Raw genomic sequence first — 144179 nt, forward strand, 5'->3', positions numbered from 1 at the left:
GTGACCCAAGCGGCTGCCACTCAGTACTGATGTGGAGGCCCCCATGCTTAACAGTCAAGGTTTACACACAAAATTACAACTAGACAAACAGGAAGGAGCAAGCAGCTCTATAGCAGAATGGCTCCTATGCAAGTTTCTTCAAGTAATACTATTTCAAATCAAGAACACAGTAAGACACTCCACAAGAGGTAGGCGAGAAGAAAAGCAAACAATACACCAAAATTCAAATACCAAAACCAAAAGGGGGCTCCGACCAAATCCCACACCTGGGAACTGGGATTTTTCTTAGTCCCTGGGCCGTGCCTGCCACCATGCAGTGCCTATTGGTTCCCAGGGAATCCAAAAGGATTCAGAGAATCCCAGACGGCGGGGCAGTGGCTCCTGGTGTGCACACCAGCCGTTACCCAGCTTTGGGGTCCATTGACTCCCAGACACCCGTTTCCTTTCACCAGCGAAGCGTTTCTGGTGGCTGATGCCATGAGAGGGAGAGCAAGACGCCCATGAGTTGAAGAGCTCTTGGCAGCTGCTGGGAAGTTCCTGCCATCCCTGCCATGGGGTCAGCCTGCCACAACCCTCTGGGAACCCAGGCTGGGCCCACTGGGACTTACCAGGGTCCACGTATCCTGGCTGGCTCACCATATCATGTATTTACCAGTTTTAACCAGAACCCAAGTTCAGGAGCCCGGGGCCACGAAAGCCAAACTCATGAGACAGATGTTGATAAAAAAGGAAGGTGGTTTATTCAAGAGCCTGCCAAATAGCAAGATGGGGAGGCTCTTGTCACAAAGTCTGTCTCAACATCTCAGTGCAGGCTGGGCTTTACATGAGGAAGGAGAGGGAAAGCAAACAAAGATCAAGGGGAGGGGACTGAAAGGTTCTCTGCATGCAGCCCTGCACAGTCCATCCCAATACATCCCGAAACTGGTCACGTGATGGCCTTGTGTGCGTCCTCCTGGTCTCGGTCCTCCTGGTCTCGGTCCTCCTGGTCTCGGTCCTCCTGGTCTCAGTTCTCCTGGTCTCGGTCCTCCTGGTCTCGGTCCTCCTGGTCTGGGTCCTCCTGGTCTCGGTTCCTCCTGGTCTCGGTTCTCCTGGTCTCGGTCCTCCTGGTCTTTGTCCTCCTGGTCTGGGTCCTCCTGGTCTCGTTCCTCCTGGTCTCGGTTCTCCTGGTCTGGGTCCTCCTGGTCTCGGTCCTCCTGCTCTTGATCCTCCTGGTTCTATTTCATCCTGGTTCTGCAGTTGAAGGTCAGCAAAACTCCCGGAACTGGGATGGTGGAAGGTCGGAGTCTGTATCTTCTGAAGATAATTCCTAGGATTTTGTTTTCATCCTCACCCGCGGATATATTTTTCATTGATTTTTGTAGAGAGCGCAAAGGAAGGAAGGAGGGGGAGAGAGAAAAAAAAAATCAAGATTAGAGGGACACATTTATTGCCTCCGGCACTCACCCCAACCAGGGCAGGGTTCAAATCTGCAACCCTGTTTACGTGCTCTTGACTGGAAACGAACCCGTGACCCTTTGGTTCAAGGGTCGATATTCTAATCACTCACCAACATCAACCAGGCCCTAGGAATCTTAAACAAACATGCTGTTGCTCTACAAGCTATATTAATCAGAGTCAGCATTTATAGAAACAATGCCAAATGGATGGTGATACATGTGGGAAATTCAATACTAGTGGAGGTGAGACATGGAATTGGAATAAGAGGGTTAGACCACCCATTGGGCAAAGAGAAGGACTATTTAGAAATAATTACTGAATTGAGATTCTTGATGAAAAGGGAAAACTTGCATGAAGAAAGGTCTCAGATCAGTGCCAGCCTGGATGGTCCAGGTGTGCCCTGCGGACCCCTGAGGGCCTGTAGGACTGGGCAGCTTCTGCTGTAAAATGAGCAATAACTCCTACCCTTTCCTCAGAAAACTCTCTTAAAGAAAACTCTCTCAAAAACTCCTTTTTTGTCATTTGTCAATGCTGTGACAAATGGCAAAAAGAGCTTACACAAGTCTTGGAGATGTCCTGTACAGTCAGAAACAAATCTTGTTTTTGAAAGGTAACTCCTCCTACCATTACTCTGTTTAGGTGTCATATAATTGAGGAAACCTCATCTCAGTGATGTAGATAAAAATCAGAGCCTACCAATGTATTGCCCCCGATTTGTGCCTACTGGTATCCAACCCTCCACACTTCATATTTCTCCTACCGATATGGAGAACATGGCGCCAACGCCAGGGATCTCAGGAGCAGGAGTGGCCACTGGCCTGGAGAAGAGGCACGGTGGGGAATGCCCCATAAGGCAGGCGTCCATTGTGGTTATTGGGCTGATTGGATAGGCTTAGGAATGGACTTGTCATGAGGGAAGAGATCCAATTCATTTTCCTCTTATGGTAACTAGGCAACCATTTCAGGGACTTTAGAAATTATGTATTTGAAGAAACTGTACTTTGGAATTAATGAAAATGATAATTTTGGAAAAGATACAGAAAGTAAATGTCATTTTCTGCTTGTTATAAAGTGCGGTGATTACTTTAAAAGACTAATTTGATAATAACTTGCTGTGGAGGGTGCCTTCGGATGATACCTAAGAGGGTGATGATTATAGTCCAGAGTAACTTCCTAATTTTTTTTTATTTTTACAAACCTCAACACACCTAAAAGATCAGATATTTAAAACATTTCTACCCTACAGAATTTCATAAAGTGAGAATCATGTTATCAAATAGGAGAGATTTGAATTTACTTTAAAAGGTAAAAAACTGAAAAACATTGATGCTCTAAGAGTTGTTGATGGCTAATGTCTGTGTACCTCCTCAAAATAGATGGCAACACACCAATGGTGCTAATAATATGGTCTGAGAGAGTCTTGTTTAGGAAACTTTTTGAACTCAAAACGCAGCTGAGGCCACGCTTCCCACTCCAAAAGTTTCAAGAGTTGTGCAGAACTGTTCCCACTCCAAACAGCAGGATTCTGTATAGAATGCAGTTTGTTTTCTGAAAAGAAATATCTAGGGGTCATAACAGAAGATGGAACTGAAAACTAAAGTTATGCCATTATGAAATCATGTCCAAGAATTCCTGAGTGCACGGATGCCAGACAGAGGTCTGAATGACCATGGGCTGGAACTTTAGTATCCATACCAGGATGGAGGCCACAATGAGGGCCCACACCAGGCAAGTGGCCGGAACTAAGACCGCTGGTTAAGAGCAGCATCCCGGAGAGCTGGCCCCTCTGTGACAAGAGCACTAGACAGACCACATCCATGGTCTCAAACCAGTTTGTGCCTTAGGAGCTTTGTGCATAAGAAGGGGACTCCTCTGAGAAATTAAAACCCCACGCAAAGGTGTAAGATCTGAACTAGTACTGCTCATATGGTTTGAAATTCTGAAGGCCAGATATTATTATAAAAATGGGTCCTAAATGGGATGGAATTCCCAAGAGCTATGACAAAAGCAGATGCACAATCTCCCTAGGACACACTTTTATGAGTAAAGGCACATGGAATGTCTAAAAAACCAATGCACCTTGCTAAAGAAGTGCTCACAATTAAATCTATAGACTGCCCGAGGAAATGATCCACCGTGAGGTACAGTCAGGACACAATAAATTGAGGATTAACACCCCAAGAACTTGAGATGATAGAGAATCTACACTAAAAAAAAGAGAAAGATGCAAACTGACCATACCTCCATGACACCTGCCAGCCAATCAGGAGTGAGTATGCAAATTAACCCAACAAACTGGTGGGTTAATTTGCATATGTAGGCACGGAGCGAAGACTGAAGGCTCCGCCCGAGCGAAGGAAGACTGAAGACTGAAGACTCTGCTGTAGCCCGGGTCCTGGGTGCTGGAGGAAAACTGGTGCCAGCAGCCAGGGGAAGGAAGGCCTATTGCACGAATTTTCATGCAACGGGCCTCTATTAAAATAATCAAGAGACAATAAATAAGAAAACACAAGAAGGTAAAGATGAAAGGAATTGGCTGCTTAGCAAAGGAAAGTGGAGTTAGAATGTGATATAAATAGACATATTCGTACAACTCACTAATTTATAATGGATTCAAATTGAAACAAAAAATTGCATTTAAGTTTCAAGTTTTTTGATTGTTATCCTTTGGAATAAATTACCTGTAGGGGTGATGGGAACTGAATTAATGCAACTCTCATAAGAGTATATTTAAAATCACCTGATGGATTTAGTTTAGATAATAAATGTATACACTTTTGATAGATTTTTGAGCTGCTGCATGAATACATTTTTCCGTAGAAATGTTTTTCTAGTTTTTAACTTTTTTCTAATTCTCGAAATAATACCTTTTTCTTATTTGAGATAAATTCTAAAATATGGAAAAGAAGAAAAATATGCATAGTGTCACTATGCTGAACAATGACTAACATTTTAGTACATACCCTTCCAGTTCTTGCTGTACAGTGTGTTCTTCTGGATGTAAATTTATAGAGAAATACAATGTAGTGTACCCTTTATGTTATAAATTAACATTTTGGCATAATTATTTCCTCATAACATTAAAACTTGTTGTAGATAAAATTTAAGTGATTACATAATATTTCTCATGGATATACCATTTACTTCATATTGCATGTTTAGATTGCTTCAATTTTTATTGTTAAAGCTATCTAGGAGATATTTTTGCATACATTTTTATAGGTTGATTATGTCCTTAGGCTTTATCTAGGGATTTATATTTTATTTTTTATTAAATTTATTGGGATGATATTGGTTACTAAGATCATGTAGATTTCAAGTGTACATCTCTATGATACATGATCTATATATTGCATTGTGTGTCACCACCCAAAATCAAATCATCTTTTGCCACCATGTATTTGGCCCCCTTTACTACCCACAACTCTGTTCCCTCTGGTAACCACCATACCGTTGTCTGTGTCTGCTTACCTGTATGAAACTTCAGAAAAAGAAATGAAAAATAAAAACAAAAAACCAACAATTCCTTTTGCAATTGCAACCAAAAGAATAAAATACCTAAGAATAAACTTAACAAAGGATGTGAAATACTTACTAACTGAAAACTACAAAGTATTATTTAAAAAGATTGAAAACAGACACAACAAAATGGAAAGATAATTCATATTCATGAATTGGAAGAATCAACATAGTTAAAATGGCCATATTACCTGTAGCAATATACAGATTTAATGCAATCCCCATTAAAATCCCAATGTCATTTTTTTCCAATGTCATTTTTTAAAGAAATAGACCAAAAAGTTCCTGAATAGCCAAAGCAATCCTGATAAAAAAAGAATGAATCCAGAGGATTCATGCTATGTGACTTCAAATTATACTACAGAGCTATGATCATCAACATAGCATGATATTGGCAGAAAAACTGTCATAGAGATCAATAGAACAGAATTCAGAGCCCAGAAATAAAACCACATGTATATGGGCAGTTAATTTTCAACAAAGGAGCCAGCACTACACAATGGAGAAAGGAAAGACTTTTCAATATAAACTAGAGGCCTGGTGCACAAAATTTGTGCATGGGGGGGGGAACCCCTCAGCCAAGCCTGCACCCTCTCCAATCTGGGACCCCTCGGGGGATGTCCAAATACTTCTTGCAATCCAGGACCTCTGGCTCCTAACTGCTCACTTGCCTCCTGCCTGATTGCCCTTAACCATCTGCCTGCCTGGCTGATTGCCCCTAACTTCTCCCCTACTAGTCTGATTGCTCCTAACTGCTCCCCTCCTGGCCTGATTGCCCCTAACCACCTCTGCCTTGCCCCACACCCAGGACCTAGGATTCCCTCCTCTGGTTGGTCGCAAGCACATGGGACCTGGGCTTCCCTCCCTCTGGCTGGCCGCAGGCACCCAGGACCTGGGCCGGCTTCACCTGGGCTGGCCACAGCTGCAGGGGTCCATGAGCAGGTGGCTTTGCCTGGGCTGCAGCTGCAGGCACCTGGGACCTGGGAGGGCAGCTTGTCCCTCTCCCGGGCCACAACCTGGCTGGTCCCCATTCCTCTCTTCCCAGTGTTGAGTATCTGAGCCTTTACTGCATGACGGTATGAGGGCCTGTTGACCATTTGAATATTAGCTCTTTATTATATCGGATATAGGATTATATAGGATGGTGCTGAAAAACTTAGAAAGCCACAGGCAAAAGAATGAAAGTAGATTTTAGTTTGTTCTCATGCACAACAATTTATTCAAAGTGGATCAAAGACCTAATTATAAGATCTGAAACAATAAATTATATAGAAGAAAACATAGATAATACATTTATGGAACTTGGTTGTAGAAAACACTTAATGAATTTGACCCCAAAGGAAAGGGAAGAAAAGGCAAAAATCAGTGAATGGGGCCGTATCAAACTAAAAAGCTTCTGCACAGCAAAAGAAACCAACCAAAGATGCAACTGACCAAATGGGAGATGATATTTGCAAACACAGCTCCCACAAGGGGTTAAGACCAAAATATATAAAGAAATCACAAAACCCAACACCAAGCAAACAATCCAATTTAAAAATGGGTAGAGGACCTGAACAGACACCTCTCCCAAGAAGACATACAAATGGCCAACAGACACATGAAAAGAAGTTCAACCTCATTGGCTGTTAGGGAAATGCAAATCAAAACTATAATGAGATCGCACCTCACACCTGGTAGGATGGCTATTATCAACAAGACAAGTGATAAGGTTGCAGAGGTTGTGTAGGAAAAGGACTCTCATTCACTGCTGGTGGACCTGTAGACTGGTACAGCCACTACTGAAAACACTGTGGTGGTTCCTCAAAAAATTAAGAATAGAGTTACCACATGACCCAGGAGTTACCACATGACCCAGGAGTTACCACATGACCCAGGAATCCCTCTTCTGGGTATCTACCTGGACACCTCAAAAATGTTTATTTTTAAAGATACATGTGCCCCGATGTTCATCACTGCAGTATTCACTTCACAGTGGCAAAGACATAGAGACAAGCAGTGTCCTTCAATAGATGACTGGATAAAGAAGATGTGATACATGTGCACAATGGAATACTACTCAGCCATAAGAAAAAGACGAAATACTCCCGTTTGTGACAACACGGACAGACCTTGAGAGTATTATGCTAAGTGAAATCAGTCAGTCAGGAAAAGCTAAAAAATTCATATGATTTTACTCATATGTTGGATATAAAACTGAAACTCGTGGACACAGACAGCAGTGTGGTGGCTGCCAGAGGAAGGGTGAGGGTGGACGGGGCCTAATATATGGCGATGGAGGATGGTTTGACCTTGGATGGTGGACACACAGTGCAAAAACAGATCTTGTATCCTAGAAATGTGCAGGTGAAACCTATATGTTCCTATTAACCAATGTCACACCAATAAATGTAATAATAAAAAGAGAAGTAAAGGAAGAAAAACAAATAAACGAAAAATATAAAAACAACAAAACCACCAGAGAGGAACACAGTTAAAAGAATCAAATGGCAATAAATACAGACGTATCAATAATCACTTTAAATGTAAATGGGTTATATGTTCCAGTCAAAAGACATAGTGTAGCTGAATGTGTAAGAACGCAAGACCCATGTATATGCTGTCTACAAGAGACTCACCTCTGAACAAAAGATACACACAGAGAAAAAGTAAAGGGATGGAAAAATATATTCCAAACAAACAGAAATAAAAATAAAGCGGGGTAGCAATACTTAGATCTGACAAAATAGACTTTAAAACAAAGGCCAAAGGAAGAGACAAAGGAGGACACTAGGTAATGATAAAAGGAGCAATCCAACCGGAGGATATAACTCTGATAAACATTTCTGCACCCAATGTAGGAGCACCTAAATATGTAAAGCAGATCTTGATGGACATCAAAGGAGAGATTGACAGTACTACAGTCATAGCGGGGGATTTGATCGCCCCATTGACGTCAATGGACAGACCTTCCAGAAAGAAGATCAACAAGGAATTGAGGGCCTTAAATGACACACTAGACCAGATGGAGTTAATTGATAGCTTCAGAGCATTCTACCCCAAAGCAACAGAATAACAATCTTTTCAAGAGCACATGCAACTTTTCCTAGAATATACCACATGTTAGGACACAAAATAATTCTTAATAAATTTAAAATGATTAAGATTACATCAAGCACCTTCTCTGACCATAATTGTATGAAACAAGAAATCAACCACAGGAAAAATATGTTAAAAGCTCACAAAGTCATGGAGGTTAAATAACATGTTAGTAAACAATGAATGGGTTAACAATGAGATCAAGGAAGAAAGCCAAAGTTACCTTGAAACAAATGAAAATGAACACACCACAAGCCATAATCTACAGGACACAAGAAAGCAGGCCTACCTCAGAAAACAAGAAACATCTCAAATAAACAATCTAATGTGCCCTTAAATAAAACTGGAAATAAATCAACAACAAAACCCAAAGTGAGTAGATGGAAGGAAATAATAAAGATCAGAGGAGAAATAAATAAAAAAGTCTAAAAAAATAAAATAATCTTAACAAACCACATCTGGTATTGGCACAAGAATAGGCATACAGACCAATGGAACAGAAAAGAGAGCCCACACCTTTATGGACAATTAATATTTAACAAAGGAGGAAAGAGGATACAATGAAGGGAAAAGAGTGTCCTCAATGATTAGTGTTGGGAATATTGCAGAGGTATAGGCAAAAAAATGAAACTAGACCGCCAACTTATACCATACACAAGGATAAACTCAAATTGGATAAAAGACTTAAATGTAAGTTGAAAAACCATAAAGATCCTGTTATGTAGGCACTAAAATCTGAGACATCTCTTGTACCAATATTTTTGCTGATATAGCTCCTAGGGCCAGGGAAACAAAGGAAAAAATAAACAAATGGGACATCAAACTAAAAAATTTCTGCACCTCAAAAGAAACCGTCAACAAAATGAAAAGGGAACACGTATGGAGAACATACACTGAGTGGCCAGATTATTATGATCTCTGAACGCATAATAAACTGGCCACTCAGTGTACTTCTCTTGAGTACCTCATTTATTTGATATCAAAGATACTATAAATTGTGCACCTGATCAGTTTTCCCCTTTGCACTGGCTGATAGAAAGCTCAGGGCAAATAGGTGGTTGATCTCCAGCAAAAGTCTAGAATACTTTTGGTACCCACTTGAGATACAAATACACTGAGTGGCCAGATTATTATGTGTTCAGAGATCATAATAATCTGGCCACTCAGTGTATTTGCTAACAATATATCTGATATGGGGTTAACTTCCAAAATATATAACTCATGCAACTCAACACTAGGAAGACAATTCAATTAAAAATGGGAAAAGACCTGAAGAGACACTTCTCCAAAAAGGACATACAGATGTCTAATAGATAAATGAAAAAATACTCCAAGTCACTAGTTATCAGAGAGATGCAAATTAAAACCACAATGATGTACCACATTATACCAGCCAGAATGGCTATCATCAATAAATAGACAAACAAGTGTTGGTGAGGATGTGGATAAGAGGGAACCCTTGTGAACTGTTGGAGGAAATGCAGACTGATGCAGTCACTGTGGAAAACATGGATTTTCCTCCAAAAATTAAAGATGGAACTGCCTCTTGACCCAGTGATCCAACTTGTGGGAATATATCCTAAGAATCCTGAAACACCACTTTGAAAGAATATGTGCACCCCTCTGTTCATAGCAGTGATGTTCACTATAGCCAAGATGTGGCAACAGCCCGGTGCCCATCAGTAGATGAGCGGATAAAAAATGTTTTGGTACATTTACACAATGGAATACTACATGGCCATAAAAAGAAGGAGTTCTTACCTTCTGTGACAGCATGGGTGGACCTGGAGATTAGTGTGCTGAGTGAAATAAGCCAGTTAGAGAAAGACGAATACCATATGATCTCACTTATATGTGGAATCTAATGAACAAAACGAACTGATGAACACAATAGAAACAGAGGCATGGGTACATGGAACAGACTGACAGCTGGCAGAGGGGCTGGGGGAGGCGGGACTGGATGAAAGAAGGGGAAGGTATTAATCAAAGATCATATATGCATAACCCATTGACACAGACAACAGTGTGGAGATGGCCAGAAGGAATGGGGGCTGGGGCTGGGTGGAGGTGGGCAAAGAGGGGAGAATGGGGACAGATATAAAAGTGTCAACAATAAAATTAAAGTAAAGAGAGTTACCATTTAGTCCTTGTTAAGTGCAAAATTCAGTGGCACTAAATTTATTTATAATGCAGTGCAACCATCACTACTATCCATTTCCAGAACTTTTTATCATGCAAGTGTTGGCGAGGATGCGGATAAAGAGAACCCGTTTATTTTTCTTATTTTAGTGTCATTATTAAAATGAGAAAATGATTTTGTATTTACCCATCTAGTTATTGTTTCTAGAGACCTTCGTTCTCTCAAGTAGTATCAGATTTCTTTGGGTCCCATCAATTCTTCTGTGGGAGGGACTTCTTTTCACAATTTTGTAGTGCAGCTTTGCAGGGGAGAAATATTTTCAGATTTTATATAACAGAAAAAGTCTGTATCATTAAAAGATTTCTATGTTGACAATATTTTTCTTTCAGCCCTTTATAGGTGTTGCGCCACTGTCTTCTTGATATTTTGAAAAATATTTTTTATCACCATTTCCTCCTCCTCCACCCTGCTTTGGGGATTCCAATTATATATATATACTAGTGGCCCTGCGCGTGAATCTGTGCATGAGTAGCTCGCTGCCACTTGCCTCAGCTGGCTGCCCCACCCACCGCTGCTTGTAGCTCTCCCCTGCACAAAGCTCGCTGCCCCGCCTTCCTGCTGATCAGTCGTCATGTGACGGCATCAACCAATTTGCATACTACCCTATTATAAGTATAGACTGGGCTGCTCTAAGTTGGCCCATAGTTCACTGATGCTCTGTTATTTTTCTTTATCTTCTCTCTTATTTTGTGTAGTTTTCTGTTATGTATTTAAGTTCACTAATCTTTTCTTTCTATGTATTTATTTGACTGTTAATCACATTCCATGTTTTCTTCTCAAGTGTTCTTTCATCTCTGGGAGTTTGATTCATGTCTTTTTATTCCTTCCTTGTCCCACCTTAACACGCCCATACTTTCTTATATGGTTATAACTCTTTTAATGTCCCTGTCTGCTGTCATCTTATTTCTGGGTCATGTTCAATTGGTTGATTTTTCTTCTCATTATAGATACTATTTTCCATGCTTCTTTATTTGTCTGGTAGGTTTTCTTTCTTTCTTTCTTTCTTTCTTTCTTTCTTTCTTTCTTTCTTTCTTTCTTCCTTTCTTTCTGTCTTTCTCTTTTTATGTCTTTCTTTCAAAATAAGCATGATGTTTATTTTTCAAAATTTATCTTTATTGTTGAAAATATCACAGATGTCCCTTTTTTTCTTCCATTGATCCCCTCTACTCTGCTCCTGCTCCCTGCCTGGTATTTTTTTTTTTTTTATTGGATGACAGCAATTGTGAATCTCACATTATTGGTTCTGGATATTTGTGTGTGTGTGTGTGTTGTGTGTGTGTGTTTAATATGTTCTTAAGTTTTGTTCTAGGTTAATTATTTTCAACTGGTGTGCTGCAAACAATTTTAAAACATGCAATACCTGACTATTTATTCTTTCCCCTTAGATTGTCAAATAAAAAATGGCAACAGCCAACAAATCAATAGCCATTTGGGGTGAACAAATAAAGATTATATCTATTATTTTTGTCAGATAGGCAGAAAATACATTTTTTAGTATGCCACAGAATTTTTGTAATTAGTTTATGTGTTCCATGAGATGAAAATGGTTTTAAATCACTGCTGTATATTTTAATTGTAATCCCGGTTTGGTCCTGGGAAGAGGTGAGGGATACTTCCACCGACTGGCCATCACCTTGGATCTCCACCACAGAGAACTATTTTTAAAAGAGGAGGACATTTCTATAAAAATACAAGGTATAAAGTCTTAGTGCCTTTTAAGCTTTGGCACTTGTAGAAGTATAAATGCTACTGATTTATGAAACAGCATTGGAACATTTTAATTTCTTTTAAACTTACTTAGTTTCATAAATTTTAAATATTAAGCTTTTAATTTTAATTGTTTGTTTCAGACCCCTCTTCAAGATGCAAATATTGGCTGAAACAAAACAGCTCACTATTAAAATTTTAATACTTTTTGGCCAATTGTGGCTGAAACAAAACATTTAATATTTAAAATGGATTTTTTTTGTTTCAGCCAAGGAGGGATGAGTCATAAAGGTTCAATATGTTTAATATTTAAATATTAAGCTATTTTGTTTCATCCAATGAGGGCTGAAACAAATACAATGCTTAATATTTAAATATTAAACTTCTTTGTTTAAGCCAGTCTTTGCCATCTTCAAGAGGGGGCTGAAACAGAAAATTAAGAGCTTATTATTTACAACTTACAAAACTAAATAAGTTTAAGAGAAATGTAATTTTATTTATTTTTAAAAATCTTTATTGTTTTTTAAAAATATTTTTATTGATTTTAGAGAGGAAGGGAGAGGGATAGAGAGATAGAAACATCAATGATGAGAATCATTGATCAGCTGCCTCCTGCACACCTCCTTCTGGAGATGCAGCCTGCAACCCAGGCATGTGCCTTTGGCCGGAATCGAATTTGGGACCCTTCAGTCCGCAGGCTGATGCTCTATCCACTGAGCCAAACCAGCTAGGCCTAAAAATCTTTATTGTTGAGAGTATTACAGATGTCCCCCTCCCCTGTGCATTGCCCCTTCCACCTAATTCCCACACTGCCCCAGGCCTTTACCACCCTATTGTCAGTGTCCATAGGTAATGCATATAGGCATGTCAGATCTTTGGTTCATTTCTTCCCACCCTCATGTCCCCCTTGCCTCTGAGATTTTTCAGTCTGTTCTATGTTTCCATTCTTCTGGTTCTATTTTATTCATTGGTTTATTTTGTTCATTGGACTCCTTTTTCTTTTCTTTTGATTTTTAGATTTAATTGTGGATAGATATATATTTATTACCATTTTACTGTTCATATTTTTGATCTCTTCTTCTCTCTCCTCCTCCCCTCTCCTCCTCCCTCCTCCTCCTCCTCCTCCTCCTCCTCCTCCTCCTCTTAAGAATGCCCTTCAATATTTCATGTAATACTGGTTTGGTTGTGATGAACTCCTTTAGCTGCTTTTTTTTTTTTTTTTTGTCTCTGAAGCTCTTTATCTGACTTTCAACTCTAAATGAGAGCTTTGCTGGGTAGAGTAATCTCAGTTGTAGGTTCTCGCTATTCATCACTTTGAATACTTCTTGCCACTCCCTTCTGTCTGCAAAGTTTCTGTGGAGAAATCAGCTGACAATTGTATGGGTGCTCCCTTGTAGGTCACTAACTGCTTTTCTCTTGCTGCTTTTAAGATTCTCTCTTTGTCTTTAACCCTTGGCATTTTAATTATGATGTTTCTTGGTGTGGGCCTCTTTGGGTTCCTTTTGTTTGGGACTCTGTGTTTCCTGGACTTGTAAGTCTATTTTTTTTCTAGGCAGGGGAAGTTTTCTGCCATTATTTCTTCTAATAGATTTTCAATAACTTGCTCTGTCTCTCCTCCTTCAGGCACCTCCATGATGTGAATGTTGGCACCCTTGAAGTGGCCCCATAGGCTCCTTACACTATCTTCATATTTTTGGATTTTTTTTCTTTTTTCTTTTCTGATGGGTATCAGACCATCCAGTTCCATGCCTTCGCCCCTTGTACCAGTCTAGATGTACTTTCTTCTTTATTTCTCTAGATGTAGAACTTCCATTCAGCCAGATTTCAGGCGGTTCTGAATAATGGTTGTAATTTTGATGTAGTTGTATGAGTCGGCGATTATCCATGTTTTCCTACACAGCCATCTTGGATCTTTCCTGTAAAGTTTTCTAATTAAATTTTAAATGGTGCTTTATAAATTTGTAGCATTTATACTTCTGCAGGGGTGCCTTGGATGCCCAAGCACAGAATATCAAAGTTTAAAATTGCACTAAGATATGAGGGAAACCTCTAGTTTATTTATGTCTTTTTATTTTTTCCCTAATCCTCACCCTAGGATATTTTTTCCAATGATTTATAGAGAGAGGGGAAGGGAGGGAAGGGAAGAGGGAGGGAGGGTAGAGGGAGGGAGGGAGGGAGGGAGAGAAACATCTATGTGAGAGAGACATCTATTGGTTGCCTCCTACACGGGCCTCAACTGGAGCCAGGGATCAAACCTGCAACCCAGTTACACATCCTTGGCTGGGAATCAAACCCAGGACCCTGTGGTGAGTGGGCTGATGCTCTAACCACTGAGGCAAGCCAGCCAGGAACCTCCTTTGTTTTTTTAAGTGCTTGTTACCACTGCTTTTTAGAAGAAGAGGTGGTATTTCTGTAGTTTTTGTAGATGAGGGTCTCATGATGTTACAACCCTTCATTTTCTTTAGAGAGCATGGCTTTGGTGCGTTGCATGCCAATAACATTGTCAGCGCTAAGAAATCTTTTTATAGAAGTTCTGCGCAGGTCTTTTTCTTGATAGTATCTGGAAATAACCTAGGAAAGGAAACCAAATACAATTTAAAAGAAGGGTTCCAACCTTTAACAAAAGCATCATTGATAGCCACCCATTCACACTCCTTTATATAGTGTATCGTTCCTGCCCCTTTGGGTAGCTGAGGTCTACACTGCCAGGTCCTGTGGATGCCTCTTTCTGAAAATTCACTAAGGGAAGTCCCTTAAGGGCTATGATTCAATTGCCAGAGCAAGGGAATTTAGAATTATTTAAATTCTGGGTTCTCAGTGATGTCAAGGAACAATATCATCTGTTGCCTGAACATTTGTTCCTTAAACATACTAAACATACACTTGGGCAAAATCAGTGTTTTGTGAGCTATTCAAATTCTATCCAATCTTCATTAGTTACTATCTTCTCCAAGCAAACTGTAATGAAGTGGGCCAGTGCTGAACGTTACAGGAAGGTAGGGAAGGTCTAATGACTGAAGCAACATAAGGACCGATTTCACTTGCACGTTGATTATGGCAGAAACACATCTTATTCTAAAGTTCCACCAAGGTACCACAGACACTGTCCGTGTTAAAAGTGTCCATTTCAGTTGTGAATAATTTTGTGGTATTCTCACCCGAATTCATAAGCCACACATATTACTTCTTTATCCCATGTACTTTACCATTTCCATTAAAATACCATGTGCTTTCTATAGCCAGGATTTGAAACACACACTATGCATTCTAAATATAGGTCCCTGAGGTTAGTCACTAATATTCTGTCTAATAAACTCATGGGACTGAACTGTTAGATGAATTTGCAAACTAATTTATGAGTGGGAAGTGGATTATGCTTGTCAACATGATTAGTTATACAATTATAAGAAATATATGGTTAAAAAAAAGGGTAGAGGGCTACATGGAAAACCATGAACAGATTAAATGTGATTTAAAATATTCTGAATTACTGTCACAAAAGAGATCTAGAATTTTTTAATAATGAGGGATCCTGTATAAACCATAAAGCACCAGCAATATGATGCAAAAGGGTTCAGAAGCTCTTCTTTAATGCGTTAATTTTAAAGAGCTTTCCATTTTCCTAATCATCGCTTCATAGACTTTTTCAACAGATGTTGGCTTAGGTGACTGACAGAAAACCCCACTTAGTGATTCCACAGCCTTACCTCTGTGCTCTGTGATCTTTCTTTGCAAAGACTTTTAACTAGAACAAGAGGGTTGTTTTCATGCACTAAGTATCGAAGGTCAAAGTAATATTTAGCATAGAGACTGGCAGGAACATCAGTATCAAACTCAATGTAACTTAAAAAATGCATTTCTATGTCATTCCTAGGGGAGGAGGAGGAGACAAAACCAACACAGAACAACTTTAGTCAACTGGGCTGTCTTCAAACACATCATTCTGAGCTACTAGGACGCCTCTGAATTTTGTTTAGAAACAAGTCCAGGTTACCCAGCTGTACTAAGGCTCTAACCATCAAACAAGGTGCAGCTCTTTGAGGTCCTTCCTGCATCCCAGCACTTGGAGTTGGGAGGAGTGTGAGGAGGTGACCGCCCCCCTTTGCTCTCCTGCTGCTGACTGGGGGGCTCAGAGTCCCTGGAGAGCAGCTGTGGACTCATGCTCCTGGCTCACTGACCAGGGCCCGCTGTCGTGTTCAGAGGAAAGGAATGATGTGTGCTGCTGCTCGGCCCTAAAAAACTTGCAGGCATTGTCACCAGGCCCCTCACAGGAAGGGGCTTGTGGAAGTATGTATAGAAGTACCAACAAGTGAAGCGGCACATCACCAGGGCAACAAATGGATCCATGGGAAGCCACCACTACTATCTGACGGGGCAACACTCTTGAGGCAACAAGGATTCTTCAAGTATAAATAAATAAATAAATAAATAAATAAATAAATAAATCAGCCACATATTATGGGAAAGGGGACCCCTCCCCCACTCAATGCATGGGACTAACCGCAGAAGACAAAAGGGAAGTTTCTGTTCACCTCACTCCTACTGGGCTGAGAAATCGTCCCTATGACAGGACAGGCTGCACTTTTTAAACTATGGAGACAGAAACATGGAAGATAGATGACCTGGCTGGACTAAGCCCCCTTAAGGACTTGACCTCTGACGAGCACGGAGTCAGACTCCAACCTTGTTCTCCCACATGGGGCTGCATCCTTCCCTGCTCAGCACCCCTGCCCCTGCCCCTGCCACAGCAGAAGGGGCGCCTGCCCACAGGGGTGAGTTCAATAAAGTGCGAAAGGAAATTTGGGAGCAGTGCTTTGCGATGTGACGGACTCCTGTCATTTGCTGCGTAAATAAATTTAAAATTAGAGTAAATTGTTCTACTTGCACAGCACTCCTGTGATAGAGTGAATTCTACAAAAATGACAAACACCAGAACAATCCTGAGAGAGGCTTAAATTCTAACAAACCTGTTTTCTTAGTTTAAGGCTTTAATATGTTACCCACTGGACAGGTTGATGAAAGTGGATTTCTCCAGTGTGGAGAGCGGTCAGAATAGGAGCCCATAGGAGGTTTTCTTATTTGTTGAATTTTAAACCCAACTGAATCTATTTCCAAAATTATTTTCCTATTCTTATGGCCACAAGTCTATAGACACATAAATCAGATCATGTTTTGATAATCAGCTAATCAGGATTTATTTCCTATAGAAATACATAAAATTTACTATCCCTTCTATATTTTCTCCAGTATTATCTTTTAATTGTGTATAAATACAGCCCCTCATAGGATTAACAGAGGTCTATTAATAGATCTTTAATCATGGAAGAAAAGCATGAGTATAGAATATATGCCTTCTGTTTAGTTGTATTTATTTATTTATTCATTTAAAAACATATTTTATTGATTTCTGAGAGGAAGGGAGAGGGAGAGAGAGAAACATCAACGATGAGAGAGAATCATTGATCAGCTGCCTTCTACACGCCTCCCACTGGGGATCGAGCCCACAACCCGGGCATGTGCCCTTGACTGGAATCAAACCCTGGACCCTTCAGTTTGCAGGCCGATGCTCTATCCACTGAGCCAAACCAGTTAGGGCTTATTTTTAGTTTTTTAATGGTGAGTTGGCTGAACAGCCTACCATTTACAGTCACATTTTCTGCTCAGTTTTATTTATGCTTCTGATGGAAATAATAACCTAAAAACACACATAGGTGTTGGGAAGTTTTAAGAAAAGCTGATAGACATGCATTTTCAATTTAGATGCAAAATATGACCATTCCAAATGGTAGCCAACAGCAGGGGGACGAAACCAATGTACACGAAACCCTGGTGTAATGCCTTCCAACCTGCGAAGGTCATAAACAAACGCGGCCTATTGTACACAGAGCTCCCATGTGCCTATGTTCATGCACAAAAAGCATTGTTTACAACTAGCCATCCTGGCCCCAGACCCGCCCCCATTGCCCGGGGAGCTCCCAGGAGTGAGAACCCACACATTGCCCTGCCGTTCCCTGATGCTGTACCTCTAACCAGAGCCCAGGCAGCTGAGCTGCAGGTGTTGAGAAAAGTTCAGCGGCCACCATCGTGGGGCACGAATATAAAATTTCCTACCTCCGAGGGCCCGCTTTGAAGACTGACGTCAGTGCTGACCAAAGTCACTTCAGCTTCTGCAACTTCCTAACGGGCTTCCATTTATGTCAGTCATCATTTGCTGTCAAACTGGCTGCCAAGATGGCTGCCAGCAAGGTCACCGTGACTCCTCGGTTTGCACTGTTATCAAAGGGGTCGTTTTCACCAAAAGCCACTTTGCCAGCTGCTGGCCATCTCCGTCCCTTCCCTGAGGCACCAGTAGCCTCCCTACAGCTGTCACTGTGCACTTGGGTGATTCTGCAGGAGCCTCATCCAGAGTCATGAGCAAAGGCTCCAAAACCAAACTCTTGCCTCTGCCTGTGAGGATCTTGACCTTCCTGAGCTCTTCAACATAGTGGAGAGGTGTGCCTTCACCTGACCCTAAGTGCCACCCACAAAGACACTCACTGCCAGCCAGGTGGGCACTCTGAGAGTCTGCTGGAGACACCCCTGTGGCTCATCCCGCCGACCACCCCCAGAGCCCTCCACAGCAGTCAGTGTGGCCACACCGAAAGCCCTCCATGACTCTGGTGTTTCACTTTCATGCACATGCCATCTCGGAGGGGCCCCCGCATCGTTAGTCTACGGCCCCCACAAGGCACTGCTGTGGTTGCTCAGTGCCGGGAAACTCTCCCATGGGGTGGGCCCTGGGCGATGCCCAGTGAGGCTTCTCTGCCGCCTGAGAGGTAGGAGCTGCCAAAGTCATCAGACCTATTTGTAAACACGTGCAATTCTCTTAAAAGGGCAGGAGAGTGCACAGAGGTCTGAAACCTTTATAGGGGCCCAGTTTTCTTCCATGGTTTTCTGAACAACAGAACTTTAAATGAAAAGGAGGAAAAGACCAGTGAAATGTGTGGGTCAGACACAGGATACAATGTGTGGGTCAGCTTTAAGCTATAACCGTCAATAGTCTAGAGGCCCTAAGACTTAGCATCAAACATTTATTTCAAAGCCAGTGTCTGCCCCTTAAAAATAGACTGGAACTGGGAGATGGCTTTAAGAAAGCCATGGCCCTAGCTGGTTTGGTTCAGTGGATAGAGTGTAGGCCTGCGGACTAAAGGGTTTCAGGTTTGATGCCGGCCAAGGGCACATGCCTGGGTTGCAGGCTCGATGCCCCATCCAGTAGGGGGTGTGCAGGAGGCAGCCAATCAATGATTCTCATCATTGATGTTTCTCTCTATCTCTCTCCCTTCCTCTCTGAAATCAATAAAAAAAGAAAGAAAGCCACGAAGATAGTTACGGTACTGTTGTTCTGGTAGCTAGCTTGTAAAATGTTTGTAACAAAACACCAGAGAAACACATTTCAAATTATCATGCACATTGTGCAACAATACATCAAGACCAACTAATTAATGACGAGGAATATGAATTGGTATACGAAAGGTAGATAGAAAGAAGTATGTCATTTTATGCCTATTTCAGTTCTCTGCACTATGTAACCTTTAAAAATATTTCTTGACATGTAAACTTTATGGGGGCAAATGGGGTATGGGAAAAATGGTTAGGAAGTTCACCCAAACCTTACAAACTCACATGTCCTCAACTGTAATGATGTTATTGATGAGCTGGCAGTAGGGCACATCCCACAGAGCCTGTTTGTCCCACAGCTCATAGGCAACAATAGCAGCTCCCAAAAGTACTCTTTTCCAGTTAGTGGGACACAAATCCATAGTTGTTACATAATGCTTAACCCTTTCCACGTAAATCTGCAAAAGTAGATCGTGTAAGTGCCATGATAACAACTGTTGGAAATGACAGATTTCATCCATTTTTGAAATTCCTTTTTTTTTTTTGTTTTGTTTTGTTACTCTTCACCTGAGGATATTTTTTTCCATTGATTTTATTTTATTTTTTCCATTGCTTTTTAGAGAGTGGAAGGAAGGTGGTGGGTGGCGGAGACAGAGATAGGCAGAGGGAGAAAAACATCGATATGAGACAGACACATCGATTGGTTGCCACTGCCCTTGCCTGTCTGGGACAGGGAATGGAACCTGCCACCCAGGTAAGTGCCCTTGACCAGGAATGGAACCTGTGACCTGTTAGTGAGAGGGCTGATACTCTAACCCCTGAGCCACATGGGCCAGTGTTAAAGACCTTTTATACTTAGGTTCTACAGACACTGCTTGGCCAGCCAAAGCCAGAGGCCAAGTCATAGTTGTAAACCAGACACTTCTGTTGCCTACTTTGTTCATACGATCTTTCAGGAATGAATGGACATGTTAGCTAGGGACATCCTGAAGCAATGCATGGGGCTATTATTACCTTTCCTCTTGTAAAGGGAGCATACAGAGGCCCAGTATCGATTCAAGTTGTTCAACAAACACTCGAGTGCCTACAGGTGCAATGCTTCCTACCTGGCTCGTATTTCTACGGTGATCTTACATAACACTGGAATCTGTAAATCCCTGGTAAAGCCAGAAACATTGCTATCTTTTCACAGTAACTGGCCCTTTTGTGGGACAAGCTGGAGATAACAACTGGTGCCCAGGTCGCCTCCCAGTGGCTGCTGTGTGGGGCAGCAGGACAGGCAGTACAAACAGGTGAGCTGCAGGCTGGTCTGTGCACCTGAGCAGCTGTGTTCCTGTCTTAGTGCCTCTGGGAGGAACACGGCAAACAAAGGACAGTCCTCCTCATGCCCCTCATGCTCACACCTCCATGGTCATTGTGGGCACAGCGTCTCTGTCTCACATAAGCTGAGGCGCACTCAATGCTGTTGGTCTAAGGGGGTGACAGAGCTGCCAGGCTCTGTGTCTCTGGGGCTCCTCTAACCCTGCCAGGCAGCTGGGGAAGCTCACGATGCCTTTGACATGCACACAGTGTCTCCTCTACAAAGACCTGGGCGAGGTAGCAGCCCAGTAGGTCATAGGGCTAAGCTGTGATTTCTTGTTACCTCAGAGCATGGCTTTCAGAAGAGTGTATATGGCATTTGACAAAAAGAAAAAGTTCAATTTAAAAATATGTTCACTGTCTGAAGGTTATCAGATTGACAACTCAGATGACTTGCCAAACTCAACTGTGTCTTCAAAAACAAATGCTAATTGAACATGATGTGTTCTGAGGGAAATGCTGTGCCCATTCCTCAAAACTCAGCATTCGCAGCTGTCTTAAGGAGCTACTTACACAGAACAACTCCACTTGATGGGAATGATGAGAGGCCCTCGTTCAACACCGACAGCCTCCCGACTTCCCGCCACCTTTCCTGGCAGACTCAGTGTGCGCCATTACTCGCCCGTTCACCCCACCTGCCCTCCCGCGGCAGTGGAACTGAGATTTCTCTTCTCACCGAAGCGGACCTTCCATCAGTGAAGTCGGTCCCAGCCCACTTCTGCAGAACACTGTTCCCACACTCGCCTCCTTTTGAAGAATCCGCCCCGTCTGCCCAGATGCCCCCGGTGTGAATGTGTTTGCCTAGGCCCCGTCCGGCCACACCAAGTCCCTAGAATGCTTCCTCTCACCTTGCTCAGGGTCAACGCCTGATGCTGCTTCTCACCTCCCATTCCCGCCTTCACCCACTTCAGTCTGCCCCTGGCCCTACCCACTGAAACTGCCATTGCTAAGGGCATCGGCGCCTTCGCAGTACAAACCAGAGCTCTTCGTCGGCACTGCCCACTCCCCAAGCCGCCCTAATAGCATAGAGGGCACCGCCACTTGCCTAGTTGCTGGGACCAAAAGCCTCCAGGTGAGCTAGCCGGCTCCAATCTGTTAGCAATTCCTGCCTCCCCTTCTCCGTGGGAATCTGACCGCTTTCCAGTGCACTGGCCACTGCTCACCTGCGTCACTCTCACTGACTCCTGACGTGACTGCCTCCACTGGACTTCCAACAACAGTCTCTTCGCCCCAAGGAGCCAGAATAGCCTCTTTCCTTAAGAGCACTTCACCCCCCAACTCAATGTCTGCCAAAGGTTTCCCATCAATCAAATATAATGCCACTTCTTCCCACGGCCTGCAAGCCTCCAGGCCTGTAAGATAGGATCCTGCCCGTCTGTGACCTCATCTTCTTTCCTCTTTCCGCACTCCACACGGGCCACTCCTCTCTGTTCCTTGAACACAAACCCTGTGCCCGTCTCAGAAGCGTGCCTTGGCCCCCTGCCTACATGCCAGAGCCCCTCATCGTCCTCAGCTCAGCCAGGGCACGGCTCCGATGTTTCCTCTTTAAAGAGGCTCTTCTGACCTTTCTGCCTAAAGAGTAACCCCCTGTGATCACCTTACCACTTCATCCGGCTTTGTCTTCCTGGTGCTTACACCACCTGACGTGTTCATCTCTTTAAAAGCACTCATTAAAAAACTACGTGTGTCTTCCTCACTGGAATATAAGCTCTGTCTTCATGAATTCTGTTCTACCCGTTCTCTTCTAACCTCAGCGCAGACCTGGAAGGACTGTGAGCACGGAAGGGACACGCCCCCGGAAGTGGCTAGAGCGGTGGGAAAACCAGGAGAGAACCACCAAAGAGAAGCCCAGACAAGGGAGGGTCAAGAGAGTGCGGTCCAGCTGCCGAATGCTGCCAAGAGCGTGCTCAGCCCAGCAGTATCCACGGGATGCCTGCTCCTTGCCGTTATTCTCCCTCCTGCCACTTTTTATTCCCGTGCTTCTTCTGCATGTGAACAGCCACTCTTACTTCCCCACCTCTAGCTCAGATTCTCGCTCTAATTCCCTCTATTTAAACAATTACGAGACACTGCTTCTCCGCTGGCTCCCAGGAGCAAAGCTTAATGTGTCCACAAAAATCTCCCCTTCTTCCCACCCAGATGCTCTCCCTCCTGTTACTCAGCTCTCCCCACGGAAGCACCGCTCCTGCCTTTCCCCGGCAGGTGCTCAGTTCTCCAGAGGGATGGCAGCTCCATGAAAAGGCCCGTGTCTCACCCAGTGCCCACTGAGGTCTCCATTCAGACGCACAAGCTGCCTCTCCACAGCTGTGCCTGGATGCTCAAGGGGAGGCACCGCCCTAAGTGTTCTTTCCCTCCGACCTTGCAGCTGACTGTCCCCTTCAGGTGTGCTGTGGGGAGGAGTAACAAACCCACCACGTCTCACGAGGATAGCACCTATTTCCAATGACAAAGTATTAACAGAGGAACTCTGTACGGATGACGCAAAAGTCCTTACGCAGCTGTAGCTTAGCAGGCAACTAGCACAGCCTTCCCAGGTGCTACTGGCTCTCTTCTCCTGGGCGACTCGCAGGCAGGCCCCGGAGGACAGCGGGAACGGAGTAGCACCCATCATTGAAGGCACAGAGAACCCAGGGCTCTAGTTCCCAGTCAGGACGCACAGGAGAACCGCTCGGGGAATACAGCCTGGGACTCAGCTTAGTCCCACACCGAGTCAGCTTGTCCCAAGGCCGGATGGTTTGTTACTGCCTCCATCCTACCCGACCAGCACACCGTGTGTGTGTGTGTGTGTGTGTGTGTGTGTGTGTGTGTGTGTGTATGTGTGTGTGCGCGCGCACTGCATGTGCCTGTGTCTCCTAAGGGTCGGGGTGTGGGGTTGGGGGAAGAAACGGAGATCTCCCCTCATGTCTTCAGTAGCAATTGTTTGTGATGGAAACAGCAATGGTAACATTTTCAATCCTGATGATTATTTAGCCCCACTGTGTGTGGTTTACTTCCTTTAATAGCTTCTCTTAATCAAGTTCTGAGGGTCATTGCAGGAACCTACTTTGGTTTGCAAAGCAGGACCACAGCCTGTGCACAGGACAGACAAGCAGCCTCGGAAGAGCTGTCTTACCAACGTCACAATCGCACACTCAGCGGTGAGGTGCTCAGCACTGAAAAGGGCGCGGACAAATCTGTAGACAACCTTCAGTTCAGGGTCATGCCACAAGTGGGCCTTTCTAGTCACTTCGTGCTGAAAGGGAAAAGGCAGTGTAAGTGCCCATGAAGAACATACGTAAGAACTCGCATGCTAGCAGCTTCCACTGCGCCCACCTGGCCCTAAGTAATTTTCATTGGGCGACATGTCTGTTAGTCTTTGAAGTATAAACAGTGGATCTTAAACAACACTGATTCTTTACTCACCAGTTATTGGACACAAATACAGGGACAACCTGAATACCGTTATGTATGCCCCCCTCCCTACAGAAGTCTACCTAAATGTGAACTGTGTTTAGGCTCACAAGGCATGTTGATCCCCATGTCACTCTTCTCTGCAACCAGCTCTGAAAACACATGGTCACGTTCCTGTGACCCCGAGACTCTGGCTGTGCCGGGCTCCACAGGAGGCACCAGCTACATGTCGCTACAGAGCCTCAGAGGAGGGAAGTTGGAAATTCCTGTCATTTTAATTGGTTTAAAATTTAAATAATTGTCTCAGTTTTTTCAAAGAGTCTTAACTTTTTAGGTTATTTACAGACATTTGTATTGTTTGATGCTCCTATAAATATCATTAAGAAAGATAATATTTGGGGCACATTTACTCACTTCAGCTCTCTGACTATACAAAGCTGTGGCTCAGTTCTTACTGACGTGTCCCTCACACAAGACTCCTTTTGTAAAATCTTTAGATACAACATGCAGTGGGGAAGAAGACTAAAAAGAAGATGACTTTTTTTAAAAAAAAAAAAAAAAGAAAAAAGAAGATGACTTTGACTTTAAGCTGGAGTATGTAATTTTCTTCTAATAATTCATTTCAAAGCAGATCAGTATGAAATAAGCACCACAGTATGAGAGACAAATAGAACCTCAATAAAACTGACACTTACTCTGAAGGGGTGCTTGCTCTCATCGAAAATATCGGAGGATCTATTTCCAACTCTATAAAACAGGAATATGCATTTAAAAATTAATTCGGGAAATGTTAGCATCTTAGTAACTCATCATCTAGGAGTGGAGAGGGGGCTCAGGGGGAAGCTTAACTTTCAACAAAGCAGTTTTACAAACTGTTGTCTTGGACTCCGTCAGAGGGTTTCCTGGCTTCTTTTTACTCAGCACATCAAATTCTGTGCGATGTTTTCTGCAATGGGCAGCTAGAGTTGCCTTCAGAAACACTGACCCTCCCTGACAGGCAATGCTGGCAAACCAAATACATTTCCATCCCTCCAGCTCACATTGGAATACACAGGGGCACTTTATAAAGCAGTAGTGTTGGGCAAGAATGTCTTTAGAATTTTAATTCATGTGGATGTGACATTCATGTTTCTCCACTTATCATTTTCCTGTATTATATTAGTGTGTATTTTTTCTTGTATCTGTTAGAAGTTTGCATTGAAAAGGTGCCTTTCTATTTAAAAGTGAGCCGTCTTTTGACTGAAGTGTTCTCCGCACTAAAACGCGCTGCTCATTGGAACCAGTGAGCTCTGCCGGCCACGGGGGGTAGGTTCCCCTAGACCATTTTTCAGGAGGCCCATGCGGTCAACACTCATGTTACAGGAACATTAAGGCATTGCCGGAGTCGACACTGACTTTGCCTTGTTGTATAAGAGCACAGATGAGCAACCCTGGCTTGTGAGAGGAAGGAAGGCAGTGGTACCACACTGAGCTGGCAGTCAGGGCATCTCCACTGCCACTTGCAGTTGAAAAACTAGTTCTGCTTTCCCTAAGGACTTCCTTGACACAAAGGAATGGTATTATGAAACGTTGGTCCTGTTTTCACATTCTCAATAGGGGGAGAGTGTGCTTGGAGCACTCCTGCATACTGAAATGTGGTTGTGTTAAGGAAAAGCGCTGGTGTGTTAGTTGTGAGCAGAAAAAGCCACTTTTTCCTTAGAATTACATCTTTATTTGAGAATACAACTGCCATTCTCTCACAAGTAAAAAGTGAGCCTGTCACTTCAAGAAAAAAAATAAATTGGGTATTTATCTTCAATGACACAATTCAAACTATATAACCTAAAAAAATCAAAATTTTGTAAAACGTGTAATTCTTTTTTTACATTGTCTTGTGCATTATAGCCTATCGTGGGCAAGACAATCTGTCACCTCAAAGGTTATCTAGCTCAGAATTTCAATAATGCTATAAAAACTCTTTAAACATACAATGGACTTATTTCTTAAATCTCAATTTTAATTTCTAATAGAATAAATATCAATATAACCCACATAAACAAATACTCTTTGGGATCCTCAATAACTCAACTGTTATGGGTCTTAAGACATAAACAAATAATTCACTTCAATCCTATATAAGCATAATATGCAAATTGACTGAACTGCGGAATGACTGGTTGGCGGGGGGTGGGGCCAGCGAGCAGGTGGCACCAGGCCAGCCAAGGCACGTGCCAGCGGGCAGAGGGAGGGGACGGTGATGGGATGGGAGGGCAGTGGCGACCAGTGGCAGGGCGATGGGAGCCGGCACCATCCCCTGATCGCCTGCCCAGTCACCTCCCACAGAGAGAGGCCACTGGCAACCACAGGGGGGTGATTTGGGGCAGGGCCGGCCGCTCACTGTCCCCAGATTGGCCTGCTGGGGTCGCCTCCCACAGAGGGAGGCCAGACTGCAGCTTAGGCCTGTGGGGAGCAGGCCTAAGACAGCAGCTGGACATCCCCTGAGGGCTCCCAGACTGCGAGAGGGCACAGGCCGTACTGAGGGACGCCCCCCAGTGCACGAATTTTCATGCACCGGCCTCTAGTCATATACTAAAAAGCACTCTGTAGCTTGCTCAAAAAATGTCTACAGTTACTACATAACACTCAGCTTGCTATGTTATACTAGTACATTTATTAGCTAGAGCAGTGATGGCGAACCTATGACACGCGTGTCAGCACTGACACGCGTAGCCATTTCTGATGACATGCGGCCGCATGCCGAGGATGAAACATTTGCTGCTCCTTAGGATGAAGCATTTGCGACTAGAGTCTTGGAGTTAGTTTTTTCCTCAAAGTGACACACTACCCGAGTTATGCTCAGTTTTTCGGCGAAGTTTGACACACCAAGCTCAAAAGTTGCCCATCACTGAGCTAGAGTAACAATACAGGTTTTACAACTCACCTGTACTTGATGTTGTTATATATGGCCATAGCCACGCTGTGGAAGAAAAAAGAATTGTAACAATTGATTTTATTATGTTAGGTTTGATGACAATTTTTAACGGGTCGGGGGGAGCGGGAAGACCATCCCAGCTGCCCAGTGGTCTTGAAATCCTCATTCCCATCAGTATACTATAATGGGACTTTGCCCCTTATTTTAGCTATTTTGCTTTCAGCACAAATAGGTGAGCCAAAATGCTAGGTAACATGCAAGGCACCTGTCGGTTGATTATTATAATACAGGGTGGGGCCAAAGCAGGTGTACAGTTGTTTGTATGGAAAACGATATAGTAACTAATACATAACAATACAAGAATCAACTGTTTCACATACTCACAACTGTCCAACTACTTTGGCCCCACCCTGTACATGTTAGTACACACTCCCTCATCATTTTCCCTTATACCCATAGGACCTTTCATCTTATACATGTTATATGGATTTGTGCACGTGGTTAAATTTAAGCCATACAGTAGTTGTGCTTTTAAAAAAAGTTGTTAGGCCCTGAGTTTCAGTTGACTTAGTTCACTATCCACCTACCCACCCATTTTCCTAGAAGTAAATAAAATGCTCTGTACCAAAAAATTGTTTCACATCACTTTTAAATAATCATTAGGAAATTGAGTGGCAAGTGTAAGAGCCCACACATCAATAGGTCTAGCTATCCTGACACAAGCAATGCTAACAACGCAGCATAATGCTTCACAGTGTAATATTAATCACACTTATTTTCTAATTAGATTACATGAAATTTTCATGATCAGATGCAAGTCCTCAGATCCTGTGTAAGTGACTGGATTTTTAAGTTATTCACAGAAGTGGTGTCATAGGCAACAAAGGGGTCCTCGTAGTTAAGGGATAAGCTTCTTCCCTTTGCCCTCCGTGTCTAAAAGGAGCTCAAGTGAACTGAGAGAAGGTAAACCTGAATGCCATAACTGGGTCTGTGGAATATGAGTCGCTGTAAAAAGGCCTGTGACAGCGTGAGCATCCAAGAGGGACACCTCTATTGGGCTTCGAACAGCTTGGTCTTCAAATTAATTTAAAGTCACAGAATTCGAAGCACAGAAGCTGCAAAGGACCACAGAACCTTAGGAGACATTTAATTCAACAACCTATTTTACAGGTAAGAAAACCAAGGCTGCAACTGACTTGCTCAAGGTCCTGCCAACAGCGAGGAGCCCCTCTCTCTCCTCCGCTCTAACCAGGCAGTGGCTCCTGAGCTTGGCTGTTCCCTGGGATCCCCTGAGGAGCCGGAGACACTGCCCATCTCCACCTAGAGACGCGCGGCCCTCACTGGCGTTGGGAAGACATGGGCTGTTTATACAGCTCCCAGGAGCTGCGATGTGCTCCAGAGTTGGAAACACACGACTTAGGGTGAGAGCAGAACCTGCCTGGATGCTTTTGCCCATGCAATCTTGTCTCACAATTTTCCTCGGCTCCTCAAAGGTGGTGACATTGAGACTGGGTTGGACGGGGGGTGAAATGCATGCATTTAGAGACATTGTTTTGAAATAAATTGCATAAGTGATTCTAGTAAAGACCACACCCCATTGAGAACAATGTACCATGATGAACATTTTTTAAAATCATTCTCAAAACTCAATTAGCTCTATTAATTTTCTCAGTAAACCCTTATTTCACCAATAGTGCATGTACTGATGATCATTTTAAAAACTTAAAGAGAGGACATGAAAATGTACTGCACCTCCTGAATTAGACTAATTTGGAAAAAGAAGCATGAAACCTACTTATCTGAGCAAGGCTAACCTTTACAACTACTTTTGAATTATTCTGTAACATCAGAGTCTTTTGAATTCAAAAGAAGCTACAGAATGTATGCAAAGTTGAGTGTTTTTCTTTTTTTAACTCTTGGATTTAGTGTCTTGGCTGAATAAAAACATTCAGTGATTACTCAATAGGTCCCAAAGCTCAGGAGTTTAGAGAGATGGGGCTCAGCTTTTGCTGAAACACAATTCGATCTCAACTACTATTATAAGTGTGAGAAGAAAGTTATATAATAAAAGACTAATATGCAAATCAACCAAACAGCGAAACGACCAGTCTCTATGATGCATACTGACCACCAGGGGGCAGACGCTCAACGCAGGAGCTGCCCCCTGGTGATCAGTGCCCTCCCACAGGGGGCGGGCGCCACTCAGCCAGAAGCCCTGAACCGGGCTGATAGCTGGCAAGTGCAGCAGTGATGGCAGGAGCCTCTCCCACATCTGTGGCAGCACTAAGGATTCAGGCCTAAGCCATCAGTCAGACATCCCCCGAGGGCTCCTGGACTGCTAGAGGGTGCAGGCTGGGCTAAGGGACTTCCTCCCTCAAGTGCATGAATTTTGTGCACCGGGCCTCTAGTGTTATTATAATTGTGAACTTGCTGTTTTAACTAAAGTAGAAGTTACTATTAATTTAATTAGTAAAAAGTTGGTACATTATAAAAACGGCATTTTAAAGCTAACTATGTGTTTAAGGCTGAAAAAATACAATTAAAGGTGAATATATTAATACTGTCAGGGAGCATTTCCCAAACTGTGTTCTGGAAAATCAGCACTCATATTCCAGAGACACTGATAATGTTCCTTAGACAACCCCAATGGGAGCCAGGAAGCTGGACAGTATATGTATTTTTTCTCTTAAATAAGCTTAGAAGTTTCATCTTAGGGTGTTTTTAAAGTCCATCTCCAATGGTAGACTATGAGGAAATTAATAAATACTTTTCACCAGCATAACACTGTTCATGGTTGCTTAAGTATAAACCTGCCTATGGCTACGTTTCCAAAACATTACCTCTTTCATTTTTTTCTTGGTGATTTTTATATATATGGATCGATATAGTGTCTTGAAGATATATTTGTATAGTTATACATACCTATATATATATCATTACATTTTATATATCTATTAAATTAAAACTTCAGTTGAACAAATTTTACCCACATAGGAATTATCTTAAAAAGTTGTTTTTTAAGACTGATGTGCTACATCCCACTTTGGGGGGTAGGAAAAGTAAATTTCCATACAGAAATAGTGTAGAAAAAGTGTATGATGGGAAAAATCTGCTAAAAATCCAATTAAATTTTAATGCAGATACACTCTGGTGCCAGTAGGGGACAAGCTGTTCCTTTTTCCAAGAGTAGCTTCCAAAGTGCGGTGCACTGTTCTGTGCCCATGTCCCAAAAAGAAATACTTTTATTTTATAGACCTTACAAATCAAGAGGAAAATGGTGCCTCAAGCTTCTCTTCTTACCAAAAGAAATACTTTTTAATAGAAACACCCAATAAAAATCAGCTCTCCTCTTTATTATGGTCAACAATGTCTTAAAAACAGAAATGCATCAGGAAATATCAATACTTTTGGGGAGATTTCTTATTTGCTAATTGCCTTTCCCTACTTCCTTTCACTCTAAGAATAAAGTGGTCTGTCACTCAGCCCGTGGCATCCTAGTTGTACTCACGCTTGGATGATGCTGCTAAAATCCGGCTGGCTCACTGTGTCATCATAGAGAAACACCGTGGGGCAAGACCTATAGCGCTTAGTAAGGCGCCCTGGAAATTCCTACCGAAGAGGGAAAGTCAAGAAAATGTCACAGTATGTATGTTAAACTTATAAAAGTGTGTTTTTTTCTCTCGGTTAAAATGTCAATTAAGCATTAAGATTTTTCTTACGGTCCATGAACTGCTTGAGTGTGATATCATGTGCGGCGCTATGGTGAACCCAGTAGATAGTCTTACTTCCACAGGGGAGATTTGAGGAATGGGTTATAAAATGCTGCCTTTCATAAGTACCTATAATCAAACCTGGCAAACCCCTGTTATAATAGTGTAAAATGTTTAGAATTAGACTTCAGGGTTGTTGTTGTTTTCCTTAAGAGATGAAAAGCAGCTGAGATTTTATATTTCTACTGTTCATTTACTATAATTAAATGCAATGCATTATCTAATCTAATAATAGACAAATATGCAAATTGACCGCACCTTCGCTACACCTAAGCCACACCCACCAGCCAAGCCACGCCCACCAACCAATCAGGATGAGTATGCAAATTACCCCAACAAAGATGGTGGCTAATTTGCATATCAAGACAGCATCGAAAGAAGCCAAGAGCTGCAGAAGGGAGTAAAGCTTCGAAGAAGCAAGCAAGCGGGGGGTGGGGGGGGAGGAGAAGGGAGGAGCGAAGTCAGGGCCAGGGCTAAGGGAAAAGCAGGCCGGCTGGTGGAGAAGGCGGGGGGGGAGGGACAAGGGCGGAATGGAGGTGGGGCCGGGGGTGAAGGGAAAAGCAGGCGGGCTGGAGGAGAAGGCGGGGCGGGCGACAAGGGCGGAGCGGAGGCGGGGTAGAGTGCAGCAGGAAATCCTATTGCAGGATTTTTCCTGCAACGGGAACGCTAGTATAATAATAAATCAAGACCATTTTATTGCAGTAAATGAAAGCCAATAATAAGTTCAGGAGAGAGAAACCAAGATGGCGGCATAGGTAAACACCTATACTGCTGCCTCACACAACATTTCAAAACTGCAACTGGAAGACAGAGCAGACATCGTCCAGAACCACAGGAAAGCTGGCTGAGTGGGAATTCTACAACTAGAAGGAAAGATAAAAGGACACTGAGACCCAGAGGAGCTATGGAGGACAGAGGTGTGGAGACCCGCGCATGCAGAAAGGGCGGGCAGCTGAATACGCGGCTGGCTTACTTGCAGCACTCGGAGAGGGCGGGCAGCAAGTGCGTGGATAGCTTTCTTGTTCAGGAGGGAAACAAAACCTCCTGACTGCACTGAAATCCAGTTCCGGGTGAGACTTTGAGTACCCAGACTCATTCGGGGAGAAACTGGACTGTCTGGCAGCGGGCAAAACTTGAGGGCAGCCTTCTCTCAGAGGTGCATGCATGCAGCCATTGCTGCAGGGCACTGAGACACAGGGGCCTCGTAGGGCGGGGCTGATGGGAAACCAAGGCTGTCTGTTCAGTCCTGAGACTCCGCCCCATCCACACTGAGCACAGAAGTTCTCCTAGTGGAGACACAGCTGATCCTCACAACCAGTTGGCCTGGAGGTCAACTCCCCCCAGTGATACTAACAACAATCTAGGCTTAACTACAACAGGACTGCACTCACAGTCCACAAAGGGGCACACCAAGAGTGTCCACCTCCGGTAACTGGGGAGGCTGAGCCACTGGGCCCTGCTAGGACACCTAGCACACAAAGCCACTCCATCAACTCAGGGAAGCAGCCAAAATGCGGAGACGAAGAGGCAGGTCACAAATGAAGGAAATGGAGGAAAGTAAATGACTGGAGATAGAGTTCAAAACCACGGTTATAAGGTTTTTCAAGAATTTCCTAGAAAAGGCCGATAAATTTAACAAGACCCTCGAGGATATGAAAAAGGATCAACAAGAAATTAATCATACACTGACTGAAATAAAAAATATTATACAGAGACCTAAAAGCAGACTAGAGGATTGCAAGAACCAAGTCAAAGATTTGGAATACAAAGAAGCAAAAAACACTCAACCAGAAAGCAAAAAGAATAAAGAATCCAAAAAGTTGAAGATAGTGTAAGAAGTCTCTGGGACAACCTCAAGCGAACCAACATCAGAATTATGGGGGTCTCAGAAGAAGAGAGAGAGCAAGATACTGAAAACCTATTTGAAGAAATAGTGACCGTAAACTTCCCCCACCTGGTGAAAGAAATAGACTTACAAGTCTAGGAAGCGCACAGAACCCAAATCAAAAGGAATCCAAAGAGGACCACACCAAGACACATCATAATTAAAATGCCAAGAGCAAAAGACAAAGAGAGAATATTAAAAGCAGCAAGAGAAAAGCAGTTAGTTTCCTACAAGGGAGTACCCATATGATTGTCAGCTGATTTCTCAACAGAAACTATGCAAGCCAGATGGGAGTGGCAAGAAATATTCAAAGTGATGAATAGCAAGAACCTACAACCAAGATTACTCTACCCAGCAAAGCTATCATTCAGAATTGAAGGTCAGATAAAGAGCTTCACAGATAAGAAAAAGCTAAAGGAGTTCATCACCACCAAACCAGAATTATATGAAATGCTTAAAGGTATTCTTTAAGAAGAGGAAGAAGAAGAAAAAGATAAAGATAAAAATTATGAACAACAAATATGTATCTATCAACAAGTGAATCTAAAAACCAAGGGAATAAAAAATCTGATGAACAGTATTAACTGGTGAATATAATAGAATCAGGGGCATAGAAAGGGAGTGGACTGACAATTCTCAGGGGAAAAGGAGAGTGGGGGGTGCGGGAAGAGACTGGACAAAAAGCGTACACCTATGGATGAGGACAGTGTGGGGGAGGTAAGGGCAGAGGGTGGGGTAGGAACCTGGTGGAGGGGAGCTATGGGGGGAAAAAGAGGAACAATTGTAATAATCTGAACAATAAAGATTTATTAAATTAAAATATGGTAATATTATATGCAATAAACATTAATATCTCAATAAAAAGATTTTAAATATAAAAAAAGTAAGTTCAGGAGACAGAGAGACAAACAAGCATGTTTGGTCAGAGGTGTGTGTGTGCCAGGGCTGCCCATTTGCCAAAAAGCTGGGGCCACAGGTCTCTCTGAGCCTCACTTTCCCAAAAACCAGATAAAACAACTTTCAGAAGTCAACTCTCGCTTCATGTTAAAGGAAGACTATCATGACATTTCTCAAGTGAGAACCTCAGAGAATAGTTTCCATTCATTTCTAAATGTTAGTTCTGTTCTCTTGGTCATTTGACACTCACTTCCATCCTGCCTCCCTCAGGCTGCGCTCTCTGCTTACAAGGCCTCTTCTTCTTCCTTGTCCAGCAAGCTTACCTCCTCCCCGTCTACCTCCAGGATACCCTCAGCAGCAGCCACACCACCCACCTTCTCTCCTGCACACTCCCACATCTGAGTGGCCACTTGTCACACGGCATCACCTGCTGACAGGGGATCCCTCTCATAGAAACCTAAGCTTCTCCAGGGAAGGGAGGACTCTGACTCCTCTCCTGCCTCTAGCTGCTGAGCACAGAACCTGGGACAAAGTAGCAGTGTGAGTGCTTGGCAAGTTCTTTAAATCATTTACATCTGGAGAGAAATCTCACTGCAGATACAAGTTAGAATTTCTCTGCAGTGGTACTGGAGAGGTGATGAGAAAAGGTTTGAGAACCTTTAGAGAACTAACTATCCTTAACACACTTTAGAAGTACCCATTTATTTGAGAAATACCTACTGATTTGTAAAGAGCTCAACAATTCAGCAATAATCAAATACTGACATAGCCTGAACTATGTTTTGACAATTATCTTCCTGAAATTAATGCCTATAACTAATCACTGTAAATAACTTAAATAGTTGTGTTTTTAAATATCAGAAAATACCAATAACTTTAATATGCTTGGTTTTGTTGTTTTTAAAAACTAATTTAGATGAGCCATCCTTCCTCATTTCATAGAAAATAGGTTTATTTTTCATGCTGTCATACTTTCCTATCAGCACCCCCCACAAAATGCACAAGACATTAGGCCGGGGAATAATCTACTCGATGCCTTTTAAAATACAGAGCATTTTAAAATTGCCAGTAGCCTATAATCAGAAAGATCCACATATTATATAAAACACCATTTTGCTTGTTTCAATTGTTTCACTGCAAAGCCACTGTTTCCTTATTAATCAGAAGTTCCAAATGGTATATTTTTGAAAAGTTTCAGCATTTGGAGGAATAAATTCTCCTTCAACCTAGAATAATCAGTATTGAGAAAACCTACAAAAAAAATGCTCATGCTAATGGTATTGGTCCATTACATTTTTTAGAAATCATGGCAGACGACTTTTATATCAAACTATGAATTTCTTACTTAACTTTTCAACTGTTTACTTACATCATCGTTCTCCTCGTCTTGTTCTAAAAATAAAAAAAAATTAACTGATCAATTCTGATACAAATGCCATAGAAAAATAACAGTAGCTGATTATCTGACAGACTACAGCATACAAAATGAGGCAAAATTTTATTCTATTTTAAATAATTTCAAACAAAATTTACAATTTGAAATACCTGGAAAGATGAGCCACCTAAAGTAAAATCTAAAAACTTAGTTTTACTTTTTGACCTAACATATCACCTATATTAGGTACAAATGAAAGACTTTCCATGTGCAGAAGAAAAGGCAAAGCAAATTAGACCAAGTGAGAAACATAGCTAATGAAAAAGTTTAGCTGTTGCATATCTGAACCTTTACCCAGTAGTGGCGTCTGATTGTACAGTTATACACACACAGCTGACACTCTGAGAAGCAGTTTCTGGCCAGGCACTAGTCCCCAGGCTCATGAGTTTCCCTGGAAATGTCCTGAATCACTTATTGGTAATCAACTAAAATACCTTACTAAAATTCAATGGGTCTTTACTCAATTGGAAAGTAACCTATTTAAATTTATATTTTAAAATGAGTGTGCTGCCCTAGCCGGTTTGGCTCAGTGGATAGAGCGTTGGCCTGCGTCCTGCGTTTCTCTCACATTGGTGTTTCTGTCTCCCTCTCTCTTCCACTCTCTCTCTCTAAAAAAGAAAAAATTTCAATGGAAAAATATCCTCGGGTGAGACTTAACAAAAAAAGTGTGCTAACTTGGTCCAGGCTGGTGTTGCTCTGTTTTTGGGCATCATCCCGTGCACCAAATGGTTGCCCATTCCATTTCCTGGTCAAGGGCACATGCCTGTATTTTGGGCTTGATCCCTGGTAGGAGGAAGTGTGCAGGATGCAGCAGATCGATGTTACTCTCACATCAATGTTTCTCTCTTTCTCTCCCTCTATCTTTCTCCAAAAATCAATAAACTATTCTTTAAAAAATATCTAAAAAATACAACGATTATCCTAACCTAATTGCCCATGTCTACAGCACACAACGACATTTTGCTCTCACAAAGGCCAGAAGAAGAATAAAAGCTCTGAATAGGGTCTTGGGCTGTACCGTTCCCCACACTGCCTCCTATGGTGTGGGACGGGCACCACAGAAACAGTCCCTTATGAGGGAAGAGAGGGCCATGGTGTGGCTTTTCCTTTATTGTCTCCACTCTACTGTGAGTCACCATGGCTCTGGAAGAAACTGAGGAACACAGCAATCCTAACCACAAGCGATCAGCTTAAAACAAGAAAAATACACACACACCCCATGAACATGTGGATAGGACACCCCATGCTTTATTGTGCTGCATTACTTCAAATATAATGGAACCCTCATTCCTTGTACTTCTGCTGTCGTGATCAACTGAAAAACCTGGCCACGTGTGGCTTTTCCGGCAAGTAAACTCAACTGAACAAAGCATTGAGGGAAGTCAACAGGCAAGCAGGAGTGACAAAATCCTACCTTGCTGCTCAGGTGGTAAAGAGAGCAGATGGCATTTGCTGCTTCTTACCTTGGGGTATCACTGGGGCGCTGATGTTCCTCCGGTGGTAGCCCCTGAGGGCTAAGGAATTCAACCTCTCAGAATTCAACTTCTCAGACTTCGGGGTAGCAGGCACTGTTTCCACTGCCCCTGTGTCCTTAGCAGTCTCTTCATGAACCTCAGACTCACACTTTGACTTAACCTGCTTGGAGCCCCCACCCAGCTTGGGGCTGGCCCTGGGACTGGGACTGGCCTTCACACAGCAAGTCAGCCAGTTCCCCATGGCTCACCTCCACTCCTCACTGCTACTGCTGGTCCACTCACACCCCACTCCCCTCCCCCCACCCCACAGCCCTCAGCAGTCCCTCCCCCCAAGGAAGGCTAGACCGGCAGGCAGCCCCAAGGCTTCACCACACAAACAGGTAGGGCTCACTCACTGTTTGCTTGGCCTCTGGGCTGCCAGGCCCTAGATGGGGCTCAGGGCCCAGCCACACCCCCGAAGCTGCACCTCTTTGGTTGACTCGTTTGTGAGGACAGCAACCAACAGGACTTGTTGAAAAAGGGATAGGGATCAGACAAGCGCTGAGAGCTACAACCACAGTGGGAAGAGAGCACAGCCAAAGCTCCTTCTCCTTCCACAGTTGCTTCTCAACTGAAGTCTGTGCTCCTGGCGGCTGCCAGCCAATCAGAACACATTCTGCAGTTACCTGGTTACAAGGGACCAATCAGACCCAGCGTTCCACCATGCTGGAAGCCACAAAGAAGTCAGGGATTTACAATCATTTCCCTAGACTTGGGTTTCCATTCCTTGCATGCATCCAGGAGCTCTCCAATCCCGAGGGAAGTGCAGTGGGCATTTGCTAGTGCAAGCAGGCCAGTGTCATTAGCTGCTGGGTTTCACCAGGTCTGACAGCCGACGCATTGATGTATTGCTCCATGGACTTAGTTACACCTTCATTGGTGACCATTTTTGTAACTAAATTCTCCTTGTCTATCTACATGTTAGTTTTTGCCTGCACCTTGCCCTGGTCCTACTCTCAATAAAGAGCTATGACTGTGTGTCTGAAATGGGGCTTAAGGAAACATCACCCCTCTCCTTCATCGTAAGTTAAATAGCAACCAATTCATCCATCCCAGCTCAGAAATACAGGGGTTCACCAGTTTGCTTTCCTACCTCTGGTTTTCTCTCTCATGGCAGGAGTTTCCAGATTTTCCTTTTCCTCAACAACAATGCTTAAAGCACAACTGTCACATACAAAGTTGAGAACCACAAAGAGGGGTACCACAATCCTAGTTTGATGAAGATGATGGTAATGATAGTTAACATTTGACAAGCACTTATGATATGCCTAACCCCTTTTCAAGAGAGGTATTCATTTAAATGTCCAAAACAATCCCCAGTTTACAGATTTTACAGAAGAAATTGAGACACAGCAATAAAGCCACACTTTCAAGTAAACATGATCATTCAAAGACAAGGCCAGGATTTAATCCCGTATCCTGTGGTCCCCGCAGGCACTTCCTCATGCTTATCAGGAAATAGTGGCAGAAGTGAAACATGGGAGGTAGTGACATTATGTCAGGAAATTGTTAAGGAAGAACAATATTTTTTTTGTTGTGGATTTTAAAATATATTTTTCTTCATTCAACATTGAGTCTCTTCTATGTGCCAGACACTGTATGTGTGAAACACTCTTGCCCTCACTGAGGCCGGAGGGAGGAAACGTTTTTCATGGACACAAAGAGAGAACCAGTTCCACAGGAATTGTCCTATGCAGTTGGATATTAGCTCCCTTTCAAGAGAACTTTCTTAACCTTAAAAGCTCACCCAACCTTGCAGGGATTGACAGAATGACTCAAGGGAACCAAGCAGAACTGAGATTGTCATTGGCCAAGGAGACTGCAGAGGCTGATGGGGGTGATGGGGCTGACTTCGTCTGGGCTGTCTCTGAGGAAGATTGTTTTTCTCTTTTCTCATCCCCTTCGGGCTATTTCACAAGGAATGCCCCCACCTCACCATGGTCCATTAGAGCTTCCTCTGTGGGCACAGGAAAGTTCAGCCCAGCCCTTGCTATGTCTTCTTTAAAGAAACTTGAGCAGCAGAACTAGCTACTGCGCCATTTGCCCCTGGGTTCCTGTGGATGCATGGGGAGTAGTGGTTAGGAGGAGCTCAGTCCAAGTCACAGAGAGGAGGGACCTTCAGACCACACTTGGTATTATTCCTGGTGCATTTTCTGATTTTGACTTGGACTTGAAGGATTCCTGGGCTGAGTTCCTTGCATTTTACAGCCCAGCTGGTCCCTAGTTCAGTCATCTCTAGGCTGGGTCACAGTGGGTTTTCCTGGGCCTGGGGTAAAAAGAGAGCAAAAGATGGCCTGAAATATGAACTCCAGAATCCAGGGAGGCCCTGTGGCCCCAGTCTGTAGCTGAGGTGAGGTGCTGGGGCCAAGGTGGAGGCCTGACTGTGGAAGAAAGGGTCCTGTAGCTTGTCTGTACCCTACCCCAGCACCATTCCAAACCAAACACCTGAGCTAACTATTCACACCAGGCCTTCAATGCTCACTGAGTTTCCTGCTGGGTGGGAACCCAATCATCTTATTCCCAAGCATCCCTCCTGGTCACCTGACTTCTGTTGCTCAAATCTGAGAGGCATTTCCACGTAACATAGGACAGAAGGATGAGCCCAGAGAGGGAGACCCCTGTGCTGGCCTGATCCAGAAGCACCTTGTTGGGAGTGGGTCAAAGAATGGTGGTCTGGACCCCTTGAGGGTCAGTTCCAGGTCTTGGAGGAGAGCCCAGGTGTGAACTAAGGGAGAAGGGCTTTTATTTTCCTAGCTATGCAGCACTTTCCTGAGCAGGCATCAGAGGCTGAGCTAAACTTGGCCTGGAACCTACTGGAGTCAGAGACTGAGTGAATGCCTGACAGTGCAGGGCCAAGCTTAGGGAGCACAGAGAGGCACACAGAGGGAGAGATGGAGACCCTGGCCAGGTCAGCGCTTGTGTCCTATAACTGCTGGCCTTTCCCACGTCCCAGCTCTTGGTCTGCAGGGGGGCTCCATGGGGCCCGAGGGCCTGGGCAGGGGAACTGGGCCTGTCTGCACCTCTGGGCACACAGAGCTCCCAGTGCAGACCTCCTCTCCAGAGACCTCGCTTCCACAAGCTGGCATGGGGTGGGCCTGGCCAAGCAAAGGGCCCGATCGTCTTGAAATGCATAGACTGGAGAGTACACACTGGGGCTCAGTGTGGTTTTACAGCTCAATTCCTTGGGAGCCCTGGAGTTAGGGATCCCCTTACTTGCTGCCCACCACCATGCTTCCTACAGCACTGCAGGCCCAGGTGTGTTGGTATTTGGGCCCCTTGGGAAGGCCTCTGGTAAAAGCCATGGTCAACGGATTCCTGTCCATGGCCTGGGGCTACATGGTAGGAGCTAAAAAGCAATCTACAGTTGGTAGCTGCCTGTGCTGGGCTCAGAGTTGCCTGGGCGAGGCTCTGCTGCAAATCGAGGCCAGCTGCCACCTGTGCCCCGAGCTTGGGACCACTCAGCAGGACATAAAGTACACTGAGGCCAGCAGCTGCTTGTTTGGGCTTTATGACCTTGCAGAGATTTTAGGAAAGCCCACAGCACAGGCAGAGGCCAGCTGCTTGTGAGGAAGAGCTGGTGAAGGAGGTTCTGGCCTGTGTGCGTTGCATGGAGCCCAGTCTCAGGGCATCACCAGGTGAGGCAAGTGGTGTGAGCAGGTTGATGGAGACTCAGACTTGGCACTGCCTGTGCCTGCAGGCAGGGTGGGGGGAGAGCTCAACAAAGAAACCATGGCCTCCACCAGCCCTTCTGTCCCAGGCAGAGCCGTCCCTGCAGCTCTCACTCTGAAGCCAGACAATTCGGTTCCTTCCTGTTTGCCCCTGATGCTCTTTCCAATCTACTGCCCCCTTGATGCTGTTTAGGGCAGGGGGTGGGAGCCAGTGAGACTGCTCTCTGGCCCTTTAAGAGGATGCCTGAGTCTCTAGCAGCCTCCACCTCATCCACACAGAATCCCTGCTGATTTTCACAGCAGGATGTTGTGGGGCCTCCTCTTTCTGGCACTGGTGCTCCAGGATGGGGAGCCTATTGTGGGGAATTGAACCACGACCTTCTGGTTCATAGGTCGATGCTCAACCAGGCCCAATAAGATATTTTGAGAGAGAGAAATACCACATTCACATAACTTATCTATATAATAAAAGCCTAAGCAACCATTATGGCAGAATGGACCAGAATGACTGGTCACTATGATGTGCACTGACCACCAGGGGGCAGATGCTTAAAGCAGGAGCTGCCTCCTGGCGGTCAGTGCACTCCCACAGGGGGAGCGTCACTCAGCCAGAAGCCAGCTTCACGGCTGCTGAGCGCAGTGGCAGTGGTGGGAACCTCTTCCACCTCCGTGGCAGTGCTAAGGATGTCCGACTGCCGGCTTAGGAGAGGCAAGTGGTGTAGCTCTCCGCTGCCCATGGAGAGCGGGCCTAAGTCATCAGTCAGACATCTCCCAAGGGCTCCTGGACTGCAAGAGGGTGCAGGCTAGGCTGAGGGACCCCCCGCCCCACCTGAGTGTACAAATTTTGTGCACCAGGCCTCTAGTTTTATTATAAGTTAACTAGTAGCTCTGCGCACAAATCCGTGCGCCAATAGGTCGCTGCTGCCCTCCTGTAGCTCTCCGCCCGCTGCCCCACCCTCCTATAGCTCCCTCCGCTCACCTCTCATAGCTTGCTGCCCTGCCCTGTCCTGTAGCTCTCCGCTGCCCACTTGTAGTTCACTGCCCCACCCTCCTGCAGATTCCTGATCCGATTGTTACACGATCAATCGTTATGCCTCAGGGCGTAATGGATAATTATCATATTCCTCTCTTATTATATAGGAGGATTGTTGTTTATCTCTTATTGTGCCTTATTTATAAATTACACTATATCATGGAATGTACATACAGGAAAAAAGTAGTATACATAGGGTTCGGTACTATTCACAGTTTCAGGCATCTACCTGGGGTCTCAGAACATATCCTCTGTGTATTAGGGGCGAACCACTATATTCCATCGTATGGCTATAGCACAGTGTGTTATCCATTCACTGATGATGAATATTTGTGTTTAAGTATACACCTTTTTTTTGTTAAGAATAATTTACCTGATGTGGAAAATGATACATGCTTGCAAAGACATTGAACATTACATTGAACCTCTTTCTGATCCCAGGCCCCAGAGGGAATCATTGTGGAAAGTGTGGTGTACAATCTAGAACTTTCTTTGTCTACTATTGGATCTTGGGAGAAAATCAATGACATATCTTAATTTCCCTCCCAAGTTTAAGACCAGTCACAGGATTCACAGATGATTTAATCAGCTTTATGACCGATAAAAGCAGGAATAGAGCATGTGACTTCAATATGAGGCTCCAGAGGGCTTTCTGATGATTTTACTCCTGAATTTGCTAGACTTACTTGGGCATGACACAGCTGGTCAGCCACAGGCTCCTCGGGGTGATTTCTGCCTGGCCTCAGCTGATCAAAACACCCTCTTTCTGGGCTCCAACAGACTCCCAAAGGGAGAGGAAAAGGGTGTGAACCAAAGAAGCTCCGTTCCTGTTTTCAAACCCGCTAGGCAGATAAAGTATGTGGTTGTGTGTATGTGCAGAGCGCTCAGGACTGTCACTTCAGCCGAAATTCCCAATACTTGGACGCAGGAAGCCAGAGGAATGGAGTTTCCTCCCTAACTCAGGCTAAAGTAGATTGCATACCTGTTTTGTGTAAGTTTCCGCCTAATGATAGTGAGGTTGTTGGCTACGACCACCTAAGATACTCACCTAGGCCCCCTGCAACTTGTGGTGACATCCCTCAGACGTTTCCCCGACCAAAAGCCAATATTGTGCCTCCACCTGCCCTTGTAGTTCCTATTATGATTGCAGGACACACCTCAGCAACAACTGTCAGTGAACTTTGCAAAGGCAAGGTTTATTACTCACAGGTCCTGGAGGATTCATAGCAGCGAGAAGAGAGAGAGGGAGAGAGAGTGTGGACTTAGAGCTCTGCCTGTATTGGGATCAAGGGTGGGGGCTTAGGGTTTCAAAGGTTCACTCTTTGTTGGTGAATTTAGATAGTAAGTGATTCATGCAGTAGCGATGTGTTTATTTGAGATGGGTGTCTTTGAAATGGATGCCTCAGCAATCAAAAGCTTAATGTCAGGCACCCACACTGCACCTCCTTAAACACAGATTACTCCTCTCTACAAAAGAATATTTTTTTCTGCCTATCTTTTCAGATGCTCGCAGAATCTTATGGTCTCCTCATTGCAGTATTCCTGTTGCAATAATCTTTTGAATGAAGTCTCTATTAATGTCCAGAATTATTTTTGACAGTGGAAAACAAACAATCCTTGGAGTCATTCTTGACTTCTTGCCCCAAACTACACATCAAAGTCATCAGCAGATACCTGTCTGCCCTGCCTTAAACCCAAGTCCCATTCCTTCCATTCTCCCCTCCACCCTTGTCCAGCCACCTCCATCTTTCCTTCTTGATTTGATCTTTACCTCCTTAGAGACCCACAAAAGAAAGAGATATCTTTAAAAAATGTATATCATATATATATATCCTATATAATAAAAGGGTATTTTGCAAATTGTCCCCTCACCAGGAGTTGGACAGGAGTTTGACCAGGGGGCAGGGCTGGCCTGCCAACCTCCCGTGTCCACTCCCCCCAGCCAGACCCCACCTGTGCACAAATTTGTGCACTGAGCCTCTAGTCTATCTATATATCTATATCTATATCTATATCTATATCTATATCTATATCTATATCTATCTATATCTATATCTATATATCTATATCTATATCTATATATCTATATATAGCTATGTAGAGATATTCAGATAATGCTGTTTCTGTAGTTCAAAACCCTTCATGGTCTCCCCATTTCACTCAGAGACAAACCCCAAATTCTTATAATTGTCCAGGTGGCCCACTATAATTTGATTGTTACTTTTTTGACTTCATTTCCTTCTACTCTCCATCTTACCCAACTCACTTCAACCCTTTCAGACACTGGGCTTTTGCTGTTGGTTAAAGAGGCCAAACACTCAGGGCCTTTGCACTTGCCATTTACTCTCTCCCCAGAAATCTGGAGACGTTCCCTAAATTCCTTCAGCCTAGTTGCTGGGGATGAAGTGTGAGAAATTCTGTGTCCAGATGACGCTGGGCCTCAGTTCTTTCATCTGTCAAATTGTCACTCCTCTCCTACCAGCGCTCCTTTCCACCCAGACCAAACACTAGGCCAATGTTATAACCCAAAGGTATAGTGGGACTGGAACGTGCTTTTTTTAATTTTTAAATTTTATTTTTGAAAACGCTGTTTTAAAAATAGGACCTTTCTAATAGGGAAGGAAAGTGACTGGTTTCAAGAACAGCTGCTTGAGATAGCATGTAATACCCGTAATTCCCAGAAGAGGGCAGCTCTTTACTAGATTTGCATGTGAATTATATTTTCCATAACACAGGAATTGAGAAATTTCTAACATTTGTAGTCCTTTTTACCCTTCAGAAGGGGGACAGCATCTGCTGTATCAGCTGGATGCTCTGATTTACATTTGTGATTTAAGTCAGAGCATGTCCCTCATCTCTCAGTACTCCCCAATAAAAATAAAATGGACCCCCTGGCAATGGGCAAGGAGACATCTGATTGGTGATGTTGCTCTTATATCAATCAGGGGCAAAGCAGATGTACAGTCCTTAGTTCATCCTAGCTTGATGCCTGTGTCGGTGGCCAGAGCTGTTTCATGCCTGAGGCACATTAAAAAAATAAAAAATAAATAAAATGGGAAATGAAACAAAAAATTAAATGTATGTATCTGTAGTGTCTAGCAGTTAACCTAGTTGAGAGATACAATCTATTGAAGAAAATTAAAACTTTCTTCCAAGAGCCTAAAGAAGGAATGGGATGAATGGAGATGCGACCCACTATGTGGACCTTTGTAAGCCTGGTCCTGTCTTGTCCAGAGTCTCGGGATGTAGAGAAAAAGAGCAAGAAGAGCCTTTGTGGGCATCCAGAGGGCTGGGCAACTCCAAGCGAGGCCCCGCCCAAGCCCCGCCCTCACACCTGGTCCCCGCCCCCGGGTTCTGTCCTCTGGGTCACCGCCCTTTCTGCACTTAAAACCGGAAGTGGGAGTATCTCAGCCGGAAGGCAGCCAAGGGCGGTGTCTCTCCCCCCCCCCACCCCCACCGCAGTCAATCTCAGTGTTAAGTGAAATAAACTAAATAAAAACAAAAAACAACCCTGTGTGAGTCCATAAAACTCAAAAAGAAACAAAATTACACTGCGGTATGAGGAATGAATCCTTAGGCGGTAAAATATAAAGGAAGCAATTTCCATAAAAGGCAGGATATTGGCCCCTTTCAGGTGTGGCGCTGGGTTTGTGATACAGAAGGGACACGCGATGGATAAGGTCGTGGATTTTAAAAGTATTCATGGCACTAAAAGTCTCTTTTCTGTCCTTTTTGGGTGTTCTATATATTTTTAAAGGCTTTGAAAAGAAACGATTGATTCTTCACAATGGAATTCGGAAATGTACCAGAAAGAATCCGATGTGGCACTGGAATGACGTTTTCTTATACGTTTCTCCCACCACCTGCCCTCTTCCCCATGGAAGCCAAGGCTCAAATATTTGTTGAATGAATAAAAGTTAAAGCATTAATTTTTTAATTTTCTTTAGAGAGCGATTGGAAGGGAGAGAGAGAAACCTTGATGTGAGAAATGTCCATCGGTTGCCTCCAGCGGACCGGGGATCAAACCCACACCCGGGCATCCGACCGACCGGACAGCCAACCCCGAGCCCCGCCGGCCAGGGCGGAGGTGGCGGGTCTGGGGCCGTCGCAAGGGCTCGCCCAATGGTCCCCAATGGGCCCCACCCGGCGGGTCCGGGCCCCAGCCCGTCCTCTCGCCTGCTCTGCCCTCAAGGTCCCTAGAGGAGCCTGCAGGCCGGCCCCACCCGCACTCGCGGGAGGGCTCTGGGACTGCGCCTGCGTTAACGGCCCCACCGGCCGCCCCGCCGCCCCCACCCCCCCCCAACAGCCCCACCGGCAGCCCCGGCCGACGCCCCCCTGTAACGGCCCCACCGGCCGCCGTCCCCCCTGTAACGGCCCCATCGCTCCGGAGGTGGGAGCCTGGGAGGCGCGCTGACCACCGGTGCGTCCTTCGGGCTCTGTGACCTGGGGACACGGCGGGTTTGGGGGTGCAGAGGCGCGGGCGAAATTGACATCAAGGAGGTCCCTTTCTGCCCTCCTTTTGAAAGAGAATCTTACCTGTGAGATGGTAAAACTTTCTCTCAGTCATTTATGCTTGACCAGTTCCTTTGGGAGGAAACTTTCTCGGGGTTCTAGGGTGAGTGTAGATAAGCGAGTGCGATAAAGGAAATGAAGTAGAATGAGGGAAAAGGAAAACAACAGGCTTACCATGAAAGGCAGATTAGTCAGCCATGCACGTCTCGGGTCAGCCCCGCTGCAGAACTTTAACATTTTTACTTGATTTGACTATTATTAAAAATATTTTATTGAGAGAGAGGAACATCCATTTATATATGCATCATCGGTTGTGTCCTGCATGTGCCCTCAGCAGGGATTTGAACCGGAAACCTTGGCTTTTCTGGACGACTCTCCAACAGGCTGAGCTGGCCCCCAATGCACCCCCTTCCAGCAGAACTTTAAATCCCAGGGCTTGTCTAATACTGGCATTAAAATGGGTTTTGGTGGTGTATACTTGTGCCCAAAGCCTAATAGAAGTCTAAAGCATACGTGACATTGTCTATGGTAGAGATATAGGGCTCCCAGGAAAAGGGAGGAAGCAGCCCTTCTAATAATTAGCAGCAGAAAACGGACTGGAACCTTCCACGAGAGGCGTTTGGACCATCGGGTCCTTTTTCTCAGGGAGGTTAAAAACTCAGGTGAGACACTGGAGGAAAATTATTCGAGGAAATTCAGCAGCACAGGTTACTTGTTTCTAAAAATAACATTGCTCACACTTTGCCCGTGTCTTTTTCTTTTATATCCTCACCCTAGAATTTGTTGCTGTTGGTTTTAATTAATTAATTAGTTAATTAATTAATTTTTTTTAGAAGAGAGAGGGAGAGACAGAGAGACAAACATCGATGTGGAGAGAAACCTTGGATCCAACCCACAACCCAGGCAGGGGCCGCTCCTGGGAACTGAACCAGCGACCTTTCAGTGCACTGGAAGACGCTCAACCCACTGAGCCGCACGGGCCAGGCAAGAAGGACAAGTTCTTAGTATCACAAGGGAAAGTGAGAAAAATAGATGGGGTGGGAGGGCTCTGAGGGAGAGACTTTTGAATCTGAGACCTTGAAAGACAAAATGTAGGAGGGCTCCTGTCAGAAAGGGAGGGATGGGGGGGGTGTGTGTGTGAAAGGGGAAACTGGCTCTGGACCCTTCCCACCACGGTCCTTCGAACAATTCTTTGATTGGATGTGTGGGAGCGCACCCCCAAGTCTCCATCCCAGTTGGCCACTTACTGGGATGGGGGCCAAGTGCGGTGGGAAGAATGAAGCATCGCAGGCAAAGTAACTGATGTCTGCGGAAAGATGGAGACGGACTGAAAATGGGGGCGGAGGGTGATGAAAGTGTGCCGCTGCTGTAATTGCACTGTCTAGGAAACAAGTTGAGCAATTAGAGACTCGATGGCCCAGTGACAGAAAGTAAATTCCTCATGAGACTTCCTCCATGGAAAGGTATCAGCTGTCTGGTGTGTGTGTGTGTGTGTTTAAAGGGTCAGGTGTATGGGTGATTTTGCAGCCACCCCACAGCCTCTCCTGAGCCCCCAGCCAGACAGCCCCTCCACCCTACCCAGTGCACCGGAGGGTGTCCTTTTCAAAGGGACCAGCAGGGCTGAGTTTCTCCTCCATCTCCAACTCGGGGAAACCCCACCCAACCCGATTTGGCCCTGAGGGCTCCAGTGTTCCTTCCACATCTCCTCAGCAGCTGGGCTTTACCTAGTGATGCACATTGGGTCCCTAATGGAGGGAAAGCAGAGAACCTTTGGATGGAGAAGGTCAGGTGGCTCAGAGCACATGTCATCAGGCCTCCTGGAAGATTCCCGGGGAGGACACCTGGGAATTGGGAGCAGGTCCTGGAGGTTGACGGGAGGTGCTGCCAGCTGGGGGTCATTTCTGGCTGGGAAAGGCTGGGGGGAGTTTTGAAGTGACAAAAAGGATAGCTTAGGGCTCACGAGCCACATGTGGCTCTTTGGCCCCTTGAGTGTGGCTCTTCCACAAAATACCACGTGTGGGTGTGCACGTACAGTGCGATTGAAACTTCATGGCCCATGCGCAGAAGTCATTTTTCGGCTCTCAAAAGAAATTTCAATCGTTGTACTGTTGATATTTGGCTCTGTTGACTGATGAGTTTGCCAACCACTGGCTTAGGATGGTGTTCCAGAGGAAGACCCCAGAGCCTCAATCCCTGCCAGAAACCAGCTCCTTCCCCCAAACCCCTTTTTCCCTGGAGGCTGAAGAGGCAGGAATTAGGGATGATTTTGGTGCTTGATGGTCTGGAAAGGGTCTCACAGGCAACAGCCATGCTCATTGATGCTCTGTTAATGATCTTGGTTGCTCTGCCTTGCTGATTCCACCCTTGCTTTTACATGAACCTGCCTTTGGCTGCAGGGAGGACACTGGGTGTTGAGGTTGGGAGTTGTGCTTCTTGCTGTATCCTATAGGAGGCATTCTAGAAGCTCTTAAGCAGGGAAGGGGCATAATCAGCTCTGTAGGCTTTTTTCCTCCCCAAGAGAATTCTGTGGACCTCATGGAGCACTAACTATTAGGCACAGGGTTACAAGGAGGCTAAAGAGCCAGTCTGGAAAACAATGGCATCTTTCAGGACGAGGTGACAATGAAACCAAGTGTCCGGATTTAATTATGATTTTGCTTTATTCAGTTTCTTCACTGCATGAACTGTAACAGCTCTTTCTCTTACTAGTCATTAACGCCCCATCACAGCTAGAAACAATGGCCATGCCTTAACTAAATCCCAAGGTATGGGTTTCTGTTAAGCTAAAGTTACCATCATGGCCTAAGTTGAGTTTCAGCTCCTGAGGCCTAAAGCAGAACAACTCCTGGCCATATTCCCATAAAACTAGACGGAGGGACTCTGAAGCTGACCTAAGACCTCAAATTAAGATTTACTTAAAAAAAATTATTTCCTTACCTCACTCTTGACCAATCAGCAAGACACAGGTCCCCAAAACCTCACTTAAGATGACTCATAATTTTGTTCTATTAAATCCCTTGTCTGTAAACCATTGAGGAGTTCAGGATTTTGAGCATTAGTTTTCCGTTCTCTTGGATGGCACCATTCATAATAAAATAGTAAATATAGCTCTACTGCAATTTTTTGTGTTTAGTGTTTGGCTCTGCTAGCACCAGGTGGACAAATTTTCTGTTCAGTAACAATAAAAGCCACAATAACTTGGGCACATTACATGTAACTTACAATAATATGTGTGTCACATGACTTCTAAAGATAATGTATATGGACACATTTCATAGGACTATAGATGTTTGATTTTAAAAGCTCTTCTTTTGGTTGGAGAGGTGGAAAGTAAATGAAATATGAGTCCGCACTCAGGTTTGGAGAATGTTGTCACCAGGACTCTAAGTGGAAGGCACTTGGGGTGTGCGCACACCCATGCATGCATGCGTGCATGCGTGCGTGTGTGTGCGTGCGTGTGTGTGTGTGTGTGTGTGTGTGTGTAAGTGAGATGGCAAAAGTCATCTTAAAAAAAAAAGTTTTATTGACTTTTTTTTCCCTTAGAGGAAGGGAGAGAGAGAAACATGGATGTGAGAGAGAAATATCCGAACCTGAAATCTGGGCATGTGCCCTGACCAGGAAATGAACTTGTGACCTTTTGGTGCATGAGGGGATGCTCAACCAACTGAGCCACACCAGCCAGAGCATAAAAGTCATCTTGATCAGTGAGATTAGCCATGGGTAGAGGTGAGGTTTCAGCTATATACATTATTTTTGTTTTGTTAAAAAAACAAATTGGGGAGTGGAGGTGGGCAAAAAGGGTCAATGGTGGGAAAAGGGGACATATGTAATACTTTCAACAATAAATATTAAAAAAATAAAATTGAACAAGTAAATTTGAAGATCTAATTTGGCTTAATTAAGTGATTTATGAATCAGGCTGCATCCCATATAGCAAGTAAGGGTGCTAGGAGGGTGCGGAAGGGGAGCTGTTGACAAAAGAAAATAAAAGATTATATTTGGGCCTGGACATCTTTTCTATAAGGGAAGAGAAGGGTGTCGATATAAGAAATGTCCAAAAGTGTAGAGAATTTTTGAGTCTATTTGAGCCAAACTGAGGACACATGTCAGGTTGCAATATCTCAAATGCCCAGGAGAATAATTTTTGCAGGTGTTGTTTTTCTTGATCAACTTTTAAACTTTTATTTTTAAATCATTTTTTATTTTTCAATTACAGTTGACATATATTATTATATTAGTTTCACACCCAAGTGATTAGACATTACATAACTTACTAAGTGATCATCCTGATAAATCTCACACCCTCACACCCATCTGGCACCATACATAGTTATGAGAATATTACTGACTATATTCCCTATGCTGTACTTTACATCCCCATGAATTCTGTAATAACTAATTTGTACATCTTAATCCCTTCACCTTTTTCACCCCCCCCCCCATAAGGCAACTAGAGGCCTGTTGCACGAAGAGATTCGTGCAATAGGCCTTTCTTTCCTTGGCTTCCAGCATCGGTTTTCCTCCAGCACCCAGGACCCAGGCCTTCTCTCCAGCTGGAGTCTGCTGCCTTTGCTGCAGACTCCAGCCAGAGTCTGCCACCTTCATCTTTGCTGCAGACTCCATCTGCAGTCTTCCATCTTTGTTGTAGACTCAGACCGGAGTCTGCTGTCTTTGTGTTTGCTGCAGACTCCAGCCGGAGTCTGCCATCTTCGCTTCAGACTGCCATCTTCGTCTTCGCTGCAGACTCTGGCCAGAGTCTGCTGTCTTCATCTTCGCTGCAGACTCCAGCCAGAGTCTGCCATCTTCATCTTCATTGCAGATTCCGTCTGGAGTCTGCCATCTTCGTCTTCGCTACAGACACTGGCCAGAGTCTTCCATCTTCATCTTTGCTGTGGCTGGAGTACCACTCCTGTAGTTCCCTTTGCCCCCCGCCCTCCCTCTCATAGCAGGTATCCTGCCCCACCCGGCCACTCCATGCCTGGAGCAGCTGGGCGGCCTCCTTCTTTGTCCTTCTAATTTGCATATTCCCTCCTGATTGGCTGGTGGGTGTAGCGGAGGTACGGTCAATTTACATGTTTGTCTATTATTAGGTAAGATTATCAAAATGTTCTTTGTATCTGAGTCTGTTTCTGTTCTGCTTGTTCATTTGTGGGTGTTTTTTTTTTTTTAGGTTCAATTGTTGATGGACATGTATTTATTGCCATTTATTGTTCATATATTTTTTATATAGTTGTTGATTCTTTTAAAAATGTTTTGATTTCAGAGAGGAAGGGAGAAGGAGAGAGAAATAGAAATATCAATAATGAGAGAGAGTTATTGACCGGCTACCTTCTGCACACTCCTTATTGGGGACTGAGCCCACAATCCAGGTATTTTCCCTGACTGGGAATAGAACCATCACCTCCTGGTTTATGGGTCAACACTCAACAACTGACTCAAACTGGTTGGGCTTGTTCATATTTTAAAATATTTCTTCTTCTTCTTCTTCTTCTTCTTCTTCTTCTTCTTCTTCTTCTTCTTCTTCTTCTAGAAGACCTTTTAACATTTCATATAATACTGGTTTGGTGGTGATGAACTCTAGCTTTTCTTTCTCTTGGAAGTTCTTTATCTGTTCTTCAATGGTAAAAATTAGCTTTGCTGGGTAATTTTGTTTGTAGGTCCTGCTTTTCATCACTTTGAGTATTTCCTGCTAATTCCTTCTAGCCTGCAAAGTTTCTGTTGAGAAATCAGCTGACAATCTTATGGGAGCCCCCTTGTAAGTAACAATTACTTTTCTCTTGCTGCTTTTAAGATTCTCTCTTTGTCTTTAGTCTTTTGCATTTTAATTGTGATGTGTCTTGGTGTTGGCCTCTTTGGGTTCATCTTGTTTGGGACTCTGTGCTTCCTGGACTTGTATATCTATTTTCTTCACCAAAACTTAGGGAAGGTTTCTGTCATTATTTTTCAAATAGGTTTTCAAATCTTGCTCTCTCTTCTCTTCCAGCACACCCATGATGAAAATGTTGGTACACTTGAAGTTGTCCTAGAGGCTCCTTACACTGTTCTCATATTTTTGTATTCTTTTTTCTTTTCGTTATTCTTATTGGGTGTTTTTTGCTTGCTTATATTACAAATTGCACATTTGATTCTCTACTTCATCTACTCTACTGTTGATTCCCTGTAAATTTATTTTCTTTTGTTAATCCTCACCTGAGAATATTTTTTTCCATTGCTTTTCAGACAGAGAGTAGGAAGGAAGGAAGGAAGGAAGGAAGGAAGAGGAAGAAGGAAGAGAGAGAGCAAGAGAGAGAGAGAAACATCTACGTGAGTTTTCACCTTGACTGGTTGCCTCACGCACCCAAACTGGGGATGGGGAGTAAACCTGCAATCCAGGTATGTGCCCTTGACCAGGAATCGAACCTGTGACACTTCAGTGCATGGGCCGAGGCTCTAACCACTTAGTGACACTGGCCATGGCCCTTGTGAGTTACTCTTCATTTCTGATTAGTCCTTTTTTATGCTGTTGAGGTTCTTACTAAGTTCAGTGAGCATTCTTACTAGTATAACTAGTGTTTTGACCTCTGCATCTAGTAGACTGCTTGTTTCCATTTTGTTTAGTATGTTTTCTAGAGTTTTACTCTCTTCTTTCATTTTGGACACATTTCTTTGTCTCCTCTTTTTGGCAGTCTTCAAGTGTTGTTTTCTATATCTAAGGTAGAGCTGGTACATCTCCTAGGCTGGGTAGAATGGCCTAATGGAGTAGGTGTCCTGTAGGGTCCAATGGCACAGCCTCCTCAGTCACCCCATCTGGTTATTCAGTGTGCACCTTTCCCTGCCCTGTGTCAGCTGTGTATACCCTCTTCTTGTAATTGAACCTGGATCGCTGTTGACACATCAACGGGAGGGAGTTACTTTCAGGCTGATCAGCTGCAAGGACTGCCTACAGGCACTGACCTCCAACCACTGTGGGGAATCAGCTGTGCAGGGCCCCACTCCACAGAGCTGCAAAGCAATCTTCAGATGGCTGCTACTTGTGCTGGGCTTGGAGGAGCCAGTTTTGCAGGTGTTTTTTTTTTTTTTTTAATGCATTTTAAATTGAGGAGGGGACTGAGGAAGATTGGGGAAAGCAATGTCAGGATTTAATTTAGGATAGTTAACAAGATTGTGTGCTCTGTTGAGGGTTAATACCTCTTTCAAGGGCATGACTTCTGGTATTTCAGAGGTGTGTTAACGTAGATGCACAAGGAAAATGGACAGAGCTTGCTTAAGGCTAAGGTAAATCTTTTTTTTTTTTTAAAAGATATTTTTATTGATTTCAGAGATGAAGGAAGAGGAAGAGAGAGATAGAAACATCAATGATGAGAGAGAATCATTGATTGGCTGCATGTTGCACATTGGACTGAGCCCGAAACCCAGACATGTGCCCTTGACCAGAATCGAACCTGGGACCCTTTTGTCTGCAGGCCGACGCTCTATCCACTGAGACAAATTGGCTAGGTCCAAGGTAAATCTTTTACTAAAAAGTTACTGGTGTGGGGCATGACTACTCACCATCATCTGCCCAGTTAGGAATTTATGATCAGATCACCCTGTGAGGTCACTTTCTGTGAAATCCCTTTTTGTTCACAGTACTTGACAGTTTAATACATGGATATGCTTTTTGTTGCTGTTGTTGTTAACATTTAAATAATTAGGGAAACTATAGATTAAAAATATCAAAGTTTCCCCTCATATCACCCTGCCAAATGTACATAAAACACCGTGTCTTGCCTAGCTGGTATGGTTGAGCATCAACTCATGAACTAGGAGGTCACAGTTTGATTTCTGGTTAAGGCACATGCCTGGGTTGTGGGCTTGATCACCAGTGGGGGACATTCAGGAAGCAACTGATTGATAATTCTCATCATTGATGTTTCTTTCTCTACCTTCCTCTCTCTGAAGTCAATAAAAACGTATTTTAAAACAACAACAAAAACAGTGTCTTGTTTTTCTCCAGAGACCTCTGTGTTACCAATGGTTGTATGGCCTTGCAGCCATTTTTTTTTGTGTGTGTGGCAAAATGCACATAACATAAAAATTACCTTTTAACTTTTTCTGAGGGTACTTTTCAGTGGTATTAAGTACATTAACATTGTTGTGTAACCATCACCACTACCCATCTCCAGAACTTTTTAATTTTCCCAACTGAAACTGTACCCATTAAACAAAAACTCCCCCAAACCCTAATTTCCTGTTCTTGGTAACCTCTATTCTATTTTATTTCTCTATGAATTTGATAGTTTTAGGTACCTCATATAAGTAGAATCATAATATTTAATCCTTTTGTGTGTAGCTTATTTCACTTAGCATAATATTTTAAAAGTTCATCCATGCTGGAGAATTAGAATTTATGTCTATAAAAATGTTAGTTACTTCTATATCTTCAACCAGCAACTCACAGGATTGTAGCCAAGAGATACTCTTGTACCTGTGCAGATAGATGATGGATAGATAGATGGGCAGGTCATGGTGAATAGCCACACCCCGGACCTATAACATTTTAGTAAAAGGGTTATCTTTGCTTTATGCAAGCCCTATCCATTGTTTCCGTGCATGAGATTAACATAGTTTTGAAATAAGACATAACCACCCTCAAGAAAGCACATAATTTTGTTAATTATCTGTATAGCAATCCCTGCCTTGCTTTTCCCCCTCTCCATGTAATCTTCCTCACAGTCCTCCCTTTATTTTACATTTCATAAAAGAAGCTGTAAAACTGTTATTATGTGGAGCAGTTGAGATTTTGTTTTCTGGCATGCATTGTCAGTTTGGCTCAGATAAAGTCTTACAAAAATTCCCTGCAAGTTAGGACGTTCTTTGCATCAACAGAGTTATATACGTTTTATTTATCCATTCATTTGTTGATAGGCACTGCTCAGAAAATGCCAGAGACGTGATGCTGGAGAACTATAGGAGTCTCGCCTATATAAGGTCAGACTTATGTCTTCATTGGTAGATTTTCGCTATAAATATTTAAGCACCTGATATGATCCAGGAATGATTCTTGGTCTTGGGAAGAGAATGGTGAATAAAGATATGTGACTCACACTTTGAGGAGTGACAGTGTAGAGCAGGGGCAGGTACACTTTTCCTTAAAGAGCCAGAGAAGAAGTATTTTCAGTTTAGTAGCCCATAGCATCTCTGTTGCAACTACTTAACACTGCCAATGTAGTGCCAAAGCAGCCACAGGCGGATTTCCAGAAATAGACAGGAGTGAGTCCCAATAAAACTATTTAGAAAAATAGGTGGCTAACCTTTGGGCTGTACTCTCCAATCCCTAGTCTAATGCTTTCTCTTGAGAAGGAAGATTCCTCCATTATGATGACTTTATTCTCCTCGTGATAAGAAGCTTAGTTCTCCTGAAGAATGTGTCTGTGCTTGGATCTGAGGATCCCCAATTCCTGGAGGGTGTGACATTAGCTAGTTTGAGTTTTGGGTCCTGGGTACCATCAAGCACTGCTCAAGGGGTCACACATGCCCATCTCCTGAAAATGTTGGCTCTGGGGGGAGTTTCCTGTTCACGCCATCACATTCCTCCTACGTGTGTAGGGTATAAGTCCAATGTGCTTACCTAGGCAGAGCAGTAGTTGCTGAGGAACAAGGAGAAGAGAATTCTCCAACACCCCAGGCAGGTGAGCCCTGGGTTAAAGGAGCCCCTTTAGGGACTTTCTAACATGTTATTTTGTCTGAGAGGTCATCTCATCCTACTTGGGGTGAGTTTTCTCTGGAAGCCTCAGCTTTCCTTTCTCCTCTTCCTCTCTTTTCTCTCTGCTTTTCTTTTGCTCAGTGAAAGATTTCTCTGTTTCCTGTTTCCAAACATTTCCACCTTTGTAAATGAAGTGTCACTTGAATATAGCCTTGCCTACTTGTTTGTCCATTTCCCCCCATTCCCAAACCTCGCTTGCCTGATAGTACCCTCTTCCAGACTATTAGCTCCCATCTCATTTTTGACAAAATGATTTCTTAGCAAGTCACCTGCCATTTTCCACTTCTTGTTCTGGTCATTGTCAATTCTTCACATTGCTAAAATCCTTGAAGTCTGCCTTTAACTTCTTGTCTATTCTTCCCTGTCATATTGACTGCTCATGCTTAGGGTCACTAACTGAAAAAAAAATTAGTATGGACCTAGTTCTTTAAAAAATATATTTTTATTGATTTCAGAGAGGAAGGGAGAGAGATAGAAGCATCAATGATGAGAGAGAAACATTGATCGGCTGCCTCCTGCATGTCCCCCCCCCCCCCCAATTGGGGATCAAGCCCACAACACAGGCATGTGCCCTGACTTGGAATTGAACTGTGACCTCCTGGTTCATAGGTTGATACTCAACCACTGAGCCATGCCGGCAGGGCTAGCTTATTTTAAAAAATTACCTCTATCTCATTTATTTCTTCAAGAACTTAGGTATTTGTTTTTTTCTATTAATTTCAGAGGAGAAGTCTTAACTTAGATTTAAAACCAAAGAGACTACTGCAAAGCAACCCATCTACTAGCAGGAAAAGGGAAAGGCTATCCATGGCCCATTGCTGGTTTTCTGCAGTGGAAGTCTGGGATTGCCTTGAGGTAGAAGAACAGTACAGCCACAAGGAGAGATAGTTGGGGCCAGTTACCTTCCCCCAAGAGAAGTCATTTCTTGGAAGTCTCACTGAGTTATGAGTTTGGGGAACATTCTATACCAACTTCAATATTTATTCATAGGGAATTCTCACAAGTAAGCATATCCACAAATATGACTCAGATAGTGAATATTAACATGTAATTCAGTTTTTATTTAAATATCAGAAAAAAAGTCTGTACATAATAAGCCTTAAGAATGTCATGACTGTGATAGAACCTTGTGGCAGAGTATTCATGTTAATTCGAAAGAATTCAAAGAGGGTGGAAGCAGTAGGCATGCTTGAAAATGGTACCAACTTCTAATTGGGATTTTTCTTTCTTGACACTTCAGACTTTCTCTGGGGAAGAATCCTTGTGAGTGCAATGGAAGTGAGAAAGCCTTTAGTTACCTCTATCCCTTAACTAATAGGTATCAACTCAACCTGGAGAGAAACTCCATGAATGTACTCTATGTGGAAAAGTCATCAGAAGAAACAGACTTTTTTTTTTCCCCAAGAGAAATTACACCAGCGAGAAATGCAATGAATGTAAAGAATGTTGTTATCCTTCACCCCTTAAAATCTATGCTCAATCTCATGCTGGCAAGAAACCATAAAAATGTTTTCAGTATGGGAAAGCTTCATCCTTTAGGACACACTTGGGAACTCACACTGTAGAAAAACTGTAGGAGTATTAACCAGTGTGGGAAATTCTTCAGATCTAGCTCAAGCTGTCACACACCAGAGGGTACACACACTTGGGAGAAACTGTATGAATGCTGTGACTGCAGAAAGGCCTTCACCAGGAGCAGTAACCAGACTGGGGAGAAACTATCTGAGCGGTGATGGCAGTTCCATCCCATGGAACACATGAGAACCCATACTGGGGAGACGCTCTACCAATGCTGTGACTGTGGAAAAACCTTCAATAGGAACTCTAACCTGACTGCCCACAGAAGGGTTCATACAGGGGATCAGATGACTGTGGGAAACTTCAGTAGTCACTCATGCCATAGGAACATGTGAGAACTCACAGTGAAGAGAAGCCCTAGGAATGGAGCATGTGGGAAAGCCCTGTTGATCTCACATGTGAGTATCTTCAGCCTGGGGAAGACTTCTTCTGGGACTTCACCTTTGCACAAGGAAATTCAGAGTGGGAGAGAGAGAAATTTTATAAATGTTGCAAATGTGGGATTGCTTTTTTAAAAAAAAGTTTAATTCTTAAAAAACTTTTTTTGAGGCAGGAATCACCAAGTTTTCTCATGGAGTGCAATTTCTATTGGGCACAAAACTATTACTAGCATTTCCAAACAAAAGGTGTCTCCAGGGCTGGCCTCGCATTAGGAGGGCTGAGTAAAGATTTGTTCTGGTGCTTCTGCAGGAGAAGTTTGGTTCTGACCTCTGCTAGCCTCTCGTTAGTCTCATGTAGTTTATTTGCCAATGACTTTCTACATTCTGTTACTTCTATGTAAAGTTGCTTATATTTTTCCAATTTACCGTCTTGAGTTGTCATGTTGGAGAGTTCAGATTCCAGATCTTTAATTCTGAGGTCAAACTACTTCTTATTGAAGCATTTTGATTCTCTCTTAACTGCTCTGGGGCTTCTTGAGATAATGCTGTGACTTCTGTTTTAACATATTCGTCTGAATTTCCATTTCAATTATATTTGCTTTTAAATCTCCAGGGAAACTCAGCTCTTCATTTTCACATTCATTTAATTTCCTTTTTATAATTTTTAAGGGTTCCTTACATCTGGTCAACTCTTTTTCTAATTCACCATTTTTTCTTCATTTCTTGATGCAAGCTATATTGCAGAGATAAGTTAACTCAATATATTTCAACTGTTCCTTGTCATGCTGAGAATCTGGATGGTTCTAGAAGAGTCAGAGAAGGGGGCAGAGCAGGAAGTCCTGGTGGCCCAGCAGCTCCCTGCGCACGGTGGCTACCGTAGTGCCTTCCACCCCACTGTTTGGGATTGCTTATTTTTCAATCAAGTGTCTTATCCTTAAGTTAGAAATCGCATTAATTTTCAGTCTGTGCTTTTTAATATAAGCATTTAAGGCCATAGATAGCCCTTTAAATACCCCTTTAGCAACATTACATGGTGATAAAAATGATTACTTATTTTTTTTGATACCTCCTTTCCATATTTATAAATGCTCTAGACACTCAGGCACAGAGTAAGAATGGTTTATATTACATTTCCAGCTTTTTTTCTTTTATGAAGTAGGTTTTTAAATTTTAGAAGAAGGAAGAGGGAGAAGGGAAAGAGATAGAAATCTATTGGCCACCTCCTGCACTCCCTCTATTGGGGATCGATCCTACAACTGGGGCATGTGCCCTGACCAGGAATCAAACCAGTGACCTCTTGGTGGATGGGTCGACATTCAACCATTGAATCACACTGATGGAGCTTCAATGTGTTCTCTGATATTTTTAATTTTTTGAGTACTTGATGCCTCAAGCTGTCCCCAGGGAGTTATTGAGTTTGCTAACGTGGAGCCGATACATGGAGGCATTGTTGGCCACTGCATTTTTTGGGTCAATCCTTAAAATTTCTGTGAAGAATCTGTGAGCTTCTGCAAAGTTATTCTGACTGTGATGAAGGAAAGCTCTGTGTTTTTTTCGTTTGTTTGTTTTGTTTTTTAACTATTATCTTCCCCTACAGTCCATCTAGTTTCTGTGTTACTTTCTTCACATCTTGATAATACTTTTCAGCCATTTTTAGGTCTCTAGTATGAAGGAAAATTCAAAGGTTTAATGAGAAGCTTCTGCTTGGGGTGGCCCTAAGTGACATAAATTTGGGTTTAGGCTCATGCTTAAAGTATCCTCTGAAATAACACATAAAGGATGTGTTCCCTTTATCAAATATATCCACCAGCACATAGTCCCAGGGAGTGCACGCCTCACCTGGCTGGCACAGCTGACCTGAAACTGAGGTCTGTCCTTAAGTGGAATAGGTGAACATCCTCCTATCACGGAGGCTAACCGATGTGCCTCTGGTGCTTATTTAGGCCTGAAGTTCTTTCTGCTTCCATTTTCTAAGTAGCAATTAGTATTTCACCTGGACTGTCTCTAACTAACACTTTCTTCTTCAGAAGCAGGCAGTTTGCCATAGAGCACCAAACTTGGCCCAGTTGGGACCTCTGCAGTTTCACAGAGGTGTACTCTGACCTGCCTGCTTACTGAATGTGCTTTTTTCCATGGCCAGGACTAATGGTCAATTTTGAGATGATGATCACCTAGAAATTATGCTTGTTCTTGGAGTGATTAATTCCTGGGATTGTCTGGTGCAGGCGGGACTTCTCCACCAGGCTTTGTTTTGTAGGCAAAATTTATGTCTCCATCTGTAATTATGTCCTTGAGGACCTGGCAGTAGTCCACCTTCCATATAGCCCGATTGTCCCAAAACTTGTAGGCAAGAATAATGGCTCCCAAAAGAATCCTTTTCCAGATAGTGGGACAAACGTCAATCTTGGCATAACTCAAATGCCTTTCCAAGTAAATCAGTCCATTGCACAGTTAGCTGTTAGCTGTGTGGCTCTGAAAACAATATGAAAATATTTTGTATATAAATTTGGGTTTAGGATTATGCTTAAAGTATCCTCTGGAATCATTTCTCGTATGAATGGGTGTGTTCTTTCATCAAACATATCTACTTCCAGCTCTGTTCTTTTCTGTTCTTCTTTTTTGTTCCTGAGGGCATTGCACCATTCCTGGCCAGGTGGATGCACGGCATGGATGGAACAAGCTCCGATTCCATATCTCTCCTCCCAAAATCCATTCAGATAGAGAATGGGTCAGATGTTAAACTGATAAGAACAGATATCTATGCTTTATCTTAGGCAAAAGGCCAAAAAACAATCTATCTCTGTTTTTTATGAGGAAATATATTTCTAAGGCCACACATTGGACTATGGTTCTAAAATTAGGCTGGCTGATTGTGCTGTCATGTAGGAATATTGTTGAGCATGAGTTAGCTATACTTTTTAGTAAGGCACACTGGAAATACATGATTTAGGTAGTTCCTCTTTTCTTGCTCATCCATTTCAGATTTGTTCAGAAAAATTGTGCTTGCCTTTGGGTGGTCAGAAGGGTTTGATTCTAAAGGTAACTCTTTGGGCATCTCCTGGTTGCTAAGGTGCTTCACATAGTAGCCCTGGAAGGCTCCCAAACTCAACTTGGCAGGCTCCAGGGCATCTGGGGCTGAGTGAACTGCCACTGAGTCCTGGTCTCCACCTCATAGACCTCAGACTCATTGTCGGGCTTCACTACTCGGAGTGTGGACCCAGATTGGGGCTGGCATTGGACTTCAGACAACAAGTCAGTTTGTTTCCCATGAGGTGCCTCTGCTCCTCTCTGCTGTCACGACCTTCGCTCAGCAGTTTCCCTCTCTCCCAACAATGGCAAAACTCTGTGCTGCACAGGGACCCTTGAACTGTGGGTCCTGGTCAGGGATTAAGGCCCAGCTGTACCCCTCTGCAACGCTGCTGCTGTTTCCCTTGAGTTGACTAGTCTGTAGTTAATTATTTTTTCATTAATCCTCACCCGAGGATATTTTTCACCTGAGAGTATTTTTCCATTGATATTTAGAGAGAGTAGAAGGGATAGAGTGGTGGGGGTGGGGAGAGAGAAACATCTATGTGAGAGACACATCAATTGGTTGCCTCCTGCATGAGCCCCTAGCGGGCCGGGGATCAAACCTGCAAACCAGGTATATGCCATTGACCAATCAGGAATTGAACCCACGACCCTTTGGTGGGTGGGCCAACACTCTAACCATTGAGCACCACTGGCCAGGGCTGTGCTCTTTATTTCTTCATATGCATTTAATAGTAAGCTTGCAGAGGTCCACAAAATATCATTCTGGTATACCTGGAATTTAATTGAATCAGTACTGGTAGAGTCAACATCTTTATGTTATTAAATCTTTTAGGCCATCAACTCAGTATCTACATTTATTTAAGCATTCTTTAATGTACCTCAGTAAAGTTTTATATATTTTTATATGAAGGTTTGGCACATTTATTGTCAGATATCTTCCTAGGCATGCCATATTCATGTATTTCCTAAAATTATTTTCTAAATGCTATACAACTGAACAATGTGGATGTTAGAGGCACTGACACCCATCTTGCACAGTTAAAAATCTAGGTCAAGATTGCCTGATATACTTCTTATAACTTTGAACTCTTCAAAAACTTAACTCCAGTTGTACCTCAGCATCTGGAGGAGATTGGTTCCAGGACCCCCACTAGATACCAAAATCTATAGATGCGTAAGTCCCTTCTATAAATTGGCAAAGATTAATGCATACAGTTGGCCCATGGATTGAAAATGGTGTTTTGGTTGAATATGCAGATGTGAAATGGGGATATAGAGGGCTGACTATATATTTATTTAAAAATTACTAAAATGTTCAAACTCAGAAGCACATAATACAACAGTGGGTTTCCAGAGGTTGGGCATTTGGAGAGTTATTGTTCAATGGGTATTAAGTTTAGTTATGTTAGATGAGTAAATTCTAGAGCTCTGCTGTACAACATAGTGCCTATAGTTTATAGAATTGTCCATTGCAAAATTTAAGAGGGTAAATCTCATGTTAAGTGGCATTCTCCCCCACACACAAAAGAGACATGAGGAAACTTTGGGAGGTGTTGGATATGTCTATTACCTTGATTATGGTAATAGTTTCATGAGTGTTTTCATATGTCCAAACCCATCAAATTGTATACCCTAAATATTTGCAATTTTTTGTATATTATATTTCAATAAAGTTATCTTTAAAAATATTTGTGTGTAAGTGGACTCATGCAATTCAACTGTATATTAAAATGTAATTTCCTTTGTATACATATATTCTTTTTTTCTTTAAAATTTTTTATTGTTTAAAGTATTACATATAGTAGTACATATATCTCCTTTTTCCCCCCCAATGACCTTCCCCAGCCTCCCCAGCCCCCTGTCGCGTGCCCTCATCCCACACCACCAGTGTCTTGTGTCCATTGGTGTGCTTATATGCATGCATACAAGTCCTTTGGTTGATCTCTTTCCCCCCTTCCCCAACACTCCCCAGCCTTCCCGCTGTAATTTGACAGTCTGTTCGGTGCTTTACTACCTCTGTATCTATCTTTTTGTTCATCAGGTTATAATGTTCTTTGTTTTCCATAAACGAGTGAGATCATGTGGTATTTTTCTTTCATTGCCTGGCTTATTTCACTTAACATAATGCTCTCCAGGTCCATCCATGCTGCTGCAAATGGTAAAAGTTCCTTCTTTTTTATAGCAGTGTAGTATTCCATTGTGTAGATGTACCATAGTTTTCTAATCCACTCATCTGCTGATGGGCACTTAGGCTGTTTCCAAATCTTAGCTATGGTGAATTGTGCTGCTATAAACATAGGGGTGCATATATCCTTTCTGATTGGTGTTTCTACTTTCTTGGAATTTATTCCTAGAAGTGGGATTACTGGGTCAAATGGGAGTTCCATTTTTGAGGAAACTCCATACCATTCTCCACAGTGGCTGCACCAGTCTGCATTCCCACCAGCAGTGCACGAGGGTTTCTTTTTCTCTGCATCCTTGACAGCACTTGTCGTTTGTTGATTTGTTGATGATAGCCATTCTGACAGGTATGAGATGGTACTGCATTGTCATTTTGATTTGCATCTCTCGGATAATTAGTGACTTTGAGCATGTTTTCATATGTCTCTTGGTCTTCTGTCTTCTTTTGAAAATATTCTATTTAGGTCCTTTGCCCATTTTTTTTATTGGATGATTTATCTTCTTTTATTAAGTTGTGTAAGATCCCTGTAAATGTTGGAGATTAAACCTTTATCAGTGATAACATTTGCAAATATGTTCTCCCATACAGTGGGCTTTCTAGTTGTTTTGTTGATGGTTTCTTTTGCTGTGCAAAAGCTTTTTATTTTGATGTAGTCCCATTTGTTTATTTTCTCTTTAGTTTCCATTGTCCTAGGAGAGGTATTGAAGAATTTGCTTAGGCATATGTCTGAGATTTCTCTGCCTGTGGATTCCTCTAGTATTTTTATGGTTTCTTGTCTTATGTTTAAGTCCTTTATCCATTTTGAGTTTATTTTGTGTTTGGTGTAAGTTGATGGTCTAGTTTCATTTTTTTTTTTGCATGTATCTGTCCAATTTTCCCAACACCATTTATTGAAGAGACTGTCTTGATTCCACCGTATGTTCATGCCTCCTTTGTCAAATATTAATTGAGCATAGTGGTTTGGGTCGATATCTGGGTTCTCTATTCTATTTCATTGGTCTATATGCCTGTTCTTGTGCCAGTACCAGGCTGTTTTGAGAACAGTGGCTTTGTAATACAGCTTGAAATCTGGTATTGAGATCCCACCTACTTTATTCTTCTTTCTCAGGATTGCTGTGGCTATTCTGGGTCTTTTTTTATTCCAGATGAATTTTTGGAGAGTTCTTTCTAGGTCTGTGAAATATGCTATTGGTATTTTAATGGGGAGTGCATTGAATCTGTAGATTGCTTTGGGTAGTATGGACATTTTAATGATGTTGATTCTACCAATCCATGAACACGGTATGTTCTTCCATCTGTTTACATCTTCCTCTATCTCTTTTTTCAGTGTCTTGTAGTTTTCTGTGTATAGGTCTTTTACCTCATTAGTTAAGTTTATTACTAGATATCTTAATTTTTTTTTGGTGCGATGGTAAATGGGATTGCTTTTTTAGTCTCTCTTTTTGTAAGTTCACTATTGGTGTATAGAAATGCCATAGATTTCTTGGCATTAATATTGTATTCAGCTACATTGCCGAATTCATTTATGAAGTCTAATAGTTTTTTGATGGAGTCTTTCATTTTTTTTTAATGTACAATTCATGTCATCTGCAAATAAGGACAGCTGAAACTGGTTTGGCTCAGTGGATGGAGCGTCGGTCTGCGGACTGAAAGGTCCCAGGTTCGATTCCGGTCAAGGGCATGTACATTGGTTGCGGGCACATCCCCGGTGGGGGGTGTGCAGGAGGCAGCTGGTTGATGTTTCTCTCTCATCGATGTTTCTAGCTCTCTATCTCTCTCCCTTTCTCTCTGTAAAAAATCAATAAAATATATTTTTTAAAAAAAAGGACAGCTTTACTTCTTCTTTTCCAATTTGGATGCCTTTATTTCTTCTTCTTGTCTAATTGCAATGGCTAATACTTCCAATACTATGTCGAACAGGAATGGTGAGAGTGGGCATCCCTGTCTTGTTCCTGTTCTTAGGGGAAGTGGTTTTAGTTTTTGCCCATTGAGTATGTGTTGGCTGTGGGTTTATCATATATGACTTTTATTATGTTGAGTTATGACCCTTATATTCCCACCTTGCTGAGAGTTTTTATCAGGAAAGGATGTTGTATTTTGTCAAATGCTTTTTCTGCATCAATTTATATGACTATGTGATTTTTATATCTCAATTTGTTTATGTGATGTATCAGGTTTATTGATTTGCGGATATTGTACCATCCTTGCATCCCTGGGGTAAATCCTACTTGGTCATGGTGTATGATCTTTCTGATGTACTGCTGGATCCAATTTGCTAGAATTTTGTTGAAGATTTTGGCATCTATGTTCATGAGGGATATTGGCCTGTAATTCTCTTTCATTGTGTTGTCTTTCTCTGGTTTTGGTATTAGGGTGATGCTGGCTTCATAGAAGAGCTTGGAAGTGTTCCTTCCTCTTGAATTTTTTGAAATAGTATGAGGAGGATAGGTTTAATTCTTCATTGAATGTTTGGTAAAACTCCCCTGTGAAGCCATCTTGCCCCTGCCTTTTGTTTGCTGAAAGCCTTTTGATGACTGCTTCAATTTCTTCCATAGTTATTGGCCTATTGAGGAGTTTAGATTCTTCCTGATTGAGTTTTGGGAGGTTGTATCTTTCTAGGAATGTGTCCATTTCCTCCAGTTTTTCCAGTTTATTGGAATAGAGTTGTTCATAGTATTTTTTAACAATCCTTTGTATTTCGGTGGGGTCTGTTGTTATTTCTCCTCTTCCATTTCTGATTTTGTTTATTTGGGTCCTCTCTCTTTGCTTCTTGGTGAGCCTGGCTAGAGGTTCATCAATCTTGTTTATCCTTTCAAAGAACCAGATCTTGGTTTTGTTGATTTTTTTGTATTGTCTTTTTGGTCTCTATGTCGTTTTTCTCCGCTCTGATCTTTATTATTTCCTTTCTTCTGCTCACCTCAGCTTTTCTTGTTGCTCTTTTTCTAACTCGTTGAGTTGTAGAGTTATTTAATTTATTACCATTGTTTCTTGTTTTTTGCAGTAGGCTTGTAGAGCTATGAACTTCCCTCTCAAGACTGCTTTTGCTTTGTCCCATAGATTTTGGATTGGTGTGTTTTCATTGTCATTTGTTGCTATGATGTTTTTTATTTATTCTTTGATCTCTCTGGTAACCCAGTCATTGTTTAATAGCATGCTATTTTGTCTCCATGTGTTTGATTTTTTTGGATTGTTTTTATTGTAGTTTATTTCCAGTTTTATGCCACTGTGATCTGAGAAGATGCTTGATATGATTTCTATCTTCTTGAATTTGAAGAGACTTTGCCTGTGACCCAATGTATGGTCTATCTTTGAAAATGACCCATGTGCACTTGAGAAGAATGTGTATTCTGTGGCTTTGGGGTGAAATGTTCTGAAGATGTCAATTAATTCCTTCTGGCCTAGTGAGTCATTTAGGATCGATGTTTCTTTGTTGATTTTTTGTTTAGAGGATTTGTCCAGTGGTGATAGTGGTGTATTAAAGTCTCCTACTATGATTGTATTGCTGTTTATCTCTCCCTTGATATCCTCCAGGAGTTTTTTTTTTATGTATTTGGGTGCTCCAGTATTGGGTGCATATATGTTTACCAGAGTTATTTCTTCTTGTTGGATTGCTCCCTTTAGTATTATGAAGTGGCTTTCCTTATCTCCTGTTATGTCCTTCACTTTGAGATCTAATTTGTCAGATATAAGTATTGCTACTTATATCTAACAAATTAGCTTTTTTTTCATTTCCAGCTTTTTTTTCATTTCCATTCGCCTGGAAAACCTTTTTCCATCCCTTCACCCTCAGTCTTTGTGCGTCTTTTTTTCTGAGGTGGGTTTCTTGTAGACAGCAGATATATGGGTCATGTTTTCTTATCCAATCTGTTACTTTATGTATTTTGATTGGGGCATTTAATCCATTTACATTTAAAGTTATTATTGATAGGTACTTATTAGTCGCCATTTTCATTCTTTGCCCCTGTGTTCCTTCTTCGCTTCCTATTTCTGTTTCTTTCTTTCTTTTTTTTTTTTTTTTTACAGCAGACCCTTTAGCATTTTTTGCATTGCTGGTTTGGTGGTAATAAACTCCCTTAGTCCCTTTTTGTCTGTGAAGCTCCTGATTTCACCCTCAATTTTGATTGATAGCCTTGCTGGATACAGTATTCTTGAATTCAGACCCTTCCTTTGCATGACTTTGTATATTTCATTCCATTCCCTTCTGGCCTGATGTGTTTCTGTTGCGAAATCAGTTACTAGCCTGATAGGGGATCCTTTGTAGGTAACTTTCTCTTTCTCTCTGGCTGCTTTCAATATTCTTACTTTGTTGTTGGTGTTTGCCAATTTAATTATAATGTGCCTTGGCATCGGTCTTTTGGGGTTCATTTTGCTTGGGACTCTGTGAGCTTCTTGGATTTGTGTGGGGTTTTTCTTCCCTATATCAGGGAAGTTTTCTGTCATTATTTCTTCAAACTGGTTTTCTATTCCTTGCTCAGTTTCCTCTCCTTCTGGCACCCCTATTATGTGGATGTTGTTTTGTTTTGTGTTGTCCTAAAGTTCCCTTAGGCTCTCCTCCTGCTTTTTAATTTTTTTTTCTAGAAGCTGCTCTATTTGGGTATTTTTTTCCATCTTGTCTTCTAACTCACTGATGTGGTCCTCTGCTTCTTCTAGTCTACTCATGATGCTTTCTATTGAGTTCTTTACAGCAGCGATGTTATTTTTCATTTCTTTTTGGTTCTTCTTCATTTCCTCTTGGTTCTTACACATATTGTCGAATTTGTCTTCTATTCTTTTCATCCACCTTATGACCATTTCTCTGAATTCTTTCTCTGACAGGTTGCTTGCCTCCATTTTGTTTACTTCCTTTTCTGGTGATGCCTGCTTTTCTTTCATATGCAGGCTGTTTCTTTGTCTTCCCATGATCTCTCTTCTCTGCATGTCTGGTTATGTAGTTCTCTCTCTCCTTATCCCAGGTGAAATCTGACCTTTCTGTGGTGGAGTGTAGAGTTCCTCTGAATCCACTTGCTTGGGCCACTAGGGGACCGATGTTCTTGGGTTTGCAGCTGTTTGGTGGGTTCCGTAGTTATAGATTTTTAGGCTCCCGATAACATCCACTTTCCCCTTCAAGATGGCGTGGTTTCCGCATCTGATCTGGCTGCTCTGGGAGGGAACCCGGCAGCAGTGGGGGCTGCCTGGTCAGGGGAGCCCTGTCCGACAGTCCCCCACAGTCTCCTGGAGTATAGCTGTCCTTCAACTCACCAACAAACACTCCCCATGCAACCACACACACTTCCTTTTTTTTCTCACTCACACACTATCTTGCAGTCTGCCTTCCCTTCGGCAGCCATCTTCTTTCTCCTGTATACATATATTCTTTTTGAAAAATATATTTTTAATTAATTTCAGAGAGGAAGGAAGGGAGAGACAGAAAATATCAATGATGAGAGAGAACCATTGATTGGCTGCCTCCTACACTCCTCACACTGGGGATTGAGCCCACAATCTGGGCATGTGTCCCACTTGGGAATTGAACTGTGACCTCCTGGTTCATAGATCAATGCTCAACCACTGAGCCACAAATTGGACAACCCAGAAGAAAAGCTTAAATTCTTAGAAACATACAGCCTACCAAGACTGAATCATGAAGAAATAGAAATTCTGAACAGATCAATAATATGCAGATTGAATGAGTAATCAAAAACCTTTCAACAGCCTGGCTGGTATGGCTCAGTTGTTGAACATTGACCCATGAACCAGGAGGTCATGGTATGATTCCAGTCAGAGCACATGCCCGGGATGCAGGTTTGACCCCTGATAGGGGGTTTGCAGGAAGCTGCCAATCAATGATGCTCATCATTGATGTTTTTATCTCTTCTCTCCCCTCCTTTCTGAAATCAATAAAAGTATATTAAAAACAAAGCAAAAAGAAAAAAAAAAATCTCCCAACAAAGAAAAGCTCAGAACCAGATGGCTTCACAGGTGAACTCTACCAAACATTTAAAGAATTTACAGTAGACCTTCTCAAACTCTCAAGAATTAAAGAGGAAAGAACACTTCCAAATTGATACTATGAAGCTAGAATTATCCAGATACCAAAGTGAAACAGCACATAGTAGCAGAGGTGAAAGTGCAATTTCTCCAGCAGGCAATGGTGTCTCCCAAACCTATGACATCTAGTGAGTCCAGTTAGTAAACCAAGAGCAGCCCAGTAGCATCTTTCTCATTTGGGGCCAAACAATCCTGCTCACTCTCCCAGTTATTTTTATTTTTTTGTTAATCCTCACTGGAGGATATTTTTCCATTGATTATGACGAGAGAGAGAGAGAGAGAGAGAGAGAGAGAGAGAGAGGAAGAGAGGGAGGGGGGAGACAGAGAGGGAGACAGATGTGAGAGAGACAAATGGATTGGTTTCCTCACACATGTGCCTGAACCAGGGCAGGGATGGAACCTGCAACCCAGATATCTTCCAGGGCTGTTCTTTATTTTAATTACTTTGGGTGAGGTATGGTGAAGCCAGTTTCAGATCAAGAGAGAAACCAGAGCTCGGCCAGTGTGGCTCAGTTGGTTAAATATCGTCCATGAACTCTTGTTCAATTCCTGGTCAGGGCACATGCCCTGGCTGTGGGCTCCATCCCCAGTGGAGGGCATGCAGGTGGCAGCCAATTGATGATTCTCATCATTGATGTTACTATCTTTCTCTCCCTCTCCCTTCTTTTCTCTGAAATCAATAAAAACATACTTAAAAAAAAATCATAGGCAACAAAATAAGATAAACTAAACCTTATTAAAATCACACACTTTTGTGCATCACAAGACAATAGAGTGAAAATACAACTCACAAAATGGGAGAAATATTTGCAAATCATATATCTGATAAGGTATTAATATCCAGAATCTCTATGGGACTCTCAGAACTCAACAACAAAACCCAATTAAAAAATGGGCCAAGGACTTGAATACAGTAGGCATTTCTTCAAAGAAGATATACAGATGGCCAATAACATGCAAAGATGTTCATCACTATTCATTAGGGAAATGCAAATAAAAACCACAATGAGGTGTCACTTCACATTTAGTAGGATAGCTATTATCCAAAAGACAGAAAATAACACATGCCAGTGAGGATGTGAAGAAGCTGGAACTCTTGTACATCGTTGGTGGGAATGTGAAATGGTGTGACTACTGTGGAAAACTCTTCTTCAAACAATTACGCAGAGAATTAGCATATTTCATAATTCAGCAATTCTACTTCTGGGTATGTATCTAAAACTGAGAGCAGGGACTCAAATAGATATTTCCCCCTCCTTTGTATGGAGGGCCAAGATCACAATGAGGGAGCTGCTCTAGAAACTCCAGCCCAGAAGCATGTCATCTAGGAATGGCTTAGCACCAGGTTCCCACCAACGTGTGTTGCGTGACGGGAGAGGGGGCAGCCCCCTCAATAGACATTTGCACACCAATGTGCACGGCAGAATTATTCATAGTAGTCCACCAGTGCCAGACTCACAATTTTGCACATTTGTTTTAAACATAGCCAAACCATGAATATTTCATAGCATTCATCACAATGGCCATAAAGTGGAAACAACCCAAATGACCATCAACTGATATTAGCACATAAAAGTAATAAAATACTGATTCACACTACAACATTGATGAACCATGAAAAATTTATGCTATGTGACAGAACCAGTCAATGAAGGCCAAGTAGTATTTTTTTCCTTTAACTTATATGAACTGCTCAGAATAAACAAATCCATAGAGATAATAGATTAGTGGCAGTTTAGGGCTCAGATGAGGAGTTTTATTTTTGTCTTATCTATAATAATAAAAGGGTAATATGCTAATTAGACTGGACGTCCTTCTGGACATCCTTCAGGATGACCTTCTGGATGAGGCCGGGTGCCAGAGGGAAGCTGGTGCTGGCAGCCGAGGGAAGGAAGGCCTACTCTTGCACAATTTTGTGCATTGGGCCTCTAGTGTGTTAATATTCTTTGGTAATCTCACAGAGGCAGAAAACGTTACAAATGTTAGAATATAGGAAGAACTTTGTGTGAGTGTGTGTGTGTTGGCTTTCAACCTTTAGTAACATGATAATTCACACTGGAGAGAAATTGTGATTGTTTGGTACATGGGAAATAGTGTATCTATTTTACACTACATGTGAGAATGTATCCTGGAAAGAAGCTACATGAATATGAAAGTGTAGGAATGTTTTTTGGTACATACATATCCCTTTAGAGACTTGTAAAATACTCCTTGGAGGGATAAGCTATGAATGTGAGGAATTTTAGAAAGCTCTCAGGTACCATTCTTATTGTACACAGAAGAAATCTTCCTGGAGGAGAAGTTGAAATAAATGACATAAAAATGAGATTGCCGCTAGGCTGGTGTGGCTCAGTGGTTGAGCGTTGACTTATGAATCAGGAGGTCATGGTTCGATTCCAGGTAAGGGCACATACCCAGGTTGCGGGCTCGATCTTCAGTTTGGGGCGTGCAAGAAGCAGCTGATCAATGATTCTCATTATTGATGTTTTTATCTCGCTCTCTCTCTCCCTTCCTCTCTGAAATCAATAAAAATCTATTTAAAAAGAAAATGAGATTGTCTTTTTGTGTTTGATTCTCAAGGAAAGCACCCAGTCCCTTAATTCTCTGGTGGTTTTGTATTATAAAGTTTAATTGCTTTTAAAAAACACTCTTAAATAGAATGACTACTATATTATACTCATTTTGTATACTGTAATGGTGTTTTCATTATGCTTTAACTTTTAGGGACTTCCTCATTTATAGTATTCTTCATTGAACTATGAAATATTTGGACATTTAATTAGTGATATAGGGGCATTTTATAATTTTTTGGGGGTACTTCTTTCTAATGTATTTGCAAGTGAGTCATAAAATGCACTATCTATGACATTCTTTTTTGTTTTTAGGAAAAATATCTCTGGCTTTGAATGGCAATTAGTATCTAGTTGTCTCTTCACTATTTCTTGTCCTTTGGTACCTTATAAATAGAATCCAGATTATCTCTAGGCAGTTACAAAAATTCTACTTCTCAGGTTTTCTTGGATTTATAGGAGTCTGTATTTCATAGTTATGGCTAATGAGAAGTAGGCAGAAGTCATTAGTGTGGATCCTGGAGGAGCTGTTAAAAAGGGAACCATCTCATACAGCTATTTGTCCTTAATTATTGCCCTTCACCCAACTCCACCCTACTGTGAAATCAGATACATTCTGGAGTTTGGATGGTAAATTTTGGGCTATAGGGACAGAAACCACAGACAAATTGGCTTGGTTAAAAAACACAGGGTCACTTTCCCTGCATTGGTATCATTGCTTAAGCTATTGGACTGCCTGTTTCTAGACTTCTTGGCACATGAGAAAAACCAGCTCCTTATCAGGCTGAGCACTCACATTTGAGAGTCATCGGTGTATAGAGGGCACTTAAAACCATTAGATGATTTCACTTGAGGATTGCAAGCCCCAGGAAAATTCTAATTTTAGCAGTTGGGGTCATGGGAGGAAGTAGCAAATGGATTGAGAAGTAGTGGCCTGTGAAATAGGAATAGAATTAAGGTTGGTGCCCATGACTGGGATTTTAAAAAATATATATATTTTATTGATTTTTGACAGAGAGGAAGGAAGAGGGATAGAGAGCTAGAAACATCGGATGAGAGAGAGACATCGACCAGCTGCCTCCTGCACACCCCCCACCGGGGGATGTGCCCGCAACCAATGTACATGCCCTCGACCGGAATCGAACCCGGGACCTTCCAGTCCACAGACCGACGCTCCATCCACTGAGCCAAACCGGCCTCGGTGACTGGGATTTTATTATGAATGTCATTGGGGACATTTTCAAAAGCTAACTGTGTGGAACAGAGTGTGAAAAGCTAAAGTCTTTACCCCAATATTCTAGCTTTACATTGAGTATTAGATGTCTACTGCTGCTTTAATAAATTTCTGCAAAGTTAATGACACAAAAGAAGAAAATTTAATATCTTACAATTTTGGACATCAGAAGTCCAAAAAAGGTCTCACTGAGCTAAAATCAGGATGTCAGTAGGACTATGCTTAGGGGCAACTGCTTGCTTGCTTTTTCCAGCTCCTTGATCCCTCTTGTCTCATTCATTCTTCTATCATCAAAGCCAGCAACATCCATCAAAGTCCTTCCCATACTGCCACGTCAACCTTCTTCTACTTTTAAGGACCCTTGAAACTGCATTGGGCCCAGCTACATAATCCAGGATACTCTCCCTATTTTAAAGTCAGCTGTTGTACGAGCTTAATTTCCCTTTGCCATGTAAACTGGTATTGTTTTAAGGGTTCCTGGGATTTGTCTTAATCAGGTATGATAAAGCAAGCACACCTGGAAATGACTGTCACGAAGGAGGAAGTTTATCATAAGGTTTCCTAGAAACAGGAGGCACAGCAGGCCATGCAGTGGGGTCTACGTAGGGGAGCAGTGGGGCTGGTCCGGAGGCAGTGTGAGCAAGGAAGGGCAGGTGGCCATGGAAGGAATAGGTGAGGCGGGTTAAGCAGGTTTAGGATTCTCTATCTAGTTCAAGTAATTTCAACAGGCTCTTGGGCACAGGGGCTGTCCCTGGATGGTCCCTGACTCTGGGGTGATTAATGCAGGTTGATGCTTGAAGTTTGAGAGCCCCGAAAAGGAGGGGGCTTGGGTTATTGGCTCTGGATTGGTTGGTTTGCACGGTAAAGGGGTGTTCTTGGGTGAGTTTTCTGTAACTGTCTCTAAGAGTTGGTTAATCCTCCAATGTAAGCAAGGTCACCAATTTGTCAAAGCATCAGAATACGGAAAATTAAAGATGTGGTTAATACACATTTTTTTTAAATTAATCTTTATTGTTCAGATTACAATTGTTTCTCCTTTTTCCCCCCATATCTCCCCACCACCCAGTTCCCACCCCCCTCTGCCCTTACCTCCCCCCTGCTGTCCTTAGCCATAGGTGTATGATTTTTGTCCAGTCTCTTCCTGCACCCCCCACACAGACACCTCTTTCCCCCTGAGAATTATCAATCCACTCCCATTCTATGCCTCTGATTCTATTAAGTACACCAGTTTATTCTGTTCCTCAGATTTTTAATTCACTTGACTTTTAGATTCACTTGTTGATAGATATGTATTTGTTGTTCATAATTTTTATCTTTCTTCTTCTTCTTCCTCTTCTTAAAGAATACCTTTCAGCATTTCATATAATACTGGTTTGGTGGTGATGAACTCCTTTAGCTTTTTCTTATCTGTGAAGCTCTTTATCTGACCTTCAATTCTGAATGATAACTTTGCTGGGTAGAGTAGTCTTGGGTGCAGGTTCCTGCTATTCATCACTTTGAATATTTCTTGCCACTCCCGTCTGGCCTGCATGGTTTCTGTTGAGAAATTAGCTGATAATCGTATGGGAGCTCCCTTGTAGGTAACTAACTGTTTTTCTCTTGCTGCTTGTAAGATTCTCTTTGTCTTTTGCTCTTGGCATTTTAATTATGATGTGTCTTGGTGTGGTCCTCTTTGGATTCCTTTTGTTTGGGGTTCTGTGCGCTTCCTGGACTTGTAAATCTACTTCTTTCATCAGGTGGGGGAAGTTTTCTGTCATTATTTCTTCAAATAGGTTTTCAGCATCTTGCTCTCTCTCTTCTTCTGGCACCCCCATAATTTGATGTTGGTACGCTTGAAGTTGTCCCAGAGGCTTCTTACACTATCTTCAACTTTCTGAATTCTCTTCTCTTCATGCTTCTCTGGAGGAGTGTCCTTGGCCTCTTTGTATTCCAAATCTTTGAGTTGATTCTTGCAATCCTCTAGTCTGCTGTTGGGTCTCTGTATAATATTTTTTATCTCAGTCAGTGTATGTTTAATTTCTAGTTGGTCCTTTTTCATATCCTCGAGGGTCTCATTAAATTTATCGGCCTTTTCTAGGAAATTCTTGAAAAACCTTATAACCGTGGTTTTGAACTCTATGTCCAGTCGCTTGTTCTCCTCCATTTCTTTGGTTTGTGATCTGTTTCCTTGCATCCTCATTTTCTCTGCTTCCCTGAATTGGTAGGGTAGCTTAGTGTACTAGGTGTCCTATTGGTTCAATGGGTCAGCCTCCCAGTTACTTGAGGTGGACACTCTTGGTGTACCCTTGTGTACTGTGTGTCTCCCAGCAGGAGCTAGAGCAAGAACTAGTTTTCTCCTCCTTTGCTTGGGCGGTTTTGGAGCAGTCTGACTGGAGCTGCAGTTAATTTGGTTAAGCTTCCACAGAACAGGCCATTTATATGCAAAAGCCGCTGTGTGGAGCCTGGGCGGGTTTGTAGAATGTGCGGGGCGGGGTCTCAGGGCAGGGCGGGGTCTCAGGGTGTCACTAGGCTAGGGCGTGGCCAACGGCGATGGCTGGCGTCAGCCGTCTCTGCCTTTCCACGTTTCCAAGTCCCTGCGCCCCGCGCTCCAGCGCAGTAAACACTGATTGCTGGGCGCACCTCTGCAAAAAAGTCACTCTCACTTTCCCACCCGATGGCCGAGAGTCCAGCTTCTCCCCGTAGGTGTCTGGGTCCCCCGCGTGTCCCCAGAAACTGGATTTCAGAGCGATCGGGAGCTTGTCTCCCTGTGGGTTGAAGAAAAGCTGCGCACCCAGTCGCCCGCTGCCAGCCCGATTCGCGCCTCCGTACCTCACTCAGTTTTTCAGCGTTTGTGCTCCTTTCTCCCCTTAGTTGTAAATCTACCACTCAGCCAGCTTTCCCGTGGTTCTGGGTGGTAGACGTTTCGTCTTTTAGTTGTATTTTTGAAATTGTTGTGTGAGGCAGCAGATTAGTTGTTTAACTATGCCGCCATCTTGGTTCCTCTCTGGTTAATACACATTTACAGGCCTCAGACTCAGGCCGTGGATATCCTTTGGAGACCATTGTTCTGCCGACCACACATCATTCAATGTTATTTTTTTACTATTTTCATTTCCAACTTTTCTAGTCTTAGTTACTTTGATTGTGAACATTTAAAAATTTTTTTTTATTATTTTCTTTTTTGCATTTTAATTTCTTTATTGATTAAGGTATTACATATGTGTCCTTATCCCCCCATTACCTTCCCAACCCCTCCACACTCATGCCCTCACCCCCCTGTTGGCTGTGTCCATTGGTTAGGCTTATATGCATGCATACAAGACTTTTGGTTGATCTCTCCCCCTTACCAGGATTTAACCCTTTGCACTCGCTTGCCTTTTTCTCGAGCTGCTACCGATGCTAACCGTGTCGAGTCACACTCGACATCCAAGTGCAAAAGGTTAAAAGTCCAATCTGAAACATCAGCTACAAGGTTAAATGATTCTATTACAAATGCAGAGTTTTTATTTTGGCTACCTCTTTTTATGCTGCTGTTCTGTGAGTTTTCCCATCTTAAAAATTTATAATTAATAGCATACGTACAGAAAACAGTGTGAAAGTCCATATGTGCCAATTATAAGAGAATAACAAGCCCCTGGTACCCACTTTCCAGACCCAGAAATGGAAGATTGCCTTACCCAAGGCAGTGTGCGAGAGCCTCCCTTGCCAGGGACGTGGATGTCCTGTGGGGAAGTGCTTGGTATCATCAAACACAATGAAGGGAGAGCGCTCTTGTGAGATAAAAATTGGCTGCCTCCTCCAGGGGACACAGCAGTGGAGACTGCATGATTGCCGCGCTGTGAACAAAACTTAGTAACGATGGTGGGACAGGTGCTCTCCCACTATTCTCCAGCTTTGCCTGCATCATACAGACTTCACATTGCCCTATTCCACCCGATGAGTTTGGTCTTGCCTCCCTCAGCCTCCAGTAGTGAAGCCATGGGAATTGCTCCTGGGTCTTTTGGTGACTACTGCAGTCAGTGCAGTTCGGCCCCTTCTTCACTCTCAGCCCAAACCTGCCTGTCTCACAGGCCATTCTTCCCACCTTTTCTCTTTCCTTGACTCCTCTGCTACTTCTCACATAGGTGGGTCCCTGGGGAGGGGGACTTTACAAAGGAAATCGCTGCTACTAAGCAGTGTGTCTTTCCACAGGATATAACAGCGGAAAGGCATCCCTTTAGGAGGGGAGCCTTGAGGTGGGACAGAATTTTGTTCATTAGAGGTGAGGAGAGCAGGGTCAGCTTTTGTATTTGTGTTTAATCAGGGAGGATATACTCTTCACTTTGAACTTGTGCACCAGCTAACTTTGATCCATTGGCACATATCTCCTTTTACCATTACCCATGGATTGAGACCTGTCCTGTCCAGTCAGAACTATACCAATTGTATCCTCATTTGCATCTATACCAACCAATCAGAGCACTATTTGGACCAATCAGAACTGTACAATTTGTAAACTTCATTGACATAAAATTGGGAACCTGGGCAGAAACTTTCTCTATAAAAGACAGCCTCCTCTTTGTTTTGGTGGAGCACAATTTAAGTTACCAAATCAGTGTCTCCTGGGCTACAACTCCTTTGGCTCAAATAAATGCTTTTATTTTTATTACAGTCTAATATTAACTTGGTTTATAATATACAGAAATATGCACACCTTTGGCACCTAAGAAAGTATTTGATCTTTCTACCTGTATATAATAAAAAATAAAGAACAGGTAAAGGTAAAGCCAAATTTTCAGATGACAGTATTCTCAAATGAGAACTTTCTTCTGTAGACAAAGCAGAGGCTGCGACGAGTTTCCCCTCTATGTTCAGCAGAACACTCCCTCCAGGTCCGTGAGAACGGGTGGCTGGGAGGTGGAGCAGTGTGACTCACACAGTGGACATTCTTTTCCTTCTGGAGAGAACTCACAAAGGTGACTAAAGGTTTCTGCAGAGGGAAGCACAGTGGATGACGCACAGACGCATCCTTACCGCACTTCCCAACCCCACTCAGCACGGGAGACTGAGAGCCTGGCTGTCACAAGTGGAGGGGGCCAGGCCTGTTTAAGGAGGCCTCTGGAAGACTGGGACCAAACCTGTCCTTCAATGCCCTCCTGTGCCCCAGGGCACGCCCTTTCTGCAGGCCTCACTCAGGATGGGCTCAACCACAGGGGAATCAACATGAATTCTCTCCAAGGGGCTGATTCTACTTCCAATCCTTGATTTCTAGACCCATGATTTCTATAAACTGAAGCTACAGCACATGATTATTGTCATTGATTGAGGGTGTATGCCTTATCCTGTGAATTATGTAGCCAGACTTCCTGTGTATTCTAATATCTGCACTAAATATGATCTTCCTCTTTGAAATTATGTATTGATATGGTCCCATATTGTCTATTAAAATTTTTGAACTCTCCCACATTTCATACTTCCTTTAGGCTGTGTTTTACCTCAGTTCTTCCCTTTGCTGACAAATTGTATAGGTGATTTACGTTTGGAACCTATATTTCCCCAATACTCACTCTTCCACCCACTTTAACTTAGTTATTTCTGCCCCTACTCCTTGATGTAGAGGTAATAAATGGGGCTCCCCCAGAATATCATCAAAGGCTTCCATGTCACTAGCAAATGCCAAGGGAAATTTTTCAGTCCCCATTTTGTTAGTGCTTTCCACAGAACCCAATGTGAAAGGGTTCTTTTGATTGTGATGTATAAAACAAGGTGAAAAACTGCCATTCTCTAAACTATTAACCACTCTTCAGAAAGGACCTCTTTCTCTGCACGACACTGTGAACACCAAGTGATTCTTAAAATCTCAGATTCTTCAAGGCAAGAACATTATAGAAAGTTGGTTCCTGAGGAAATTAAACATTCCTTAGGGGACACCTTGTCACTTTTAAGTTTAACCAAGAAAAGAAAAATCCCTCCTGAGAAAATACCTTCTGTCCCCACTGTTGCCTCAGCAGATACAATACTGGCTGAAATTTTTCCATTCTGCCATCTTTGTGCCCCAATGGAGCTGTGTTGTTTTGAGAAAGTAAAGTCAATAGAACAATTTTTTTTTAATAAGGAGCTCTGAGAATTCAACCCTTGAGATGATAATAGCATGTCCCTGTTGCCCATTTCCTATAATTACTTGACCCAGCCTATGTGAAAACCCAAATGGACTTCCTGGGACAGACCTCAGAGAACAGAGCTTCAGTGATACCCTTAGGGTTCTCGTGTCCTAGTGAGGGCTGGCCGAGTCAGAAGAAAAAGAGGAAAGAGAGTGAGTACTGGGCTTTACTCTAGAATAATGAGACTAGGAAAGTCTATGAATGTGAAGTCCCTGTGGCTTTAAGGTACTTCAGTTTCTACTGAAACCAGTCTTTTCCAGCTCTTATTCTGTTTTCTTCTTCTTTTTTGGAATCTAGAGCTTTTCTCCAATAAAATTATCTCTCAGAGTGTTACAGAAAACTGGAGAAGAACCAAACAACGCTCAGAGAGATGGGATTACATTTATTATTATTATTATTATTATTATGCACGGGCCTAGAGGAAAATGTCTCTCAAATTCTGGGCCCCAACATGGAGGAACTTTCCCTATTTATATGTTTTTACATTCTTTGTCTCCCAAATATGGGGTTCTGTTCCAGTCCCCTTTGCAAGTTCTTAAAGAGCCCCTATGTGCTGGGGCCTTGAGACCTCAACCAAAGGCCTGGCCTGGTGCCAGCACTGATAACTTCGTCCGGGGCAGGTTTAATGGCCTCTCTGAAGTGGGAGTAGTCTTATTTTCCTTATTATTTAAGCAAGCAAGCATTTACAGAAGCCAAAATAGCAGGGTTAAAATTTCAAACAGCAGTTTTTATATAAGATGGATGCTTCAAGAGGATCTCCAACTGTTTCCCATCATTATAGGCTCTTCTTGGACATTCTATGTCCAATTATTTATTTATTAACTGTTCATGGAGATCTACTGTGCACGAGGTATTGTTTGTGCTATTCCTCATGTGGCTGGATTTTTCTATTATAGTCCCTAACTCGTTTTGCAGCAGAGTGGACTTACTCATAGCACTTAATAGTTTTTATTCTCATTGTTTAGTGCCCACAATATTTTCTCTAAATAATGTAGTTGTTTCTGATGTTCAGTACTCAGCCTAATTTCTTTTCCTCATTTTACCAATCTCTTGGAATATTCAGGAGACCATTGACATTGGAATGGTTGATGTTGGAGACTATTGATTCAGGAGTGGTTGATGCTGGAGGAGACTGCCTTGGCCTGAGTTAAATTCATGAATTTAACTCAAATATTTTAGTGTTTTTGTGTAGAATAACTGTTTGCTGCAGTTTTTAAAAAAATTATTCTTTCCTGGGCTAAGAAATTGTCCTCAGTTTCCTCTTGTGGTGAGAGGCTCTGTCCTGGCTGTCAAACACAGTAATGGCTGTTACGTTTTCTCAAATGCATTTTCTATTGCAATTATGGTTATGATTTCTCTTTGCTGACCTATTTTTTTTTCATCTTTTAGTGCTAAACAGACTTTTCATATCTAGAGTGAGTACTAGTTGTTCATGATATATTATTCTTTAAAAATCGATATAAAATCATTTTTAATTTTTCTATTTTGTGTCTACACTGAGTAGCCTGATTATTATGATCTCTCAACGCATAATCTGGCCATTCAGTATATATATTAGAGGCCTGGTGCATGAATTCGTGCATGGGTGGGGTCCGGCCAGCCTGGCCAGGGGGAAGGGACAGGGGCGGCTGGCCAGCCTGCCTGCTGGTCGGACTCCTAGTCGAGTGGACAATTTGCATATTAGCCTTTTATTATATAGAATATACACTGAGTGGCCAGATTATTATGCATTCAGAGATCATAATAATCTGGCTACTCAGTGTATATGCAGGCATGTGATGCCCTTGAAGATTGCTCTCTTTTATGTTTTATTTGATGCTTTTGGTCTCAATCTTTATTAGTCTACCATTTGTATGTGTTGAGCACCTGCTATGTACCAGGCACTATGCAAGTCCCTGGAAGGTAGTGGTAGGGCAAAACAATCATGACGTCTGATCCACGAATAAACACAGAATTGCCAGCATGAGAGGCACTTGAAAGAATACTTCAGGATGCTTGATATGTGGGCCTCACGCACTCTGTCCTCCTGAGCTCATCCTCTGTTCTCCATCTCAATGGCCGCTCAAATCCTTTTCATTCCCAACCTCACAGACTCCCAGGGCAAACATGAATTCTGTTCTCTCAGCCCCAAAAGCTGGCCCTTTTCCTATTTTCTCTGATTAAAAATTACCCCTCCTTCCTCTCAGTTCAAATATTTACATTTCAGAGAAGCCTTTTCTACCCACCTCCCCAGACTAACTGGGTCCTCAGTATCTTTTTTCACTCTGTAATTAACTGCATTCTCCAGGTATTTATTCTCTTTCTTTTTTCTCTAGGTATTTATAATGCCAATCTTTTATTTCTATCACGGAGAATGTAAATATTTTCATCTTAAATTTGCCTTCTTTTATTTTTATTTTATTTTTTTTTTAAATATTTTATTAATTTTTTACAGAGAGGAAGGGAGAGGGAGAGAGAGTTAGAAACATCGATGAGAGAGAAACATCCATCAGCTGCCTCCTCCTGCATGCCCCCTACTGGGGATGTGCCCGCAACCAAGGTACATGCCCCCTTGACCAGAATCGAACCTGGGACCTTTCAGTCCGGAGGCCGATGCTCTATCCACTGAGCCAAACTGGTTAGGGCTGCCTTCTTTTATTTTTTAAAATATGTTTTTATTGATTACAGAAAGAGGAAAGGAGAGGGAGAGAGAGATAAAAATATAAATGATGAGAGAGGATCATTGACCGGCTGTCTACTGCACGTCCCTTACTGGGGATGGAGCCTGCAACCCAGGCATGTGTCCTGACTGGGAATTGAACCGTGACCTCCTGGTTCATGGTTCAATGCTCAATCATGGAACCACTCTGGCTGAGCTACCTTTTAATCTTATAGAAATTGTGGACGAAAAGGGGCCACATGCCAACCTCACTAGCTCAGGGAAGGCCTGTGTGGCAGCCTTGCAAACTCAGAGACCCAAAGTAACCATAAAGGATGGTCTGAAATTAAAACTTTTAAAATTAAAAAGCAGTCTATGGTGGGCAGTCATGTCCTAGGCCAGTGTCTTCCAAAAGATCAACTTTGACCTTAACTGAGCCTGTTGTCTTTTTGCATCTAGGATAACATACCTTTGGAATATCAGGGTAACTTCCCTTTTTCAGGACTCCTCAGGGCACAACCAATGCACCAGGGTGGTGACCACAAATTCCCTCATTGTTATTCTTATCATGTTAATTATTGACTGTTAACTATCCTGTACCCACCTACATAAAAGAAGCATGTGTCTATCATTTTACTTTTTATCCAATCTGAGGTTCCCCCATCCTTTGCTTTCTCTTGCCTCCCTAATCTACCATCAATAGATTTCAAGTAACCCATTTACATCTCCTCTTTTGATTGCAATGTATAAAACAAGGGGAAAAACTGCCATTAAAGCATTATATTAATACCTTGAGATTCTGCTGTCTCAAGGCAATTGTTGACAGTTTGGCTCAAATAAACTCACAAAAAATTCTTTACAGGTTTGAATGTTTCTTACATTAATAGGATGGTTTGATATATAGAAATTTTGAATATTTTAAATCAAATCTATCAATTCCTTTATTTTACAATTACCTGCTGGTATTTAATGCAACACATCTTTACTCAAGAGCATGTACACACTCACACACACTCACACACACGCTTTGTATTGTACTTCACTGGTTTTGTGAATTTTTGTATACCAACCTAATTTATGCAGTCCATATGCTTTCCCCTGACCTGGCAGGCAATAACTGAAAGAGGAGCCATAAGGATTGTCACTGATTAGAAGTGTGTGGTGAGCAAAAGAGGTAACAGATCTCTTGTGTTTAGAATGATCAGAAGTCCATCTTTGTTGGCTGGCCCTGTTTAAGGGGAGTATTGATTAACGATGGCCATGCAAAACAGATTTGTTGTGATGTTAAGAACAGAAGTTCACATTTATCAGGTGTCCACTTGTATGTCACTAGAAAATTACATGCATCATCTCATTTACATCACTCATTAGTATTACAATGTAGAAAATATTTATGACTCCCATTATAGAGGGGAGGTACCTGCAGCTGAGAGAGATTAAAGAACTTTGTCAAGGTCACACATAGGAAGGTGATGGACCAAAATTCTATTCTAGGAAGTCTCACTCAAGATCCCATTTTCTGAATCACATTTCTGCACTGCACTTTGGGAGAGTTATATATCAATGATCATTGTAATAAAAGGAATAGATTATTAGTAACACTAATAGCTATAATTTACTGAGATCCTATCATGCACAAAGGCATTTTTAATACTCACAAAGGAGGTAATAGCAGTAACAACATTTTAAGATAAGGTACTTGAGAGTTAACTGTCTCATCAATGGGAAGCATCTAGGAATCCAGGAATTCATTTCTGTTATAAACCTATTTAAATGAAAGAAGTATGAAGATTACCAAAGAAAAGATGTTCAATGTCTTTAATTATTTTGGAAGGGTCATATCTTAGAAGAAATTGGTTTATGTCCATAGCTTAAAGTAGAATTAGAACCAGTAAGAGATAAAAAAAAAAAGATTTCTATAAATTTAAAACAGGCTAAATGATTACATTTAAAATTAAAATGGCTACCATTTGTCTGAATGAATCATAGTCATTGGAAGGATGTCCTCACAAAGGTGACCACTAGCTGATGTTCCAGATGGAAGTTCTCTAAACATTTATTTGGCCTCTTTCTCCAGCAGACACATCAGCTCCATGGAAGCAAGAAACCACACAGAAATATCAGAATTTCTGCTCCTGGGTCTCTCAGAGGATCCTGAACTACAGCCCTTCCTCTTTGGAGTGTTACTATCCATGTACCTGGTCACTATACTTGGGAACCTTCTCATCATCCTGGCCATCATCTCTGACTCCCATCTCCACTCCCCCATGTACTTCTTCCTCTCTAACCTGTCCTCTATTGACATCAGTTTCACCTCCACCATTATCCCGAAGATGCTGATGAACATCCAGACACAGAGCAAAGCCATCTCCTACATCGGCTGCTTCATTCAGGTGTATTTTTTTATGATTTTTGCTGGAATGGATGGTTTCCTCTTGACTGTGATGGCCTATGATCGGTATGTGGCCATCTGCCACCCCCTGCACTACCTGGTCATCATGAACCCCCGGCTCTGTGGCTTCCTGGTTCTGTTGTGTTGGTTCATCATTTTTTGGGTCTCCCTCGCTCATATTCTACTGATGAGGCAGTTGTCCTTCTGTGTACATACTGAAATTCCACATTTCTTCTGTGAACTGACTCAGATTCTCAAGGTGGCCTGCTCCGACACCCTCATCAATGACATCTTCTTGTATGTGACTACTGCCTTACTGGGCGTGTTTCCTTTTACTGGAATTCTCTTTTCTTACTCTAAGATTGTCTCCTCTTTAATGAGAATGTCCTCTATAGAGGGAAAATATAAAGCATTTTCCACTTGTGGGTCTCACCTCTCTGTGGTCTCCTTGTACTATGGGACAAGCCTGGGGGTCTACCTCAGTTCTGCTGTGACCCATTCTACCCATTACAACTCAGTTGCCTCAGTCATGTACACCATAGTCACCCCCATGCTGAATCCCTTTATTTACAGCCTGAGGAACAAGGATGTGAAGGGGGCTTTGGGAAGGCTCTTTAGCCAAGGAGCCCCTTGCCTGTGATGGGCCTCTGACCTCAGAACTAAGTAAACATTGAAGTCCCCAAAGGCCAATGTCATGGATTTCAATCTGATTCTTTTCCTTTCCTGAAACACAGGCTTCATTTCTTCTATTCTCAAAGCTCCTATGACTTTCTTTTTAAATTTAATTTTCAATTACAGTTTATATTCAGTATTGTTTTGTATTAGTTTCAGGTATACAGCATAGCAGTTAGGCAATTATATACTTTACAAAGTGTTTTCCCCCAATATTTCTAGTACCCACCTGATATCACATATATTTATTGCTATGTTATTGACTATACTCCCTATGCTGTACTTTATATCCCATGAGTATTTTGTAGCTATTAATTTGTACTTCTTAATCCCATCACCTTTTTCACCCAGTCCCCCAACTCCCTCTCTTCTGGCAAGCACTAGTCTGTTCTCTGAGTGTGTTTCTATTTTGTTGATTTGTTTTTGTTTCCTTTCAGTAACTTTTTGCCTTTTTTTTTCTCTATTTGCAGCCCATTGAGTTTTATCTTTCTTACAGCCATTCCTGAGATTTCTAACATTAGATATGAATCACTTATATGAAGTGCGACGTGGTCCCCGCCCCCAAATTATCCTCTCAAATGTTGATATTCTTCACCTTAATTTGGTTTTGTGTTTATTTTTCTCTGGAAGACATGGAACAAAAATCACAAACTAATCATAAAAATTGCTTACCATATCAGGACTCTGCTTGTTGCTTTACATCAGTGATTTTAAACTGCAAAAAATTTTAAAATTTCAATACCTGACTATTTAGTCAGAGGCACTGACCTTTTTTCCCTTAGGTTGTCAAATTAAAAAAAACAACAACACCCACTCACTGCAACAAGAATTGTTTGAGTTGTCTTGAACCCATGGTGAGGGGAAGTGGGTTTTTGATATCTAAATCCAGCCTACCACCAGGAATGCTCAGGACCTACTCAAGAAGGCAAATAATCCTTTCCACTAATATTTACAGGGTAAAATAAGATTGCTGTTAGAGTAATAAATTTGACAGTGAAATAGTAGTCAAGTTTTCAGGCTAATTTAAATTGGCTAATTGAAGCAAGCGAATATTCTAGAAAAATTAATAGTACTGGACAAAAACCAGTTCCTAAAGTGTTAACTAAAATTTTTATGGGTAGTTCATCTCATGATAAAATTGCATAACAGGTAATGAACCTAAAGCAGTCATATTATAGTGCAAAAAATAAAATTTAAAAGCTATCAAGACTACATTAAAAAATTTTCAAAAGCCTCCTAATATTTAAATCAAAAAAAGGGGGGATAGTAGAAGAATATCATGTAAGGAAAAAGATCCTGTAAGTAAATTACATCTAGAAAATTTGTACTTTAGAAAAATAATTGTAATGCTAAAAGCAAGACACCCATGAAAAACACACATGGTGTCAAAACAAGTCAGAGGAAAATCATTTGGGCAAAAAATGAAAAAGGATCCCAAATCAAATTTATAGGAAATATTCCTTTATTAACTTTTGGTCGAGAATATGTTTGTATATTTTCAGAAAACAACTCCAAGACCATGTGGATTCCGGCAACAGAGAGGAATCGACAGGACTACTCCAGCCATGAAGACAGAAGAGAAGCAGTCCAGAGATGGAAGACACTGACGTCGCCTTGCCATACTAGCAGTCAGCAGCTGTGCGTCACTGCAGGTTGCCCAGGACCAAACCAGAGAGGGTCAGACCTGCATTACCACCATTTCTCCACCATCCAGAACTGAAATATCATTGCTGACATGTGCACATAAGGAACTGTTTGACATTGAAATTGGGTCGCAAAAGAACTGTTGGCCCAGAAAGAAACTCACTACAGACTGATTCATTTGCCTGTCACCATAACCATTATTGCTTGTCTCATTTTCGGTTCTTATAAGTATATTTCTAATAGCACATGATCTCACTCATCTAGGGGAAATAATGAACAACATAGACTGATGAACAAGAACAGACCCAGAAACAAGGAGGAATGGATCAGACTGTAGGGCCTCAGAGGGAGGGTAGGGGAGGATGGGGATATAGGGGAGAGATCAACCAAAGGACTTATGTGCATGCATATGAGCCTAACCAGCGGTTAAGGACAACAGGGGTGTGGGGGCATGTGTGGGGAAGGGTGTGGGATGGGAATGGGGGGATGAGGACAAATATGTGATACTTTAATCAATAAAGAAATTTAAAAAATAATAAATAATAAAGAAAAGAATAAAAAAGAAAAAACAAACAAACAAACAAAAAAAAAAACGACAACAGCCCAGCTGGCATGGCTCAGTGGTTGAGCTTTGACCTATGAATCAGGAGGTCACAGTTCAATTCCCAGTAAGGGCACACGAACAGGTTGTGGGCTCCATCCCCAGTAGGGGGTGTGCAGGAGGCAGCCAATCAATGATTATCTTGCATCATTGGTGTTTCTATCTCTCTCCCTCTCTCTTTCTCTCTGAAATAAAAGGATATATTTAAAAAAATTGACAACAGCCAAAAACAAACAATAGCTGTCCATTGTCAATGAATAAAAATTATACCTATTTTTTGCCAGATCAGCAAGAAATACATTTTTGGTGTGCCACAGAATTTTAGTAATTAGTTTATGTGCCATAAGATGAAAAAGGTTGAAAATCACAGCTTTACATGCATAATTTTATGTGGTCATGACAACATTTCTTGGAGCTATTTTATCTCATTTATTCCATTTTTCAGAGAAAGAGGTTGAGATTGAGAGGGACTCTAACCTGACACTGAACCCACAGTCCTGAGCTAGCACAGCTTTCCTATAACAGTGATGAGATTTTCAACTTTAAGAGTAGGAATCTAGATTTGAAAGCCAGTTTGTTCAGGTGATTAATTTTAATATATTGCATAGACAACTCTTAGATGTTGCTCCAGTCTTTGCCTTTTTTCTTCCTTCCTTTCTTTTTTCCTCTTCCTTTCTCTTCACTCTCTGTTTTATTGTATCTTTATTTCACATCATTGTAGTTTTAAGATACCCCAAGATCCTAAAACATGTAATAATGAATACAATAGAATAAGACTTGCTGTGTCAAGTGGTTTACCTTTAGGGAGGGTACTCTCTGGAGGTGCCATCAGGAATAGTAGCTACACGCTGTGGACTGTTGAGAAGAGTGTTGACAGAATTGTGTTTGCAGTGAAGGGTGAAGTAGTAAAATCTGTTAAAATTGGTCAGCACTGCTCCCATGTTTTCTGAGATCCTTTCAATATTGGCATTGCACACCAGCCTGACTGCCATGGTCAGCACCAGGTGGAACTTACTTTTCCCAATACCTGATGGCAGAAGTGACAGGGAATCATGCCCAGTCAGGGACAGCTCTTGATGGAGAGTCGTGGGATATAACATTATCCTTCACACCTTAGCTGGGATAATTCTGAAGTTTGAATCTTGTGCCACTTTCCAGAATTTCCTTTCAGGATGAAAACTCAGCTTACTCGCCGTGGGAAATGACACATGGTAAATTTTATTGGATGTATTTTCTTCCCTGTATCACATCTCCTCTGCCTAACCCATGTTCAATGTCCCTTGCTCCTTCCCATAAAGTTGCTTGCACATGAATCCTTGCCTCAGCTGTGCATGGCACAACTGCACACAGGGGCTCAAACACTGCGAGGATTTCCTTTCAGATTATCAGCTTTATTTTCTTAGACTGGGAAACCGCTGTTCTCACTACTCATGTCTGGTAGCTTCACTACTTTATAGAAACTAGATTTATTTAAGCTCCTATGTGTAAAAAAAATGCTGATTGGCACAGGCATGTCTTCTTTCCACGTTGGGCAATCTGTGGTGAGGAGTCAATGTTACGGGCAGCCCCTTCAGAAGCACATTTTTATTCAACTTATCAAAGCTATTTTTACTGATCATTTACTATGTGTCAGTCATTATTTTAGGCTCAATGGCCACAGGATTAAGAGAATCAGGGGTATGGGAAGGAGCAGGCTGTCATATTAAAACCAATGGTCTTCATAAACCTCATTGAGAAAGTAACATTTGTGAAGATGGTGGGTGATTTAGGTGAGTGCACATCTGGGGAAACAGTGCCCCAGGCAGAGGGTGAGGTTAATACCAAGACCCTGAGTTAGGAGGTTGCCTGGAGGCAATGTGGCTGCAGCAGAGCCAGTGAGGGGGAGCATAGGAGCTCAGAGGACAGGCATCAGGGGTCATCCTGTGAGGCTTTCTCTGCCACTGAAGGGCTTTTGTCTTCTTTACTCTGAATGACTGAGGACTCATTGCATAGATTTCTTTATTTTTTGTTAATCCTCACCTGAGAATATTTTTTCCTTGATTTTTAGAGTGTGGAAGGAAGAGAGGGTGGGAGGGAGGAGAGAAAGAGAGAGAGAGAGAGAGAGAAAGAGAGAGAGAGAGAGAGAGAGAGAGAGAGAGAGAGAGAGAGGAAAACGAGAGAAAATCGATGTGAGGGAGATATATCAATTGGTTGCCTCCTGCACACACACTACTGGGGCCAGGATTGCACCTGCAATCCTGGTACCTGCCCTTGTCTAAGAATTGAACCCAAGACCCTTCAGTGTGCGGACCAACAGTGTGGTTTGAGCAGACACATGACATGATCGAACCTAGGATTTTAAAAATCATTATGGCTGCTGGGTTGAGCATGGATTACAGGGTGTAAGGCAGCCTACCGGAGCTGACTTATACTATCCTGGAGTGATGTAGGTAGCTAGGACCAAGGTGGGGATAATAGTGTAAGGGTTGAGAAGCAGTTAGGCTACATTTTAAAGGTAGAAGCAAGAGGATGTGGGTGTGAGAAAAGAGACGCCAAGAATGTCTCTAGGGTTTGAGGCCTGAACAACTGGAAGAATGGAATTGCATCCATTGAGACAGGGAGGCATATGAGTGGAGCAAATTTGGAAGGAAAGGAAATTAGAAGTCCAGGTTTTGAAATGTTCAAATTGAGATATTCCAAATTGAGAAATATAAGGTTCCACTTATATTAAATAACTATAGCAGTCAAATTCATTAGACCCAAAGGTTAATATAGATTATCAGGAGATTAGAGGAAGGAGAATGGGGAGTTAGTATTTAATAGGTACCAATTTTTGTTTGTGGAAGATGAAAAATACCTGGAAATGGATAGTCATGATGGTTGCACAACAATGTAAATGTACTTAAAGCCATGGAACCATACACTTAAAAATAGTTAAAATGGTAAATTTTAGGTTATGTATATTGTACCACAGTGAAAAGTATGGAGATGTTTATTTGACATTTCAGTAAAGTCTGCAGTTTTTGCTATGGTCTGTACTGAAGGTAAAAATTGGAGGGTTATAGACATATTTAGCTTTGAGGCCTGGAAGATGGTTGAGATCCTCAAAGGAACAAGTGTGAATATGCAAGATCATGGACAGAACACGGGGGCACCCTGGGAGAGGAGGAACCTGCAAAAGAGACTGGGCAGAACCCAGTGACTTAGCAGTAAGGTTGCTCTGAAATCTAAGTGGAGAGAGTTTGTCAGTGAAGATAAATCTTCTCAAGAAGAGGTGTGAACTCTTTACGAGGCATATGTCTTTTCAGACAGAGCCAGAGTTGTGCAAATACAGAGACCATTTGGTCAGAGGAACCTTAGGTTTTGTTGAACATGTTTTACTCCCAATGCCATGGAAGTCGGGCAGAGCTCCAGGTATTGTAAAAAAAGCTTCCATAAACATTTTATAAAGCAACCTTGAGATTATTTCCCTAGTCTTCTCCAGTGACTACCACCTTTCCATAACCAGGAAGGACACAGACACATTGGTGACAGCCCAGGTGATCTTGTCTTTGCTTCTTATCTACTCTCATATGGAATGATTTATGTCAGTGGTCAGCAAACTCATTAGTCAACAGAGCCAAATATCAACAGTACAATGATTGAAATTTCTTTTGAGAGCCAAATTTTTTAAACTTAAACTTCTTCTAACGCCACTTCTTCAAAATAGACTCGCCCAGGCTATGGTATTTTGTGGAAGAGCCACACTCAAGGGGTCAAAGAGCCACATGTGGCTCGCGAGCCGCAGTTTGCTGACCACGGATTTATGCAAACCCCAGAAGTTCTGGATTTATTACTTGAGTCTAGTTATCTAAAATTTAGCTATCAGTGGGGCTGCTTCATAATGATATTTGGGAAAAAATCAGTGTCCTTGAACGACATGGGTTTGAACTATGGGTGTCCATTTATATACAGATTAGCTTTCCCGTTGCAGGAAAAATTCCTGCAATGGGATTTCCTGCTGCTGCACTCTACCCTGCCTCCGTTCCTCCCTTGTTCGCCCGCCTCGCCTTCTCCTCCAGCCCGCCCGCATTTCCCTTCGCCCCGGCCCCACCTCCGCTCCGCCCGCCCCGCCTTCTCTTCCAGCCCTCCCTTGTTTTCCTTGACCCCCGGCCCCGCCTCCACCCCGCCTTCTCTTCCAGCCCTCCCTTGTTTTCCTTCACCCCCGGCCCCGCCTTCTCTTCCAGCCCTCCCTTGTTTTCCTTCACCCCCGGCCCCGCCTCCGCCCCGCCCGCCCCGCCTTCTCTTCCAGCCCTCCCTTGTTTTCCTTCACCCCTGGCCCTGCCTCCGCCCCGCCCTTGTCACCCGCCCCGCCTTCTCCAGCCCACCCGCGTTTCCCTTCCCCCCCGGCCCCGCCTCCACCCCGCCCTTCTCCTTCCCCCGGCCCCGCCTCTGCCCCGCCCTTCTCCCCGGCCCCGCCTCCACCCCCGCCCCCCCCCCCCCCCTTGCTTGCTTCTTCGAAGCTTTACTCCCTTCTGCAGCTGTTGGCTTCTTTGGACGCTGTCTTGATATGCAAATTAGCCGCCATCTTTGTTGGGGCAATTTGCATACTCATCCTGATTGGTTGGTGGGCGTGGCTTGGCTGGTGGGCGTGGCTTAGGTGTAGCGAAGGTGCGGTCAATTTGCATATTTGTCTATTATTAGATTAGATTAATACCTGTACTATTTTTAGTCTTTGGTTAGGAGTCTGTGGATGTGAAGAGCTGACTATATGCACTGATCTATACCATTTTATATAGGGAACTTGAGCATCCATGGATTTTTGATTGCACAGAGAGTTGGTGCCTATAACCCCTGCATTGCTCAAGGGTCAACTGTAATTATAAAGCAGTCTTTTTAGAAGACTGATCCATTCATTTTATACAATAAATATTTACTGAGGACCTACAATGTTTTAGGGACTAGGAACATGGTTGTGAAGTAGTCTCTGTTGTCATATAGCTTACTCTCCAGTGGAGTAAAAAGTAAATAAAGAGGTGAATCAAAAAATAGAGTTCAATTGTGAAAGAAGCTATGGAAACAAAGTAATATAAGGCAGGGAATCAAACATATATCTCTATGAACACTCACTCATGTTTACAGCAGCAATACTGACAATAAATAAAAAGTGAAAACAACCCAGGTACCCATCAATGGGTGAATGGATAAAAAAAATGTGGTATGAACATAAAACAGAATACTATGTAGCCTTAAAAATGAAGGAAATTCTTACACATGTATAATGTAGATGAAAATATGCTAAGTAAAACAGGATAGTCCCAAAACGACAAATGTGGTATAATTACACTTATATGAGGTACCAATAGCAGTGACATTCACAGAGATAAGAAATAGAGTGGTAATTGGCAGGGACTAGAAAAAGGGAGAAATTGGGGAGCACATGTTTAATGGGTAGTTTCAATTGGGAAGATGAAAAAATTCTGGAGATGGATGGTGGTGATGGTTGCACAACAAAGTAAATGTTCTTTTTTAAAAAAAATATGTTTTTACCAAGTTCAGAGAGAGAAAGGGAAAGATAGAAAATTGATAGGCTGTCTCCTGCATGCCCTCTACTGGGGATCAAGCCCACAACCTGGGCCATGTGCCCTGACTGGGAATCAATCAAACCAGCAACCTCCTGGTTCATGGGTCAATGCTCAACCACTGAACCACACTGGCTGGGCTGAATGTTCTTGATGTCAAACCAATAGAACTGTATGCCTAAAAATGGTTAAAATATTTTATTTTATGTTATGTATATTTAATCACAATAAAAAAGATGCAATAGAACAAAATAACAGAGCAAGATTGTGAGATTTCTTTCAGATAATACTTTCAATATTGTTATAAAATAAGACGATGGCTGGGATTTTTTAGATAAAAATTTTAACATTAGTTCTCAAGAATCTATTAGCATTTCTAATCCATGACAATAATGGCATTCTGGTCTATAAAATTATTTGTGAGTAGCTGTCTCATGTCCTGTGAGATTTTTAAGAGGTTCCTGTGGACTACCCACTAGATGCCAACTCTGTACTGTTACAACCAGAAATATCTCCAGACATTGCAAATTGTCCTGCAGGGGCAAACTCAGCCTGATTGAAAACCACTGGAAACAACTGCATGGGTGCCAGAGTTAATGGTGTAGCTTTTACCGTGATGGTAATAAAAGGAAAAGCAACATTTTAGGGAGGATAAAATGTCAGTTTAATTTTGAGTTGCGGGGTTTACAGGACCTATTATCTCAGAGGTCAATTATATTGGTCTGGTGTCCATCAGTCTGCATGGGTGGCAGTGTAAATAAAGTAATTGTATAGAATGAGAAGAAGTTGCTGCTTTGGGAATTGGCAGTTAGACAAGCTGATGCTTGGCTGAATCTTACCCAGCATTCTTCAATTCTCAGTTATAGGGCCTCATTGGATATATGGTCTCATTGGAAACAATGCCATCACAATATTAGCCACCACTGTCATTCAATAATTATTTGTATAATTATTCCATCTCTTCTGAATGTTCTGGGGAGTTTACACTATCACTTTTCCCTTCCCTATCCATTTTTTCCCCCCCAAAGTTTGCATGCAATATTATCATGTCTAATGTCATGGGAATCTTCTACATTCATCTATCTTTCAATGAAAATGAAACATTTTTCTTTGGGTATTGTTCCAAATTTTTGGATATTTTGGCTATTAATGAGAAAACCACAGGCCTAAAATGGGGTCACTTGTGTTAAGACCTTGATAGTTAGATTTGTAATAGTAAGGTAATCTGGTTGATAAAGGCTCCTGCAGTTCCCTTCTCCCAAAAAAAGATGGCTTGGCTTAAAATATCTCTCCCCCTTTTTTTTTTTTGCTAATGACTCATTTGCCCCATTTTCCTAATAAAAACCTCTACTTGTACAACTCTTCTGGTTGTTGGATGGGATGCTGGCTGATTCCATTATCACTCAATAAAGCCAATTAGTTCTTCAAATTTACTTGGTGGATTTAAACATAGGTCTATACTTTCCATTTCCACTCTCTTCAACTCATCTGGCATCTTTATGCCACCATCACATTTGTTCTCTTTGAGGTCAGCAGTGATACCATGTACCCAAGAAATACTAAGGGATATTTTCAAAATGCTTGATTTTACAGTAGCAATGTCACTAATGAAATTTTCACTGCAATGTCTCTTTCTAGAAATAGGGACCTCTCTCATTCACTTCATTTTTTTTGCTATCTGATTCTGAGGGTCCAGGGTCCTTGTAACATTTAACACATCCCGCAGGAAGAAATTCTTAACTTCGAAACCAACAAGAAAAGAATTGAGATGCTTTAAATTAAAGCACAATGCTAGAGAAATGAGAGAAAAAGACAAAATAGTTAGCCTGTTAATAGCTGTGGGCCAGCTCTGACAAAAGGCTGCCCACATTCCTGTCTGTCTGTTGGAACTTTAGATTAACTTCCATATGGCTAGTTCCACTATTAAACAAAAGAGAGAATAGCCAGGCACCATTGAACCCCAGGAGCCTCCACTTACCTATGCATGCACTTTCCAATCTGTTGCCCACAGCCAATCCAGAGGAGCGCACACTTCCTTGCTGATTCTGTGCCTATCCCACAACTGGCCCAGGACTAAAGTAGATTTATCCATTTTAGCATTTTACGTGTTGGCTCCCTCTCTAGATAAAGACTTACATTTTTTTGGTGAACTACTTGAGGGAAAGTTGTGTGGACCCTAAGAAAGAAGATACCTACTAAGATGGGCTCCTGGTGGCTTAACTGGGCTTAATTTTTTAAACAGAGCCTAGCAGCCATTTCTATATAGAGTCCTCTCACACAAACCACACTTTAGGGAGAAGCCTACATTAAGCTGCCTGCCTCTGCACTGGACTGCCTTCCTGCACTGTGTTTCTGCAAGCCACCCTCAGAGTTCTTGGAGTCCTATTTCAACCAATAGGACTGAGGTTTTCCCATGCAATAGGAGCTGTGCCGCCATATTCATTAACATCTTCACTGACCAATCAGAACAGCTCCCTTGTGACCAATCAGGACAATGCTTTTTAGACCAATCAAACTGCAAGGATTTGGAGTCCTCTTTTGCATGAGGGTGGATCAATCAAGGACCAGGGACAGGGACTTCTGTCTATATAAGTCAACTCCCCTCTGCCTCTGGGAGCACACTTCCCCATTCCCCTGAAGACAAGACTGTTTCCCTTGCTGGAGCTAAAACTGGGAAAGTGTCTCACTGGAGTAGAGCAGAGAATACCTGCACAGGGGCTGAGTGAGGTAGAATAGAGCAGGACAGAGCTGCCTAGCCAAAGCAGGACCTTGCCCCAGGGCCTCTTCATAGCCATGCTGTCCTGCTGCTTCTTAATTGAGGTATAACAGTAGTAAGGTATTCCACAGCTGTGCTGTTTCGCGATGGAGCTGTTTTTTCCTGAATAAATTTTCCTTCTTTGCTATACCCCAAACTGGGAATTCCTGTTGGCATAATGATACCAGCAACCATTGGTTGACCAGGAGATAAGGTTTGTAATGATACAGATTTAATAAACAGAGTAAGATTTATCTATCAGATAAATCTATTATACCTGATAATTACAGAATATACATTGTTCTCAAATATACTTGAAGGATTCATAAAACCTGGCCACATAAGAGATCTATCAATTAAGAGTGAAATCCGTTGTAATAGACTCTTCCTACAAGAGTGGTTTAATCCAGTTTGGAGCTTTTTTTTTTTCATGTTACATGAAGTCCAGAAATAAGCAACCCAGGGTTGGTACAGCTAAATACTATTGTATGTCCTTGCTGTATAATCAGTAGCCTATGACTGCCATCCTTTTGGTTTATTTCCTAAGAAGGAAGGAGAGATAAGATAAATGGAAAATGGTAACGAGAAAATGACAGATGAGATGCTCCCATTTCCATGGGTTTCTTTAAAACCCAGGAGCAGTTCTCATTCTTTCTCATTGGCCAGGACTGTGGGCTCATGAGCACTCATAGCTGCAAGGAAAGCTAGATGATTCCTTAACAAACTGTCCACACTGCCAACTTGAACACAATTGTAGTTCTGTTACTTTAAGGAAGGAAGAGAGCAATGAATATGGGACAGCAACTGGTTCTATCTGACACATTAGGCCACAAAGCAAATCTCCAACAATTTTCTATCTGAATATGTGTCATTTAGAATCTATATCACAAAGACCATATATTGAGTGCACAATGTAATTAAATTAGAAATCTATAACTAAAAGATAATTAAAATATGCAGAGTTTTCACATTAAAACACATTTCTAAATCCAAGAATCTTGTATAGATCCAAGACATCTTGATGAGAATTGGTACTAAATTACAATGAAAACATTATCTATCAAAACTTTTGTGATGTAAATCAAGGAAAATTTAGAATGCTACATTACATTTAATACTCAATTAATGAGTTGTCAAACTCTAAGGATGAAACACTCACTGATAAGACAACCATAGAACTGTAACACTTACAAGATTGCTCCCTGTATAAGGTAAGTTGAGAGTTGTGCCTAAAGGCTTTCACCATTGGTCACAATGAGGTTTCTCGCCAGTGTGAGTTCTAGAGTGAGGAATGAGGTGTGAAGGACCACTTAAAGCTAGCCTGTAGACATTTAATTCTTAAAGTTTTGCCCAGTATGTATTCGCTTATGCATTATAAGGTTAGTGCTGGTGCTGAATGCTTTTCCACAATGAATACATTTATAGGGCTTTTCTCCTGTGTGAGTTCTCACATGTACCCGCAGGCAAGAGGAATTCCTAAAGGCCTTCCCACATTCTTTACATTCATAGGTTTTCTCTCCAGTGTGCATTCTCTTGTGCACAATAAGATAAGAGCCTGTGCTGAAGGATTTTCCACATTGATCACACTCATAAGGTTTCTCTCCAGTGTGAGAGCGTCGATGTTTCTTAAGGGATGACTGATCAACGAAGGCTTTCCCACAGTCACTGCATTCATAGGGCTTCTCTCCAGTGTGGGTTCTCATATGTTTTTGGAGGGAGGAAGGAACAGTGAAAGCCTTGCCACATTCCTTACAGTCATAGGGTTTCTCTCCAGTGTGAGTTCTTTTGTGCACATTAAGATGAGAGCTCTGGCTGAAGAATTTTCCACAATGATTACATTCATAAGGCTTCTCTCCAGTGTGTGATCTCACATGTTTCTTAAAGGAAGAGTGAAAAATGAATATTTTCCCACAGTCACTACATTCATAAGGTTTCTCTGCAGTGTGAGGTCTCGCACATTTCTGAAGGGACAAGGGGCCAGTAAAAACCTTCCCATGTTTACCACATTTGGAGCTTCCCTCCTCAGTACACGAGTTTTTGTGCACACTAAGGGAAGGTCTTTGTCCATAGTCACTGCATTTGCAGAGTTTCTCTCCAATAGGTTTTTGCACATGTACTGAAAAGGAAGAGTGTAAGCTGAAGGACAGAAGACATTGATTACATTCAGAAGATTTCTCTCCTGTGAGAGTTCTTGAGTGTTCCCTACAGGATGACTCTAGATTAAAAACTCTGCCACAGTCAATAAATTCAGAAATGTTGTCTTCAGAGTGAGTACTCATATGACTCCTAAGAGTTAAGAAATGGTCAAAATCTTTCCTGTATTCTTTATATTTGTAGCATTTCTGTCCCTTGCAATATCTTGTACAAATAAGGTGACAGTTCTTCCTGAAGCATTTTCCACAGTGACCAAATTCCAAAGGTTTCTCACCATGGTGAGTTGGTGCCTGTTGAATATGGAATAAGAGGTGACCTAAAGCTTTCTTACTTTCATTACACTTATGAGAATTCGTTTCCATGTGGATTCTGCCACATATAAGAAGTACATTGTTATGAATGACACTTTTACCAATTCTATGGCATATCTTCAATTTTTGCCCTAGTAATTCCTTCAATTTGAATGAGCTGAATGCTTCCCAAGGCTCACTGTATTCATTCCAATCAAAGGGCATCCTAAATACAGAGTTTCTGTAATTGTAAGGAATAAATGAATTATGTATTCAATACTTAAAAACAAATCACATTTAAGTAAATGTTTATTCTTTGGTATTCTCTTTGAAGTTGCTTACTGTGAGGCAGGAAGTGTTGAGGTAGGATTAGAGATTTCTCAAATTCTGTGAGATTCATAAAGTCTTTGCTGAGACAGCTCTCTGTCACTTGCTTCAACTGTCTCTCCTTGTATGGGTGCTGCTGCTGTTTTAATTCACTGAAATTCACAGACTTCTCATAATATAAAAAGCCATCCCTAGGAAGTCTTACCATTTTTATGCCATTAGAAGTTTTTTCCCCAGGAACATTCTGCATAGGAATTGCATGTTTTGATTTAAGTTGAGTAGCCCAGCCTGAAACTGAAGGAGGAAAATTTTTATAACTATTGGGAGAAAAAGTAGGGATGAAAGAAAAAAGAAGGTAGGTACTCTATGGATTTGTTTTCAAATAATAACACTAAATATAGAAAGAAAAATGTGAAAGAGAAGATGAAACCAATGACCAGAGTAACTGACAGGAACAAGCAATAGAAATGGGAGGTATTTTACTTAGAAAGGATTCTGGAGGTTTGAGATAACAAGAGAGCGTATTACCTGGAAATCAAAGTAGGGAGAACTGAACAGAAATTATTCAAGGAAATGTGAAATTGAAAGAGGAATTAAGCCCGTCCAGCATGGCTCAATGGTTGAGCGTGGACCTATGAACCAGGAGGTCAGGATTCTCAGGGCATATGCCTGTGTTGTGGGCTCAATCCCCAGTGTGGGGTGTGCAGAAGGCAGCTGATCAATGATTCTTTCTCATCATCATTAGTTCCTATCTCTCTCTCTCTTTCCCTTCTTCTCTGAAATAAATTTAAAAAAATATATATATATATTTTTTTTTAAAGAAAGAGGAATTAAGTCTTTCTTTGAGACCAAATCAGAACAGGAATGAGTGGAAATATGTTGAAAGAAGGAAAGCCCACAAAATGGCCTCAGCGTCCTTTTCCCACATTGACATTCCCAAATGCACCACCCCTCCCAGTTTTATGGCTGCTCCACACAATGAGTCCCCTCTGCTTGGGGCTCACCTGAACAGGCCCCTTGGAGAATTCTTCTCTTCCCTGGCCTCAGTTCTTCCTGCTCCACCTCAGTGATCAGACTGTATTTACAGAGATGATACCCTGCTAGTGGAAAAGACGTGATTTTGGGGAACTGTGAAGGAGGCAAGAAATATTTCCATAAAACTGATTCCAATACTCTGGTCTGAAGTGGCAAGTGCAACTTTAGGAGCAGCAAAACAGATCAGATCAGAGATCTTTCACAGGGCCCCAAAACAAACACCACATTCCATGTCCCTCATGGGACTGACCCTTGAAATCCAAGGCCAAGATCAGATATACAATGCAAATTACCTAAATCTTTTAATGACAGAGAAAATGAAGCCATGAGACTGCCCCATAAGGGCAGGAACCACCCATTTGGGGTTCGCCACATATTGTTATTCTTTTCTTATTTTAAAAAATATTTTTCTTTATTGAGTTTTAGAGTGAGGAAGAGAGAGGGAGAGACAGAGAGAAACATCAATGTGAAAGTGAAACATTGATCAGCTAACTCCTACCGGGGATCAAACCTAAAACCCAGGAATCAAACTGGCAACCTTTGGTGCATGAGAGGACACTCAAGCAACTGAGCCACACTTGCCAGGGCTTGTTATTCTTTTCACAGATCCTGGAACACGATATATGATAAACTATTTGCTGCATGAAGAGATGAATAAATGAGGACAACCTTACCCACAGAGGCCAGGTTCCTAAAGTTCTCCATCATCACATCTCTGTACAGGATTTTCTGAGCAGAGTTCAGTAGTGCCCACTCCTCCTGGGAGAAGTCCACTGCCACTTCCTCAAAGGTCACCAAGTCCTGAAACATCACACACATTCTGCCTTAGCCAACATTCTTCATCCACTGAACCAGGAGAAGGTGAGAGGCTTCCAGCACTGGGGAAGGATACTCAGTGCATAGGAAGCTCAGGCATGCTTTGGAAGCCTCTCATTGTCTGCCCCAGAACTCAGTTCTTGGAACTCTCATCTCTCACTCTCACTCCCTGGACCATCTCATTCAAGCTCATGGTTTGACCAGCTTTTCTAACACACAGTTGACTTGATATTTCCACACTTAGATTCTGAAGACTCTTCCAAACTTATTCAAGATCTAGTACAGATTGAGTGTACAAAAGGATGAGAAAACATATTTGGAAAATGAACAAATGTTTCCTCTAGTGAAAAATCTCTCTTTTCCTTCATAGCACCCCACAGTATATAAAACATACTCAACCTGGAGGACTATCTGAAAAAAAATTAACAAATGTTGTAGTAATAGAAGCCTTTCCTAAGGCATTTGCTCTCCGATTCTAAGAGCCCAGAGAACTGGGGAAGCCTGAGGCCAGCCCAGTAGGACTGGGAAGCTGTGGGTCATGGGCAAGAGATGTGTCCTTTGGGAACAGCAATGAGTGTTTGTGTGTGTGTGTGTGTGTGTGTGTTGTGTGTGTGTGTGTGTTTTGAAAGAGTATAATTTCCCACATACCTGTGACCAAGATGTCAGCAATCCTGCACCCATTCTTCCCTTTCTGTGTCTCCCTCCTCACCTGGCAGAGGTCTAAGCAAGCAGAGCTAGAGAAAAAGAAGCCATGAGAGTCTAGGCCTGACAGGTAGACAGTCAACTGTTATAGACCTACAACTTCCTCACACTAGCTTCAGACTAACCACACACACAGGCACATATACATACACACAGTTTGCTCTTAAGATTTTATCTCCCTATCCAAGAACAATTAGGAATTGGAAATATAGTAAATATTTATTATTTTTCTTTCTTTCTAAACTTTTTCCTAAACTGAACCACAAAAAAATGCCTAGAGTCAGTAACAACTCAAGAGCAATGAGCCCCTCTAGTGTCAAAATGCTTCTAAATACCATTTGCCTATGAAAGAAACCAGGACTTATTTGGGAAATAGCTGAGTCCAGTGTAAAACAGGAGATGTTCATGATGATCCTGGAACATCTTATACCAGAAATCAAGGAGCCTCTCAAAGATTGATAGGGTTACCCCATTTCCCTTTTGCAATTAATAAAGATCTTATTAACTAGGGGATAATTTAAGACTCCATAAATAAGCTGAAGAACTTTATAAATGAAGGATTGAGCTGACACCAGAATCAACTGATAAATCTTAACATCACAAAAGAGGCATCTGGATATCCTGTGAATTCCAACATGATGCAACAAGAAACAGCAACAACTATAGAATTTTTTTGCCCCCAAAACACACAATCTGACAAATCCTTTAACCTAATTAACAGTTTATGAAAAAGGGGAAGAGGAGAAACCCAGGGACATGTTAAATGACATCTGAGGAAACAATTAGCCAACCCATTTTGGGGTAGAAAGAGGACAGGAGAACTGTTACTGATAAAGACACATAAGCACTCACTGCAACATGTGTACCTTAAATCTTGATTCCAACGACACCAATTGTAAAAACACATTTTGAGACATTTGGAGTGAACTGAACACAAAGGGTACCTGATATTGGTAAAGAGAAAAGTAGCCCTGACATCCAGTTGTGTTCAGTATAAAGGATTTAACAACAGCAACAGCAGACAAGGCCACTCTGTAATCCTGTCTGGGCACAGACAAAACATAAACATTATCCAGGACTCAAAAAGGATCTTGCCTTGGCCAATTTTGCTCAGTATTTAGAGTGTTGCCTTGGGGACCAAATGGGTTCCATTTCCCTTTAAGGGCACATACTTGGCTTATGGGTTCAATCCCGGCCATGGTGGGGGGTGAGAGCAGAAGGCAACCAATCAATGTGTCTCTCTCATGTCTGTTTCTCTCTCTCTCTCTCTCTCCCACTTCCTCCCTCCCTTCCATTCTGCCTGGAAGCCAATGGGAAAAAATATTCTCGGGGTGCATGTGGGAGGCAACCAATTGATGTGTCTCTCACATCGATGTTTCTTTCTCTCTCCCCACCCTTCCCTCCCTTCCTTCCACTCTGTCTGAAAATCAGTGGAAAAAAAAAATCCTTGGGTGAGGATTAAAAAAAATTTGGGGGGTACACTGTAGAAAATTGCTGCTCTCTCTATATAAACCGAATAGCCCTAAAATAATTTAAAAAATGAACTAGATGGTGATGGTCGCTTGATATTGTGAATATAATTAATGCCATTGAATTGTATGTTTTAAAATGGTTATACTGGCAAATTTTATGTTATATATTTTTTACCATAATAAAAATGTAAAAAATTAAATAATCTGGACTGTGCTGACCCTCTCAGAGAGGCTCCAGGTCTCTCCAGCCCCAAATAACTCACTACCCAAAGAGAAAACACCAGACTCAGAGGTTTTAAAAGTTAGTTCTGCTACTCAAAAAGAAAATTCCAATTGACTCCAAATCATCCAGGGATTGGACACACTTATGAAGATTCTGGCTATTTACACTATACTTCTATATACTTGGTTACCTATGGTTGCCTATTACTAATTTTTAGTAGAGGCAATAATATCTTATACAATTTACAAGGCAATAATTAGGTGTTTGCTCAATTAATATTTGACAAAGGAGGCAAGAGCATACACTGGAATAAAGACAGTCTCTTCAATAAATGGTGTTGGGAAAATTGGACAGGTACGTGCAAAAAAATGAAACTAGACCACCAACTTACACCATACACAAAAATAAACTCAAAATGGATAAAAGACTTAAATGTAAGCCATGAAACCATAAAAATCCTAGAAGAAACCATAGGCAGCAAAAATCTCAGACATCTCTAGTAGCATTATGTTTACCGACACATCTCCTAGGGCAAAGGAAATTAAGGAGAAAATAAACAAATGGGACTGCATAAAGATAAAAAGCTTCTGCACAGAAAAAGAAACCATCAACAAAATGAAAAGAGAACATGGGAGAACATATTTGCCAATGATATATCCGATAAGGGGTTAATTTCCAAAATATATAGGGAATTCATACAACTTAACAAAAGGAAGACAAACAATCCAATAAAAAAAAATGGACAAAGGACCTAAATTGACACTTATCAAAAGAGGACATACAGATGGCCAAGAGACATATGAAAAAATGCTCAGTCACTGATCATCCAAGAGATGCAAATTAAAACGACATTGAGATATCACCTCACACCTGTCAGAATGGCTATCATCAACAAATCAACAAATGACAAGTGTTAGCGAAGATGTTGGAAAAATGGAACCCTAGTACATGTTGGTGGGAATGCAGACTGGTGCAGCCGCTGTAGAGAACAGTATGGAGTTTTCTCAAAAAATTAAATATGGAACTCCCATTTGACCCAGAGACCTCACTTATAGGAATATATCCTAAGACCAGAAACACCAATCAGAAAGGATATTTGTACCCCTATTTTCATAGCAGCCCAATTTACAATAGATATGATTTGGAAACAGCCTAAATGTCCATCAACAGATGAGTGGATAAAAAAGTTGTGGTACATTTACACAATGGAATACTACGCAGCTGTAAAAAAGTAAGAACTCTTACCATTTGCAACAGCCTGCATGGACCTGGAGAGTATTATGCTAAGTGAAATAAGCCAGTCAGAGAAAGATAAGTATCATATGATCTCACTCAAAAGTGGAATCCAGTGAACAAAATAAATTGATGAACAAAACAGATTCAGAGACACAGAAGGATGGAGCAGACTGTCAAATTTTAGAGGGAAGGCAGGGGAGGGTGTGTGAATGTGAAGAGATCAATCAAAGAACTTGTATGCATATATGCATAACCCACGGACACAGACATTAGGGTGGTGAAGGCCTGGGACAGGGGTTGGGGGCGGGCTAGAAGAGGTCAATAGGGGAAAAATGGGGATTATATGTAATACTTTTAACAATAAAGATTTAAAAAAAAAAGAACCACATACGCCTTTTCCCCACTTTGGAGAACTTTTCCCACTGTCTTCAGCATTTCTCTTTGTTCCACCTGAAAGATCAGACCAGGTGTGCATAGTTGATGTCTTCCTCTCACTGAAATATCCTTCATGTTAAGAATATGGAAAGGGATATCAAATACTTTCATAAATCACGGGCCAAGATTCTGCTCTTCAGGGATATCAAATATTGTTGGGAATAACTTGAGAAATAACAAAATTTTAATGTAACTCTACCACACCAGTAAACTTACAAATGAAACTAAAACTTTCAAAAGCAAACACATACTCTCTCTCTCAATATACTTAAAAAGAGTTGCTGGTATTTACCCTAAATCCAGGCTCAAACTTGTATATACAGTTTTAAGGTCTTAAGCCTTTTATCCATAGAGAAAATAAAGCTAGTACAATGAACAGATCTTCATTCTTCATTTTCATGAGAAAGCCGCTTGAGAGTCTATAAAAGCAGAAACAATGTCTTCTCTGTCTACCGGGGCATTCCCATTCATCAGTAGAGTGCCTGTAATAGAGTCACTTAAGAAATACTTGTTCCAGAAAAAAATTAAATGAAGAAATGGTACCATTCCTACCTACTGCAACCAGATTCTCGTAGTTCCCCAGCACCACATCTCTGTATAGGTTTCTCCGAGTTTAAACTAGCAAAGTCCATTCCTCCTGGTTGAATTCCACAGCTACATCCTCTAAGGTCACTGTCAAAAACGTTCTAGCATCAGGCAATTGCCTAGATCAGTGGTCAGCAAACTCATTAGTCAACAGAGCCAAATCAACAGTACAACGATTGAAATTTCTTTTGAGAGCCAAGTTTTTTAAACTTAAACTTCTTCTAACGCCACTTCTTCAAAATAGACTCGCCCAGGCCGTGGTATTTTGTGGAAGAGCCACACTCAAGGGGCCAAAGAGCCGCATGTGGCTCAGGAGCTGTAGTTTGCAGACCACAGGCCTAGATCAATATTCACTGTAGAAAGAAGGAGACCCTATGCCTTGTGGGAAACCGCCTATTGTCTTCACTAGCAGAGAGGTGTGGACAAGGAACCCGGAAGGCTGGTGACCCTTGAGTCCTGGCAAAGGTCAGGGCTATACAGCCACTGTTTAGTCCAGACAATGGTAGCTGAAGCAACTTCCCTACTAGATAGTCATGTAAATCCTTATTGATAAGATACTCTGTTATTGGAAATTGCCTGCCTAAGGGCTATAGGTGTATCCCAAATTGAATAAAAGGATGGCAAGGCCTGAGCCCAATGGGAGTCCTTCCTCTTGAGTTGGGCTCCTGCCTGGTCCCCCAATATTTCCAAATTATTATTTCTTGTCTTGTCTCTTTCATTTGCGTGCAGCCCCTCTTCCAGAGCCCGAATCCCGAACCATGAGGGATGTGGGACTACAATGCCTGACAGGGTTCCATGTTCTTCCATCATCATCTCCCCCATGACTCAATGGTCCTCATGCCCCTTCTCTCTACTTGAACATATTCACTAGCAATCTCACACAGCTTTAAGAGCATTTCTTTCACCTGAATAGATGTAATTATCTCCCACGACTAGACTGTGACCCCTTCTGGTCTTATTTTTCTCTATTGACAGGATTTAGCATAGTCCTGAACATACATTACAGACATACTAAATACAGGTAAATGAATCAATATTTCCTTTGTGTGTCCTCAGAATCACAAATTCTGAATAGGCATGTCCACTCTCTCACTGTGTATCATAACAGAATTAGAGCACATAATCACATGGATGAGAATCAGACTGAACTAGTAAATACTAGGATAATAGTATCATTTCCCTATGTAATCTGTCAACCACATGAGAGGCCCTGAGACTTGAGAAAATTAAACTGGGGACTCAGTCCCTAAGCAGGTCCTATTTGTATTAAGAAGCTCCATTCCAGCCCTAGCTGGTTTGGCTCAGTGGATAGAGCGTTGGCCTGTGGACTGAAGGGTCCTGGGTTTGATTCCAGTCAAGGGCACATGCTCAGGTTGCAGGCTTGATCCCTAGCAGGGGGTGTGCAGTAGGCAATCAATGATTCTCTCTCATCATTGATATTTCTATCTCTCTCCCCCTCACTGAAATCAATAAAAATATATTTTCTTCCTCCCTGAAATCAATAAAAATATATATTTTTTAAAAAAGAAGCTCCATTCCACTAGAACAGTGGTTCTCAACCTTTCTAATGCTGCGACCCTTTAATTCAGTTCCTCATGTTGTGGTGACCCCCAACCATAAAATTATTTTCGTTGCTACTTCATAACTGTAATTTTGCTACTATTAATGAATCGTAATGTAAATATCTGTGTTTTCCGATGGTCTTAGGTGACCCTGCTAGCGGTTCTCAACCTGTGGGTCTCGACCCACAGGTTGAGAACCGCTGCTTAGAGCCTAAGATCATTGGAAAACACAGATATTTACATGGTCTTAGGCGACCCTGCTAGCGCAGCTGTGAGCCTGGCTTCTGGCTGAGCGGCGCTCCCCCTGTGGGAGCACACTGACCACCAGGGGGCAGCTCCTGCATTGAACGTGTGCCCCCTGCTGGTCAGTGCGCAGCATAGCGACCGGTCATTCTGCCATAACAGTCACTTAGGCTTTTATTATATAGATACATACACACCCATCCTTCTCAAATCCCAGAATTTAGGCATTATTATCTGCTTAATCCCCTGCTCCTAGAAAGCCTAGAAGCAGGACTGCTTAGACCCTGCACAAGACAACTGTTCATGGACTAGAATAAGATCTCTGAAAGGAACATCACAAGGACTTACCACAAGGAGAAAGATCAATGGCCAGCATCCTGTGAGTCTGACAGAGGAACCTGCCTGAACACTTCTTGTTCCCAAAGTCTCTTTAAGAGAGTATGTTTCAAACTCAATTCCTCTTGATTAAGTAGTAATGGGAAGTCTTGCCCCATACCTTCAATCTTTAGGCAGCAGGCATTACTCATCTGTCATCAAACAGAAAATGAAATTATATATGTGAAAGCCATTAAAAACTCCATAGTACACCATCTGAATATAAATAATTGCCATTTATAGAGTACCCAATGTGTGCCAGAAACATTTGATAACTCATCCGATTACCACCATTGAAAAGTTGAGGCAATCTTATTCAGACAGGAGTAGTAATTAGCCCAAGATGACCAATTAGGAAGTGGTGAGCTAGGGTTTGAATACATATTACTCTGTCATAAGGATCTGAGGCTCTGGACAATGTTGTATAATTTTGAATTCTGAGTGGCTTAATTCAGTCATGCAGGTGCTGCATGCCTACATTATAGACCCCATTAAAAACCTAAACACCAAAGGTTAGGTGCTATAGACTAAATGTTAAATGTGTGTGTCTCAACCCTCCTCCCCAATTCATATATTGAAACTAAATCTCCAGTGTGATGATATTTGGAGGTGGGGTCTTTGAGGTCATGATTAGTGGGATTACTGCCCTTATAAAAGAGATCCCAGAGAGCTCCCTTGTCCTTTCTGCCATGTGATGACACTACAAGAAGACAGCCATCTATTAACCACAAAGTTAACCACTAATCTGCTGACGCCTTGATCTTGGTTTTCCCAGCCTCTAGAATGCTGAGAAATTTATTGTTTTAAGCCACCCAATGTACCACATTTTTGTTACAGTAGTCCAATTGACCAGACGTACATCAGGTGAGATTCTTTGGATGGCAATTATCGACTATAATATCCTATATAATAAAGAGGTAATATGCACACACACAAAAAAGAGGTAATATGCAAATTGACCCTCACACCATCGCACAAGATGGCCACCACAAGATGGCCAGCAGGGGAGGGCAGTTAGGGGTGACTGGGCTGGCAGGGGAGGGCAATTGGAGATGACAAGGCCTGCAGGGGAGGGCAGTTGGGGGCAACCAGGCCTGCAGGGGAGGGCAGTTGGGGGGGGGGGCAGGCCTGTAGGGGAGGGTAGTTGGGGGGGGACCAGGCCTGTAGGAGAGGGCAATTTGGGGTGACTGGGCTGGCAGGGGAAGGCAGTTGGGGGTTACTGGGCCAGCAGGGGAAGGCAGTTGGGGGTTACTGGGCCAGCAGGGAAGGGCAGTTGGGGGTGATCGGGCTGGCAGGGGAGGGCAGTTGGGGGCAATCAGGCTGGCAGGGGAGCAGTTAGGCGTTGATCAGGCTGGCAAGGAGTGGTTAGGGGGTGATCAGGCTGGCAGGCAGGCAGGCGGTTGGGAGCCAGCAGTCCCAGATTGTGAGAGGGATGTCTGACTGCCGGTTTAGGCCCGATCCCACAGGGATCCCAGATTGGAGAGGGTGCAGGCTGGGCTGAGGGATACCACCCCCCTCCCCCCACAGTGCATGATTTTGTGCACTGGGACTCTAGTAGTAAATGAAAGAAAAGTCCTAGAATATGATGTGATACTGCAAAAGAAAAATGTATAGAAGGGAGGGTTGGAAGGAAAGCTCCTATTCACAGAAGACTGCCAGCTAAAGAATGAAGGAATGACAGAATTTGAAAAAAAAACACATTTGTATCCCCTAATATAAAAATAGGTTAAAAAAAACCCACTGAAAACAGATTAAGGCAAAAATCAACAACTGATGCTAAAACCATTGGGTAAAAGGTTTTGGGGAACAAAGTGTCACCCATGGATTACCACAGAGAAAAATGTGGCTTAGCATCACTAATAAACAGCGGGACAACTTGCATTTAAATGTCTCCCAATGTGATGAAGTACACATCACCTAGGAAACTTTCAAGTCTCTAAACCTGTGCAGTACAATTGATAGCCATAGGCTAGCAGTGGTTGGCAAACTCATTAGTCAACAGAGCCAAATATCAACAGTACAATGACTGAAATTTCTTTTGAGAGCCAAATTTTTTAAACTTAAACTTCTAATGCCACTTCTTCAAAATAGACTCGCCCAGGCCGTGGTATTTTGTGGAAGAGCCACACTCAAGGGGCCAAAGAGCCACATGTGGCTCGAGAGCTGCAGTTTGCCGACCATGGGGCTAGGTAATACAACCGAGGAATTGAATTTTTAACTTTATTCACTTTTAATTCAGTTTAGAAATAAAATTAATTCAGTTACTAAAAAACTTTTCAGTACGTCTGAAACAATCTGAGTTTGTAAATCTACTTTTTTCAACAGTAAATTTTATAAAATCTAAATACAGATTAAGAATTTCCAATGAAAATTTAGCATCCACATGAGATGTGCTGTAAATGTAAAATACACGCTAGATTTCAATCAGTAGAAAAGAAGTGTAAAAGTTCTTAAAAGCTCTATTAGCCCTGCTGGTTAAGTATCCACCCACCAACCAAGAGATCACCAACCCAGAAGTCACCAACCAAGAGGTCACCCGTTGGATTCCCAGTCAGGGCACATGCCTGGGTTTTGGGCTTGATCCCCAGGAGGGGGTGTATAGGAGGCAGCCCATAGAGGTTTCTCTCTCATCAGTGTTTCTATCTCTCTATCCCTCTCCCTTCCTCTCTCTCTCTCAAATCAATAAAAACATATATTTATTTTTTTATATTTTTATATTTTTAATATATTTTATTGATTTTTTACAGAGAGGAAGAGAGAGGGATAGAGAGTTAGAAAGATCGATGAGAGAGAAACATCGATCAGCTGCCTCCTGCACACCCCCAACTGGGGATGTGCCCACAACCAAGGTACATGCCCTTGACTGGAATCGAACCTGGGACCCTTGAGTCCGCAGGCTGACGCTCTATCCACGGAGCCAAACTGGTTTTGGCAAATCAATAAAAACATATTTAAAAATAAAGTTCTATTAATAATTTTATATTGATTACATTAGTTATTAATCTAACTAATAATTTTCTATTGATAACTGGGTATGCTGGGTTAAATAAATTATTGCAAATAAAGTCTCATGTATTTTTAATTTTTCTAATTTGTCTTATAAAAATTTTTAAAATTACATTTATACCTTGCATTGTATTTGTATTACAGAATACTGCTCTAGATCCAACATGTACTTCACAAGAATTCCAAGAGGCAGACAAGTTAAAACCACAGGAAAACAGCATTCATTGTGTCAGAACGCGAACATCTTACAATACAGGGGTTGGCAAAAATAGGTTTATAGTTTCAGTAGGGAAAAAGACATGAATGTTATGATTATTACAATAGCTTTATTAACTCAAAAGGATGCCACTGACACCTGAAAGCCTACTTTTGACAACCCCTGTATAAACTCTCCTGGAATCTTCAACAATCAAAATTAAATTTTAAGAAACGCAGGGAAATGTTTTGGGCGCAATAAAGACACTGAGAAACAAAATGCAATGTGAGAATCTTGTTTGGATCGCTGCTAGCTCAAAAAAACCCGACCGCTCCTGTAGATACTTCTGGGAAACCGGAGAAATTTGATTTTCGTGGGTGGACAATGGAGTTTTGTTCCGTTTTGGAAGGAGACAGCCCTCGTTCTTAGGAGCTGCATGTTTCAGGGGTGAAGTGCATGTCTGCAACTTACCACTAACTGGCTCATCATCTATATCAAGAATGACAAGTGAGACACATCCTAACCATCAGTGAATCTAGATCAAGGGTCCACCTGACGCCACACGCACATTTCCTGCAGATAAGAACTTCTAAATGAGAACAACCCGCCCAACTCATAAAACTCGGGGTTAATTCAACCTCAACTTTCGCTACCAGCACAAGTCAGCGCGCATCCTGTATTTTCCCAGAGACGCCCCCACTTGGAGGCGTTGGGGGTTCGCTGGGCTCTGAGAGGCGCAGACGTGAGATCGGGGGGCGGCCGCCCGCTGTTCCTCTGTGGTCAAGGCGCTGTTTATAGTCTTTCATTCACCCACGCGCCCCCTAGCAGCCCGGAAAGGTTTCTCTTCCCACGGGAAGGTAACTTACCAAACTGCAATAACGGACCCCCACGGTCGGAACAATTCCTCGGAGGGCGCCCCGGGACCCGGCGGAGTGCCAGGCTGCTGGGGACCGGGCGCCCTGAGGCCCAAGTCAGGGATGCGAATGACGGAGGGGCTTTTCCTTCTGAGGAAAGGGCACAAAAGCTGATGGATTTGGAGGCTTCTGCAAAGGGGAGGGGGCCGACCCGCCCGCCCGAAGCTGCTGCGGGGACCCCGCCGGCTGAGCTCCTCCGAGGGGGAATCGCCCTGGAGCGCCCCCCGGAGGCCCGAGCGGCCGGGTCAGAGCGCGCGAGGCCAGCCCCCTGTGACCCCGCCTACCCTCACCTCAGACACCCGCCCCAGCGCAGTTCAGAGGGCCGTCGCTATGTGCGCGCGCGCGCACGCAAAACGTGCACACGCACGCTCGCTCGGTCTCCGCGACCGACGTAAGGGGCGGGGCCTCGGAGGTGGGCACCGACCCGGGAATCGCCGCTTCCCGCTTGCGGAGGTGCTGGAGAGCTAGGCGTTTGACCTGGGAGGTGCGGCTGTGGCCCAGGACCCCTGCGGTGGTTTATTTTCTTCCCTAGCCCATGCCTCCTACACGTCTTACATGAAAAACAATGGTAGACTAAAAAGTAACATCACTAGATGTTTCATCACTAAAAATGTATTAGGGGTGGAGGGAGAAGAAACGATTGCAACCCGGTGCATGCAGATAAGGGCAAGCCATGTGGCCTGCATGCGAAGATGCAGGGGTATTTATTGAAGGAAGGGAAGGGAATGGGAAGTTAGAACCGTAGAACTTTATTATATAAACAGTTCGAGAACTTCCATAACCCTAGCTCTTCCCATGGACCCGCCCGATTATGTTCCCTTAAAGTTCCATTTTGTCTTTATCAATTTCACATTTTGCGGCGTACTTAAATGCATCTTCCTCTTCTTGGCACCATTGTTGCTAAACTTTCCCCATGGAGATGATGGATACAATCACTACCTAACTGCATAACCTTTTAATAAATTCACTGTTGGTGATTCAGCTTTTCAATGTAGCTTTTTAAAACATTTGTCTTTATGGTTGATACTATTACAAATGTCCCTTTTGTTTTCACCATTGACCCCCTCCACCTGGCACCTACCCCTCCCAGGCTTTCATCACTCTGTTGTCTGTATCCATGGGCTATTCATATATGCATATGTTTCCCGGTTAATCTCTTCCCTCTACTACCATCACCACCTCCCCAGACTGGCCTTCCCTCTGAGATTCATCAGTCTGTTCCATGGTTCATGTCTCTGGATCTATTTTGTTCATCAGTTTATTTTGTTCATTAGATTCCACTATGAGTGAGATCATGTGATACTTATCTTTCTCTGACTAGCTTATTTCGCTTAGCATAATACAATGTAGTTGTTAGGGCTGATCATAAATTCAATCGACACCATCCCTCCCCTCCCCCCCCCACTGCCCCCCCCCCCCCCCCCCCCCTGCCAGAACTGACCTTTAGGCCGCTTCACAAGGACATTCCACTGGCTTAGACCATATTCCACTTGCTAAGACCATTATCTCTCCCCTCCGGACTTTCCCAGAATCTGGACCTGCACAGAGAATTCTCTGCCCAGAAGAGGCCTGCCCAGAGTCCTTTAAAACCTCTGACTACCCATCTTTGGTTGCTGGCGCCATTTTGGGGCTCAGACCATCTAGTATCCAGATGACCTAATAAATTTATACTCCCTTACCACTTTGGCCTCGTGTGTTCCTCCTTTGGCGACCCTAACAGCAGTTTAGCTTCCTCTTTATGATTTCCCTTACCTGGGAAGGGAGCTGCAAACTGCAGTTAAGGTGACAGGGATCAAGTGCTACAGTATCTCAGTCTGGGGTTTCAGATACTATATTAGAGGTGAAGAGGTGACCCTCAATTTAAGTCTGAGATGTGAGGCTGAGGCTACTGTCCAGGAGCAAGGGGGAGATTCTTTAGCTACTGGGTTTTGAGAGCAACTGGAATGCTACGAGGTCTCTGATTTTAATTATGTTCGAGTTAAAAGTATAAGAGCTTAACCATTAATTTTAGATACTAACAGAAAAAGAAAAGTTTATTATAATTTGGGAGAATTCTCTTTTTCCCACTTTAAAAATATTTTTTATTGTTGATAGTATTATAGATATCTCCCATTTTGCTCCCTTAGTACCCCTTCTCCCAGTCCCTCCCCCCTGGTCTTCACCACCTTATTGCCCGTGTCCTTGGGCTATGCATATCTATATATATAAAAAGGCTAATATGCAAAGTGTCCCCTCGAGTTCGACTGGGAGACCCGGAGTTTAATTGCTTGCTATGACATGCTCTGACCACCAGGGGGTGGCACGGAATGAAGGAAGGCCCTGGCCAGAAGCCTGCAGCCAGGGAAGGAAAACCCCAGCCAGCAGCTGGAAGACCCTGATTGGCCTTGATCGCTGGCCAGGCCTATAGATCCTACCTGTGCATGAATTTCATGCACTAGGCCTCTAGTAAGTATAAAAGTTCTTTGGTTTATCTCTTCTTATCCCCCTGATCTCCACATTAAGGTATAGCCCCACATCGGGTCTTATTTTATTGGTCAATTCAGTTTGTTTATTAGACTCCACAAATAAGTGAGATCAGGTGATATTTGTCTTCCTCTGATTGACTTTTCAATAGTAGCCTTGAGTTGGTCAAAGGCTAACTGTGCAGTGACTTCCCCACAGCAGAGATCCAGGTGTGTCATTAATCATGTCATAGAAGGAGGCAGACTATTTAAGTTGGTAATGCAGTTTACAGTAAGTCTTTTTAAAAAAATACATTTTATTGATTTTTTACAGAGAGGAAGAGAGAGGGATAGAGAGTTAGAAACATCGATCAGCTGCCTCCTGCACACCTCCTATTAGGGATGTACCCGCAACCAAGGTACATGCCCTTGACCGGAATTGAACCTGGGACCTTTCAGTCCAAATGCCGACGCTGTACCCACTGAGCCAAACCAGTTAGGGCCACAGTAAGTCTTGAGAATCCTCTAAGAGTCTAAGTTGTCTTGGTAAAAGGGGAGGAAATTTTGAATGGCTGTAATTCTCTGGTGTGAGAGACTTGCTTCCCAGGGTTGTCATTGACTGGTGAACCTGTAGTCTGATTGTATTGTAATTTATGCTCATAAACTTTATGTCATTATATAGCTAAAGTTTTCCAGAGATAAAGAGATTCCTGTTGAGAAGAGGTTAGATCAGCTGAACATAAAAGGAATTCATCTACATGTAGAATTAAGGTAGAAGAGGGAGGTTGGAAGTCTGGGAGATTATGTCACATTATTTATCTTTGAACTTCTATTAGTTTTCTTGTATTCTCTCTAATATATCCCTTGACAAAAGCAGGCTGAACTTGTTAAAAACTAACAAACAGAAATCCCAAGGAGGGTAGCTAAGCCCGTGGTCAGGAACCAGATAAGAAACTTAAAGACCACAGCTAAGAAACAGGTTTGCACTGGAAATATCCAAGATAGCGCCTGAAACCCCTTCCCAAGTGACCTCTTGACAAACTTTTCTTCATTAGCATACTGAAAATCACACCCAGCGGTGGAGATTTCACATTAAAATAAAACATGAAATGCATGGCTAGGCATGTTCCCAGAATGTTTGGGAACTGCGCATGCTCCCTGGGAAATCCCAGAACTGAGATCTCCTCCCTTGAAAATACCTACGTTCCCAATTCCCCAGAATCAGGCAGAAGGCATTTTTTAGAGCTTTAGCTCCTTCTCCGTTCCTTGGCCAAAGACTAAACATTCTGATCTGCTTTACCAAACACAGTTTTGTTCTATTGGTACGAGCTACACTGGGCAGAACTGCGATTTTGGGTCCCTGACCTGCAAGGGGTCGGTGACAATTATGGCTGAGAACCGGAAGGAAGCCCGAAGGGCCTTTAGTGAGCACCAGTAGCATCAGAGCGCAGGTGTATTGTTTTGGCATGTGAAAGTGGAAAGGTATTGGAAATACAGATGTAAAGGAATAGTAGAGGAGGTTGAACAGAGAGTCCGACTACTGTGAAGTGTGTTGATTTTAGAGGTAAAAAGCCAGAACAGCATCAGAGTTAGGGGCCACAAGAAATGTGGGCACACACTCCAGTTTACAGACCTTAAGTTTTTTACAAAACAATATCCACGGCCTTTTTTAAAAAAAGAGGACAGGAGTGTTGCAGAGGCTGGCACATTCTAATGAGAAGACTGACTGGGTGGAAGGGAGGTCTCATGGATCGGTATAGGCCCGTGGTTGGCAAACTGCGGCTCTTTGGCCCCTTGAGTGTGGCCCTTCCACAAAATACCACGGCCTGGGCGAGTCTATTTTGAAGAAGTGGCATTAGAAGAAGTTTAACCCTTTGCACTCGCTTGCTTTTTTCTCGATTTCTTTATTCTAATGCTAACCGTGTGGAGTCACACTCGACATCCGAGTGCAAAAGGTTAAGTTTAAAACATTTGGCTCTCAAAAGAAATTTCAATCGTTGTACTGTTGATATTTGGCTCTGTGGACTAATGAGTTTGCCGACCACTGGGCTATAGGCTTACGTTTTGTGTCCTATTCTCCAGTTCTGGAAAGCCTGGATTGGAGGCCCTACCTCGCCTCTAGCCCTGGGGTCTACCTCAGTCCCGCCCCTGGCCTGGCCCCACCGAAAGCCCCGCCTCTCTGAATATTCAACTAAGCCCGTCCCCCTGACCTGGTCCCGCCCCCCTGACCTGGTCCCGCCCCACCGACATCCAACCCCCATCTCCTGCGCTGATCCGGTCCCAGGACCCAACCGGGTCTCTTCTGGGAGGAAATTGGCAGCTCGCCACTCAAAGCTGGAAGCACCCCCGCCCCGCTCCCTACCCCTGCCAGTCCCTCCGCCTCTGGTACCCCCATTTCCCAGCTCCCGAGCCCCCGCCTCTTTTGCTGGGTGCAGCGCAAAATCCGGAAGCCCATGCTTGCTTTTGCGCGTGCGCGAGCGGCCGGCCTGGTCTCCCCGCACCCTCCAGGCGGCCGAGGTCAATTTTCACCCGGGTCCTCAGCCTCCGCGGCTTCGGTGCGGCCTCCCCCAGGTCCCCAGCGTCGGAAGCGGAGAGCTCGGCCCTGGGGAGGCCAGCGATCACAGGGTGGCTGCCGCCGGGACCCCGCGCCCGGGCCTCCCTCCCGTCGCCGCGCCGTTTCCTGAGCCGGGTCCGCCCCGCTCGCGGCTGGGTGCGCGTCCCTAACTCTCTGCACCGGGGACTCTGGGCTGCGTCCAGCAGGCGGAGTGAGAGCGAAGGAGATTGGAGAATCACCTTTAATTCTCCTCCCAAAGCGTCCTTTGCTCTCTTTCCAAAAAGGAAAAGCATCCCTGCCATTCGGGTCACGGGACGAGAGCCTCGCCTCGTTGTCTCTGCGCTGATCGGTGGATTTCGGCGGCGTGTTCGGTGAGCACGGCTGACATTTGCCTCAACTACGTCCCCAGCTCTTCCCTCCTAGAGCAAGAGATAGCATTAAACCTTACTTTTACCCGGCCGAGGGCATCCGTTTGCTACATTATATTTCATGTATGTGCTGCCGAAGCGAGCACAGCTACATTATATTCAGGTGCATAACAGTGAACTGATTATTAAATACCCTTATAATCCTCCGCGCCGAATGCAGCAATGCATTTTAATCATTTAGATTTTTTTTTGAATTTCACACACAAAAGTGTGATCAACTGTCAGTTTCAGCCTCCCCCCTCCCCCCACCTCCTTGTACCTTGTATTTCTTTTTTACTTTATTGTACTGCCAGGACCTTCATCCAGTTCAATGTAAAATAGCATGGAATTTGTATCCTTTCGTTGTGTCTGATCCCAGAGGGAATTATTCTACCCTTAAGTAGGATGTTTACTGTAGGTATTTGTGGATTTTTTTCCTAGTAAAACTCGTTCCCTTCTAGTTCTGGTGGGTTAAATTGTTATCACCAATGAACATTAATATAGATCAATCACTAGTTTGTGTCTAGTAAATCAAACTGTGTATGATCTTTTTCTGTTAATGTGGTGAATTTTATTAATTGATGATTCCATTTTCAACCACATTTTATTCTTAGGATGAAACGAACTTGGTTTGTGATTAATATATTTATTTTTCATTTCTTGACTATACTAATATGTTATTTGCACTGATGTGTAGGATATCTTTTTTTAAGTTATATTTTTCTGGTCTTGGAAATACTGGAGAAAATAGTCCCCCCTCCCCCACCCGTGGAATTTTGAATATTTTACTTATTTGGTGAGCCTGTTGGTAAAACTATTTGTAACTTTTACTTCTTACATGGGTATGTTTTAAATTGGAGATTTTTTTTCTTTAATGATTGAATATAATCAAGTTCTGTATTTATTTTAAATAATTGCTGGAAAATTGTATTTCTCTCTCTCAAAATTTATTCATTACCTGTACGTTTTCATATCTAATCCCTTAGTTTTTTTTTTTTTTTTGTTATAATCTCCCTGGTAACATCTGAAATTGTGACTTATTCCTAACTTCCTTTATCTGTGCCCTGTTGTTTTTAGAATTGCCATGGGTTTGTCGACTTCATTCATTTTCAAAGGACAGATTGCTACCTTTTCTGATTCTGTTTATTAGTTTTTTAAAGTATCATTAATTATGCCTCGTTTTCACTTTTCTTTCTAACCCTTTATGCTCTTCTTTTCCCAGCCTTATAAGTCAGTAGTTAGCCTGTTGATACTGATATTTTCTTCTCTGGGAATTGATGGTATTTATAAGTATACTAGAGGCCCGGTGCACGAAATTCGTGCATGGAGGGGGGGTTGTCCCTCAGCCCAGCCTGTACCCTCGCCAATATGGGACCCCTCAAGGGATGTCCGACTGCCTGGTGGGATCGGGCCTAAACCGGCAGTCGGACATCACTCTCACAATCCAGGACTGCTGGCTCCCAACTGCTTGCCTGCCTGCCTTCCTGATTGCCCCTAACCACTTCTGCCTGCCAGCCTGATCACCCCCTAACCACTCTGCTGCCAGCCTGTTTGCCCCCAACTTCCCTCCTCTGCTGGCCTGGTCACCCCTAACTGCCCTCTCCTGCAGGGTTGATCACCTCCAACTGCTCTCCCTTGCAGGCTTGGTCCCTCTCAACTACCCTCCCTTGCAGGCCGGGTGCCTCCCTACTGCCCTGTCCTGCTGGCCATCTTGTGGTGGCCATCTTGTGTCCACATGGGGGCAGGATCTTTGACCACATGGGGGCAGCGATATTGTGTGTTGCAGTGATGATCAATCTGCAGATTACTCTTCTATTAGATAGGATAGAGGCCTGGTACAGGGGTGGGGGCCAGCTGGTTTGCCCTGAAGGGCATCCCGGATCAGATGGGGGTTCCCTTGGGGTGTGGGGTGGCCTGAGCGAGGGGCCTGTAGTGGTTTGCAGGCCGGCCACACCCCCTGGCAACCCAAGCAGAGGCCCTGGTATCTGGAATTTATTTTCCTTCTACAATTGAAACTTTGTAGCCTGGAGCAGAGCCAAGCCTGGGGCTCCCTCCGAGGCCAGCAGCCATTTGTGTTGGGGTTATAATTGAAACTTTGTTGCCTTAAGCGGGTGGGCCCAGCCAGGGTGTGCGGAAAGCTTTGCTTCCCCTGTTGCCGGCAGCAACCCTGGCCTGCTCTCTCAAACTCCATTCTGCCGCCATTTGTTTGAATTTGTTTACCTTCTATAATTGAAACTTTGTAGCTTGAGTGGAGGCTTAGGCCTGGCCAGGGCAGGCGGAAAGCTTGGCTTCCTCTATTACTTAGGAAACCTTGCTCTCTGTGGCTGTAGCCATCTTGGTTTGGGTTAATTTGCCTACTCGCTCTGATTGGATGGCGGGCGTGGCTTGTGGGCGTGTCGGAGGTATGGTCAATTTGCATATTTGTCTATTATTAGATAGGATAAATATATATATACCACACCAGCTATGGATTTCCATTGTTTTCTGAAACAGTTATTTTAATTTTCTGCTTCTATCCTGCCATATAGTAGCCCTGACTCCCTAAGATAAGTATGTGTGCATCTCCTTATCCCTACAATGCACTGCATTTTTATATAGCATATACTACCACCACTTGATATTTTGTTAATTTACTGCCCTCCCTTAAAAAAATTATGAAGTCCATGTGCTTCAGTATTTTTCTCTTTTGTTCAGTGCTGCATCTCCTGTGACTGCATGTAATAGGATCAGGGGAAATATTACATAAATAAATATGCAGTGAAGGAGCAGGCAGTAGGGGCATTAAGAGAAGCATCCTTAGTCAAGAGAAGGAGCTCAAAGATAAAACCTTGGAACAGACTACTTCATTTGTCTGCTCTGCACAGTGTGTCCAACAGGGTTCAGGACAGACCCTGGTAATGTTAGGGAACAAGGGCCTCACTAACAACTAGGTTGTAAGGTATACGTTCAGAAATATGCTCATTGGCCATTTGGACTTGAGATAAATAGACCTGCACACACACCCTGAGAGAGCAGCTTTCTAATTGGGTAACATTGAGTGCGTGGTTAATTGACTCTAAGATTCCTCAGCTATAAATTAGTTGTAATAATATCTGATTTGCAGAGTTTCTATGAGATATAAATAATTTCTTTGCAAAGATGTGGGCATCTCTTTGCAAAGTCGTTCTCACATCATGGTTGCTCACATGGAAGATATTATTATAGTAAAATCTGTGGTGGACTATTCAGTTTTTATTGGCTCTAAAATACATACGTGACCCACTGCAGTGGAAGAAACAGTTGTGTTTTCATTATTTGAAATTTGTGAAATAGCACTGTAGATATTACTATCAGAGATGACGCACATTCCTCACTTCACTTAAGTATTATTTTCTGCTTCTGTACAGACAGCATTTAGCAGGAGGATTATAGCGTGGTAGTCTTCTCTGCTTCCTTGTGTGGAATTTAGTTAGTTGATTCTCTCATAAACCAGGTTTCAGGGATCCTGCATCCCATGGCGGGAAAAGTCCAGTGATCAGGGGCTGAGCAGTAATGCCTGTTAGCTTGCCGAGGGGTGCAGAAGTAAGGAATATTGGGAACGGAGCACCCAGAAGTCAGTGCTTTCTTGGATTTGAGACAGAGTGTATATTCTTAGGATATTCTTAAGGTTGAAGGTATTGCCTGGAACTTTTAATGCTTTTCATTATCATGGGCAAATTGATTTTAGTATTAGCTAAGTTTTTAGAGTTCAGTTAACTTACTTGTAAAATGGGACTATTAACCTTTTTTTTTTTTTTAAAAGAAAAAAAGGCCAACAAGAACCAGAGCATAGTTTCTAGCTCTGCACGAGGTAACATTGCTCCACTTTCTTACAAGATCAGCGTGTGCTTGCTTGGGTGAATGCATGTGCATGTGTGGGTACTGTGTGTGTGTGTGTGTGTGTGTGTGTGTGTGTGTGTGTGTGTGTGTGTTTTGGGTGGAATGGTAACTCATAATGTGCTGCAGCATCCAAGCTCATGAGTGTGCAAATTGTGGGGAGATCTAAATTGTGATGTCTTTTTTCTCCTGCCTCAGCCATAACTTCTCAATCGTCTGCCTTTCTTCATGAATGGACGAAGAAAGAAGAGCTGCTGAGTCACAGAAAAACATGACACAGGTAGGTAGGAGCTAATAATTCTCCAAAAGAATATTCCCATGTCACCAGTTCATCGGTCTGATTGTTTAGAGCAGGGATCAGCAACCTGTTTCTTTGTTGGGCCACATAGTATGTTAGGCTTTGAAGGCCTGAGTTTCTGTTGGAACTCAACTCGGTCACTGTAGTGTGATAGCAGCCATAGACATCATATAAACATGTTTGATTGTGTTCCAATAAAACTTTACTTACACAAACAGGTGGTAGGCTGGATTTAGCCCTGGCCTAGAGTCTAAGAAAATACGGCCAGCTGGGGGCCTGGGTTGAAAAGTTGTGCTGTCTGCAGGCTTCTCGGCCTCTCGGGTTTATGAAAATAAGGGAAAGCTCCCTTTCTCTCAGTGCATTTTTATTCATTAAAACCTCATCCAGATTTGACCCTTCGTTTCATGTTGTGCTGATTGCTATAGTGGGAGAGAAGGAAGCAGGTGAAATTGTTTCTCACTTAACATTGTTGGTAGGTTCTGCGACTTAAAGCAAAACAACGGATACGGAAACCAGTTTCACCAGAGATTGATATAGATGAGTTAAGTTCTCACAGCATCTCCTCATCATTATAACAAAATGAAGTCATTCGAGGACCTGCTGTATTTAATTTTTAGACCAGTTATCTCATTTTTGCTATATGCCCTGGACTGTTCTGGATCATTATAAGATTGGAATTGTTTACCATTGAACCATGGAGAGAGAAATTGAGTGTTTTAGAAGTTTCATTCCGTCTGGGAGACAGGATTTGATCAGTCAGGAAGGATGTGTGGGGAGAAAGATCTGATGGCTGAGTCCAGGGGTTGATGTTAGGAGACCATAAAATCTTTAGAACTTCCCATGACTGGATGCTCAGTCCCTTTCTCCTGTATTGTCAGCATCATCCATCCTCCTGAACACATTTGGGGAGTTGATACCTTTCTGATCAGAATATGTGGGATGTTTCAGGAGTCAGTGGTCTTTGAGGATGTTGCTGTGGACTTCAGCCAGGAGGAGTGGGCTTTGCTGGATCGTGCTCAGAGGAGCCTCTACAGAGAGGTGATGCTGGAGAACTTCCGGAACCTGGCCTCGCTCGGTAAGAATAGCAGCATTCCTTTATTTAGTTGTTTAGAAAACAAATCTGACAACTCCACCTTATTCCTTATGCTAGGATTTGGGCTGAAGAATTGGAATTCATTGGTGAATAAGATAGACATGGTCACTGACACCAAGGAACCTGTAGTCTAGGGGCTTCACCATGAAAATAAATATCTGTGTGCTGAACTGACTTTTTATTGTGGTTGAAAGTGTGGGCATACCTAACTGGTTTGGCTCAGTGGATAGAGCGTCGGTCTGTGGACTAAAGGGTCCTGGGTTCGATTCCAGTCAAAGGCACATGCCCAGTGGGGGGTGTGCAGGAGGCAACCAATCAATGATTCTCTCTCATCATTAATGTTTCTATCTCTTTCCCTCTCCCTTTCCCTCTGAAATCAATTATATATATATGTATGTATATATAGGGGGGCATCGATTTGAGGGGTCTCTTAGTGACCCAGGGAGGTTTATGGTTTGGGACCTTTTGAGAATTTGCTGCCATTAATGCCCTTTACTAAAAGACCACTGGCAACATACCTAACGTTAAACAAGAAGGGTTAATTATTCGGTGCTTCAAGGGAGAGCACATGACATAGGGAGCTGTGGGGTGTCATAGTAAGAGGGTATTAAAAAGTACATATTCTAGGATTTGAACTTTGGTTGAGTGATTGGGGGAGGGGTCTATGCAAGCAGGCTGTATTAGTTTACTGGGCCTTTTGTAACAAAATACTACAAACTGGATGACTAAAAACAAAAGAAACCTGTTCTTTCACATTTCTGAATCTGGAGGTCCAAAATCAAGGTGTCAGCTGGGCCTTGCCCCTTCGGAAAGCTCTTTGGAAAAAATCCTGCCCGTCTCTTCCTGGCTTTTGGTGGTGGCCAGAAATAAATCCTTGGTATTCTTGACTTGCAGATACATTGCTCTGATCTCAGCCCATCTTCTCTCTGTCTCTAAGTCTCTCCTTCTGTGTAAGGACACTAGTTATTGGATTTAGGGCCCACCCTACTCCAGTATAACTTCAGCTTAATGTGATTATATCTGCAATGACCCTATTTCCAAATAAGGAAGCATTCTGAGGTTCTGCACACGAATTTAAAAAAACTCCACCCACAAACATTTATTTATTTTTAGAGCAGTTTTAGGTTCACAGCAAAATTGAACAGAAGGTATAGCGATTTCCCATGTACCCCTTTACCCTTACACATGCACAGCCTTCCCTGCTACCAATATCCCCCATCAGAGTGGGTTATTGTTACAATTGATGAACCTGCATTGACATATCCTCGTCACCTGAGTCCATAGTTTACATCGGGCTTCACTCTTGGTGTTGTACCTTCTACGGTTTGGACAAATATATGATGACATACCCACTGTCATAATATCATACAGAGTAGTTTTACTGTCCTAAATCCTCTGTGCCCAGTCGATTCATCCCTCCTTCCCTTTTAACTCCTGGCAAGTATGGATGTTTTTACTATGTCCATAGTTTTCTCTTTTTGAGAATGTCATGTATTTGGAATTATACGTGTATGTAGCCTTTTCACATTGGCTTTTTTCAGTTAGTAACATGCATTTAAAGTTCTTTTATTTCTTGGCAGTTCATTTCTTCTTAGCACTGAATATAATATTCCGTTGTCTTGGTGTACCACCATCTATCTATCAATTCACCTACAGAAGGGCATCTTTACTGCTTCTAACTTTGGGCAATTATGAATAAAGCTTCTGTAAATGTGTGTGCAAATTTTGTTTGGACATGTTTTCAACTCATTTGGGTAAAGTCAAAAGAGCAGGATTGTCTGATCTATGGGAATGTTATGTTTAGTTTTTTTAAAAAAACACAGCCTGTCTTCCAAGGTGGCTGCACCATATTGCATTCCCACCAGCAATGAATGAGAATTCCTGATGTTCCACATCCTAACCAGCATTTGGTGTTGTCAGTGTTTCAGATTTTGGCCATTCTCATAGATATATGGTGGTATCTCATTGCTTTTTTTTTTTTTTTTTAACTATTTTTAAAAGAAGATATTTTTATTGATTTCAGAGAGTAAGGAAGAGGGAGAGAAAGAAATAGAAACATCAATGATGAGAGAGAATCATTGATCGGCTGCCTCCTTTACGCCCCCTACTGGAGACTGAGCCTGTAACCTGGGCATATGCTCTTATCAATTCTTCCTTTTGTAGACGATGCCTTTGGTGTTGTATCTAGCAAGTCATTGCCAAGCCCATTGCCATTCCCAAGTCATCTAGATTTTTCTCCTATTATCTTTTAAGAGTTTTATAGTTTTACATTTTAAATTTAGGTCTGTAATCAATTTCTGTGAAGAGTATAACGTTTGTGTCTGGATTCATTTTTTGAATGTTAATATCTAGTTCTAGTCTTTGTTAAAAAGACTATTTTTTTCTCCATTGTATTGCCTTTGCTCCTTTTTTAAAAAATCAGTTGACTATTTTTATGGGTCTATTTCTGAACTCTATTCTGTTTCATTAATCTATTTAGACATGGATTAAAAATAAAATTTTTTTTGGTTAATTTTCACATGAGGATATTTTTTTCATTGCTTTTTTTCAGAGAGTGGAAGGATGGAAGGAAGGAGGAGAGATAGAGCTAGAGATAGATAGATAGAGGGAGACAGAATGTAAGAGACACATTGACTGGTTGCCTCCCATATGGGGTGGGGAGTGAACCTGAAACCCAGGTACGTGCCCTTGACCAGGAATTGAACCCATGACCCTTTGGTGCGTGGGCTGATGCTTCAACTGCTGAACCACACCGGCCACGGCTGGATATGGATTTTGGGTGAACACTGTTTAACCCACTTGTATTGAACTCACTTGGGTAGATTGGATGCTAATAGAAAGTGGGGAAAAGTCTATAATTGGGTATTTTGTGGGTGGCATAGTGCCTGTCCTTAGACTAAATTTTTGCCTGTTCTTAGGCTAAATTTTGAAATGGTCTTATTTCATTTTACAATGGTATCAGAGTAACCTTGTCTAAGATTGGTATTCTGTGAGATTATTTGTGTTCAGCAGGAGAACAAAATGTCCTGGTTGTAAGTAGCAGACCAACTTCTAGTAATACTGAGGATTAGATATGAAAGTCAGATCAGTTCTAGACATCAGAGGCTATGTCACAACTCCTCCTCCCCTTAAAAATTCTTTGGACAAACATTTTGTTGCAGTAAAATTCACACTTGCCCCATCTTTATAGTATCAGAAGACCGAAGTTTTTCCTTGTCTCATGGATATGTGTATGGTTCCTCATTGTTTTCTTTCATGTGATATGCCTTTCTGCATTAATAGGGTATCCAGTACATACACCCTGTCTGATCTCCCAGTGGAAACAAGAGGAGGACCTGGAGATATCAAAGAGAGGGACTATCCATGGGGAGCACCAGGAAGGCAAGAATTCTTGTGAGAAATTGTCCTGGTGGAGGATATTACATTTGGAAACATAAAATAAAAGCAAAATGAAACTTTTGTCTGAGAGGCAGATTTTCCACAGACACCATTGATTACTGTTATGACATTTTATTAGTCCTCTCACACTTTGTTTGTTTTTGGAAAAGACTTTCTTCTTTGTAAGTTAGTATTTGTTCATGTACATTTTATCCAGTTCCTTTTTGTTTTATTCTCCTAATAATACTCTATTCATGTTACCATCAGTCTCAGTCTTCATGGAATTATTTTTTAGTCAGTTGCTTACCATATTGACCCTTGTGCTTATTACCAAAGTCTTGAAACAGCCATAGTATCAAAGTCTTGAAATAGCCATAGTGCCAAAAGCCCTTTGCTCATAGGTACCTTTACCTTTTGTTTCAGGTTTGGAGACTCAACTTAAAAGTAATGAATCAGTCACTTCGCAAGACATTTATGGAGAAAAAGCATCCAATCAACAGAGAATAGAAAGATTCAAAAAGGATGATTCCTGGTCATCCATTTTGTACAAAAACTGGGAATACCATTACATTGATTATAAAAACAAAAACCCCAAGAGACATTTGAGGTGAGTGCCATTCATATAAAAGAAAGTGGTACCTCAGAAGAGAATCTTAAAAAGTCATGAAATTTAAAAAGCATGTACATAAAACTTGGTCAAAAATTGTGATTTCATAAAGAATTTTCATAAGATATTACCCCCCCCCAAATGAGACAGATCTTCAATGTTTGACAGTTGTAAGCAATTATGAGTAAAATCCGATTAATAAAAATTCAGTGATAAATATTGGCTATTGTAGAGCCCTTTGTGAGAACTTTCAGCTTATAACTTGACAGGGCAAAAACATACATAGTTACTGAAAATGGTAAAAATGTATTTATTACTAATAATGTGCTTTTTATTTTTGAAAGAAGTAATGTGGTGGAGGACATCTATGAACATAATGAAGAAAATCAGTGTGGACAAACCTTCAACCAAATTTCAAATCTTAATATGCCCAAAAGAACTACTGAGATAAAATCCTATGAATGTCATGAATGTAAAAAGGTCTTCACGGATCATTTATCCCTTAAGAATCACATGGGCTCTCACACTGGAAGCAAACCCTATCAGTGTAAGGAATGTGGGAAAGCTTTCCATTTTCTCGCTTGTTTCAAGAAGCATATGAAAACTCCAACAGAAGAGAAACCCTATGAATGTAAGGAGTGTACCAAAGCCTTCGGCTGTTCTTCATTCTTTAGGGCACATATGAAGATTCACATGGGAAAGACAAACTATGAATGTGAGGAATGTGGAAAACACTTTAGCTGTTCTTCATCCCTCACAGAACACAAAAGAATCCATAGTGGAGATAAGCCTTATGAATGTAAGGAATGTGGGAAGGCCTTTAGTTGCTCCTCCTCACTCTCCAAACACAAACGAATTCATAGTGGAGATAAGCCATATGAATGTAAGCAATGTGGGAAAGCCTTTAGTTCTTCCTCTCATCTTATAATACATATAAGAATTCATACTGGAGAGAAGCCTTACGAATGTAAAGAGTGTGGAAAGGCCTTCAGTGAGTCCTCAAAACTCACTGTACACGTCAGAACACATACAGGAGAGAAACCCTATAAATGTAAGGAATGTGGGAAGGCCTACAATTGTCCCTCCTCCTTAAGTATCCATATGAGAAAACATACTGGAGAGAAACCCTATGAATGTCTGGAATGTGGAAAAGCCTTCTATCTTCTAACTTCCCTTAATACACATGTGAAAAATCAAAGTAGAGAGAAACCGTATGAATGTAAGGAATGTGGAAAAGCCTTTAGTTGTCCCTCATCCTTTAGAGCACACGTGAGAGATCACATTGGAAAGATACAATACGAATGTAAGGAATGTGGGAAGGCCTTTAGTCGTTCCTCATCCCTCACTGAACACTTGAGAACTCACAGTGGAGAGAAGCCTTATGAATGTAAGGAATGTGGGAAAGCCTTTATTAGTTCCTCCCACCTTACAGTACATGTAAGAACTCACACTGGAGAGAAACCTTATGAATGTAAGAAATGTGGAAAAGCCTTTATTTATCCTTCAGCTCTTAGGATTCATATGAGAACGCACACTGGGGAGAAACCCTATGAATGTAAGGAATGTGGGAAAACCTTTCGTCATTCTTCATACCTAACTGTACATGCCAGAATGCACACTGGAGAGAAACCGTTTGAGTGTCTGGAATGTGGGAAAGCCTTCAGTTGTCCCTCATCCTTTCGAAGACATGTAAGAAGCCACACTGGAGAGAAACCATATGAATGTAAAGAATGTGGGAAAGCCTTTGTCTGCCCTGCCTACTTTCGAAGACATGTAAAAACTCACACTAGAGAAAACATATAAATGTAAGCAGTATGGGAATGTCTGCAAAGCTTTTCAAATCTTAGGCAACATATGAGATTTCACATTGTGGAGACATCCTCTGACTAAGAAAGGAAATTGTTGCTCATCTTTATGAAGACTTGAGAATTTACAACTGAGTGAAACCCTTTGTAAACCATGTGGTAATGCCTTCATGAATATCACATTTTATTGGTCAAAATTCATAAGAAATAAGTCTATAAGAAAATTCATACTAGAATCAAAGATCAGTGTCTTACCCTTAAAGTTGAATGTTGGCTCACTGATTTCTGGTTTTAATTTAAAACTTTTTTAAATTTATTTATTGATTTTAGAGAGTGGAAGGAACAGAGAAATATTGATTTGAGAGAGAGAGAGAGAGAGAGAGAGAGAGAGATCAATTAGTTCTATTTATTTATGTATCCATTAGTTGATTCTTGTAGGTACCCTGACTGGGGATTGAACCCACAACCTTGAGGTATCAGGATAGTGTTCTAACCAGCTGAGCTGCCTGGCCAGGGTTCTGGTTTTAATTTTCTGATATGAATATTTAGGGTGATAAATTTCCCTTCAATACCTTTTAGCTCTAATATGTTTTATTCTGAGTTGCTTTTTATTTTGGTTCAGATGTAAATATTATTTCCATTACTAAGTCTTAAAGTGCATTTTTTCACATGCAGACAACAGTGGTCCTTTTTTTAAAAATTAGTTTCTGACAAACTCTCATTGTTCTCTAATAAGTGTGCAGTGATTATGGGATGGACTCTTGTATTTGTAATTTCTTTTATAACTTTCTTTTGTAATTGGTAATTTCATTATGATCTAGTACAACATGTACTGGAAATTGCCTACTCAATATTTCCCCCCTTTTTACTAAAAAACTACTGTTTGTGAAGTTATCAGTTTTTACTACTCAAAGGTTTTTCTGTCTAATAAGTAATTTCAGCAGAAATTAAGTGTGAAGGTCTTGAAAGAAGTGTCTCATCTGATATGTAGTTTTTGTATTTTGTTCTTTGTCCTTGCTCATGGCTGGGAATTGGACCCAATGTTTTCAGAGTAAAAAGATCTTGTGAGAAGAAAGTTTGAAGCAAAGCTGGTTGGGCTGGCTTCTGTGTGTTAATTTGGCATGGCTGGGACTTCATTTCCCAGAATCACTTCCTTATGTAGTTCCAGGTTAGAGTTGTCAAACTAGTTTGTTTGATAATTAGAAGGCAGAGGATAGAATCTCTTATTTTTAGTTTAGTGACACCATGAGACAGGGAGACAGATGCATAGGTGCCTGTGGGCTCTAGTTTCCAGTCATTTTCCTAATTATTGGTCGTACCAACCAATATTGGTTCAAATGGAATAGTGAGTGCTTAAGTTACCTAACAAGCAGCAGTTCCACGAACATCTCTGTAAGTTTCTCCATCATGGCCGTATATAGCTTCTTAGTTTTGAGGGCAAGTTGTCGCATTGTCATTTTGCTGATTTATTACCATCCTCTGGCACACCAACTGATTCTATAGAGTTGGCCCCAGTTTGGAGCAGCACTGTTATCTCTGTAGTCCAGTCCCATTATGTCACTCTGCCCAAAGGGAACGATACACCTATGTAAGTTCATTGTGATCTCAAAACAAGAAGACACAGTTTTGACTTTTATTACAATTTATTAGGATTGCTTGTTCTTGATCTTTATATATATGTTAAAATACAACATGTACAGTTATATGTTTGGCTTTTCTCAACATAATGTTTCTTTGCCTTCTAATTGTTTTTTTTTGGCAGACTTACACTTATTTCTCTTGGTAAATGCTTTGTACGTGAAAATAAGATTAGTAAATCAAAGGGTAGACTTCATGTTTAGTTTGGTAGGTATTTCGCTTTTTCAAATATGTTTATTCCACCTTTAATTATAAAATCAATGCATGAAAATTCTAATTGTTCCAAATATCTGGCCAGCACTTTCTAATTTTAGTCATTGAGTGGAAGTTGTGGTAATATATTTTTTTTCTTTTAAAAATTGTTGACAATATTACAGATGTCCTAATCCCCACTGCCTGCCCCCATTTACCCACTTCCATCCAGCCTCCACCCCTCCCTCTGGCCATCACCACACTGTTGTCTGTGTCCATGAGTTATGCACGTATGTTCTCTCATCCAGTCCCCCCTACCTGTTCCCTCTGACAGCTGTCAGTTTGTTCCATGTATCCACACCTCTGGTTCTGTCTTGTTCATCAGTTTATTTTGTTCATTAGATTCCACATATAAGTGAGTTCGTATGGTATTTGTCTTTCTCTCTGGCTTATTTCACTTAGCATAATAATCTCCAGGTCCATCCATGCTATTGCAAAAGGTTAGAGTTTTCTCTTTTTTACAGCTACATAGTATTCCATTGTGTAAATGTAACAGCTTTTTTTAAAAAAAATTTTTTTAAAAATTGATTTTTAGAGAGAGGAAGGGAGAGTGAAAACGAGAAAGAAGCATTAATGTGAGAGAGAAACATTGATCAACTGCCTCCTGCACATGTCTCCCCCCACATCTCTCCCTTCACCATCAATGATGGTGCCCACAACCTGGGCATGTGTCCTGAGCAGGAATTGAACTGGCAAACCTTTGGTGCATGAGTTGATGTCCAATCAACTGAGCCAAATTGGTCAGGGATACCACAGTTTTTTTTATCCACTCCCGATGGGCACTGTCCAGATCTTGGCTATTGTAAGTAACACGGCTGTGAACATAGTGGTGCATACATCCTTTCTGCTTGGTGTTTTGAGATTCTTAAGATATATTCCCAGAAGTGGGATCACTGGGTCAACAGGCTGTTCTGTTTGTTATTTTTTGAGGAAACTCTATACTGTTTTCCACAGTGGCTGTACCAGTCTGCAGTCCCACCAGCAGTGTATCAGGTTTTCCTTTTCTCCACATCCTCACCAAAACTAGTTGTTTGTTGATTTATTGATGGCAGCCATTCTGGCTGGTGTGAGGTAATACCTCATTATAGTTTTAATTTGCTTCTCTCTGAGGATTAAGGACTAGGAGCATTTTTTTTCATATGTGTATTGGTCATCTGTATGTCCTCTGGAGAAGTGTCCATTCAGGTTCTTTGTCCAATTTTTAATCAGGTTGTTTGTCTTCTTAGTGTTGAGTTGTATAAGTTCTTTATAGATATTGGAAATTAACCCTTTATCAGATGTATTGTTGGCAAATATGTTCTACCATACAGTGGGTCTCCTTTTTGTTTTGTTGATAGTTTCTTTTGCTGTGCTGAAGCTTTTTAATTGGATGTAGTCCCATTTGCTTATATGTTCCTTTGTTTCTCTTGGCCTAGGAGATGTATAGGAGAAAATACTGCTATCGGAGATGTCTGAGATTTTACTGCCTATGTTCTTTTAGGATTTTTATGATTTTGCGACTGTTAAGTTTTCTATCCACTTTGAATTTATTCTTGTATATGGTATAAGTTGGTAGTCTAGTTTTCTTTTTTCTTTTTTGCATACCTGTCCAATTTTTCCATCACCATTTATAGAAGCGACTGTTTTTACTCCATTGTATGTTCTTGCCTCCCTTGTCAAATATGAATTAACCATAGAGATGTGGGTTGATTTCTGGGCTCTGTCCTGTTCCATTGGTCTGTATGCCTGTTCTTGTGCCAGTACCAGGCTGTTTTGATGACAGTGACCTTGTAGTATAGTTTAATATCTGGTGTTATGATCCCTCCAGCTTTATTTCTTAAGAATGCTGGTGCTATTTGGGGCCTATTTTGGTTCCATGTAAATTTTTGAAATATTTGTTCTAGGTCAGTGAAATATGCATTGGTATTTTAATAGAAATTGCGTCGAATCTACAGATTGCTTTGGTAGTATGGACATTTTAATGATGTTAATTCTTCCAGTCCATGTACAGGTGGTTTTTTTCACCTTGGTTAAGTTTATTTCTGGGTACCTTATGTTTTTGTTGCAATATAAAATGGGATTGTTTTCTTAGTTTCTCATTCTGATAGTTCATTATCTATAATAATAAAAGGACGTCATTCTGGATGTCCTTCTGGATGAAGCTGGGGCTGGAGTGAAGCCCGGGTCCTGGGTGCCTGCCGGCGGCTGAAGGGAAACTGCCTGGGTCCCAGGTGCCACAGGGAAGCCGGTGCCAGCAGCCGGGGGAAGGAAGGGCTACTCTTGCACGAATTTTCATGCATCTGGCCTCTAGTTGTATAAAAAGGCTACTAAACCCTGGCCAGGTGGCCCAGTTGGTTGGAGCATCATCCCATACACCAAAAGGTATGTGTTCAATTCCTGGTCAGGGCACATGCCTAGCTTGTGGGTCCAATCCCCCTTTTGGGCACATATGGTAGGCAACTGATCAATGTTTCTCTCATATCGATATTTCTCTTTCTTCCCTTCCTCTCTCTCTAAAATCAATAAATTATTGGGTGAAGATTAAAATAAAATAAAAATGGTACCAATTTCTGAATATTAATTTTGTATCCTCCTACATTCCTGCATTCATTTATTAGATCTGGTAGTTTTTGGTGGAATCTTTAAGGTTTTCTATGTACACTATCATGTCATCTGCGAATAATGACAGTTTTACTTCCTCCTTTCCAATTTGGCTGTCTTCTTGTCTGATTGTGGTGTCTAGGACTTCCAATACTATGTTGAATAAGAGTGGTAAAAGCAGACATCCCTGTCTTGTTCCTGATCTTAAGGGGAATGCTTTTAGATTTTGCCCATTGAGTATGATGGCTGTAGATTTTTCATATTGTGGCCTTTACTATGTTGAAGTATGGTTCCTCTGATGCCCCTTTGCTGAGGATTTTTATCATAAATGGGTGCTGGTTTTTTGTTTTGGTTGTAATTTGTATTTACTTGACATGTAATGATATTGAATACTTTTTTATGTGCTTGTTGGCTCTTTAGATATCTTTAATGAGAATATCTGTTGAAGCATTTACCCATTTTTTTTTATTTGAAGGGTTTCTTTCTGGTTACTTGTCCTTTATTGTATGTGTGTCTATCTCTATAGTTACATACATATACATGCCATATATTATATATATGTTATAATATGTATATTATATATACATATATTGCAGGAAACTTTTTGTAGTCTCTGGCTTGTGTCTTCACTCTTTTCATATTTGTTTGCTATAAAGGGAATCTATTGGTTTTATTACTGGAAAGTCCTTGGGTATTATTGGTTTCAGGCATGGCTAGGTCTTGGGGCTAAAAAAAATTATCTGGATGAATTCTGTTTCAGTATCTTGCTGTACATCTTCCTGTATTCACTATTTTTCTTGGCAGGCTATGTCTCTTCATAGTCGGCCCCAGAAGATTCAAGCCACTTTCTTTCCAGGTTGGATTCTCAGGGAGAAGAGAGTGATGGTCATTTGGGACAATTTCAATATGATTACTACAATTGAATCTTATTGGCTCACTTGCCCACTGTTATCCAATGGAATGTAAAACTCCAATTTGTTTAGACTGGCTCCTACACTCATCCAGAAACCAGAGTAGAGTCTATACTTGCCTTCTCTAATCATCATTTGTTTCTTTATTAGTTTTAGAATCTCCTTATCAATTTTAAAATAAAATTGGGACCAGGCTTGGAATTGAATTGATTTTATAGAATAACCTGAATGAATTTATGGAATAACCGGAATGATATTGACAGCTTTATATTAAGTCTCCAAAATGATAAATGTAATATAATTGTCCATTTACCTGGGTCATCTTTAAATTCTTTTAACTGTGTTTTGTAGTTTTAATTGAAGAGGTATTGAATACATTTATTTAATTTATTTCTAGGTATGTAGTATGTTTTGCTTTGTAAATAGTTTTATTTATTTTCTTTTTGGTTTTTCAGGCTAGCACATAGAATTGCAATTTATTTTTGTACATTGATCTTTTATCCTGTGACATTTATAAAGTTAAATATTTATTCAAATATTTATGGCTTATTTTAGATTTTCTGTGTATACAATCCTGTCAATAACAATAAAAAATTCTAAACTACCTTTTATTTTTCTTGCCTCATTGCTTTATAGTGATGAATAGATATGATGAAAACAAACATCTTTGCCTTGTTTCTGATTTTAGGGGACAGTGTTCCATATTTCACCATTAAGCATAAAAACAGCTCTTGAATTTTTCATAGTTAATGGCATCTTTGGCAAGCACTATCTTTTTAACCATCCATATCATATGGGCTCTCCATGTTATGGAAGGAATGTTAAAAGGAAGGAGAAAATCCAGTCAATAAAATATGAGAGACCAAGATTGCTTGTATCTTTGAGTGAAAACATATGGCACATTGTTATTATTATATACACCAGAGGGCCGGTGCACGAAATTCATGCACTTGGGGGTGGGGGGTCGGAGGGTTGTCCCTCCACCCAGCCTGCACCCTCTCCAATCTAGGATCCCTCAGGGGATGTCCGACTGCCAGTTTAGACCCAATAAACAGGCAGTCGGATTTTCCTCTCACAATCCAGGACTGCTGGCTCCCAACTGCTCACCTGCCTGCCTGCCTGGTTGCCCCTAACCACTTCTGCCTGCCAGCCTGATCACCCCCTAAACACTCCCCTGCCAGCCTGATGTACGCCTAACTGCTCCCCTGCCGGCTCGATCACCCCAACTGCCCTCCCCTGCTGGCCTGGCCGCCCACAAATGCCCTCCCTTGCTGGCCCAGACACCCCCAACTGCCCTCCCCTGCAGGCCTGGTTGCCCCCAACTGCCCCTCCCTGCCGGCCTGGTCGCCCCTAACTGCCCTCCCCTGCTGGCCCGGTCCCCCCCAACTTCCCTCCCCTGCTGGACTGGTTCTCCCCAACTGCCCTCCCCTGCCGGCCATCTTGTGGCAGCCATCTTTGACCACATGGGGGTGGCCATCTTGTGTGAGGATGTGAGGGTCAATTTGCATATTACCTCTTTATTATATAGGATATTGATTGATAGCTACGGTTTATTGAGTGATTACTATGTCAGACACTATTTGAAGCACTTTATAGCTATAATGCATTACTCTTCACAAATAAACATTGAGATAAATGCTGTCATTATCTACATTTTACAGATAGAGAAAAAGAGACAGAGAAACAGCTTGCCCAAAGTCACATAGCTTTTAAGTAGCTAAATCTGTGTGGCTTCAGAATTCACATTTTACCAACCACATATTATTATTAAATAGAGTAATTTGTGGAGAGTATCTGTTGCACAGCAATAAATGCTGACATTTTTTAGCTTCAATATTAACTCAAAGTACAACTTCTGAACAGTAATTTGTAATAGTTAACATTTAAAAAAATTTACCATGTGCCGCATACTCATGGATCCTTTTTTCTTAACACAAAGACTTAAACTTTAGCCCTGGCTGGTATAGTTCAATTGGTTGGAGCATCATCCCACACACTGAAAGGTCACGAGTTTGATTCCCCATCATGTCACATGCCTGTGTTGTGGGTTCAGTCCCCAATTGGGGCATATGTGAGAGGCAATCAATCGATGTTTCTCTTTTTTCTCCCTTTCTCTAAAATCAATAAGTATATCCTTGGGTAAGGATTTAAAAAAATTAACTGCAAAATTTAGTGTTATAAATTGACTGCTTAGGATTTCCAGATGAATGTCCTCCTTCAGTAATCCTCTCATTTTGTCTTCCCCTCCCCTGTTTTGATTTTTTTTTGTGTCAAAAAATGAAACAAAATTCTCCCTCCCCCAAACGTTCAAGTGTACAGTACAATGTCAATCATGTACACATTGTTAGTACACATTGTTAGGAACAGATCCCCAGACTTCCTCTTCCCCATCCTTCATGACTGAAACTATACTCAGCCAACAACAACTCCCCACCACCCCTTCCTCTCAGCCTCTGGTAACCATCATTCTACTTTCTATTTCTATGAGTTTAATTACTTTAGATGCCTCATGTAAATGGAATCATACAGTATTTGTCTTTTTTGTGACTTATTTTACTTAGCATAATTTTATGAAGATTCATTCATATATATGACAGCATTTCCTGTTTTAAAGCTCAATAATATTCCATTCTTGTATGCACTACATTTTTTTTATCCATTGATCTGTGAATGGATACTTAGGTTGCTTCCACCTTTTGGCTATTGTGAATAATGCCACAATAAACATGAGAGTGCAAATATCTCTTCTCTTCTCTGAGCCTCAGATTTTTAATAGCAAATTTGGATCTTCACTTACCTTCCAAATAGGACTCCCAGATTTATCAGGAAAAAAACAACAAAACATGCCCAAATTGGAATTTCAGAAAACAATGTATTTGAGACATACTTGTACCAAACAATTCTTCGTTGTTTATCAGAAATTCATTTTTCAATGGGCATTTTGTATTGTATCTGGCAACTCTACTTCTAAGGTCACTATGAAGATTAGACAATGTTATAAAATCTACCAGTCATATGGCAAGTTTACATCAAATGTATCTATTTTTATTCTATATGTTTGCATTAAAATAAGAATCCCAGAAATTAAAAATTAATTTGATATTGCTATCTTTATGATCTTGGACAAGTTTAAGCCGTGATCCTGAGCACTTCACCTAACTTCTAAGTTTATTACAAAGTTGATCTTTGGGTGCAGACTAGGGTGCCACCTTGTTTTTATAAATAAAATTGTATTGGAACACAGCCTTGCTCATTCATGTATGTGTTGTTGATGGCTACTTTTGTGTTATGATTACAGAGTTGAGTAGTTATAAAAAAGACCATATGGCCCACAAAGCCTAAAATATTTACTACCTGCTTCTTTACAGGAAAATTTGCTGACCCTTTCTTGATGTTATTGGAGTAATTGTTCACTTTATGGGGTTTTGCTGAGGAGAAACAAATGTATGTAAAGTGCTTAGGACAGTGGCACATAGTAGAGGATCAATGAGTGGAAGTTGTGGTTATCATATTAAGAGGCCAAAGGAAAAAAAAATACACAAAATTTCTGGAGATGTTAAAATGGCATTTGGTAAATTATAACCCATTCCAGATTAGAAATATTAACAGAACAAGAATATAAAGAACAAAATATGTACAATAAACTAGAACTAGTATGAGGTTTAATGCAGGAAACTTGGAATCATGTTCATCATAGTGAATAAAGTTACAAGTTCATTCTATCACTATTATATTTCTACTAGTAGAAGAGGTAACCTCTGTATTAGGACAGAAACTTAAAAAAGGAAAGAGACCACAATAATGAGTAATTTCAGATAATATGATTGTACTCATGGAAAACAACTAGAACCACTCTTAGAATAAAGAAGAGTTCTAGAAAAAGAAGAAATGATTAAAAAGCATAAGGATAGTTTAAGGGACTTTGGGAAAATGCATCATCGGGATACAAGAGGTAGAAGAAACTGATTGGGATAGAGATATGTGTGAAGAAATAATGACAGGAAACTTCCCTATCCTGATGAAGGAAAAAGTCACACAAATTCAGGAAGCACAGAGGGTCCCAATCAAGATAAATCCATAATTAAAATGGCAAAGGTTAAAGACAAAGAGAATCTTTTTTTTTTAAATTTTTTTATTGATTAAGGTGTCACATATTTGTCCTCATCCCCCCATTCCCATCCCACCCCTCTCCCCACGCATGCCCCAACCCCCTGTTGAACTTAACCGTTGGATAGGCTCATATGCATGCACACAAGTCCTTTGGTTGAACTCTCCCCCTCTCTCCACCCTCCCCTATCCTCCCTCTGAGGCCCGATAGTCCGATCGATGCCTCCTTGCTTCTGGTTCTGTTCTTGTTCCTCAGTCTATGTTGTTTATCATTTCCCCTAGATGAGCGAGATCATATGTCACTAGATATATACTTATGAGAACTGAATGTGAGACGAGCAATAATAGTTATGTTGACAGGCAGATGGATCAGTCTGTAGTGAGTTTCTTTCTGGACCAACAGTTCTTTTGAGACCCAATTTCAATGTCCACCAGTTCCTTATGTGTACATGTCAGCACTGACCCCTCAGCTCTGGATGGTGGACAAATGGTGGTAATGGAGGTCCGACTCCCTCTGGTTTGGTCTCGGCGAACCCAGGGGCACGGCTTCACCCGGACTAAGGGGCACGTGGCCTCACCCGGATCTAGGGACACATGGTCTCACCCGTACCCAGGGACGCTTGGGCTCTCCCAGACCCAGGGGCACGTGGCCTCTTCCGGGCCTAGGTGTACGAGGCCTCACCCGGATCCAGGGACACATGGTCTCACCCGGACCCAGGGACGCTTGGCCTCCCCCAGACCCAGGGGCACGTGTCCTCACCCGGGCCTAGGTGCATGAGGCCTCACCCGGATCCAGGGACATATAGTCTCACCCGGACCCAGGGACGCTTGGCCTCTCCCAGCCCCAGGGGCACGTGGCCTCACCCGGGCATAGGTGCACGAGGCCTCACCCGGATCCAGGGACACATAGTCTCGCCCGGACCCAGGGGTGCGTGGCCTCTCTCAGACCCAGGGGCACGTGGCCTCACCTGGACCTAGGTGCATGAGGCCTCACCCGGACCCAGGGACGCTTGGCCTCCCCCAGACCCAGGGGCACGTGTCTTCACCCGGGCCTAGGTGCATGAGGCCTCACCTGGATCCAGGGACACACGGTCTCACCCGGACCCAGGGACGCCTGGCCTCCCCCAGGCCCAGGGGTACGCGGCCCCACCCGGGCCTAGATGCACGAGGCCCCACCCGGATCCAGGGACACATGATCTCGCCCGGACCCAGGGGTGCGTGGACTCACTTGGACCTAGGTGCACGAGGCCTCCCCCGGATCCAGGGACACATGGTCTCACCCGGACCCAGGGGCGCTTGGCCTCTTCCAGACCCAGGGGCACTTGGCCTCACCCGGGCACGGGACCCAGCGTCATCCGGGTCCAGGGGCACTTGGCCTCACCCGGACCCGGAATCCGGCCTCACCTGGAGCCAGGGGCACGTGGCCCCACCCAGACCCAGGGACGCGAGGCCCCACCCATACCCAGAGGCGCGCAACCACTCCCGAGCCCAGAGGCGCGCAACCCCGCCCGCACCCGGGTCCCAGCGGCGCCCCGTCCTCCCGATCCCAATTCCCGCCAGTCAACCCCCCCCAGCAACCCCCCCGGCCATCCTGCCAGAGCTCCAGGACGGCTGCCGCAGAACTCGTCAGGCGGCTGCTCGGCGAAGTTCCGGTGCGCCCGGTGCGTGGCGGCAGGCCGGCCCGGCGTCACCGCGCCGGCTCCTGGGTCCGCAGCGGCGGCCGGTCGCCGAGCATGCGCACCCGGCCGCCCCCGGGGCACCGAAATTCCTGAAGGACTCGGAGGCCAGCAAGCGCGGAGTCCCCCACCCCACGTCTCACAGGGGCCCGTCTGTCCGTGCTCGGCAGCAAGTGGAGCCGCCCCCTCAGCCAGAGACCACCGGGGGGGACCGCACCGAGCACGCTCCAGGTTGCCCCTGCGTCGCCCAAGCCGCAGTTCCCAAAGTGTGGTCCTTGGGTCATCTGCAACAGCATCATCCCGCATACCCCTCTTATTCTAGCTGCAGAGCATCCACTCAGCCAGCCCTACGGTGGTTTTGGGTGGTGTCTGTTCCGCTCTCCTGTCGCAGCCTCAAAGTTGTTGTGGCAGGCAACATCCAGGCCTCCGCCCTATGTCTCCATCCCGGTCCTCCCTTGTATAGTTAAGTCTTGATTGTTGCTGGTGCCACCGGGAGGGCTCTCTTTGTCTATAAAGGAAGAGTTGCTGTGCAGGAGACTCTTCTATGGGCCGGGTCTTGGTGCAGCAAGGCTTTGGCGCTCACTGAATCTGCCTGTTGGATTTGTCCCTTATGTGCGTGGTTGAAGTCTGGTGTCATTTCCCACAGACCACCAGATGCCCTCGTTTCTGGGTCCCCAATGGGGCGTAGATCAGCCACTGCCTTAGGCACTCAGCAGGGATTACAGCAAGAACTGTAGTTTCCTCCTTCTGTCTGAGTGGCCCTGGAGCAGTCCGACTAGAACAGCAGTTTATCTGGTCCGCTGCCAGAGGGCAGGCCACCCACATGCATAAGCCGTTGCTTGGAGCATAGGTGTGCCTGCAAGACTTGCGGGGCGGGTCTTCAAAACGTGCGGGGCGGGTCCCAGGGCGGGGCGGGTCTCAGGGCGGGACGGGTCCCAGGGTGGGGCGGGGTCTCAGGGCGCCAACAGGCCATGGTGCGGTGAGCCACAATGGCTGCGAATCTGCTCCTTCTGCCTTCCAAGTTTCTAAGTCCCTTTGTTCCGCGCTCTAGCGCAGCAAACACTGATTGCTGGGCGCACCTCCGCAAGAGTCCCGCCTCTCCCCGCAGGCATCTGGGTCTCCCGCAGGTCCCCAGAAGCTGGATTTCAGGGTGATGGAGAGCTAATCTCCCCTAAGTTTGGAACAAAAGCCCCTTTCCCCCGCCACCAGCCCGAGCCATGCGCCTCCGCACCTTGTCCCCTCCGATTTCGCTGGTTTCCTCTTCCCTCTTAGCTGTAAATCTCTCCTGTAGTTCTGGGCTGCAGACGCTCCGTCCTCCAGTAGCGCCCCTGAAACCGCTGCGCGCGGCCCAGCCATCCTCTTGATTCTCCTCCGTCAAAATGGCTAGAGGACTTGAAAGTAAGATGAGATCTCTTAAGAATCCTCCAAATTGGTGTTGGCGGCGTCCGGGGCCCCGAGGATCTCAGTGCGCAGCTCGGCCAGGTCGGTGGCGCGGGTGAGCCCCTCCTGCAGAAAGATGGTCTCTTTCTTCACCGAGAGCCGCTGCGCGGAGTCCGCGGCCGCCGCCACAGCAGCCGCGGCCCCCACGAGCCCATGGCCCCGGCTGCGGTAATGACTGAGGGGAGCAGCTGCCCGGTCTGGGGAGACGCGAGCAGCAGTCGCCACCCTCAGCAGTCCATGTTTCAGTTGTATTTCCGAAACTGCCATGCGAGGCAACAGATCAGCCTTTCACCTCCGCCGCCATCTTTTCTCCTCCTTCAAAGACAAAGAGAATCTTAAAGACAGCAAAGGAGAGATAGTCAGTAACCTACAAGGGAGCTCCCATTAGGCTGTCAACTAATTTCTCAACAGAAATGCTCTAGGCCAGAGGGAATGGCATGAAGTTTTTAATGAAAAGCAAGGATCTTAAACCAAGATTACTGTATCCAGCAGGCTATCATTTATACTTGAAGGTGAAATAAAGAGCTTTCTAGACAGAAGAGGGCTAAAGGAGTTTATTGCCACAGAACAAGCATTGCAATAATTGCTAAAGGGACTGCTGTAAGAAGAAGAAGAAATAGAAAGGAACATAGGCATAAAGACTAAAAATGGAATAAATAAGTACTTATCCTATATAATAAAACCCTAATATGCAAATTGACCAAATGGCAAAATGACTGGTCGCTATGACATGCACTAACCACCAGGGGCAGACGCTCAATGCAGGAGCTGCACCCTGGTGGTCAGTAGAAGCTGGGCTCACAGCTGGCGAGTGCAGCAGCAGTGGGGGGATCCTCTCCCACCTCCACTGCAGGCGGGAGGTAAGGAGTGAAGGGTCCTGGATTGCAAGAGCCCCAGACTGTGAGAGGGATGTCTGACTGCTGGCTTAGGGGTCCTGGACTGTGAGAGGGTGCAGGCCGGGCTGAGGGACCCCCCGACACACACACCAGTGCATGAATCTCATGCACTGGGCCTCTAGTCAATAATAACCTAAAATATAAATGGATTAAATGCTCCAATCAAAAGACACAGAAACTGAATGGATAAGGAAACATGACCTGGGCAAAATGGACAAATTCCTAGACACATACAATTTTTCAAAACTCAACTAGGAAGAATCAGAGAACCTAAATAGACCAATAACATCTAATGAAATTGAAACAGTTATTAAAAAACCTCCCAGCAAACAAAAGTCGTGGATGGGATGACTTCACAGGCAAATTATAAACATTCAAAGAAGAACTAATACCTATGCCTATCCTTTTGAAACTATTGCAGAAAATTCAAGAGGAAGGAAGACTTCCAAGCTGTTTTTACGAGGCCAGCATTGTCCTAATTGCAAATCCAGATAAAGGCACCACACAGAAAGAAAACTATAGGTCAATGTCCCTGATGAACATAGATGTTTAATCCCCAATGAAATATTAGGAGATAGGTTCCAAAAATAAGTTAAAAAGATCATATACCATGATCAATTGGGATTTATTACAGGGATGCAAGGTTGGTAAAATATTTGCAAATAATTAAATATGATACATCATTTAAATAAAATGAAGGATAAAAACACAAGATCTTATCAATCAATACAGAAAATGCATTTGACAAAATACAAAACCCATTTATGATAAAAACTCTCAAAAAAGTGGGAATACAGGGACCATACCTCAACAAAATAAAGACCATGGAAGAAAAACCTAGAGCCAACATCATACTCAATGGGCAAAAATGAAAAGTGCTTCACTTAATATCAGGAGCAAGACAGGGCTGTCTGCTTTCACCACCCTTATTAAACATAGTACTGATAGTACTAGCCACAGCGATCACACAAGAAGAAAAAAATAAAAGGAAGAAGTTAAATTGTCATTATTCATAGATGACATGATACTGTACCTAGAAATCACTAAGGACTCCACCAAGAACTACTGTATTAGACTTTAGAAATGAATTTGGCAAAGTATAAGGATACAATATTAATATCTAGAAATCAATGGCATTTTTACACACAAGAATTAACTGTCAGAAACTAAAAAGAAAAATCCCATTTATCATTGCAACAATAAAAAAATAAAGTACCAAGGAATAAACTTAACCAAGGTGGTAAAAGACCTGTACGCAGAAAACTACAGGATGTTGAAAAAAGAAATAGAGGAAGATACAAACAAGTGGAAGCATATACTGTATTCATGGATTGGAAGATTAATATTATAAAAATGTCCATACTACCCAAAGCAATTGATAGATTCAATATCTAGTAAAATAGCAATGGTATATTTCATGAATCTAGAACAAATATCCCAAAATTTTATATGGAACCAAAATACTCCAAATAGCTGTTGGAATCTTGAGAAAGAAGAACAAAGTTGGAGTTATCATAATACAGATATCAAACTATATTACAAAGCCATTGTAATATAAATAGCCTTGTACTAGCGCAAGAACAAACATGTAGGTTAATGGAACAGAACAGAGCCCAGAAATCAACCCACATCTCTATGGTTAATTTATATTTGACAAAGGAGGCAAGAGCATACAACAGAATAAAGACTATCTCTTCAATGAAAGGTATTGGGAAATTGGACAGGTACATAAAAATAGAATGAAAGAAAGGAAGAAAGAAAGGAAAGAGACCACCAGCTTATATCATACACAAGAAAAAATTCAAAATGGATAAAAGAGTTAAATCCCAGAGGAAAACAGGCAGTAAAATCTCAGGCATCTCACAGAGTAGTATTTTCTCTTATACATCTCCTAGGCCAAGCGAAGAAAAGGAAAAAGTAAACAAATGGGACGACATCAAATTAAAAAGCTTCTGCACAGCAAAAAGAAAACATCAGCAAATTAAAAGGGAACCCACTGTACGGGAGAACATATTCACCAATGATACATCTGATAAGGGGTTCATTTCCAAAATATATAAAGAACTTATACAACTCAACACCAGGATTACAAAGGGGCTGGAGCAGGGTGTAGGGGTTCAACTGGGGGAAGGGAGACATCTGTAATACTTTTAACAATAAAGATAAATTAAAAAAATAGATAGAGACCTGAAGAGACACTTCTCCAAGAAGACATATATATGGCCAATAGACATGAAAAAATGCTCAATGTCACTAATCCTTAGAGAGATGCAATTTAAACTGCAATGAAGTATCACCTCTCACCTTCCAGAATGGCTACCATCAATAAATCAATAAACAGAAGTGCTGATGAAGATGTAGAGAAAAGGGAACCCTGGTACACTGCTGGTGGGACTGCAGACTGGTAACAGCCAGTGTGGAAAACTGTATGGAGTTTCTTAAAAAAATTAAAAATGAAACTGCTGTTTGATCCAGCAATCCCACTGCTGGGAATATATCCTAAGGTTTCTGAAACAGCAATCAGAAAGAATATATGCACCCTTATGTTCATAGTAGCATTATTTACAATAGCTAACATCTGGAAACAGTCTAAATGCCCATCAGTAGATGAGTGAATAAGAAAATTGTGGTACATTTACATAGGGGAATAATATGTGGCTGTATAAAAGAAGGAGCTCTCACTCTTGCAACAGCATAGATCAACCTGGAGATTATTATGCTAAGTGAAATAAGCCAGTCCAAAAAAAAAAAAAAAACCCAAAAAACAAAAAACAACAAAAACCAAACAAAAAAAGAAAAGAAAAAAAGACAAATATCACATGATCTCACTTATATATGGAATCTAATTAGCCAAATAAACTGATGAATAAAAGAGGGCTAGAGGCATGAATACATGGGGTAGAATGACAGATCTCAGAGGGGAAGCTGGAGGACTGGACTAGATTAACCAAAGAACATATATGTGTATAAGCATAGCCTGTGAACACAGACAAAAATGTGGTGAAGGCCTAGGGTAGGATGGGGCTGGTTGGAGGAAGGCAAAGTGGTAGAAAATGGGGGACATCTGTAATACTGTCAACAATAAAACAAAAAGAAGAGTGCCAGATAATGGAAATATACAACACATATTAATTGTGTTCTAATATGCCAATACAAATTAATTAACAATAACGAAACCAATGATGTTACTTAAATTAGCAACAAAAAAAATTACCAAAGAATGAACTCCGTAAGAAATGAGAACTCATATTAAGAAAAGCATGAAGCTCTTGCAGACAAAAATTCAAATATGGAAATATTTTCATATCCTAGCATGGAAAATGCATTTCCAAAAATCAAAATTGCAAGTGAGATTAAAAAATATTTTAAATTGATGTTTAGAGGGGGAGGAAGAGAGAGGAGGCAAGAAAAATGTTGACATGAGAGCCAAACATCAATAAACTGTCGCTTGCGCGCCCCTTTTGGGAATTGAGCCTGCAATGCAGGCATGTGCCCTTGACTAGGGATCAAACCAGCAATTTTTCAGTGTATGCAATGACATGCAACCAACTGAGCCACATCAGCCAGGGCAGCAAGTGAGTTTTTAAGTGGAAATAATAAATCTAATCTTTACAAGGGGAGTCTTATTTTTGGATAGGTGACTAGAGGCAGGCAAGTGAACTTCCCCCTGGGATGGCATAGGGCTCAGAAGTAACTGAGCTGGACCAAGGACACTGACTCTCCTCCCGTGGTTCTCTAAGATTGTGAAGTCCTCAGGGAATAGAGTTCATGGACCAATTTGGTTAATTAAGAAGACTGTGCATTGAGTGTTCAAGGGCATACTACCATAAATAATTAGTCTGTGTCTCCAGCCTTTCAGCTTTCCAGTCCCTGTCTAGCTGGCCTCACA

General features: G+C 42.4%; 4 protein-coding genes and 3 pseudogenes across 4 annotated transcripts; 4 read left to right on the top strand and 3 right to left on the bottom strand.

The window, feature by feature from the left end:
• Positions 1 to 14168: 14168 nt before the first annotated feature.
• LOC129149413 (cyclin-Y-like protein 1) lies at positions 14169 to 60643 on the bottom strand (annotated as a pseudogene).
• Positions 44067 to 44211, top strand: LOC114228498 (small nucleolar RNA SNORA48; annotated as a pseudogene).
• Positions 60004 to 60168, bottom strand: LOC114228501 (U2 spliceosomal RNA; annotated as a pseudogene).
• A 22618-nt stretch (positions 60644 to 83261) lies between the features above and the next one.
• On the top strand, positions 83262 to 84209 carry LOC103301146 (olfactory receptor 7D4-like). The gene has a single exon (XM_008158082.3). The coding sequence runs from the start codon at positions 83271 to 83273 to the stop codon at positions 84207 to 84209; it is 939 nt and encodes a 312-aa protein (XP_008156304.1). The 5' UTR covers positions 83262 to 83270.
• Positions 84210 to 95087: 10878 nt separating this feature from the next.
• LOC103301184 (zinc finger protein 177) lies at positions 95088 to 110646 on the bottom strand. Its single transcript, XM_054717452.1, is given in 9 exon segments — positions 95088 to 96130; positions 96132 to 97225; positions 97758 to 97846; positions 98557 to 98649; positions 99262 to 99388; positions 100052 to 100137; positions 104024 to 104143; positions 106210 to 106388; positions 110305 to 110646. Coding segments are annotated over 6 exon segments (1506 nt in total). The 5' UTR covers positions 100085 to 100137; positions 104024 to 104143; positions 106210 to 106388; positions 110305 to 110646; the 3' UTR covers positions 95088 to 96060.
• Positions 110647 to 115223: 4577 nt separating this feature from the next.
• On the top strand, positions 115224 to 135573 carry LOC103301186 (zinc finger protein 699). Its single transcript, XM_054717453.1, has 6 exons — positions 115224 to 115718; positions 119808 to 119889; positions 120856 to 120982; positions 124283 to 124393; positions 124802 to 124985; positions 135540 to 135573. The coding sequence occupies exons 2-6, from the start codon at positions 119842 to 119844 to the stop codon at positions 135550 to 135552; spliced, it is 483 nt and encodes a 160-aa protein (XP_054573428.1). The 5' UTR covers positions 115224 to 115718; positions 119808 to 119841; the 3' UTR covers positions 135553 to 135573.
• ZNF699 (zinc finger protein 699) lies at positions 125412 to 126788 on the top strand. Its single transcript, XM_054718094.1, has one exon. The coding sequence runs from the start codon at positions 125412 to 125414 to the stop codon at positions 126786 to 126788; it is 1377 nt and encodes a 458-aa protein (XP_054574069.1).
• Positions 135574 to 144179: the final 8606 nt, after the last annotated feature.

The sequence above is a fragment of the Eptesicus fuscus genome, chromosome 6, assembly GCF_027574615.1.
Source record: "Eptesicus fuscus isolate TK198812 chromosome 6, DD_ASM_mEF_20220401, whole genome shotgun sequence".
NCBI lineage: Eukaryota > Metazoa > Chordata > Mammalia > Chiroptera > Vespertilionidae > Eptesicus > Eptesicus fuscus.

Coding starts and splice junctions, on each gene's coding strand:
- LOC103301146 (XM_008158082.3), top strand. CDS start 83,271: ATGGAAGCAAGAAACCACACAGAAATATCAGAATTTCTGCTCCTGGGT.
- LOC103301186 (XM_054717453.1), top strand. CDS start 119,842: ATGGACGAAGAAAGAAGAGCTGCTGAGTCACAGAAAAACATGACACAG. Junction 119,890..120,855: donor CACAGAAAAACATGACACAG/GTAGGTAGGAGC, acceptor GGGATGTTTCAG/GAGTCAGTGGTCTTTGAGGA. Junction 124,394..124,801: donor CCAGGAAGGCAAGAATTCTT/GTGAGAAATTGT, acceptor CTTTTGTTTCAG/GTTTGGAGACTCAACTTAAA.
- ZNF699 (XM_054718094.1), top strand. CDS start 125,412: ATGCCCAAAAGAACTACTGAGATAAAATCCTATGAATGTCATGAATGT.